Below are 143065 nucleotides of genomic sequence, written 5' to 3'. Positions count from 1 at the left end.
ATTTTACGCTCGCGTATCGATCAAGTCGCAATTTCGACTGTATATTCAACTTACTTTCGCTTCGAGCTCTTTTTACGTGGCTATTCGTAAGCTGCCATTCTAAAGCTGTCGCGGGCTCGCGACGATATTCGATTTGTCGATAAAGCGGACATGCGGCTGGAGAAATGTTTGCACGCTCGCGTTCGACTATCCGACAGCAAGGTAAGACGCTTCATTCCGATTCTCGGCTGACTGACAAAATGGCAATTAATTAATGTCTGAGAGAGCGCGCTGACAATTAGCGCGTCAATCAACTTTGCACGCTGATGCGAATACCCTCAATTTGCCGGGTAATGTCGCCGGTTAATAAGCGACCAAGATCGACTTGTTATTAACCGTTCAGCCCACCTTCGCAAGATGCGCGCGACCGTTGAACGGTAAGCGCACGGTTCGCAAAGCCGCGAGAGAGCGCGGCGCGTCACATTTCGCATTCTTTCAGCGCGGAAGTCGCGAGGACGCCAGGCAACGTGGAACGTTGCCACGAGCGCGATATATAGCGAGCGAGATAGAATTAAGAGCGGCGAGATTAACGATTATGCTCTTAATCGAGTTAAATACCCGTGCATATGCGGCGGCCCTTTGTGAGGGATCCTTTATGCGCATTGTGCGCGCACGGTCCTCGGCGGATAAACTTGAGTGAACACAATCGTGCTCCCGCGCGCCGCGAGCAAAACGAAATCGAGTCATCGCTTTGAAGATTACGCCTCGGCGCGGCGCGGGTTGCGCGCGTCAAAAAACGCGAGCGTTGTCTCCTATATTTCGCAAATGGATAGCGCGAGCGCGAGTTTATTTTTCACGCGCGCTCTTTGATCTAAGGTATGGAAATCTACATAGTAAAATAGAGTACATCACGGCGCGCGGCCGCGCGCGCTGTGCGCTGCGTGCGGCGTTACGTGCCGCATGACGTGGTTTTGTCATTATCGGGAAATATAACGCGTGCGCGCAAAGAGTTTTCCCGCAAACAGTAGTAAAGAGAGCGAGCGAGAAAGAGACAGGCAGGAGGGAGGGAGAGAGAGAGAGAGAGAGAGATGGGAAGAGGTGTGCGTGCGTGCACGCACAGGGAGAGCGCGCATCGGCAGCGAACCGGCCAGAGTACCGCTCGAATGTGATCTTCCGTGATTTCCGACCGAGCGGTCAATTCTCGCGTGAGAACGTGAGAAACTCCTTCGGAGTTGTTCAGCGCGTTGAATCCGGGCGTCCGAAAAAAATCCCAGCCGCGTTGAAGCCGCGGAGAGTCGCGCGGACGCGCAGATAATCCCCACGCGAAATTTAACTCGCGCGCGTGCGAGCGAGTTATTTGTTTATCGCGCTCGGCTGTCGCGGGAGGGAAAAAAACAGGATAATAATTCCGCGCGCGGCCGAAACGGTTTCGGCAAAACGGCCGACGACGGGCCCCACTCGGTCGCGAGTCGCGACGCGACAGTCGCCGGCGGCCGAAGTCGCGTTAAAAGTACTCTCGCGGCACACGTTACACCTCGTTAAATTAATTCAGACCAGTTTGGAGAGCTGCAAGTTTTCTGCCCGTCGCCGAGTGCGCCGCGTAGCAAATCGCATTTACATGATATTTTCCGGCGTAATTTACATGTTTGAGTCCGGCCGCGGGATCCCACCACCGCCGCCGCCATTGCCACCACCAGCTCCTCCACCTCCACCATCCCGCCATCGCCGCCACCATTACCGTCGTCCTCCCTACATTCTCTCCCGGCCCTTCCATTCAGCTCCCCCCCCCCCTCCCCTTTGCCCCGCTGGCCCTTATTATTTTTATTTACACGCTCTCTTGGCCGGCACGCTCGCGAATTTCGACTCGCATTCTCGCATGCGACTCAACGGTGCGTGGCTCAACGGAAGTACCTCGTCGTCGAGGTCGCGCTAATCCCGTTAACCTATCAACACACTCGAAAGCCTTTTACGTCCGCACGAAGATATCTTCGTTCGCGATCCCATTAAATCCCGTCATCCAGCGACGGCGACGTGGAATACGCCGACTTGAACGACGCGAGGAGATAATCTGCCAGCGGCCGACATAATGCGCCCTTCCGCTGATTTAAGCAAACTTAGTAATCGAGTACAAGTTCGAGGCGGGATAATAGCAGCGATCGCGGGATCGTCGTCTCTCGTCGCGCGTACGTCGCTAACCGTCGTTACAGTTTAAACGATCGTAACACCGGAGACTCTTGTCGAGAACAGAGAGAGACCAGTCTCTCTCCTTCTTCCCGTGATAGATTTCCCGCGCGATGAAGAATAACCGCGCGGCGACGAATTACGCGCGCGCGCGCGCGCGCGCGACAGTGTCATTTGCACCACCGAGGCTGCGGGAATTTAAAAGCGTATTCGTCGATCCACACACATGTGCCTATCGCCACGTCGGGCGTCAAGCTCGGATAATTACTTATACTTCGGGCGAAAATAATTACCACGTACCACCGGGCGGCGAAGGGGGGCGGGGGGAGGGAAGGGGGTGAGAAACGAACAGAGGAGTCGCCCGGAGGGCGGCTCGGAGGAATTTTCGACGGACTTTTCGGCGAGATAATAGAGAGAAAGGACTTCTCGCGGCTGTGCGAAAGAATCGCGAGAGAAATAGGACGACGCGCGACTTGCTTCCCCCGTCTCTCTCTCTCTCTCTCTCTCTCTCTCTCTCTCCGCCGCCCCGCCGTCGTTCCCGAGACAGACAGAAAGAGCCCGTCGCGTCCGTTTGCGAACGCGCTTGAATCGCTGTCGCAACGAAGGGAAAAGTGGATGAAAGGTATATCAGGCGGCAGGCGGTGACGGTGGCGGCGGTGGCGACAAGTTTTCATTTCGCCGTGCCGTCACAATGCGATTGAATCGATGCTGCCGGGGACATACGCGCTGTCTGCGCGGTGTGAATATTTAATGAACGCTGCCGTTAATGAGGCTCGGCCATATTAGTATTAATTAACGCCGGGGCCGGAGGGGCGGGCGAGAGGCCGGCGGACGAGAGAGGTGAGGGGAAGGCACGACCGGCGCTTTCAGGCCGGGTAGGCGAGTGGGCAAAAATAAAAATAGACAACGAGGGGGGTGGGGGGACGGTGTTTTCGATTACCGGCTATTTACAATGCGTGTCGTCGCTAATTTGCGGCCCGCTAAACGCACCGATTCGCGTGCTGAAGTCGCGCTCGTTCGCGGAATGTTAGACAACGTCGTTGTGCATGATTATATATTTATATAAATATATATATATATATATATATATATATATAACAAGAGAAGAAGAAATAGAGACCGCGTGTGCCGCGGAAGATTGATTGAAAATAATATTACATTCAATCACACTAAGAAAGAATTATCTAAAAAAATATCAAATTTTTATTCGGCGGGTATTATATATAATGACACATTTACTCAAATCCACATTTTTTCATTCGAATGAAATAAGCGATCCACAAGTTTAAGAGAACGCGCATTTTCTCATGTAAAAAATATGAGTATCAATATAAATAAATGTATCATCGTTATCCAAAATATCGAAAAATATTTCTTTAAATATCTTTTCTCTCAGTGCCGCGCGAAATCTTAGCGCAAAATAAAAAGGGGATCGATTTGTCGGGCGAAAGATAATCTTCCGGGGATAGCGAGCTAATCCAAGTGATATAATCTGTAACAATCGGTTATCTCTCTCGGAATAGATTGATTCTCGCCGGAGTAATAGTCCCTGTGCGCAGGACCCCGCGGGATCCTTAAAAGGCAGGCAGATTCGCGCAGTGTACATACTTGCGAAGAATTCGGCATCATCAATCTCCTCTTTGTCAGGTGATTCCATAGTTTCGCTGCGAAGTTCCGATGAACCCGAGAGACAGAGAGAGAGAGAGAGAGAGAAGTGGGGGAAGGGGAGGAGAGAGAGAGAGAGAGAGAGAGAGAGAGAGAGAGAGAGAGAGAGAGAGAGAGAGAGAGAGAGAGAGAGAAAGAGATCGTCGCCAACTGTATATCTCTGATCGGTGTGCTACGCGTTAGATTCTTCGGCGGATTCCGTAAACTCGGCACTGAAATTGTTCATCGGCCCGGCGGCGGTGATTCCGACGGGAAAGTGCAGGACGTTACGTCCTGCCGAGTTCAACGATAGTTGAAGATAGTTCGCGATTCGCGATATTCGCCGGGCTCTTCCACTCGCGCTGCGCGCGCGGATCGTCCATCGTTTATCCGTCGTCACTCTCGTTTCCCGTATATCTCCCTCTTTCGTATATCTCTCTTTTCTCTCATGCGCGAGCACGTGTTCGAATCGTAATTAACTAACGATGTAAGTGCGCGACGAAGATGACGCTATCGCCCACAGAGAGACGGTAAATTATCCAACAATGTGTCTCCTCAACATATTATCACCATTATCACACACACACACACACACACACACACACACATCGGCTTGCATCTCTGCTCCTCATTCAACAGTTTTGCAAGCAGTCGCGGGTCGCGCGCGCCCGCGTACGATCGATTGTTTCGTTTCATCGCGCGACGAGTTAATGAGTAACGAACGGTGTCGGGTCGCTGGCGCGCGCGTTCGCGAAAATTAGAGCGTGCATTGTTCGCCGGGCTGCGAGCGCAGAATGCACCGGAAAGAAATTGGGTGCATCGGGAGGGGGAGGGAGAAAGGAGGAGATCATTACGATATCGCCGGCGCTTTCGCCGTGGACGAATAGTGCGCGGCACAGAGAGGGGGAGAGGGGAGGAGAGCAAGGCAAAGAGAATGTTCAATTAGTGCCGATGGCAAATGTCACTTTTAGATTCCGCGCACATCATACAGCTGTCCTACTCAATCTTCCTTCTAACGATATATTTTCGTCTTTCCATAACGCGGAAGGACACGCGTTATCGTTTTATAAACACGAAATACGCACTTTTCTTTCATTAAAATCTCGAGGAGCAATGAGAGCGCTGAGTCACGTTTAGTCGCACGCAGCGAAATTTCGATCAGTCGCGTTTTGATTCTATCCGATATAAACTCTTCACTTATGATCTTCACGTCGCGCGTATCGCTCGCCGGTGTGCGCGTGGCCTTAGACCCGATCGTTTGCATTTAGCTTTGCCGCGGGGGGAGGGTGAAGGGGGGAAGAGACAGAAGCATAGAGAGCGATAGAAAGTGATACAGTGTGTCGCGTACAGTGTGTTTCAGAGTCTCCCGCCGCGGCGCGCACACACGCTAAAGACTAATTTCCAGAAAAGAATTAATAATCCATACAGCGAAAAAATTTATTCGACGGCGGCGGAAAATGGTCGACCTCCGGGGTGGCGCGATAACAAAGAGCTCTGTTCCTTATTTAATTCCGAGCGGTCCCTCCGCGGCGAAAAAAGAATATAAATTAATTCGAATGCTTAATTACCAAGACATTCAGGGTCGCGAACGACGAAGAATGGCGCGCCGCTCCCGATCGTCCTTTCGCGCCGAGGGAAATTTGACTCCAAATTCGCGGAGGAATCTATACGTATATAGACGTGGGGTAGCTTCTGGGGCACCCTGTACACGGCACCCTGGCCTCCTCCCACCCTTCCTCCCTCCCTCTCTCTCTCTCTCTCTCTCTCTCTCTTGCTCTCTCTTTCTCTCAGAGGCAGTGGAATAGAGAGCAGAGCCCGAGGCCATCGCTAACGACGCCATTGTCAGCGGCCTGGCTATTGTGCGAGGCGTCCTGTACGGAGCGCCGTCTCCTGGTCGGGATCGGCGGATGGCTCGGTATATATTTCAGAGACGAATAAAACAAATCATTCGGCGGTGACGACGCGAACGACGGGACGGGACGGGACGCGATGCGACGCTACGGGCGATCGATCCGCGTGAAAATCCGCATGGAAAAGGCAATCGCTCGCTTATGACGAGAGTTAAGCGTCTGATTTACGACGAGGAGCGCGAACATGCGAGGCTTTTCGCGACTGAGCCTTCGTTTATTTTGCGATTAGAGACGCGAAGACGCGACGGCGAGGAAGGCGGTCGCGGAGGCGGTGACCGCGCGAAACCTTCAGCGAGAGTCGTCTCCTCCAGAAAGGTCCGAGCTTCGTTTCGTCAGTCATTTCCGCCCCGAGCGAGCCTCCTCAATTTTGCAATTTCTCTCTGCTGCCGACTCTCCCGCGTCCTAAAAATTAAAAACCCACCGACGTTTCTTTCGCGGCTTTTAATAACGAGCGACATTTCGGAGAATATCCAACAGCGCGAGTCCTCGCGTGGCGCGCGCGACCCGAGAGAGAGAGAACCCGATGTCGAGATATCAACTTTCATCCTATAGATGATATTCGAACGGTCGACCGAGCCGCGAACGGAGACTCAGCCGGGAGCTTCGGTGAGCTTTCGTCACCTCCGAGGGTATTAAACGAGACGACAACAACGAGACGAGTCGACCCGGGGTATCCTTCCGCGCTACCGCTTCTTGGACTTCTTCCCCTCGAGTCGTCACATTGTGCTCGCACAACGGATTCCAGCGCGGCCGTTGTGTTCGTAAAACAGCCACTTTTCCATCTGGTACTCGCCGAGTGCCCTCGAGCACTCTTTGTTCGATCTCGAAGTGCCGTTACCTACCTTTCCTCTCCGTTACTTATACTTTCCTCTCCGTTTTCTCGTTCTACCGATCCGTTCGTCCGTCTCGGACTGTGCGCGCGTTCTCGCCGTGTCTTGCCTCTCTCTTCCTTGCTCTCTGTCTCCCTCCCTCCCTCCCTATCTCTCTCTCTCTCTCTCTCTCTCTCTCTTCCTCTCTGCCATTATATCCCCCATTATTTTTTCCTCGTACCATCACGTTGCTCCGACACCGTCTCGCCGTGGTGAAGACGCGCCAAGGGTAGAAAGGCGTTCGATTGAATATCGATTACGCTCGATTTGAAACGCGCGTAATGAGGAAGACCGCTCGCGTCAGCTACGACGTGAGTGCGGAAAAAACAGTTAATAGTGCGGCGAAGAGAGGGACGGAGAAGAGCAGGACGAAGGACAGCGACGGGCGAAGGGGTGGCGAGCTAACCGCAAAGAGCTTTTCGATACGAGCTGAAGTACGATACGACGACGACGACGACAACGACGACGACGATGACGACGACGGGGTAGCGAGCATATGGTTGAGTGGAGAAAGCAATTTGCTGGTTGTAAATCGGTTAGGCGCAACGCGCCGTTGCTTCCGCGGGAGAACTCTTCTTCTTCGCCGCGGATTATGACAATTGCTGTCTGTGGTGGCGCGCCGACCTTGAACGCGACCGGCCCGCCCGCCGCGCCGATCCGGGTCACCTCAGACTCCTCGGCGGACTTGACGCACGCGATCATGATGGATACCGCGATGATTCCATGAGCAAACGCGCCGAGACGCCACGTCGACCGCGAGTGACCGACAATTTATTTGCCTCCGAGAGGAATTGCCGTGCACGTCACAAACTTTGATGAAGTACATTCTAGGTTAATGGGGAGATTTTTTTGCCCTTTCTTTTGGAAAACTAAAAGTCCATTTTTTCCTCATTATCGATATTCCCAATCGTGCGCCTGCAAATTGCAAGATTTTTTTTCTCTCGGGAAGATTGTTTCGAAAGTCGGTTTAAATGACCAAAGTTAGTCGACTAAACAGAAACTTCTCATACGGAAATCTTTCTCTTCCTCCACGAAGAGGAGAAATCGGTTAAGTCGAGTCCCGAATGAACGAACCAAACTGCGTTTCAGTCGGAGGAAACAGCATTTCCAGCTTCCGGAAGCGAATTTGGCTCATAAGAGCCAGGAAGTCTGCTTCCGAAAATCTTGTTTCAAGCGAGTTCTCGTCTCCTCACGCCTACACAGCGGGAAATCAGCTGCACCAACCGACTATTTTTTCTGCGACGTAAAGTCGCTCAAGACCTTTTCCCTAATGACATAATAAACTCGCCGATCTCGGGAGAATAGCGTTTTAATGTTACCAAATCAGAGAAAGAGTGAGAGCTTGGGGGAGGTAGAAAGAGAGCGGAAAGGGGCGAGACGAGCGAGCGTGACCGTCTTTCATCCCGAAAGCAAAATAGAGACGATTTATGCGCAACAAGGACGGACGAACGAACGTCGTCCCACGGTGAGAAGAGCCACGTCGGACCACTCAAGAACGACGATATATCAAAGGGTTAATTGAACATAAAGTCATCAGGGCGAGAACGGGCGGAGTCGCGCGACTTTATTCGACCGCCTGCACCGCCAGGCGTTCCCGTTTCAAAGCCTTTTTTCCGGGCCTCTTCCCGGGATTGAACCGAGACAAGGGAACAATTACCAGAGCCGTGTTACCCTAATCCGAAAATCCTGTTACTCGCGATCCTCTCCACCTCGTGCCCTCGACTCTTCTTTTCTTACGAAGACAAACTTCGTCCCTTAGTAGACGGCGACGAGCTCTTCTCCCCTCTCTATTATACCCGCCGACGATTTGCTGGAACTGCACATCCCGCGCGCTCCTGCCGGAATTCTGCCACTTCCGTCTCCACCGCGAAAAAGCTTCTCTCTCGCAGCCATCGTCTGTGCTCGATAAACGTCGAAGATACGATTCCTCGCGAGAGAATCGCGAGATCGCCTCGTCCCCTCTCGGTAACCGGATAACCCGCCGTCGCGTCGCGTTATCTCGCGAAAATAACTCCGCTTTAAATATCGAAAAGCGACGAACGTCGGCGGCGCGAAAAAAATGAAAGAAAAAGAAAAAGTGAGAAAGCTGAGAAGAGCCAAGGGTCCGAAAGTTTTGGCCGAAAGTTCGGCCGCGCGAGTTATCGCGTGTTTGGAGGCTAGAAAGTAATTATTCGCGCCCATATTCTCTCATCGCGAAATTCCTCGCGGCTCGATTAAAAGTCGCCAGCTAAGCGGCGGCGGCGGCGGCGGCGGCGCGCACGCTGCAAAAACGCACAAACAGGAGAATTTTGCATACGCATTAAACGGATATTGCTCCGCTTAATTCAGCGATCCTGCAGCTCGCTCGCGCAGCACACGCGTGCCGCAATATCCACGAAGCGCGAAGCTGTTGCGCCTTCCAATGGACGTCGTCCAGATTAAGTGTCATCATAAATGTTATAAACAGACCGCGGGCGTTATCACGATCACGCGTTCGCTCGCGTTTAATTGAAACGCCGATCACTCGCACGCGGTGCGATACGCGCGTATTACTCAATGAATCCATTCCCGATCCGGCCTCTCCCTCCCTCCCCCCCATCTCTCTCTCTTTCTCTCTACCGAGCGTTCAACTCCTATCGCGATCTTTGTCGTCTTCTCGTCTTATCTCGCGATACAAACAATGGGCCGAAGGTCCGAAAAAAGCGCTTACTTTTCCCACAATCCCATTCGCCGGCATTAAATCCACGTCAATTTGATCGAGATCGGCGAGACGGTGAACGGAGCCTCTAACTTGGCGAACGAGCGGATTAATTAACTCGGAGACTCGAGCGGTGCGCGCAAGAAGCCGGAGTAGAAGGTGGCATAAAATTACCGATGATTGATTCGTAAATATTTATAAAAGGGGTGGTCTCTCGCGCGGAGCGAAACCTCGCATCGGAAAACGCGAGTACTCGTCCGTGCCGGAACACAGCGAATTAATATACGCAAGTGATATATTTGACATTCCCCGTTCTCTTTTTGCGCGAATGTTCGCGAATTAATGTCCCTGTTTCGTTCAATCTTTATGACGGTTTCATGCGCTAAATTTGTTGTTCAAATATATTTCCCGTCTTCATCTATCATTCCCTCAGACAGTATCGTTCGCGCAGCTGGGTAATAAAGGTTAGCTCTCTCGCGGACGAACGCGGTGTAATAACAGAGGAATTTTTCAATTTACTGCTTCGATGTGGAGTTACAAATTGAAACGTCACAAACGTGACGTTTCGGACACTTGCGACTTCTTGCGTTCCTTTCTTCGTTCCGTCGGTTTACAAAGCGGCCGACACAAAAGTGGCCGAGGCGAGTTGCGGCTGACGCTTCGATGTCGCGACATCAGGCTAATTGCAATCGAGCGCCGTATTTGAGCACGAAATTGACGTTTATCGCACTGTCTGTCGCTCTTCATTTCCGGAATATTGCCAGAGACGGCGAGTCAAATCTTATTGTTCGTCTAATATCTAAATTCCGACGCGTCGGTGAAGGAGAGATATTCATTCTCGTGTTCGCCGAGATATTCAACGTCAAAAGTGAGAAAGTTTCGCCGCCGCAAGAGCAAACACAGTTTCTCCTTCTTTTCTTCTCCCTCTCTTGCGAGCGTTTGGCTCGAACTCCGAACTCGTTAGGGAACAGTCACACGCAGCACGCACGCAACCTTCGCGACGGATCTGTCCATTTTAACGCGTGTTCTCGCCCGTTGGAAAGTCTTTCTCGACTTCTCCCCTCCGGAAAGGGTCCGCGCGAAAGGGCGCAACACCTCGGCCGGGCTGTTTCGCGAACGCGCGCACGTACGTATCGTCGATTACCGCGAATAACGCTGCCCTCGTCCGAGATCCTTTCCTTAACGGCCAACGGCCATTGTACCTGATCCCACGAACGTGTTTGGAACACGTCGGCGAAATCCCCAGGAGGTGACTCGCCCGATCGCCGACGTTTGCGTTAGCCAATGCAACAGGATAACTTCTCCATACTTCCACTTCCTTAAGTACTTCCTCTCTATTCCCTCCTCGCGCTTTCTTCCCTCCCCCCCCCTCCTCTTTCTTTCTCCATTTCTCCTTCTCCTATATCTCCCTTTCTTTTTATTATCGTGCCGTGTCGACGGCTTCTGGCACTCTCTGTTACCTTCGTAAAACAGCCACTTTTCCAGTCCACGCTTTCCGAGGATTTCCGGGGTTTCTTCGTTTATCCGCCGAGCGCAACGCGACACGCGCCTGCCCTCGTTCTCCATTTTCGATCTCTCTCTCTCTCTCTCTCTCTCTCTCTCTCTCTATTTTTCGTTTTTAAGGTTCATGAGAAGTTACGAGAGTCCACACGAGAATCCGTTCCACGTTTGACGCGGACGCGAGAAGAAGGATCTCGGGTATTAACCTTTTAGATCCGAGGATGGGAGGGGATAACGTTAATTTGGAACGATTTCTCCGCTCTGGATTAATTTTGGCTGCGATAAAGTGAGATATATATAATTGGGGTCTCGAAAAATATACGGCGACGTAATGAACTTCTACTCGAAGAGGCAGGGCATGCGTGTTGGCGATTAACATACTCCAGTGATACACATAATTATGCACGTTCTCGAAAGGTGTGCGGCAATTATATTCGCTGCTTTCCTGCCTCTCTCCGTCTCTCTTCCGAGGATCGCCGAAATTTTGTAATGGACGGTGACGATGACATATCGGAAATTAGCCGGCTCGTTATCTCGGGCGCGAGAGAAATAGTCGGGGCTCAGATATTCCAGCGCGACTGCTCGTATTCAGAGCGCATTCAGGATGCACAATGCACAATGGATAACACCGCGGTGAAAACCATCGGGCCTCCTTCCAGAACGCGAACTCGGAAACGCGGCGCGGCGAGAGAGGATGCGCGAGGAAGGGAGGAAGACGCGCGCGCGCGCGCGGGGAAAAGGATAAGGCGGAGCCCGATATAAAAAGGGCGCAACGATTACCGACTCTCGCCTTCGTTCTTTCTTTCTTTCTTTCTTTCTTTCTTTCTTTCATTCTTTCCTTTTTTTTCTTTTTTCCTTTCTTCCTTCGTTTTCTTTCTCACACGCGTCCAACGAGAGAAAGAGATAGAAGAAGCAGCGAGAGTGGGAGAGAAAAAACGGCGTGAAAAGCGCGCGATAGAGAGAAAAAAAGCGACGGGAAAAGAGGAGGAGGAGGAGGAGGGAACGCGGCGGCTTCGATAGGCGCGGGGGCGAGACGAGGCGAGAAAGGGAGCCTCGGTTTTCCGCGGGGGTTGGAAAAATATTTGCATATACCTCGTCCCCCTCCTCCTCCTCGCACCGTCCCTCCCGGCGAGCAGCCTCCGGCGGCCCAAACCCCTATATATATCGGCAGCGCGATTCCTCGATATCGGCTCCGGCGTCTCCATATTCCGAAGTTTCGCCAGCCGAAGCGACTTTCGCGCCGAGCCTCTGCTTTTTCCACCCCCCGTCCCGTGCTCACCCCCCACCCCGTCATCGTCCTTTATCTCCGCTCGCGCGCCGTTTTCCTTTCTGTCTCTCTCTCTCTCTCTCTCTCTCTCTCTCTCTCTCTCTCTCTCTCTCTCTCTCTCTCTCTCTCTCTCTCTCTCTCTCTCTCTCTCCTTCTTCCTTTCTCTTTTCCCACGACGATCTCTCCTACCTCGCTCCAACTCATCCCCCTATCTTTCTCTCTTTCTCTCCCTTTCTCGTTGGCGCAATGTGCATCGGAAAATATGAATCCTTCGCCGCATTGTCTACGACAGCGTTTCTCGAACTTTCCGCCATTGTGCGCGAATGACGAGGGGACAAAGGGAGAAATTAAGAGCCGTAGCTTCAATGAGTGCGAGAAGAAGCGTCGCGCGGCAGCGCCGGCGACGACGACGACGACGACGACGACGACGACGACGACGACGACGACAACGACGACGCTGATGATGATGGTAGTGGTGGTGGTGGTGCAGGCCGTAATTTGCATTGATGCAGCCCGAGGCTGCGTTTTCACGCGCGCATCTTCTTCCGCCTCTTTCGTTACGCTAAAAGTCGTAATCTGCGCCACGCGTATACAGGACATTTTCAAGATATTTTCGATGCACGCACGCACGCACGCACGCACGCACGCACGCACGCACACGGTAAATTTATAATACGAGTCGCGAGAGCAGATCATATGATGTAATTATTTGCATTATACGTTTACGTATGCGCGAATGAATGTGGTATCACAACACCGGTATATATTTGCTGTCGTTAACTGCCTTTCTCTTCCTCTCTCCCTCTGTTTCCCTCCTCCTCCCCTTTTGTGATTCGCGGCCGGCGCAAAAATGACAATCTCCACGCCGCAAGAAATCGAATTACGATGTTATTCGCGAGGATGCAATCAATGAGCGGCTTGTTTGCCGATACTTCGAAACAGTGCGGCTGCGAGAGCAGATTGTGACGAGGATCGATCGTTGCTACGCTATGCCGCAGCCCCGAAAAAGGCAAATGGCGAATATGGTGAAACGAACGCGGTTGTCCGGCGAACACAATGATACATCCCGCGCGGGCGGGCGGGAGGGGTGGTTCAGCAGTTACAATTTTTAATTGGAAATCTTTCGGAGACAGAGGACATAAAGTGTTTATCATTGACCGCCATATGCAGGAAAAAAGAGCAGACGAGTGGAAAAAAAAATGAAATTTCACCGCTCTGAGTTGCGCACTTCGGAATCATTAACGTATACGTTTATTTGCGACGACGAACGCTATCGCGACACGCTATCCCGCCCAGAATTTTGAACGTTTACACACATAAATACCGACATGATAGTCTTATTAGCATGTTTAATATTCACTACTCAGGTTGCTAGTATTTTCCAATCATACGCGAATCTTTAAAGAATTCCTAAATATTAACATAAACCTACCATTTTGCGAACGTCCTGCTCTGATAAGATTGTTTTTTCTATAGTTTGAGCAATAAATAATAGACAATAAATATAGTTTGAACAATAAGTAAGTAAATCAATATCGCACGCGATGAAGGAAAAGTCCTAAAAACCTAGTTACACAAAAAAACGTCAGGGCTATTTATTATTTATCTAGCGTCTCGCGTTTTCCGCATTCGCTTTTCGTTTTACTTCTCGCGAGGAGACGCATCTCGCATACGACCTGTTTTACATGCGCTGCCCTTATTCCACGTTAATCCTTCTCTCTCTTTCTCTCTCGCGACGCGATCTCTTACGTCGTCGACGTAAATAACAGAATTTCGGGGGACAGTCGCGTGGCGTCGCGTAGCTGCATCATTCCGCCGGATGATAGCCGGGATCAACAATGTGAAAAAGAAGATAATAGCGATGGCGCACCACTTGTATTATGCGAATGATGAACGATGACTCTCCGTGTTTAGCGTCTTGTCCCGTCCCGTTCCGTCACGTCACCTCCGCTTTAGACTGCGTCACGTTACGTGCCCCGTCATTCCTCATGATGTATGAAGAAGGGACTCGGTTTCTTAAGGGCTTACCGTATTCTACCGGCCCTGTGATACTAGGATGACCGTCGCGAGAATGATAACCACCCTTTCCGCAACGTCGCGTTTCATCGCGCTCCACGTGGCTCCACGCTGTTTCCCCCTCTTATCTTTATTTTTATCTCGGTATATTAGGTCAAAGTTGTAATTGTATCGGTATCTCGACAGAGAGCAATCTCATCGCGCACGACGCGGAGGCGGAAGAACGATCAGGGGGAGCAGTCACGTCTCGAACGGGAGCGAGCGAGCGCGTTGACACGCCACGTGCGCCGTCGTATCTTCGTCAAAACAATATCCGGGAGATACTCTCCCGGATAAATTTATCGCGCATCAGACCGTTGCCACACGCCGGTGATCGCTGAAATCGCAAGTTCCGTCGTCGAGGTGAAAAATATCGCGAAAGGAGACAGCCGCGAGCTAACGATATAAACACTTCAAACTCAAGAAGAAGCTGACGAGAAAATTCTAATTCCGTCTCCGCAGAACAAAAGTGACTTCTTACATCGTTTTCAATTTTTTACCGGGAATCGGGATAAAAGAAAATTTGCCGAAGAAGCGTCGACAAAATATCTCGGCGTCGGCCATCGGAGCGCTCCTTCGCCCCTCGCATGTCGCGCATCCGGCCGAAAGTCCGGCTTTTATATCTCGTCGGGGACAGGTGCGCTTCTCGTTTCGACAGAAGGCCCCGTCACTCTCTTATCAGCGCGATACGAGCCGATACGATCGATCAGTCGCACAGCAGTGACGGCAAAGCGGCACGTGACATCCCTTTCGACGGTGCAACCGCGATTCCGCGATGGGCTCGGGGGAGCAGAACGTGCGGGAGAGAAAGAGAGAGAGAAAGAGAGAGAGAGAGAGAGAGAGAGAGAGAGAGAGAGAGAGAGAGAGAGAGAGAGAGAGAGACAGACAGACAGATAGAAAAAGAAAGAGGGAGGGAAAGAGAGAGAGAGAGAGAGAAAAGGAGAGAAAGGGAGGGAGAGAGAGAGAGAGAGAGAGAGGGAGGGAGGGAGGAGGGGGGGGGGGGAGAGTGAGAGAGACGACGGAAGAAGGAACGTGCGGCTAATTAAAACGCGACGCCAAGTTAATAAGCGGCAAGTCGATGCTGTAATTAGCGATCATTACCGTCGAAATATCTGCACCAAAGAGGATCACCGCGGCGCGCCACCCGCGCCGCGGCGAATTTTAATTAATTCGGTCGGCCGCGCGGCGAATTCCTCGGGAGATTCCGCGACCGCGTTTAGGCATGACGCCGCGCTAACTATCGATACTCCCCCGCGCGCGATCCTCCTCTTATTATCTCCTCCCTCTCTTCCGTTGTCCTTTCTTCCCTTCCTGTTTCCTTTTTCCCTTCTCTTTGTATTAATTAAAAACGGCGCGAGTTCTCCCAGCGGACTTTTCGGCGAATTAATTAATTATTCCGCAAATCGGCAATCCGCCGTCTACGCGCGACTCCGCGAACAACTTACTAATGAGTCGGGAAATTGATCGGCTAATAATCCACGAAAGATGAATCGCGACGGAATCGGGTCGTCCCGCTCGAGACACATACGTCAATACGATCTTCGCGGGATTGTCGTTGTGCGTTTAAGCTTACGTGTTAGACATTACTCCACCCCGCGGAATCGCAAAACCCTGCAAAATTATGGAATCGCCCTTGAAACTCGAGACACCGCGCACGCATCCTTGCCCGAGCGTAAATTAATTTTTAATTCAACCGCGAGAGATGGCAGTCTTTTTTGCAACACGCCCCCGGTGTTGTAACGCAAATTTCAATTTTGCAGAGCGAGCGGCTAACGCATTAGCCTCGCGGCGACGGGCATTTCCAGCAGCTTTAAATGCACTTTGTTGCCTCTTTAGCGGTCGGAGCGGCCTTAACGCGCGGCGACGCGCGAGCACGTATCGTATGCGTTCGCTCGTTCACTCGCTCGTTTGTTCGTTTATTCGTTCGCGGAAGGAAAAATATGTGAGAGAGAGAGAGAGAGAGAGAGAGGAGAGAGAAAGAAACGAGGAAAATCGGAAAATGTCGGTAGGAGTGTGCCTTCGGCGAGCTTTCGCGGCAGCCTGAGCGCCAAAAAAAAGCTTTGAGCGACCGCGATAATATCGAACAGCACAGGAATTTTCGTTATCCGCGCGTGCGATCGTCACGTCGGGAATGAAGGCGGTAATTGGTTGGGGGAGAGAGAGAGAGAGAGAGAGAGAGAGAGAGAGCGGGCTTGCGCGAGCGATATGCTTTCTAATATTTGCACACTTTGATTGGAGTTTGCCCAGACGGGGCTCAAATTAATTACACACTTTTTCCCGCGCGTTTCGCATTCGCTGTGCGCGGCCACGTTCGCGCGCAATAACGCGAAAACGCACCGATGAGTTTGTCGCGGCCAGCGATATGAGTGGCGCGCTGCCGCCGTTCGCACGTTCGAACGAGTGTCACCCGGTCGGTTCGGCAACGCGAGAGTGCCGGCCGACGAAAAGCGACGGTTGCGAAGGTCGCGAGCCACCTCAAAGTGACGAGAAACAAGCATGAAGAAGATCGACCGAAGATGGACAAAGAGAGAGTTAATCCCTCTCCCATTGTCTCTTTCTTTTCTCTTTCCTCTTGTATGCGCGATTTATTAATTAAATTAATTTTACGGAAACATAAAACATAAGTTTGTGCGTATTTTAAGGGACTGGAGGGCCAGATTGCTGAAAAATCGTGCTTGTTTTTGACAATATTTTGCGATGAACTGAATAAATGTGCAAGAATGAAAATAATTTTAGATATATTTATGCAACATGTGAAGAGTAGAAAAATTTTGTTTATTATTAACAAATACTCATATAAATATACGATATATATAGCTGAAATATACTCTCCTTTTTTTTTCAAGTTGTCGTTTTTGCAGTAATATCTCGGCTCTCGGCTAGTCCGATCAGAGCGAATTTTAGCTAGAAATCTTAAGGAGGCTTATCATTATCCGGTGAAGCACTATAAAAAAAATCGAATAAAATTAACAAAATGGCAGCTATTATTAGGAAAAAATTCAAATTTTTCAGTTCTTTTACAATAAAAAAATTAATATCTCGGAATGAAATATTTTGACGGAGTTGTCCATGGTTCACCTGAGAGCCAGATGAACAAATATTATTGCTCTAAAATTTCAAATCGATACGAAGCTCAGTTTCGGAGAAATCACTGCAAAAAGTTGAACAATAACATTTCGCGTTTAAAATTTAAGTGGATGTATATTTATATGAATATCTGTTAATAAACAAAATGTTTCTACTCTTCGTATGTTATTTTTATATTTGATATATAAATATATCAAAAACTTTCATTCTTGCACGTTTATTCAGTTCGTCACAAAATATTATCAAGAAACAAGCACGATTTTTCAGTAATCTGACGCTTCAGTCCCCGTTAGTCTGCGGCCAAAATCATGCTTTGATTTATTAATTGTTATCAAAGTTACACGTCAATCGTAGCAAATTAATATCCTCGATCATTTTCAAAGCATGCGCGTGAACCGATGTGAAATCAAGTCGCGGTGAGCGCGCCAAGCATGCGAAGGGAAAATCTACCAAGTCGGAGTCGCGCGAGTTTCATTTGCGCGATACACGACGATACGCGCACAATTGGCGGATCCCGAAGTGTGGATCTGAATATCCGCAAATCTCCCCGGAGCTAATGCAATTGTATTAGAATCTCCCCTCGCGGCGTAATCGTATCGGACTCGATCGCGTGTAGCGATTCATAATCGCGGCAAATTTCCGCGAAGCACGCGGCGCCACGAATTGTTTACTTTATGCACGTGTCATGTGAACGTTACGCGCTCAGGACTCCTCTTCGTCGCGATCTTCACGACCCACCTGACCGCTCGCGTTTATGCGCCCGAGAGTTCGCATGTCCATTCTCTCTCCTCGCTCGTGCTCCTCAGCCATATTCGCAGTCCACTCGCGATATCCTCCTCCCTAAGTGTGGACGCGCGGTTGCCTTATTTCGAGCGCAAAAATCCGGGAACGCGAAAAGGACGGCTAAAAAAGGACAGACCTACTTTCGCCGCGACCCGAGGGAAAGCTCGGCTTCAAGTTCGACCTCGTAACTCGTACCACCACCACCTCCAACACCACCACCACCGCCGCCGCCGCCACCACCACCACCACCCCCTATCATCACCCGCACATCTCCGCCAGCACTACCACAATGTCGCGCGTACTTTTCCGCGCGCGTCGAGCGAAGCTGCGCGCGAGGAGAGAGCCGAGTGCGCTCGAGATCTCGTCGTCCGAAATTTAGGACGGCCGGGAAGCTTATGGCGGAGAAGGACGAGGACGGGGGGACTGGCGGGGGAGATCGTAACTTAAATCCAGAAGTGATCATTTTAATAGGGCCAAATTAATTTCTCGCGAGAATGCGGCGACGACGCTGCAGCCGGAGGGTTGGCTCGGCGAGAACGTGTGGCGGGTGAAGGGATAGTAACCCAGGTGGTGAAGTGGAGTGCCAAGGGGGGTTGCTGAAAGCTCGCGTTGCTGCACAAGAGGGACGTCGGGAGAGGCGGGAGGAGAAGGGTCAGAGAGAGAGAGAGAGAGAGAGAGAGAGAGAGAGAGTGAGCGGAGGGAGGATCGAGAGAAGCGCCGGGATCGTGGGGCATAGATTATGAGATGGGTGACATTCTCTGACATTTTAGTAATGTCGCCACCGTCTAACCCAACCCGACCACCACCCTCCCGCGTCCTCTGTTCTGCCCCCGATGCTGGTATTTGGTACCCAAGGGGCATGCGGGCATAGTTCGCCGCCGCCGCCGCCGCCGCCGTCGCCACGACGGCCCGGCCGTGGTACAATTCGCTCGACAAGTTTCCGCAGCTAATTACCATATAGTGTCTTGTGGCGCGCGAGCGCGCGCCGGCGTGTTGCTAGTCGAAGTCCTTTAATAGATGTCCCCGGTAACGCGCAACTGTGAGGAGCGGTCAATTTTCAGCTGCGGATGCAACTGCGAATTAGATTCGCACCGCCGCCAGGGGTAGAAATCTCGATAGAGCGATAGAGAGAGAGAGAGAGAGAGAGAGAGAGGAGCGTGCGAGAAGCGAATTTACCTCGGCTTGCGAGAGCGAGTGCCCTCGAGATATTTCTCGCGCGGTGTGATATTTTGTCGCGTCTCATCATTATTCGGTACTATATATCCGTTTCGCTCGCGAAACTCTCTCGCCCCAAAAAGCTCGCCCCTCGGCTCGATATTTAAGACCGGAGAGGAGAAAAAGAGAGAGAGAGAGAGAGAGAGAGAGAGAGAGAGGAAACGGGAGGGAGGTGCTAGGTGCTAAATTTACATCGCTCGTCCTTCTCGCCGGACACGTTCCGCCTCGATACAATCGAGATACCGACCTCGGCCGGTCGGCCGGGTCATCTATTTCCTCCCTCGGCTCCTCCGCCGGCGACCAAAGACGTCACAGGATCTCACCCTTTGCTCGCGGCGGCCGGATATTCACCTCCGTGTCGTCCTCTCTTTCTCCCGCCCTCTTACTCTCTTGCTTTCTCTTTCTCCCCGTAGCGCGGATCATTTTTACATCGTTCATTGTAGACGCGCCGTCTCGCCGCGATCGTATTTACATACGCCCGCGTTATAATGACAGCCTGCTGACGGCTCCCCTGAAAATTTGCCGTCAACCCCGCGCGCGCGACGCGTTAACGAGTAGAGACGATTGCGCGCGAGAAGCGCGCGCGTGCAGGAAAGAAGGAATGAATACGAAATTAATAATATTCCGCTGTGCGAAGAGAGAAACAGAGAGGGAGAGAAAAAGAGAGAGAGAGAGAGAGAGAGAGAGGGGGGGGGGGAGAGAGAGAGAGAGAGAGAGAGAGAGTGTAGCCCAGCGCAACTCCATGCATTTACATACGCGTTCTCGTTGGAAAGCCCTCGCGGCCTGCACCGTCGCCGTCTGTCGTCTTTTCCACCATATTCCCTTTCGCGCCTTCCGCCTTTCGCCCTCGCTCGCTCGCTCGCTCGCTCGCTCCTTCTCGTTTCCCCGCGGCGGCTTGCTCGCACGGCATGCTCCGTCACGCGATTACTCCCGCGAAAACGCACGCGAACAATAAGCCGAGTGCGCGCGAGAGCGACGAGCGATAGTCGACGGATAAACTCGCGGAAAATCCGCGAGAAGCGCCTGTTCCCACCATTGTCAGGCGGGGGAGTAAACAACGAGCGAGCGGCCGAGTTGTTTCAACGCGGAGAGAGATCCGCGCGCACGACGGGGCCCAGCCCAGACACGTTGCGGCGCGTTGCGGTACCAACAACGCTCCGCATCGTGAGGGAGGGAAAGAGAGAGAGAGAGAGAGGGAGAGATTTATGGCCGTCAAGCATCGGCCAAGAATCTGTTATCTATTACTGGCCCATTACTCGGCGAATAATTGGATGCCTGGCCGCGCGCGACGCGCTCCATAATTTCGACGAGTGATTTTGTCACGACGTTATTAACAGCGCGATCGATCAGCTTCGCTGGTGAGAATGCGTCTGTAACGAGAGACGTTCTCTCGTGCGCACTCCGTTGAAACAGAACAGAGCAGCAAATTGGTGCGCGGTCCAAGTTGATCGCAAAAGCGTAAACCGGAGCAGTTTGTGCGAATTCGATCTACCCCTCGAATTGTAATCTACTCTTATACCGCGACGAAGCGGCTATCTCTTGCGGAAGTCGCTTCCTCGTCACCTGATCAGCCTGAATCGAAATCGAGAAGTCGCGCTTTTAACGGTAGATTTATCTGTGAAGCCGCAAGAAGGGCGCTTGACTTTTCCCATATATACCGCAGAACGTAGCGTCGCTAACGAAAAGAAGAACAGCGGAACAGTCTCGGCTCTCGAATGCAATTTAGCGCATGTCGCTGCGATTCTTCTGCGCTGAGTTATCGGCGAGCGGCGAGTTGTTTGATGACGGTCGAAGCCCCGCTACAATGTTGCGCGCGGCCGTCCGCGAGGGCAGATGTCAAGGACGCAACGCCCGCGCCGCTGCTTCCGGAAACTTTGCGCGCCCGTGTCTCGAGGAAGGATCGACGTAGAAACGTGAAACAAACGACGTTCTTCTCGGTGTCGCGCATAGAACGCAGCCGCGATGGAAGCACCTGCCTTTGTCATGACACGTGCTTGCGTATCGTACGATCAGCGCGCTCAATGTGTCGGTCTACACCAGATCGAGGGAGTTGCTCATCAAACTATCGCGATTGAAAGCTGCCACTGACGGGATTGCGCGGGGTAATCGGTTAGGATGGGAGCCGTGATGACAGCGTACGAGACGTTGACGTCACGCCTGCAACGGAGGATTCAGGAAAACCGGCAAACGTCTCTTTAATTATAATCTTACTTGATAGAGATCGCGTTTAATCCTTTGTTGCATGCTTTTTTCTAACGAACATAGTTTTGTGAAACTTGTTGCTCGGGGGTTTTCAAGGTCGCCGGATACAAATCCGGTGTGAAAAATACGAAATTCAAAATGGCAGATCCAATAGCAAATATGCCAGAGAAATGTATGAAAAATTTAAATTATTGGAGAAGCAAGCTTGGACGACAGGTGGCACTCTGGGAGGAGGACCACACTATGCAGTAAAGGGTTAATATGATCATATGTTAATTTAACTTACGTAAAATGTTTTCTTTCGCGTTTCTTCCCGGAATCTGAGGGATGAGAGTATAAAAATCTATCAGGCAAGAATACAATGGAATGGCGGCCAACGTTTACACTGCCATTTTAGCTTCTGCGGCAACTAATTGCAATCTTCTCGATATCAGTTTCAAATCGTGATAATTTAACGAACATCTCACTTCTCGCTATATCTAATCCGAAAGCTAGTGCATATCACGACGAAGATACCGAGATATATTTAGATAAGGAAATGGAGAGACGGGGAGAAAGATTTTTATCGCAGAGAGTGCAGAAAATTTCACACGACTTGCTCGATTCGAGACGTCTCGCGCGCGCGCGCGCGCGGAGATCTCCGCGCAATCCGTCGCTTTTTTCAAACGGCACGCGCGTCATTCCGAGAGCGATATCTCACAAAGCCACCGCGCGAGAGCAAAGGCGCGGTACGAGAAGAATGTAACCGACTCGCGATTTTGCCGAGAGCTTGACGCGAAGCGATTGAAGCGGGCTTCGTTCGGCCAAAAGCATGCGCTTTAAGAGTCTCGCCGAGTCGGGAGAGACACCGAGTCGTTTGTGTGTATGTTCCGAATGAAATGTAGGTCGTATCGATATGATCGATTCGCAGGATGCGGTCGGAAATATCCCGGGATTGAGAACGTGTCGCGCGACTTGTCGCGCATTAGCTGCAACTCGAAATCGCTCCTCGCGTGCGCGGCACTTAAATAACGGCAAGCCGCTTAAATGTCACACTATCGACTGCAGCACTTTTCGGCCATCGCGGCGTCTGTTTTAAGCCGGCCGCGCGAAGTCTTAAGTCTCCAGAGTGCTCATCGCGAAGTAGGTTACACCGATCTTAATACATATACACACATACGCGGCAGAGCGCGCGCGCCTCGCGAAGAAGAGGATTATGGCGGGGGTGCCGTATTTTTAGAGAAATCACCCTTACGCCTGGCTCCTCAAACAAAGTTCGCCGACGAGTATGAAAAGAAGGCGAAACGGATTCCGCTGTATCTCGCCAAACAAATGAAACGCCACGCGCGCGCGCGCGCGACTAGAGGAGGCTCTCCAACTTCCCCCCCGAAACTTTTATTCGTCACACCCCCCGCGGCTTTCCTCTCGTTAAGCCCTCGTTAGAATAACTGATCGGAGGGAGGAAAGAAATCCGCGATTTCGCATTCAAGGAACCACTTACCCCACGCGGACTGCCGATATTTCATATCGCCGCGATAGAATTCCACAATGCGCTCTCCTAAATTCGCTCGTCTGAAAACGGCCATTATCACTCGCGTCGTCGCTTTACCACTCGAACTCGATCAAGTCAATTAATCTCGGATCACTGAGAGCGCTAAGAAAGCAGGGCGAGAACTCGGCTCGAGAATACATATCGCCGATTCGATCGACGATTAGACCCACATCGGGGATGTTTGTAGGGACCAAACGACGCGCGTGCGAGACAGAGAGAGAGAGAGAGAGAGTTAAATAAATGAAGTCGTGCGAGCACACGGTGGCGTATTCCGCGTGTTTTCATCGCCGGCGGCCTCTTAGGCCATCGTAATATAGGAACGAGACAGGTGGGGAGGGAGGGCGGAGAGGAGCCGGGATAGAGGCAAGAGACGAGTCTCAGCGGCTCGTAAGTAGTTTTATTAAGGGGTTCCTTTCGGAAAAGCGTGGAGACCGGTTGAATATACATCGCTGGAGATATACGCGATATCGATTACCGTTTGGGCGCCCGATATTACGTCGTCGGTCCATTCGTGTACTTCCTTCCACATACAACCGTCACCGCCAGTTGCGCCCCCCCCCCCCTCTCTCTCTCTCTCTCTCTCTCTTTCTCTGTCTCTTTCCGCCCGTGTACACGGTGTCCGCGAAACACGCCCGTGATTTCGGATCTGGCAGAACCGCGCGTTGTTACCGCCGTTTTATTTATTTAACGGAACATTAAACCCCCCTCTTGTACATACGTCGCGAGTAAATACCGGGATTTGGATCACTCTCGCTTCCGCAGGATGTTCGTGCGCGTCGCACTGCGTCCGCTGTGTATTTTTTTCTATTAAATAATTCCGTTCCACACGTTCTCTCTCCCTCTCTTTCTCTCTCTCTCTCTCTCTCTCTCTCTCTCTCTCTCTCTCTCTCTGTCTGTCTGTCTCTTTTTCTCTCCCTCTTTGTTTTCTTTTCTTTCTCCTGTCTCTCTTTCTCTCTTTTCTTTTGCCAAGACTATTGGATTTTCAACGTCACAACGCGAGTATAGGTCTCGCGCGCGTCAGACTTCGCGGACGATTAACTGGGAGAAAATCCGGTTTCACGAGCGATAAAACGACAGTGTCTATCTCACTCTTTCCCTCTCTTTTTCGTCTTATTTCGCCGGGTAAGAGCCGAGTTCAGATCTCCGGTCCGGGGAATCCGCGGATGAGGGCGATATTACGAAAGTTCCGACACACCATGTATTCCTATCGGCTGCCCTTCCTTCCCCCCGCCCCATCCGTCTTACTCCGTCTTTCTTTGCCTCCCTTTCTCAGCCCGTGGTCCCTCGTTCGCCCGTGACTCCCCATCGCGCTCACGGGCCGAATTACACGGGGAGGGAAAATAGTATGTACATAGGAGAACGGGCTGCGGAGCTCAACCCGCAAAATAACTTCGGAGCACCGTATCTATGCAGTGGTGCATGCACATGGCGCATGGAAGGAAGGAAGGAGTCAGGGGCTTTAACTCGGTAAATAATAATAAAGAGTAACGAGCGCCGGTGCATCGCGAGGAACGGCCGAACCGATCGCGCGCGCGCGCGCGATCCACGTTAATCCGAGCGAGAAGCGCCTTGTGTACGGTCATGCGATCGTTACTGCTTTCGCAACGGCGAAGATTTGCAATTCGCAACGACGCAAAATTTGCAATTCGCAAAACGGCGCAAAACAGCGCAACCCCCAAGTTCGCAAGTTGAACAACCGCGAGGCGCGTGACGACGTCGACGGATTCGCGCGACAAATCGGCAATTCGAGTCGCGAATTTAATTACGCGCGTTAGGCTGCCGATAATCTACGAGAGGGGCGGAGGGGGAGGGGGCTTACGGGAAGCCTACGTCGATAGAGGCAAATAAATGAAGTTCGGGGGAATAAACTGCGGCGAGCCGAAAATTTGATTAAGCCGGGCGGCGGAGCATGACGGTCGGCGGCGCGCTCCGCCAAGAGTAATTCGAGGATAATGCGATCACAAATAGGAGGAGCAGCGCCTAACTACGAGCCGCCGGCGTAAAATAATTTCGGAGGAGAGCGTGACGTATGCACGTGGCAGCGGAAGGGCGACGCGGCGCGGCGGAGCGGCTGAGAGAGACGCTGGTATATATACTTTGACCCCTTAAATAACCAAAGAACGCACGGGACGTCGTTTGGGCGCTACGTGTCACGTGCGACGTAAAATTAAGCGACGTCTCGGCGTACGCTCTCTCTCTCTCTCCCTCTCTCTCTCTCTTTTTTCTTTCCTCCTTTTCTTTCTCTGTCCGAGCCAACTATAAATATTATCTTGACCGTGCGATTTGAAAAGGTAAAGTCGAACGGACCCGAGATCGCGGGAAACGAGAATCCAGAAGGAAGCGAGGGAAAGACAGAGAGAGAGAGAAGTCGCGGCGATTTGTTGCAAAATCACGAGTCATCTAATCGCGAGGAGAGCGCGAGGAAGGAGCGCTGCTGCGCATCTCCGGTGCGCACGGAGCAGCGCTTCTCGAGCTCCCCGAGATAATGCCAACCGGGAAAAGTATCCACAAGCGCGCATTTTCCGAGCCTTTCGTCTTTCGTCGCGCTTTGAATTATTTTGTGGGTTAATTAGCTTTCAGGGGAGGGGGGGGGGAGAAATCGACGCGGGAATAATTGATGGTGGCGCAGCGCGTAACGCCGTGCACTCGCGCTCACGTGTGTGCGCGCGCGCGCGCGCGCGTGTCCGTGTTAGCGCGAAAAGCTTTCGCAAAATTCCAAATTCCGCTGACGTAATAAATGTTGCAAACGCAAATATCCGAAGCGGGCAGCGCACCCTCCGAAATAGCGTATGAGCGTGGCGCGCGACGTGGGGTTCGGGCGGTATTTTTTTGACCCCTTAAATTGCCAGGAAGGTACGGACGGTCGTTTGTTAGCCACCACGTGTTATCGCCGTCTTGAATAATACAGTCGGTGCGCCGCGTACGAAAGTTATACGCTTACACCCTTTAACTAAATTACGCTTCGCGCGGGGGAGTTTGAACGTTTATATACGATAGGTGTATACAGACAGTACGTGTGTATATATCGGGAGATAAACCGGCCGCGGCTACATTCGCGTTCATTCGCTGTCGTTTCTGACCCGCTGGTTAATATTTCACGCGTCCTCTCGTTCCTCCCCCCCCCTCTCTCTCTCTCTCTCTCGCGCGCGCGCGCGCGTTCGCGTCTACACGCATGAGTTAATAATTTTTAGCGCAAACGCGACACGCCGCGCGTCGCGATTATTCTCGCGGTTGATCTCCAGCAGCTTTATTTCCCGCGCATGTATTTCACCGTACGGTTCATTCTCTCGCGTTAGTTTTTCCTCTCGAGGAAAAATTATCGGTCGAAATAAAAGTCATCGCGTCAAAATCTCGTGTGCTTCGACCCAACGACTGCCCCTCTCCTCCCCGTGCCCCTTGCCCTCGCCAAACGCGCGCCGCACACATGGAGAAAGAGAGAGAGAGAGAGAGAGAGAGAGAGAGAGAGAGAGAGAGAGAGAGAGAGAGAGAGAGAGAGAGAGAGAGAGAGAGAGAGAGAGAGAGAGAGAGAGAGAGAGAGAGAGCTTGGGCTGCCGAAATTGCGTGAGCCGGAAAAAAGGAACGAATTACTTCAATAGGTTTAGAACGTTGCAACCAACTGACACGTGCCCTCGAAGTATCGTTGACGTTAAAGGATCACTTGGCCGGTGAAAGAGATAAAAATGTAGTCCACTGTGCGTGCGCGCGCGTAGAACGGTCGCACACGGGCGAAATGGGGACCGCGGAGAAAAATAGGCATACCGCGCTCTCTACGCCAATGTCCGCGTATAGTAGTATAGTACAGAGGGGGGCGCGGGGCCGACCGAGCCGCTCCATCGTCCGGTCCATCGAGTCTCTCGATAGTCGTGAAATCTTTCCCACATCCGTCTTCCGGCGCCCGCCCCCTCGCGGCCCCTCCTACGGTTTTTTTTTCCATTAAAAGCAAGACGCCGCTTGCTCGCGCGCGAATCCCGTACGTTTTTGCTCTTTCTTTCTCTATCACTCCCCTCTGCCCTCGCTTTCCAAGCCCGGTATATGTTTAAAATCAATGTCCAATGCACATACGGCTTCCTACGTCTCGCACGCGCGTCGGGAATGTGTGCGCACCTCCACCGGGGGAGATCCCACGCGCGTCTCTGTGTGCGCTCCCCTCCCCCCCCCCTCCGTCCCGTGTGCGCACACCGAGGGATTTCGAGCGCGAATATACGGGGTGTGCCGAGAAGACGTGAGCAAGGCACACAGAGGACGAAATATAATCCAAATATAACCGGATACACGCATACATGTATCGTAATACGCGATAGAGAAGAACGTAATTTTCTTCCCCTAACTTGCCCCTCCTCCGACGGTCGTCGATCCGTCATCTCCAGCGGCTGATTGCTTGCGCGCGCGCGCGACGCCGCGATGTTTCGGCGACGAATCAACGAGATGTTCATTTTTTCCGCGTGCCGCCGCCGCGGCACGGTTTTAACGCTAACGAATTCGCCGGGCCGTAGCTGCAGTCGGCTATACGTACACGCGGGCGATACCGTAATGAACGGCTGAATCGAATACAAATGCGCGTACACGGTACGACGCGATACGTGCGGTATTTGCGTGCGTGCGTGCGTAGAGAAATCGATAGTCGCTGACGTAGCGCGCGTCTCCGCTCTCGGCGGTGCCCCCTGCCCCCTCCGCCGGAAACACACTTGGTTAAATGACAAATTGACGGATCGCGATGAAGCGGTCTAATTCTTATTCGCCAAGATGGCGAGTTCAAGGGGGGCCCCCGCGGCGCGCGACTTTATTTCTCCCGCGCGTTTCCGCGGCGAGGCGTCGCTCGCGACTCGATGCGACGGCTCGCCGTTAATTTATGCTAAACCTTGCAATCACCGAGCGGAAGGGTCGTGAGAGCCGCGCGCTGTCGATTCGTCGCTCGGGATCCAATGAGTGTTTCGTTTAACGAACCTCGTCGCAGCTGACCGAACTTCCGACCTCGGCGTCGCCTCGTCGACGCGACTGACGTTGTACTACCAAGCGCTCCAAGTTTCACGATATAGTTAGACACGACGCGCGACGATAGGGGGGTAGGTTGGCAGAGGGGGCGGATGGAGATCGATAGCGCGATAGCGTGGAAATTTGGCAGAAGCGACTCACTTATGTATCGGCGCGTCGCGGGAAAGCCCGAACGCGCGGAAAGACGCGTGACGTGTCAAATTTTCAGCCGTTTCGGCCTCCCCGCCGAATCGGCCTGCCGATGAATCAAACTCGACTTGTGTCTTCTCTCGTGTTCCAGATGCCACGACGAAGGAGCAGACGACGACCTCGCCGTTTTCGCCGGGAACGCGCGCCATCGAGGCCACGATTAACACTTCGCCGGCTTCGAGCTGTCGCTCCTCGTGACGTAAGACACTCATTTAATTCATTCGCTTTTCTATGCAAAGGCATGCTGTATCCGCTCCCACACACATACACACACATACAATGAAATGGACGAACACCACGCATGCATCCTTCATCGCATACGCGCACACACAGGCTAGGCAGCGGAGAAAAGGAAAAAAGCTCTCATTTCGCGCTTCTCGGGAGAATCGCTCGCGTTCGTTCGTTTGCTCATTCGCTCATGGAAAAACGCGGCCAGCCTGCACAACGCGCGCGCGCGCGCGCAGGCACATATGCGGGGCCATTGTTAAGTCGCGGGCTTTAAGTCCGCGGCCTCTCGAGACGTTTAGTCGTTCGCGTTCCCTTTGTCGCCCGCGCCCTTAAAAGACATTCCGCGAAACGCCGGGCAGAGAGAGAGAGAGATAACCCTCGGGGCGGGATCGCGCGTAAGAGTCTCGCTCTAACGAGCCGCGCGACGAGCACCTTTGTGCGTGTACCCGCGACGATGAGGAGCAGAAGGTGAGAGCAGGAAGGGAGAGGGAGGAGAGGGGTATTCGATTGAATCGCGACGGCCATCAGCGAGTCCTCCCCGCGTCGCTTTAAGCGCGACCTAAATGGCGAAATCGCGCGCGCGCGCGCGCGTGACTTTTATATCTTTATCCGCCGATATATCGAGAATGGTTTCGCGACCCCGTATCAGTCACAATGGACGCGAGCATCTCTCTTCTTCGCCCCCTTCGCCCCCTCCGTCGCTGATTTTATGCAATTCCCGAGGCGTCGCGACGACTCAGAGGTACCCCGAGAAACTCTTCGCGAGGGTGCATTTCCGTAAAACTTCCCGATCGCCGCGAGGCGCAGGAGCCGTCTACTCTGTCGCTCCTTCGCATTCTCTCTCTCTCTCTCTCTCTCTCTCTCTCTCTCTTACTTTTTCTCATTCTCACTCTATATTTCTATATATCTCTCATTCACTCTCTCTCCTTCCCGTAGGGGGATTCGGTCCCTTCCGCTTCTGCCGTTCCTTCTTCTTTTTCTTCCTCTTTTTTCTTTTCGGGGTACAGTTTGGCCCTTCAGACCTATCGCGTTTCTTTCTCCATCCTCCAGCGACGGGCTCCATCAACGCCTGTCGTTTAGCCCGCGGCGTCGCGTTGACGAAAGCAGGAGTGATTAGATGAAGATAGAGTGGAGAACGAGAGGGCGTTTTGCAGGGAGAGGAAATTGCCGGGACGACGGTGTCTTTCCCGGATGGAGGTGCGAGCCCAATTATTCGACGATCTCACTCGCCGATCTTTTTCTTAGATTCGCTCGTCATTTCGGAAATGTACTTAACGCGCGCGCGTGGACGACGTCTGAAACGTCGAATGTACGAAACGCGATCGCGTCGGTGTGAGAGCTGCCGATTTTCATCCTCGTAAAATTTTTCGGTACAGGGAAAAGGAAAATTAAAAAAAATGTAAGGAAAACAAATATAGTTGCAACTTCAGCAATTAATACACACGGAGTACTACACATTTAATAAAAATGTCTACTAATTCAGTATCAATGAAAAGTAATTAGCTTGAAGGAAGGATTTTTTAAAAGGGAACCCCTTTCGCACCCGTCGTTGTCGTCGTCGTCGTCTTGTCGTTGCCTCGTCGTCGTCGCGCGGCGCGATATTATTCCCCAGCTGTCGCTCGGCATTTCCCGATCTTCGCAAGATGTCAGGCGTTGTTTGGCCGCCCGAGCGTTCGCATTATCGCGGAGACGTGAGGGCGCGCGACGTTAACTGCGCATGCAAGTAATTAAATGCGACGAAGCGCCGCGCCGCACCGGCGTGATTTTTCCCTCGTCATCGCGCGATTCGTTATCGTCGGTGTCGTTCCTCCTCGTCTCGTATTATTCGAGCGCGATTATTAAAGGAGAGCGTAGGAACACGCGACAAAAGGAAAAACAGAACAAAGGGGGGAGGGGAGAGAGAGAGAGAGAGAGAGACACGAACAATCCTCCACGAGGTGACCCGCGCAATTGGGTCTGCCTAATTTTACCCGCGACTTCCGGCCGCGACAGCCTCGCCGCGTCGGCGAGACATCGTCGGCTCGTTCCGCGTTTCTTCCCCGCGACTATCCGCAAATTGGCGAAGTCGGAGATTCGCGCACAATGGACTCGAGAGCTCGGCGAATGCGACGGGGCTCTCTTCGTATCGAGACGGGATAATTCGCCGCGTCGCTCGCGGAAACGGAAGCGACGAGGAAATACAGCGCGCGCGAAAAAGTTGCGTTTGCGGATTGTTAAAGACAGCCGCGGGGCGCGCCGGGCCCGATCCCGCGGCCGTGGTCGCGCATTGTCCGGTGCTAACGAGAGGAAACTCGCCCGTCCGAGGCTCTCACATTCGGCACAGCGTGTCGGCAGCGGCATCTTTATCTTTCCCCGAGACTTTTCGAGGAGGCCGCAGCGAGAGAGATTGTTGGTCGAACGAGGAAGTTCGGCGGCCGCGGATTTCCGGCCGCCGGATTCCGTTCGCTTTGGCGACGTGAGAACGTGTACCGTAAACTCGGGGGGGTTAATTTGCCCCTAAAGTTCTTCTCCCCCTTAGCTTCTTCCCGGGATAGATATCGCGAGAGACGTGTTCCACAGGCGCAATGCAAACAACGGTACAATACACTTCCTCGAGTCATTGTGCTCGGGAACTCTCGACTCGTGCGGATCGGCAGGAGTTGAAAAGAATACTCCGCATTGGAATATTCGATTAAATAAAATGAACAAATTCTCTCGATTGTCCAACACAGCAAACCGGAACAGCGATGCAAATTTCACGAACGCGAAACCGCCGGCTCCTGATACGACCGGGCACCGGGCTGATAGACCGAGTTGCCGATACCAATTTATAAATAAATAATAAAAAATACATTCATGGTGGGACGCGCGCCCAGCAAAGCGTCGGCTGGCATGTTCCTTTCTTCTTTCGATTCTCGCTGAAAATTCGGCTGCAATAGCAACGCCAGCCGCGATCAATCGCCAAAGAGTCCGGACTTTTTCGAGCGTTTAGTTTGCGACGGGAACGCGTCCTCGCCCGGCCGACCTGTCGGGGGCGCCGACAATATTCATGATAATCCCATTCAAATTAATTCTCGTCGGTGGGAGACGACGACGACGACGGTCGCTCTTCGTCCGCTCGTTCGTTCGTTCGCTCGCTCGCGCGCCTCTTCCTACTGAATAGCGTCTCATAACCCGCTGGAGAAGGTTTGTAACCGGAAGTGACGTGAAATATCGCGCCGCAACGTAATCGGCTTTCCCCTCATTCCTCCCCTTCTTCCCCCCCTCTCTCTCTCTCTCTCTCCCCCTCCCTCCCTCTCTCTCCCTCTCCCTCTCCCTCTCCCTCTCCCTCGTTCTCTCACGCGCGCTCTATCCGCCGGCGGATCTCTTCGAGGTTTCTCTAATTGTTACCGCGATGTTAATCACGCGGCCGGGCTGAGACAGTAATTCAGTATTACCGGGAGACATAACGCCCATTCAGATCCACGAGCGATGCCGGGCCGTCCCGTTTTGGCTTATTGACTCGCGTTTATTAGGTCCGCGCTGTCGGTCGCGCGAGTAATCGCGGTGTAATTGGCAGAGTAATTCGAGACGAAGGCGGGGGAATTCGGCGATGTGGTCTTCCAACACGGACGAAGGGCGCGAGTGCCGCGCCATTGCGAGTGCGTGTGTGTGTGTGTGTGTGTGTGTTTCAATTCTCGAGGTGTGCGAGTGAGTGCGCGAGACGATCTCTCGTCTCGCGCACTCACTCGCTCGTAGCCTTCGATCGATTCGATAGCTGTCGCGGAATTTGCAAAACGATTTGCGGACTCCGCCGCTTGATTCGACGCGAGCGTCGATACGGATGATTGCCAAACTCTTCTGTAGCCGACATACGGAAAGGAATATCCACGGGGACAAAGCAACGGTGAGGGAAGGCCGGCTGGAAACGCGACGAGGAGCTCACCGAGGAGGAACGAAATCTCTGTTATCGCAGCCGGAAACGCTGGCCTAAACATTCGGCCGAGTTATCGGAGATAACAGAGAACGGGATCCCGGCGGAAGAGAAATCCCCTACAGGAATCTTTACGCGTCCGTTCGATTGCCCGTCCGGCTCCTTTTTCTTCGTCGCGCGCTTTCCCATGTCGTTTCACTCGACTCGAGCTGCAACGACTACCAACGGCAAAGACGTCGTATAGTCTCACGGAGCAACCCGCGTTCGGTCCAAAAACGACGGCTCTGCCAACTAACTGCGAATTTGCGAAACGCAAATACGGCGGCGTCTCCGGGCGGCGCCTCCGCGTCATTAGAATGCCGGCGAACATTCCGACGATCGCGAGGCAAGGCGAGGCCGAAAACGGCAGGTACTTCCGCGGCTTCCTAACTCGGCGGGCGCTTCCGCGTCGACAGAAGCGGCCGCTGCGCTCTCCGCGCCGCGCCGCGTCGCGCGCGAACGCCAGCGAGGCGCTCTCTCTCTCTCTCCCTCTCTCCCTTTCCGCGCGCGTACGATCGAAATTCCGCGCGCGTCTCCGTTTGCAGCCGCGCCCGCGGCCGACGCGGTTAACCGAATGGGTGATTAGAGCGCGGCGGTTAAATCGCAAACCGAGTAGTTAACCGGCCGAGTCGGTTAGCCGAGCAGTTCGCCGCTCGCGCGCCGGCCTAGGACGAGCGGTTCACCGGCGCTGCATTGTTAACCCCGACGCCCGCTATTCCGTCGAAGTTTCAGCAGCGCGTCGGCAGGCTCCGAGAGAGAGAGAGAGAGAGAGAGAGAGAGTGGACGGCAATTACGGAATATAAATAAATCCCGCGAGAGAGCGATCCTATCCGCCCGCCATCGCCCGTCTGGTCAAACCGCGAGAAATCCGCGGAGCTCGAGCGCGCGCGCGCGAGAGAGAGAGAGAGAGAGAGAGAGAAAGAGAGAGAGAGAGAGAGAGAGAGAAAGAGGGAGAGTCGTTTCGCGGCAGTTATTAATTAGCGCGTTTAACACAAAGCGTTTGACTTTGACCGACTTAGATAAAACACAGTGGCGCGTTGCATCGCTAATACGCGCGCTTGCGCGCGGGAGAGCCATCCCAACGCGAGATAAGACTCTGCGGATTGTGGAGATAAATTAAACGACTTGTCGGGTCAAGGAAGATGCCGCCTCCGTTGCTTCAGAGGAGGGGAGGGGGTGGGGGGCAAAAAGGTACGGGGCGATTAAAGGCGCCGATTAACGCGACGATGTTGGCCCCGGCCGCGCGCGAGATTTATGCGGCGCGACGCCCAAAGGCGTCGTCGCGCCTGCTGGAACAACGATGGGACACGAAGTGACGAACGACGTCTTGTGAGCCGCGTAAACAAATTCCTCGAGACGGGCGGGCCGTGTCTTATTCAGGAAGCGATGATTGAGAACCGCGAGAGCCGTGAGCGTCGCGCGCGCGACGAGCCGTTTGTTGGCCGTGGCCGACAAAAGGCGGCCGTTGTTGCCTGTGCAACAGGATCGCGCTAATAGACGCTCGCTGGGAGCTCGAAATGACGAGCGGGAGCGCGCCGTTGGCGAACGCCGAGGTGACAAGGAGAGCGCGAGCGCGTACGACGCGGCCGTAATACGCTAATAGCGTTACAAAAGGTGATCTTTATGGGCGAGGACTCGCCTGGGTCGCGTCGCGTCGCGCCGATCGTGGGAGCAAAAGCGCCGCGTTAATTTTCACGCGAGTCTCCGAGCGAGGAATTTCGGCGGAAGAGCGAGTGCTCGGGACGACGAAAACGCGGGGGGGCGCGAGGAAATCAGGCCGAACCGTCCCACAGCCGACGCGGATCCTTTGCGTCCGTTGCGGGTTTTCGACGCTCTCTCTCTCTCCCTCTCTCTCGCTCGCTCGCTCGGTTTTTATCAAATATTGTGATGTACGGGGAAATAAAAGAATTGAAACGGATAATGATTAAGAGATGATGCCCATACTGGGCGCTTCGCTCTACACTAGGGAAAATGTATTGTTGCGCGAAGCAAAATTTTGTTGTAACAACAAAATAATTTGGTTAAAATATGGCCCGACAAAGCGGTTTAGTTCCTGTAAACAAATATCTTGTTTGATTACGATTTGTTCGTGTAACGTGATACTTTTGTTACGGCAATCAGAAAGCTTTAACTATATGGATTTTGTTAAAAATACTATAACTTTTTCTTAATATATAAGATCTAGATTTTAGTGCACAGAAAGACATAATAGTATCCATTGGGCATTATTTTAGTTTATGTAAAATAATATTTCGTTATTGTGTAATTTTTATGGATAAAATAACTGAAATGCTTAATTTTTGTATGTGAAATCTAAGAACAAAATCATTTGGTCCAGAGACCAAAGCAGAAAAATATATTTAGTTGAGACAACTACATGTTTTGTTATATAAAACGAGATATTTGGTTGCTACTAAAAAATGCCTCAACTGAACAGTTTCGTTAGAGATACTAAATTTGTTTTCCTAGTGTACCCGAGGGAATTCCGCGGGCGGGATTTTCGACGGGGGCGCACGCGGTACGCCGACGCGAGCGGTCGCGTCACTTCCCGTGGGTGTGGAAACGTTCGAGGGCGAAACGCGCGCGCGAGAACGGAAATTATGTTATTTCTCTTGGAGAAGTTACTCGTGGATTGATGTAGAAATATAGCGAGTGAATATTCTCGCAGTCGTGCGAGTGCGAAAACGTCTCGTAGCGGAGAGGTAAGTTCCCAAGGAAGATCCCGGCGGTAGAATGCAAACCGCGTCTGTGTAAGCGATGTTTGCAAACATGAGTTCGGACGGTGAAGAATGGCGGGGAATGGCGCTGTAGCCGGCTAATTTGTCATTTCCTCTGACATTCCTACTCATCTGGGTCGTTTTGCACGCGGACATGCCGAACTTCCAGCGCAGCGTGCGAGAGACACAAACCTCTTTTTCTTTCTTTCTCTCTCTCTCTCTCTCTCTCTCTCTCTCTCTCTCTCTCTCTCTCTCTCTCGCGCACGCCCAACGCGGCTACGCGTTTTTTACGCGCGCCGGAGAAAGCAGCGATATGTACACGTATATACGAGGCATCCATTAGAGGTGTCGTTGACCCATAAAATGTTTAATTTTACGGTTCGCGTCCTCCGCGACCAGGCGAGCGTTTCTCCGTCCGCCGGAGGAAAGGCGCGCGGATGCAAGCGGAGGACGCGCAGGAAGAAGAAACGCAGCTCGGAATGTGCGCCGCCGCGCCCGCCGTCCGGGTGCTATTAAACGCGCATATCCTACTTTTCAAACTCGAATCTACTCGAGCCGCGTGGCTAATTGTACGATCACGTACACGGCACGTCTGGCGTACTGCGACAGCCAGACGAGCGGGAGAAGACTCTGCATGCAAACGCACGCGCGCGCGCGCGCGCGCGATGCGATTACGGTCGCAGGGCTGACTGAAAAATCCAGCCAGAGGCCGGAAGTAACTCGCGCTAACTGCACCTTGCACAGTTTGTCGAGCACGTCGGTCGAAAAGTAACCGAAAAGAGCCCGTCGCGAGGCTTACGTCTGTCGATGCTCTGCGACATACAACGAAACGTCGCGCAATCGAAGGACACGTCTGTGCTCGCAACGGAACGAAGTTTGGAGAAGAACGAAAATTCGAAAGCGCGCGTCAAATGAGATGCGGACAAGATATCGGCGAGTCTCGCGCACTTAAAATCGCGTATCTCAGAGACATTCCTCTTCTAACTCGAATTTCGGGAGATCGGACTTCCGGATTATTCCGATTAGACCGAAGTAACGGGCTGAGCGGCGATTTACGCGAAGCGACGCGTCGGGCCGTGCGACAAGTCCAAGATCGGCGCGTTCACGGCGGGGTCACGCGAGCCCGATGCGGCCCTGAACCGGAAGCCAGCCGGCAACGAGCGTAGCCTACATTAGGTAACCGGGGACTACAATCGGCCTAGCGGCGGCTAATCCGACGGGAAGGCATTTTCATCCGGGGTTTCGGAACTTCCCGCTGAATTCCGACGCCGCTCATACTGAACGCCGATGAGTGGCCGGCCGCGGCCAGTAGAGCGAGGGAGAAAGAGAGAGGAGAGGGAGAGCAGAGAGCGCTCTCTCTCTCTCTCTCTCTCTTTCTCTCTCTCTCTCTCTCTCTCGCGCCTTCCTTTCGGCCGGGAACTTTGTTGCCAACTGGAACCGCGCCGAAATCAGGAGGCAGCAGCCGCTCGCTATTTTAGCGATGCAACGCGAACGCCGATGCGCATCGCGGCATTGCTCGGATGCTCTTATTTTCGCGCTTCGTACCTCGCAAGGTAGCGCGCGCCCTTGTTCCTCGCGCCATCGCTCCCTTAGCCCTGCAGCCGCCGCCGGCCGGCCGGCGCATTGCTCAATAGTTAAAATCCCAGAGAGAGAGAGAGAGAGAGAGAGAGAGGGAGGGAGGGGGTATCGGCAACCCCGACAATCTCAGCCGCGTGTTCGGTACTCGCATTGATGAACCGCTCGCCGCGGCTCTTGTAATTGAAATCTTGCCAGCGAGCCTGCGTTTAAGGATAAACACGAGCGGAACGAATCGAACGCCGCTACCCGCCCCGCTGTTATCGATGATCCCCTTCGGTGATTTCAGCCGGCACTGACGAGACGCGCGCGAACCCCGCCGCAGAAGGAGATCCGCCGAGTGGCTGTTTGTTGCGCGCGAGCGGCAAGAAACCTCGACGAAGAAACAACAACGAACGCACGGTAATTAATGATCGTTAACGGTCTGAAATTGACGAACGGCAGCTGCGCGCGTCGAAGCGTCTATTTTTCCGCGAGAGTCTCTTTTTCCGCCACTCCTCGCTCGAGTTTGCGCTCGCGCGCGCAATTCATTTCGGCGCCGACGAGTAATCCTGATTGGCGCGTGAAATTACCTGAAAATTCCCAAGACCGAGTGAGAAATATCTTCTCTCTCTCTCTCTCTCTCTCTCTCTCTCTCTCTCTCTCTCTCTCTCTCTCTCTCTCTCTTTCTCTCTCGAGCAGCGAGCAGCTCGACGGAGTGCACGCGAGAGGTGATCTCGCGAGGAGTCTACGACGGATCCGCGCGTAAACGACGGGATTTGCGGGCAACTTTGTTCGGAACTGAAGGAAAGCCGCCACCGTCGCGCCGCTAAATGTCGCCTCAGTGGTGCATTCCACTGCAGCTGCAGCTCCGCCGCTGCATTATCCGAATGCATTATTATCGCGCGTGCCGCGCGCCGATTCTCGTTGATCGTCGAGCAATCGTCGTCGCCAGTTTGCTTCGCTCTGACCGGCGATCTCGAAGCTACTTACTTCGCGAATTGCTGACGACGCAGCATGATTACACTTCTCTCGACATCCCCCCCCCCCCGCAAGAAGGCGAATTAGATCGTCGATCACCGCGGTTCCTCGAAACGTACGTACGCAGATATGCGAATTTCGGCATCGGAAGCGCGTATCGTCTTTCTCTACCCCACCCCTCCCCCCTCCAGGCGTTATCGATCGCATCATAAATACCGACTGATACCTGTCTCCTCGGTGTCCCAATAAATGAATAATAAAGGCACGCGTGGCCTTGTGTGGGAATTATAATCGTGTCTGCCGCTGCATCGCAATTAGCTTATCGAATATTCCGTTTGCGCGTCGTCCGGGCCCACCTAGATGAAACGCTTGCATTTCATACGGGTGGACGGGGGAGGGAGGGACGAGCGCATGGGAAAGGGGGAATCCCGCGGTCCCTCGCTGTACCATCGAAAAAAATACTCGGGACCTTTTAATTCACGGTGGATTGAAGAATCGCGCCGATGAAAGAGCCGTTTTATTATGCCCGGTGCGGGCGTGTGTGTGTGTGCGTGTGTGTGCATGTGTGTGCATATGCGCGCTCATGCGCGCATAATATCGTAATATCGGCATAAGTAAAATATATATGGGTCAGCGGACTGTCTCGAGTGTCAAGAGCACGCGGTTCCCGACGCGCGGCGCGCGAGATTGCGAGTTTCCGAAACGTTTGTCCGACGCGGATTCGCCCGTCATCGCGAGCGCGATCCTCGGAGCGACGGGTGCGAGAAGCGGAAAGGACGACGCGCACGGAGGAGTCCGCGTATTCGGAGGTGGCCCAGGCAAAAAATCTTCTTCTTCTTCTTCTTCATATTCTGCTCATTTCTGCCGTCACCTTCCTAAAGTCCTCCGTATGCCTCCTCACTTCCACCGCGTCTCTCCCCCCGCGGCCCGAAGCGCGATACACGCGCATATCCGCGGTGTGTGCGCACACGCGGGGCTCTAAAAAAGGTGGGCCGAGCCATTCGATGGCAGCTGTTCCACATTTGAAGGATGGATATTCTTCGGGCTTTGTCGTCGCGACAAAAGACCCTCTCTCACAAAAGGCCGACGTGGTCCGAGCTTTGCGCCCTACGACTCTCTTACTCTCGCCCTGCTTCTCCTCCTCTCTCTCTCTCTCTCTCTCTCTCTCCCTCTCTCTCTCTCTCTCTCTCTCTCTCTCTCTCTCTCTGCTTCTACATCCTCCTCCTCCTCCTCATAGAGAGCGAGAGGGAGGGACAGAGAGAGAGAGAGAGAGAGAGAGAGAGAGAGAGAGAGAGAGAGAGAGAGAGAGAGAGAGAGAGAGAGAGAGAGAGAGAGAGAGAGAGAGAGAGAGAGAGAGAGAGAGAGTGAGAGTGAGAGAGTGAGAAAGAGAGAGGAGGAAATAAGTATTCGTAGGCCTAAGTTCCATATGTTCTGCACAATTTCGGCCCCCGGCCCGTCCGTTCGCGTCGCCTCTGAATATCTTTCTCTTTTCTTTTTTGCCTGACATCTTCATACGATCTGAGTACTCTGACGCGGCCACCTACACGAGATTTTTCACGGGACACAGTGGCGTTTCTTTGTTTCCTGTAGCCGAACGAGATCAGCGGAGTACGCGCTCATCGTTCTGTTGTGCTCGTTCTGAAGTTCTTGTATATTTTCGAAAATTCACCAGCCCTCGCGTGAAAGAGAGAACGCGCGGCAAGACGCGTGTGGTTGTGGTTAACCTTGGGGCATAATATATCCATGGACGAAAAATTGGGAAATTTTTCGTGGGGAATTTAAGGATTCGAGAAAAAGCGACGGCGAAACATGCACGTGTGACGGAAAGCAGCTTGCCGCCTAGAGAGAGAGAGAGAGAGAGAGAGAGAGAGAGAGAGAGAGAGAGAGAGAGCTCGGTTGTATCTCCCGAAAATAGCTTTACTTCGAAAATATTTGAAATAAACGTTCCCCGTAGCCGCGTACACGCGCACAGTTACTTTCGAGGGTGCGCGCGGCCCGTATATGTTATTTATTTTAACAGATAAATAACAAACGCGCTACCGAGAATACACTGCTATCAACGGGACACGGAACGGCGTACAAATAACCGGGGAAAACGGCTCTGTGCGCGCATAGGGAAAGTCTACTGGAAACAATTAAAAAGCAGGCAGCACCGCGCGCTTTTTCCCGGGATATAAAAGTCGCCCTCGCGGATCTTCTCTGCTCGGTCGCAAGAAGTCGCTGCTTCGCGAGCGGCCGCATTAATTCGCCGCATAAATCACGCGTGAACGCGTGCATCTCCCTCTCTCTCTCTCTCTCTCTCTCTCTCTCTGCTGCGCTGCTCCAAGCTCGCAACGGGGTGCCACGTGTCCCGATAACCCACGTCTTACGCGGCAAAAAGCGAGGCAAGAGCGAAGCAGATGCCGAGTCGTCGAGTCTGTCGCGCGCAGAGTCGAGCGGACGCAGCGCGCGACGACTTTCCGCGGTTTTCGGACGCGGAACAACCGCGGTTCCGGAAGAAACCGGACCGGCCTGTTGCAGGACGGGTTTCGGGAGCTGGCTCGTCCGACGAGGCCATCGCTCCACGACGAGGAATCGGCGGCTCTTCTCCGTCGCGGTGGTGACTAATGGGTTTGCTACGAGCCTCCGGCTCGCTCGACCCCGTTTGACCCCGGCCGGGACCGCGAAGTTGAGAGGCGCGTACAAACATTTACGACGGAATCGACAACGCGAGGCGGCGGCAACGGAACCACCGCGCCGCGGCGAAAGAGAGACGGAGACACACGGTCGTCCCACGCGCGCCTCCGTTGACTCACGCTAACAATTCAGTTGATCGACTGGAATTTCGAGAAAGAGATTCCCGCGGTCACAAAGGTCATCTTCAGCACGCGCCGTGATCAAAGCGATGTTTTACGAGACGCGGCCGTGCCGGCTGTAAACGGGGTATCCTCGCGGCAGAATCGAACAGATTTCTGCTACGGTTGGCCCGTAACGACCGAAATAGCGTGCTCAAACTGCGCGGTAGAATTGAATAGGGGGATAATAGTATTCTCGTTATTAAGAGTGCTGCTAACCGTTGATTCTCTCTCTCTCTCTCCTCTGGGAACTTCATCTCGCGAACGTGTAATTGGTGCGTCCGCGTCCCGAGTGTATCCGAGCGAGCGAGCGAACAAACGATTGAAGAAGAGAGAGAGAGAGAGAAAAAGAGACTCGCTTCCGCTAAGTAAAATTTCGATGAAAAGAAGCGCGCGACTTGCTTCCGATGAAAATAACGCGCCGGAAAATTACGAGTGGAAATCAGGATAAGCCCGCGGAGCAGGCAGAAAGAAAGAAAGAGTGAGGGCGGCGGCAAAGGGGGAAGGGGGAGGAAGAGAAAGAGAGGGGCAAGCGCTTTTCCGGATATTAAGAATTATAGGAAACTCGCGTGTCGCGAATCGAACGGCCGCCGCTCGTAAAAGGCCGAGAGTCCCAATGCGTGCGAGCAATAATATCCGGTTGAATGGCCGAAAATCGATTCGCCCTCGCAGCTGCGATAGTTTCGTAAATAAGCTACGAGCCCGCGAACAAAGCCGGAGGCTGGACCCGAATTTATTTTATCCCTCTCCCTGCGCTTTCTCGCTCTCTCTCTCTCTCTCTCTCTCTCTCTCTCTCTCTTTTTCTCTCTCTCTCCCGCTCTCGCTCCGCCCGCGATCATACGTCAAGCAGGTAATTACGGCTTGCACGACATGCTGCAATGTAACGACGATATTGAATTATGGAAGAAAAGCGGTACCGCGTCACTCTCTTCTCTCCTACCCCTACCCACCCTCTCTTTCTCTCTCTCTCTCTCTCTCTCTCTCTCTCTCACCCTCTTTCTCTCTCGCTTACCCTGTTTAACCGCACACAGCCATAACGCGGCGCACAGCTCGCCGAGCCGAGCAAACTCCCAGTTTCGGGATTTCGAGTCGGGACTCGGTGATCGAGTAATCTAACGTTAAGTCGAGAAAGTTTGCTCCGTTCCACTTGTCGCCAGCTTCCTCTCTCGGCTCTCCCTCTCCTTTATCCCTCCCCCTTCTCTCGCTCGCACCTATGCCCAAATGGCACACAATTCACAGTCGAGGAAGACGAGTGCTTCCTCTCAAGGCAAACGCGCGCTGGAGGAGAACGCGAACGGCAACGCGCGGTGCTCCGATTTCTGCGCGCCTCGATCGTCGCGCCGACAGCCACCGGGAACCTCCGACGCCCGCGAACGTCGTGGTTCCATTCAGTTGCACTCAGCCCGCGCATCTGTACGTTTCTCGTGTGTCAGGGATTCGTGCTACCCTCTTTCTTTCTTTTTTTCTTTCTCTTTCTTTCTCTTTCTTTCTCTTCCTTTCTCTTCCTTTCTCTTTCTTTCTCTTCCTTTCTCTTCCTTTCTCTTCCTCTCTCTCTCTCTCTCTTTCTCTTTCTCCATCATCGGCGGCCAGACAGACGTTCGCGGTCAATCGACGGATAAACCGATACGAGAAAGTGCACGGCGAGATAAGCCACGGTGAGAGCGCCTCGTAATCGGCCGGCTATCTCCCGAAATTCTGGGCGTATGCGGATGTACACGGTGAGTGATACTATTACGGAATTAGACACAAACGCTCGGCGGGAGGAGGGTAGCAGAGAGAGAGAGAGAGAGAGAGGGGGGAAAGGTAGAAGCGACGACGGCGCGGCGGCGGTAACAGGAAGCGAGGAGACGAGACGAGAAGTACGCGCGAGAAGAGGCGACTTTCCCACGGCCGCGACGACGACACGACGAGACGGGACGATCGGTTCGCCGCGAGACGACGCGACCGCGAAGTCACCGACTCGACGGGGGAATTCGCGAGCGTGTCGCGAGAAATTCGCTGGCTTACGCGTGACACGATAATTACATCGACCGCGGCTCGAGAATCCCGCGAAGTTTCCGCGACTCGGATTCCCCGGGTTAGCCGAGTCGCGGAGAGCCAGCTCAAAGTGCCTCCGTCTGCGACAGAAAGAGAGAGAGAGAGAGAGAGAGAGAAAAAAAGAGAGAGCACACGGGGCAGGAACGTTTTTTCCCGAGCGACTTGCACGGCCCTGGCTGCGCTCCGGTTCTCATGAAGTGTTCCCCACGTGGTGCTTAGCCTCTCTCCACCGTCTCCGCTCGTCTGCTCGCCCATCCGTTCGTTCGCCCATGTGTTACGACGATTCAGGCCGCGATGACCTAACCAGACTGTCAATTAAAATGCCACCATATGCCACTTAAACCGCTCTAAATTTCAACCATTATATCCCTATACGTCTCTGCGGTGGCCCCTTCGGCGACGCGTCGCGGCTGGCGGGGAGAGGACTGGAGGAGGAAGATGTAAATTGCATAATCGAGCGAGACGGAAGTGTGTGTCTCTCTCTCTCTCTCTCTCTCTCTTTTTCTCTCTCTCTTTCTCTCTGTCTCCATTCCCCTCCTCTTCCCGTCTCTCTTTCTCTCTTTCCCGTTATCTCGTTCTCTCTTTGCCCCCTGCCAGACCGGACAACCGAGGGACCAGCACGGACGTCGAGTTATGGATAAAAGATGATCGCTTAAAAATTAAATCTTCGTTCGTCGGAGATTCCTATCGGGACCAGATAACGTTTCCGATTCGGGTCAGGGAGAAGTATTTTCGAGACGCTATTTACCGTCGTTCGTCGCTCTCTTAAGCGCGCAGCTGACGACGAACGGCCGCGGCGGAGAGCAAGTGCGAAAGCGGCGCCGCCGCTGCGAGAGATTATTTACCCGTTGTTATCCAACGTAAAGTGATATTAATTGGAATGCCCCCAACGTGGCACGCGGTTACTGTTTCGACTTCGCCCGAGCTCGCTCTCTCTCTCTCTTTCTCTCTCTCGCGCGCGCGCGTTTCCAAGAGAAATAGAGGGAGGGAGAACGAGGGACAAAAAAAGGACTCTCGTGAGCGAGAAATTTCGCACGTTTAATCGACGAACGCAGGCCTCTGATCGATTTTCATCTCGAATTTCGAGGTACTTGGGTACAAGGCTGTTTTCGAAAAGAGGGGTTGGAGTCGAAGCGAATTTTCGCGTCTGTCACCGACATTGCGAGAAAACCCCCGCCGCAAAGTCACGATTCAACCACGATTGGCACACGGTCATCATTTAACCGACTCCAACACCTAGCATACTAATCGCACCCTTTTGACCGCGCAACCTTTTGTAAGCGCAACTAGCGCGTGTTTGCCGATATAAATCATCGGCCGAAATTCAGTTATGCGTGCGCACGCGCGCAAACTATTTATTTACTCGCTATCGTACCCTTCCCGCCGTCGTCGCTCCCTTCGAGAAAATCGACATCGCGCAAATTTATCTGCAGCTATCAAGTATCGCGTTTCGGTCCGCCGTTCGCCGCACGTTCTTAATTCCCACACACGTCCGTCTTTCGGAACTTATTCTCCCTCACCCCCTCCGCTCCCAATCCAGCACGGACTCCCTTTTGTCGTTGAGTAGTTCCCTCGGAACTTTACGAGCGCCGTGCATGTCTGCTCGACGTCGAGGAAGATTATATGAAAAAAAAAAAAAGAAGAGAGAACGCGCAAGAAAGACAGAGACCGAGAGACAAAGAGGGTGAACGAATACCTCGTGTGGCCGTACACCCCTGACTCATCCGGCTTACGTTCCTCTCTCGTGACGAATCGAACAACGATGAGGGGTGAGGCGAGCTCGGGGAAAATGGAGCGGCGAGGTGATTCGGGGGATGTTCCGGCCGAGATACAGCCGTTACACGAGCGTTCGCAAATCTGCGCATTAACGAGCCCGAACGCGAATTTCTATCTGATTTTCGTCTAATTATTTTTGACGGTCCTTTGTGTTGCCCGTTTAATTTAAATTTAACCACCCACTAGAGAGAGGAGGAGGGAAGGGACGGGGGTCGCTCGCGCTCGTGCACACACGCGTTTCAATTTTCGGTTGTCGTTCCCGCAATTCCGATAACCACTAATGATCTAATTAAACTTTCATTTTTGTTGCACATTATATCATTACGTAAATTATTGCACATACATACGCGCGCGTACGTGTGCACATTTTTTTTCATGCCCAGGAAATTAGTAATTACGCGTAACGCGCGGCAAGCCAATCTCGATTCGTTAGCGTTACAGTTAAAACCGCGTAAATCCGAGTCCGAGCGTGCCATCTTCAAATCCCCATTTAAAATCCTTCAATCTCCATTTTAAACTCCTGGCTATCGCAACGATACCTCCCTGTTGATGCAACGTCGCGTGAAAAAAAAAGAATCTAAAATATCGTCGAAATCGCCGAGATACCGGGTGTACCGAAAGAAACACGCGTTTTCTTCAAAGAACGAGAGAAATTAACAACGACGGGGATAACATCGTATGAAAATCCAACGGTACATTTCATTTCTCGGCATTTCGCGCTACGATCATTGGCCCTTTCGAGGGCTACGAGAAGCTTCGTAAATCGAGGTCTGCGCGCGGTCGTCGTAGTGTGCACCACGGCTGCGGGGAAAGAAGTCGCATTACTCTCGCGGACGTTATAGGGCCGTGCTCATTAGTAAATGAGCCCCGGGCAATCGAGCGCCGCTAGCCGGCTGGTCTCAGGTGTTATCTCTCTTGGTGAACGGACGAGTCGAGCCGAGAGAGCGCAGCCCCGCTCGCCTTCGCACCCCTGAACACACACACACACACACGCACGAGAGAAAGAGAGAGAGAACGAACGACGGCCCGTTCTCTCCGCGGCGGCATAATGCCTTTTGTTAATTATTACAGCGGCCACACTTAGGGGCTTAAAATTCACCATAAATAATCACCGAGACAATACCGCCCCGCCCGCTCGCTCGCTCTCGTCGAGTCGCGCCCCGGGGGTGCGCCACCCCCGAGCCTTCCTCGCTTTTAAACCGAACGCTAAAAGACAGTGCACCTCGCGTGTTTCTTCCCGCCGCGAATTACCGCGCGCGCTCCCTCGAGAGATCTCGCTTGACAATTCGACTCCTACGCGAGTGACACCTTGGCGAGGGAGAAGCGGAAGGGAAATTTTGATGAAACCGAGAAGAATGTAGTTGCGCGGATTCGGAGCGCGACGGAATTTATCTTTTAAGGAGAATCGTTTTTTTTTCTTTTCTTTCTCGAAGAGACGCGCGAACGAACGCAAATGTGTCGAACGTCGGAAAATTTTGATAATTCGCGCCGCTGAATGCGACTGCATTTGTCTCGCGTTCGCAGACGCGATATCGAGCTCGATAACGGCGCCGCGTGAAGAAAAAGCTTTAATCGAGCCCTCCGGCCGATAGGGGGAAACTTTGTTCACAGCCTGTCTACTCGCCATTTTGCGCCAGCCAATTAGCAGCGACACGATGCACCCTCGTGCAGCAAGAAACGGAATTTCGCTATCTCTCTCTCTCTCTCTCTCTCTCTCTCTCTCTCTCTCTCTCTCTCTCTCTCTCTCTCTCTCTCTCTCTCTCTCTCTCTCGCTCCTCCGTCGCTCTCGTCGTCCGTATCGGTATCTGCATAACGCGCGCGACACAATATCGACTGCTCCCATTGGCATCGTTTACCTCGGATCGAATTTACGATACTTCAGCAGATCGCGGAGAATGGTGTGTTCTTGCGAGCGGAAAGTCGAGGGTGGCTAGTGGAGTAGATAGATATAGCGCGCGTTAGGGGTTGGTCGGAGGGCAACATTTCCGCCGCCAGCGCTGGCGAAATTCACGATACCGTGCTTCCCGAGAGAAGCTTCGATATCCTTCTCTCCTTTCTTTCCTTTCCGCGAGACGAAGAAATAAAAATTTGACACATACGCGGTGGCACTTGAGACGATATGGCGATAAACGTCGAGCGCTCGGCTCGGGCTTAAAAAGCATTTTCATCTCGACCAAAAGTATAATTTCACATTTAATGAAATCTTGTATGTACAAGTATATCATACATAGAAATATATAAATCTCATGTATATATGTATCCTCCGCGGGGAAATCAGTTTACAATCTCATTATGTAAATATCATGACGCAATAAAAATGATCTAATTACGAGCGCTAAGATTCGCAAATTAAATTAGCGCATCTCGATCGCGGTAAACATGACGTAACCCGAGTCGAAATTTGGGTTCCACATTAGCCCTGCAAATTTCATTGAACTTGAAAAACTAATGCGGAAATGAATCATTGTATATGTTATTGACCAACCTTATCGTCATTTTTTCTATCGCGTCGTACCGCGAGCACGACAAAAAATAGTCGTTTGGAACTATTTAATATCCGATTATCTTATTATTTTTTGTTTTTTTATTTTTCTGATTATTCCTATTTTTCTGATTATTCTATTTTCTATTTTTAAATTATTCCATTATTCTTAGTATTCCGTCTAGATTTGACCTTTATTCTTTCTTATGTTTCAGTAAACAATGTATTAATTTACATAGTTTTTGCTTCACTGCAGATATTCGTGATGAGCGGATATTAAATAATGAGTGAATAGAGAATAAATAATGGGTAAATAAAACAATACACATTGTACTTTTTTAAATTCTGTTGTTTTTATCGTTGGCATTGTCCACGGGTTTTAGAAATTCAAAATGCTGAAAAGGAAAAGTTGTAAAGGCAAAAATAACAATTGTGTGCCCAATAATGCTGCGTATTATCATAAATTTAAATTCGAAGTCGATACAATAACAAGAGAATAAATAGACATGAGAAAAGAACGTTAACAGTTCAATATAAAATTTGCGACTCATGCTGCATTATTAAGGGCAAACGTCAGCATTTGAGAAACCTTCGCTAAATTCTACAAGGCCGGTATTCACAATTAAATCTTATTTATCATTCTTCATTAAGATTATAATTAATGTCAGATTCGTATCCGGAGGCCGCTACTTGACTCATTCGAGCGATGTTTTTCTCTTGTATAAAATAAGTACAAATTGACGAATAGTCAGCGGGTCGTATTGATTTCTTAATTCAGTCATATAATATATATGCGTCATTCTTTAATTCGTAATTGTATCTGTAATTACGATTCTGCTGAAAGCCTTTAACATATTTAACTTTAAACTGAAACCTGCATATCCCGCGAGAAACGAGTTTCAAGTGACAACTATTAATACGGATCGAAAATCCATGAAGCTACGACATGAATAATGACAGAATACCGGCCTAAATTTCGACTCGAGCATTTCTTTGTTCTCGGTTCGTTCGTCGGATGTCCGTTAAAATCGGAAACATCCCGCATAATAAATGATTCGGCGTACCTGCAAATGCATGATGTATCTCTGTCCTCCTCTCGGCGTTCTCTCTCTCTCTCTCTCTCTCTCTCCCTCTCTTTCTCTCTCCGCGACCTCCACCCTCTGTCTTGGTTTCCTGATCCAGCATCCAGCATCCTGTTCTCGACTGCTCAGGACTGCCCATCGTGGCACTGACATTGACACTCACACTGGCACTGGCACTGACACTGACACTGACACTCGCGTAGATACGACGATTCGATCGAAAAACGAAATACCGCGTACTTCGGGTTGAGATATGTGCGTCGCTCGCCGGCCCGACAACGGAATAATACGCGAGATGCCCGAGCATACCACAACAATCGGCAGAAAAGGGCAGAATCATCTGCGCCGAATCGTCGATTGTGTCACTCGCCGATCAATGGCGTGTACGTTCGGCGACCGCGAAATGACAACAATCAACACTATCGAATATGGCGAGTTTCCGTGGTGATTGTCAGGGCCGTCGCACGCGTGGTACGTGCCCGAAAATACCCGAGTCCAAATGATACCGAAGTTATATCCGAATTTCTCTTTCTCTCTCTCTCTCTCTCTCTCTCTCTCTCTCTCTCTCTCTCTCTCTCTCTCTAATGTATAAGGATGCTGATTTGTGCTCCTTATATTATTTGGTGTTGAATATAACTCAATAGTACGATTGAATACAATTCACAACTTCCTCTAATGTACAATGTTTCATTCTTCTCTAAAATATTTTCTCTATTGAAGTTTCTCGGGAAAAATTGCTATCTCTGGTCTTGCGATTTCCTTTTCGTTCTTTCTTGAATCTTCAAATTTGATTGAAATTCCCAGCGCTAAAAAATAACAATAAGCAGATTATTAAAAAGGACTATTTAAATTTGATTCTCGTTGTTTAATCTTATTGTTTATATAAAAATACATTAATTATGGAATATTTACTATTTAATTATTTAACATGTAATATTTAATATTAATAATATAAATATATTAATATATATTGCTTAAAAGTATATAAACATACCGATATTATTTAACGTTTGCTTATCGCGTATACTTTACCTGCATTTAATTAAGTTATAAAATTTATATTAATTCCCACTGCTCACATACGGGAATGAAAAATAAAGATATGTATAAATGCAGATAAAATATCGAAATAAAATATTAAATATATTCGAATACTTTTTTAAGGTAACTCCACGCGTCCCGTGCGACAAATTTTTTTTTGAATATTTATAGCACGATATTTGAAGCGCTTCCAAAGGCTGTTAGTTTTCCTTTAAGACCCAATATGAAAAGAATTGTAAACAAACAATAAATTCTAGCATCAAAGTACAATATCAGCTCGCACAACGTTATAACTCGAGATTCTCTATTAGTCTTTCAAGTCCGATGAAATTTGCAAGTTTAATGCGGAAACACAATTTCGACTAGAGAATGTGCTACAAACGCAATGAGATTCGGGAACGTTAACACGATTTTGCGAAATTGTCGAATTATCGATAAAATTTTATTCGCTTTTAGAACGCACGTTTGATCGAATCGGGCAGCAATTAATTTCGGTAATTTCGGCACGAGGGGAACAGTGATAACTTTCGAAACGCTAGCGGGCCCATTCTTTCCCGCGCGTTCCCGTCCGTCCTGCTGCGGAAAGCTTCGCGGCTACTTATTTCTCCGTTTTTGAACATGCAAATTCGTTTTCATCTGCTCAACGAGTCGAAGTACCACGAGGTGCTACGGAAATGCCGCGATGTGCGACCGCGAAACCGTAAATACGCGTGTTTGGCACTGGCTGCAACTGATATCGGACGCCGTTTTATTGGACATCGCAGCATGTTGCATTGACAGTAACAGCGTTAACGAGCCCGTGCTTCTCCTCCTCCTCCTCCTATTGCTGCTCCTTCTCCCTGCCCCTCGATGGCTCTTTCGATAATTGATATGATAATTAACCATTTCCCTGCGCCGCGATTTGTGGATACGCGGCCACGTTTAATTGTCGTTATATTGACGCGCTGCTTTAATGGCTTCTGAGAATGCGATGCATTAGCGAGGTCGGCGTTAGTCATGCGCGATTATCTCGCGGTATAATCGCCAATGGATGTTCTCCGTAAGAAACGATTCTCTCCGATATTGCGTCTGAAATCGGGTCGCCCGAAAATTCGGAGAAAGCGCGAGAGCGAGAGAGAGAGAAGGAGAGAGAGAGAGAGAGAGAGAGAGAGAGAGAGAGAGAGAGAGAGAGAGAGAGAGAGAAGAGTTCCTCGTCATTGAGATTTTCCTCCGGCTCTTCTCGCATCGGGCGCTCATCTAAAAATTATATTATTTCATACGAGATGTATATATTCTCTCGTGCCTCTCGCTCTCCCCTGCCGCTGAAAAATACAATCCTTGTCGGGACTCACGATCGTCACGGTGTAAATCGAAATTCCGTATTCAATTTGAGTTTAGTACGAATGATTTGCTCGCGCTCGCGCTTGCGCGCGCTTTAATAGCGGCTCGCAGGAAATATCTGCCGAGCAGCGCGCGACTGAACAAATACGTCCCGGGGTTAACGGCGTTTCGTCTCTCGAACGTAATGAAACGCCGCGATGACGCCGAGAAAACGCTCGGGCGAATTGCCGTGCTCTCTGGGAGGAACGACGACGACGACGACGACGACGACGACGACGATGATGGCGACGGCGACGGCGATGAGCACGTCGACGTCGACGTCGTTCACTACGACGTCGTGTACATTATTGGCTACCCGCCGGCGAACGTTATTGATGCCACGTGTAACGCGCGTATCTGTCCAGTTCCACGCGTTGAGATTATCATGTAAACGATAGCCGACGAAGTACCTTCTGTACGTCCGGTGTAGCGGACGCTTGTGTGCGACGCGCAGGAGGATGCATCGTTGCATCGACGAAAGGGAGACGCTGGCGGGGCGGGCAGCGGACAAGGGTCAGCTGATAGCCGACAATTATCTTTCAGTGTAGCTCGAACAATCGAGCGGGACTGGTCGTCGCGTTGTCGTAAAACGTCGCGACTACTTTGTAAGCGGGCACGCGCGCGCGCACGGAATTTTATCGCGGATTTTATTCGCGAGATATCGTCTTCGATAATGACGTCGACGATAACGTCATTGTGGAGGCGGCAGCGCCGGCGGCGGTCTACCTTCGATAAACAGATCTCGACTCGAAAATCTCAACTGAAAATCAATGGCTGTGCAACCGAGCCGTGCGACTGAGCGTTGAGCGCGCGAAATTTCGCCCGTTTAATCCCACACGTTCGTCAAAGGCAGAAAGGCCGAAAACGTCGCGCGCGGTCTTCTGTTTTTACCCTCTTTTCACCCTTTCGGTATCGAAAACACACATATACGTCGTGTGCGCCTCTATAAGTTGTGCGATATACATATATATACACACACACACACACACACATATATACAATATGTATATGTATATATTTCGTCATTACGAAACGCAGAATTGAAATGCTTCGGCGACGGCTGATAAACTACGATCTGATGACCCGAATGTTTATTTATTCAACGGCGATTCGATTTGCGATTGCAGACATCAGTAATCGGTAAGTCTTAATGAGAGTTTCCTCCTCTGTGACTTCATTCCTTGATTGACTGCGTTAGCGACAAACTCAGTTCAGCTGTTACAGATTTCAGTTTCTCGAGAAAATAATTTTATTTGTTGTGTGTGTGTGTGTGTGTGTGTGTGTGTGTGTGTGTGTGTGTATGAGAGACAGAGAGAGATCTATTTGTCACACGATCGTATTTTTTTATTTGCGCAAGGCACAGCTCTGAAATAATCTCATTTCGCAAAAATTGCAGCGTACAAAAGCGCAAGGACGAGTAACTCGCGGCGATAAGCTGCGCAAACGTTATCTCAAGGTTCGAGGTATCGAGAACATTTTGAAATTTTTATCGTCGCTGATGCGACGGTCGTTCTTCGATATCCACAAGCACGCAACAAAGCCCGGGTTATTAATAACAGTCGTTTTTTAAACCTCGATTATTTTTACCCGCTTTGGTTTATTATTTTACGGTCAATATGAAAAATATCACACACTTCTAATATATCGTATATTACACACCTGTAATATATACATATATATATATATATTTATATCGTGAGGGACGATTTCCTGCCTTCTCGCGACGCGTCGTTCAACGTCGTCGATTAAAATACGACGAAAAAGTAAGTCGCGAGCGATTATCTCGAATCGCACACAAGAGACACCAAGTTCGATCGAACGGGAAAATCGAGGGAAAATTTATCCGTCTGGATTTCCGAATAATCTCGATCTCGATGCTATCGCAACGAAAGTCCTCTCCACTTTCCCTCGCCCGCTCGGAATCCTCACGAAAACACGAATCGTCCTTTTTACTTCCGTTATTCTTCGCATTGCGTCACGAGCTTATTTTCGTCCGGGCGACGATATCCTCGTTGAGTGCGCTGCGCTCTGTATCAGTTATATTAGATTCCGCGACGTGGCACGACGACAACACGGTCGGCCGTGTTGGGAGAAGGGGACAGGAGAGAGGAGAGTCGCGATGCCTACGTAACGAAACTTGCAAGCTGTCAAGCGATAAGTCGCGAACGATACGCGCGGCGAGCGCTCGCCTTTTTTCCGCGAAAAAACCTCGGTTATCTGCAACGAAAACAGGACCGTCGGAAATTGCAGGCGCTACGCCGGGGGAGAAGGGTTGCTCGACGGACGTTAATACATTTTACCGTCGTTTCAACGCAACTTATTTGCATCCGGCATCCGTGTGCTTGCCCCGTATGTGTGTGCACGCGCGCGCGCGCGCGCGCGTGTGTGTTTCCTTTTTTTTCTATATTTTACGCGCCGCGCTCGCGTGGCGCTCGTTTAAAGCAATTAAACGAGACTCAGTTGCGCTCGCGACGGACGCAAAATCGCGCGCACGCACGTTGCATTAACGAACGGCTAATATTGATAAAACTGTATGATATATTAAATAATTAAGTATCTAATGTGCTTCGATATATTTATCAAGTATTCGGTAATAAAATCCCGCCTGTCGCCAGACATTGCACCGCATTACTTTTTTTCTTTCTTTAATAACTCGTCCCCTCCTCGCGCCGCGAGAATCGTTGATACGCGAAGCGCAAGAATCCTCAGCGGCAGAATTGAATTGTGAAAACTGCATTAAACGGACGAAGAGAGCCGTGTGCGAGGATCCGCTCGCGCCGCCACTTCTCGCGCGTAATACTTAAATGGAACTGAATCTTAAATTTAATCGAGCGGCGTTTCTCCTTTCTCTCTCTCTCTCTCTCCCTCTCTCTCTCTCTCTCTCTCTCTCTCTCTCTCTCTCTCTCTCTCTCTCTCTCCACTTTCGTCGAGGGACGAAAGGAAGCGGGCAACAGGGGCAAGTGGGGCGCGGAAGGGGGCAAGATAGAGGCACGGGCGCTAAGTGGAACTGCAAGTTGCGCTTAATTTGTTAATAGAAGCGCGACGGAGCGCGGCGGAAAAATGTTTAGAAATGTCATTCGAGGGTTAATTGATACGACGACGCCCGTACCGAATCGAATTTATCGTCCGAGCGTGCTCCGCGGGGAATTATTAAAAGTTCAGTTCCCGACGTCTTGCCCGGACAAGCGAGTGAACGGACGAGCGAACGTGCAGAGATCGCATTTCCCGCTCGGCGCTGTCCACGCTTCTTCTCTCCCTCTCTCTCTCTCTCTCTCTCTCTCTCTCTCTCTCTCTCTCTCTCTCTCTCTCTCTCTCTCTCTCTCTCTCTCTTTTTTTTTTTTTTTTTTTTTCTCTCTCTCTCTCTCTCTCTCTCTCTCTCTCTCTCTCTCTCTCTCTGTCTCGGATCAATTTTTATTTACAACGAGTCGATAAACCGACGCAGCGTCCGTCGGTCCGCCGAGGAAATTAGAGAGCTCGCGGCGAAGAGACCCGAGAAGATAATCGTTGTGCAATAAGGAGAAAAAGGTAGATCCGAGAGTACACACGGCGCGACATTGAGTTCAGCGCGCAATCGACGGCGATAAGCGCTTAAATATTATTCCAGTCGACGTATCAGTTCACAAGCTCGTGTTCACAGACGGAGCGCTCCACGAGAGCGCTGCGACGACTACGTTCGATCTCTGTCCAGATTCATTCTTGTTAGAGGAAGTTAAAGCAAGTAGCTCGTCTGTGAAACGGGCAATGTTCTTCATATAACTATCCTTTACATCTCGCCTTATCGCGTTGACTTAGATTGATATTTATATGCTCGCCGCGCGCTTCTCCGTGGCTCGCGATCGCGCTTCGAAATTGGGCCACCTTCCGAGCAAGCGATTCGAGTATAATGAGCCATGCTGCGAGGAGAACGTAATAAAGCCCGACGAGTGGTTGGAAATTTGAAAAAAGTACTTCCGGGCAAACAGAGCCGCCGCCGGTCCTTTCCCTCTCCCTCTCACCTACTCTCTTGCTCTCTCGTCCTCCTCCTCCTCCTCCTCCTCCTGTTTCTCCTCCTCGCAGTCGGCACTTGGTTCGTTTACCTCGTTGGTCAAATTACGCGACGGCAAACCCGCACGGCGGATCCGAAATGGGAAACCGTTTCCGGACCCGCGAGGCACTATCCGCGACGATGGAGAGAAAAGAGCGAGACGAGAGAGAGAGAGAGAGAGAGAGAGAGAAGCAGCCGACGAGAGAGTCGCTTTAAGATGGCGACCGCTTCAATTGCGCGAATTAACCCCTAACGAGAAATCTCGACCTCGCCGGAGCGGACTGGGAAAGGGAGACGCTTTCTTAAGACGAATCTAGTTGACGGGAAGTTGTGCGCATAATTCAGCAATCGAACATCATACACATGAACTGTGCATAATGATCTCGCAAAGATACGAATCGAGGGGTGAGGGAGGGGGGGGGAGGGAGGGAGAAAAGAAAAACGGGTTGTTTCGAAATTAAATTTCGAAAGTAAATTTCCCCGTCATTCGCGAGCATCGGATCGTTTATGAACTTTGGACCCGATCGCTCGTCACCGTCGCGTTGCAAATATCACCGTGAAGACGTGCGGAGACGTCTGCGAGCGAGAAAGCCCGGCAAGTCGCGGGGAAGAAACAAGGAGAAACAAGAAGGCGAAATACAGAAGAAGAGGAACGCGTCGAGACGGCCGTCTATTCGTCCCGATCTTTATCGGAGCGGCGAAAATCCGTCGCTTTAAATATTCGTCGGGACGCTAATGGACCGGGTATTATCCTTGCTCGCGCGTTCACTCTCGCGTCGCCCCTCCCCGTTCCCCTTCGCGCTTTCCCTCGTATTCTTTGATCCGTCGGCCGCGGTGAATCGTCGGTACGTCGGACGACTAATAAAACAGAATCGTCGTCCGGCGCGAGTTCACGCGCTAATTCCGAGGGATAGAGAGGAAATTGCGGGGATTATAAGAAATATCAACGATACACGCACCGTGTGTGTCGTCGTCTCTCTCGTTTCCATCGAGAGGGGAGTGAATAAATAAATAAATAAATAAATAAATAAATGTGCGTCTCAAGCGGCATCGCGCGTTCAACACACACAGCGCGGATCCCGAATAATTCCTTTCTCCACGGGCGATGTTAACGAGACTTTCTGTCACGCGAAGGTTGGCCGGCCGTGCTATACGTGCCACGGGGACAATTACCGCGAAACAAAAGCGCGCGCTCGTCCCTCTCGACAGTGGCCTTTGCAACGGCCACGAAAGATAATCGAGTTAATCGTCCTACCCGCCTCCTCCCGAAACCCTCCTGCCGCGTCGCGCCGCGCCGCGCCGCGCGTTCTGCAACATCGAAAAGTCCGACGAGAAACGTGTAACTTGCACCGTCTCGTTGCTGAAGAATCCTTGAAATTCGATTCCCGAAAAATCGAACACGGACACGAATGGCGGACTTTTCGGCGGGCCACTCATCGTAGTCGCGTTCAGCTGGAAAAGCGAAACGTTGTCTCGTCTACTTCAACTTTTATGCAGTCGGGATATAAGAGAGGTCCGCGCTTATTAACCGCCACGCAGATCCCCACTGATTATTTCAGCTCAAGCTCGACTCGGCAAAGCTGCGGCGAATCAATGCAACTCGCGATGCGCATGTTCGTTGATCCATGTTTCATTGCCTTCATATTATCGGCTGCGTATTTAATTTGTGTTAAACGTCAACGGTAACCAAGTTGGTTATATGATATTATAACCAGCTCACGCATTTTACGTTGATTACGTGAATCAGTGAAACGCGGTAATGTCGCAGCGTCGGTCACTGCGGTGACCATTATGACAGCCGACGTGTTAACAAATGTTGAATGTGCACTCGAAGAAACTAAATGTCCTCCGTGTCGACGTGTGCAAATTTGTGTCCTGGAAGATCGCCAGACGCGGTGGCGACGCCGGCGGCGGTTATTATTATTATCATCGTCATTGTTATTATTATTATTATTATTATTATTATTATTAACAACTTGGGAGGCGATACGCGCCGCGGAATTCGAGCGTGTGCGCACGCGAAGACAAATAATTCTAATCTTTCTCCATCTCTCTCCCTGCCTCCCTGTCCTCCCTCTATCGCGCGAACAAGCAAGAGCACTCGCGGAGATAAATATACAAGATGCGAGAATACGAAGCGACACGCAGTTTCGCGGACGATATTTAGGTATCTAGGAGAGAACGACTCGCGCGGCAGCGACTGCGAGAGAGAGGATTAAGTAACGCGATTAGGGATCTCGAGTGCGCCTCGCGGCGAATACACACACACACACACACACACACACACGCACACGCACACGATCGCGTGACTTAACTCGAGCCGCGTTTCCGCACTCGCGAGCGACGCATCCTCGCTCCTCTCGCGGAAAATTGATTCGCGCGCGAACGAAGAGGCGGTGAGTTACGTCGCGGAAGTTATATCGAACTTATCGATTCCTTCATGGCGGGACCAGAGAGAGCGAGAGCGAAAGCCAGAGGAACAGACGGAGAGAGGGATAGACGTCGAATATTCGAAAAATGTTCGTCTGCGGACACGTTCGACGGGAGAGGAGGAGAGCAAAAAGAGTGTGAGAGAGTATGTGTGTGTGTGTGTGTGTGTGAGAGAGAGAGAGACAGAGAGAGAGAGAGGGAGGGAGGGAGGGAGAGAGAGAGAGAGAGAGAGAGAGAGAGAACGAGAAAGAAGGGGCTGCTGTCGGGTGATCCAAAGGGTGGAAAAAGAGAGAGACGAGAGAGAGAGAGAGAGAGGGGGGGGAAGGGGGAGAGAGAGAGGAGTGTGTGTAGTGGTTGACGGTGGAGTGGGTCAACGGCCGGAAAGCACAAAACCGATGCTGGAAATAATGCACACACCCCGTCGCGCCGTTCCGTACCGTACCGCGCCGCGTCGCGCCGCGCGCGGAAAAATCGCAACATGGCTGTCGCGTCACATGCACTTTTCGCTCTTCTTTTTTGCACGCCGACGATTCCCCGGACGATTGATTGACGGATCATACCAGTCGGCGCACGTGTCCCATCGTTATCGTGTAATATTCTGGACCGCTCTGCTCGCGGCCCGGCGCCGCGCCGCGCCGCGCCGCTCCGCTCCACGCAGCTCGTGTTACGTACGTGCACACACACAGAGGCAGGCAGACAGCCAAATACACACACACACACACGCGCGCGCGGGAAATATTCCGCTGGGAAAGTCCGCCGAGACGATCGACGAGAAATTGACAGCTCGCCCGGCGGTGTTGATCGCTTAATCGATTTTCCGCCTGCTTAAAATGCGCGCGTAGGAGGAAAGACGCGAGATTATCCGACGGATGCGGCGCGTCTTTCTTAAAGTGTAAAACGCGATCCGCGACGACGTCGCGCCGGCGGAACGCGATTGGACGTTTTTGTCGAGTCGTTGAACTCGATAAGCGCGAGAAGGCACGCCGGCGTGGCTCGGCGAGAACTTTCGTCATTAGATATCTGCCGCCAAACTTGAACTTGTACGCGGAAATTGAAAGCGCGCGCGCGCGTTTTTTCCAATTTTTGCAAATAAAATTTTCCCGAACACTCTTCCAGCCGACGGCCCTCGGCGTATTTTCAAATTAAACGCGGGAATCAAAAAACGCGCCATTCAAATGCACTCGCCTGCATTTCCCGGCGAAAGGTACGACGACGCGAGCCGGGATACCCGCGCGACTAGTCACGTCAACGAGAGTCATGATCTCGCGTCGCCCCGCTCTCGCGCGGGTGTCGCCAAGCGGACAAAAACATTTATCCTCGCAGTAAATTTCGCCGGACGAAGCGAAGCGAAGCGGACGCGCAGCCGGTCGGTTCGCTGGCTTCCGACGGACTCATTGTGATTCCGCGGACGTTTGATATCGCATTATCTTCTCTTTGTACGCCAAGGCGACGTCTGCGTTCCAGCCCCGTGTCTGCCTTTGACAGTCATCTTGATCATCTTTTTTCTGGATTCTCTCTCTCTCGCTTACTCCCGCGCGTACGCCCGCGTCACCGGTAAGCGGCTGAGGCGTCTTTTCAGTGAGACTTTTCCGCGATTTAGCAACGCGAAAAGGTGGAAACCGGCCGGCAGCCGTCGGAGAAGGCACGGGAGCGGTAAGAAAGGCGAGGGAGATAGAGAAAGGAGCTGACGGTGGGGGGGGGGAGGGGGAGTGTGCAAGGGCGCAGGCAAGGGAGAGGGATCGATCTCGACGATCCAATAAAAAGTAATGGTTCGAAAAGCCCGGAGACTCCGGCGGGAAGTCACCCTGACACCTTTTAAGCCCGCGAACACGGCGAACGGGCTTGTTCTCTTCTCGCTTGTCCTTCTCGCTTTTCCAGAGCGCGCGCGCGCGCAGGGGCGAGCGAGCGAGCACGCCTGACCCTCTTATTGTTGGCTTAAACTCAATGCGACGGCACGCTCAGTCGCGCGAGACGCGAAAATTAAGCGGCGTTTGAGCGAAATTTCGCCGCGGCTGAAAAATTAACGACGAGAGGATCGCGATAACCCATCCCCCTGCCGCGTCATCCCCCCCGACCGGATGTCGTAGGCAGCCGGCGGGGGAGGGGAGGGGACGGGGACGCGAGGAAGATCGAAGGACGTTTCGGGAAAGCAAAATACACGGGTGCGCACAAATACACGAAATGCTGGTTTTTTCTTTTGTCGCCGGATGTAGGCTAATGAAGGCAAAAATATACGAGGAGCTTCATTTTTCTTCTTTTTCAAAGCCGAGAAATAAAGACTCAGGCAGCTTGCTGTCGAATCTGCGCGCGCGCCGTACGGAACAACGATCGCCGATGACGTAATCGTCGTTCGCCCGAATGTGCCAAATTTCGTTCCTTCTTTTTCGTCCTTTCTCGTTTCTCATTAATTGCCGATTGTCCAAAATGGAAAATCGCACGCGCGCGCGAAAAATCGACGACGCGATGACGAACGCGCCGGGACGGGTTCAGGCCGATCTCTCTCCTCGACATGAATACGAGCATCCGAGCGAGGCGATCCCAGGAGGCGTCTCGCGCATCCGCGGATTTGATTTTTTCCACGCGTCGAGCCCCGAAAGGGTTTTCTTCGCCCCTTCCCCCACTCATGCCCTCTCTCTCTCTCTCTCTCTCTCTCTCTCTCTCTCTCTCTCTCTCTCTCTCTCTCTCTCTCTCTCTCTCTCTCTCTCTCTCTCTCTGTCGGCCCCGCCGGCCCCCTTTATCCTCTTCACATTTCCCCGTCGAAGGCTAGGGTCGCGGAGGTCGCCCATTATCGTTGGAGAGATAATTAAAAAGCCAGGCGCAGGAGAGATATTAAAGTGTCGAAGAGAGAGAGAGAGAGAGAGAGAGAGAGAGAGAGAGAGAGAGAGAGAGAGAGAGAAAGGGGGAGGAGAGAGGAGAAAGAAAGAGAGAAAAGAGGGTAGGCCCTTATCAACGGGCCGTTATCGCCCGCACGGCCATGTTGAGGCCAACTCATTCTCTCTCTTTCTCTCTTTGCCTCTCATCTCGCGTCTCTTCTGGCCTCTTCACTCGCGCTCTCTTCTCTTTTCGCTGTCGGCGTTTTCGTACTCGCTGTCGTTTCGCGTCGCGCGACCGGTAGCTGCTGCAGTTGCGGCTGCTGCGGCATCTCGCGCTTGTAATTTCGTTGATATCCCATTTTGCTCTTTTTACTCGTCTCCCTCCTCCTTCTGGCTTCTTATGCCCCCTCGTTGCCATCCTCGTGAGTAACATCGTGGCCGATTCGACGCGACCGTGATATCGAGGAGAGGAGAGAAACGAACAATCGCTTTAGCACGACGACGGCGACAGACGCGCATTGCTCTCTCTCTCTCTCTCTCTCTCTCTCTCTCTCTGTTATCTCCTTCTCACCTAACGCGATTGGCTGAATTGCGATAAACAGACCGGAAGCGCGGTTCGCGCCCCCTCGCACGAGCAAGAATCATAAAGAGAGAACACGCCGGATGATGGTGTCTGCGCGCGCGCTGAAGAATAGCGCGCCGTATGCTGGCGATCGCGACGATCGATCGATGTAACATTCATTGACAGAACGAGCATGAATTATGCAACGTGCGTGCGCGCAATTCGCGCGGACCAGAGGCTCCGAAGACTCCTCCATTATCAAGATCCTTCCTGTATGCTAAAACAGGTCAAAGGGGCTCGCTAAACTGAAAAAGGTCGAGAAACGCTGATTAAGACGAAAGGGTGGACCCGGAGAGGGCAGGAAGGGCGGAGATAGACTATAGCCGACTAGAGAGTGAGAGAGAGATGGCGCGCGAGCGGCAAAAACGAACGCGAAAGAGGCCGAAAGCGGTGGAGAGCGTCACGACACCACTCGACATCTTATTTCCTACGTGTCCCCCGCTATGATACGATGGCCAACGTACAAAGGAAAAGCGAGCCCCGACCGTTCAGGCTTTTCCTTCGGAAAAGGGGGCGAGCGACTGCCCAGGAAGCTGGACCATCGGCCGCCCATCGCACCGTCATCGCCATCGCCATCAGCATCGGCCGATCGGCTGGCTGGCTGGCCGTTAGCGACGTGTGACGCGAGCGATCGCTCGTGATAAGAGCGCGAACGAGCACCCGACGCGGTTGATTCGCCCCGGCGGCTTCGATTAACGTCGCGAACTCTCCGGCCGATAATTGGCTCACTCGCTCGCCGATATCTGGAACGCGCCGCGCCGCGCCGCGCTGCGCTGCGCCTCGGCGAGGCTGACGTGCGTTCACGGGGAAACGTTCGATTGATTAATGACGTTGTTTCGAGGTCGTCGCGAGCTCGGGAGAGAGATCGGGAGGCAGGCAGGAACGATTGGAACGTTCCCCCTGGAAAAAGTCTTCTCGGGAAAGCAAGCTGTTCGCGAGCGAAGCGAGGCGCTTCTGTTCCTCGCCGCCCCCGAGATCGCTCTGTTATCGTTAGCGTGCGACGTGCGAGATAGCTGCGCCGGGAAGAATACAAATTAGATGACGAGAATTCGCGTGTATATCTCGAGATTCGCTCCTCCCTCTCTCTCTCTCTCTCTCTCTCTCTCTCTCTCTCTCTCTCGCGCGCGCGCGCGCGCGCGAGATCCCCCTTTCTCTCCTTCTCCATTTTCGCCCGACGAGAGTCGAGCGTCTCCTGTAACGCGCGACGCGCGCGAACTCGAGTTCACCGCGGTGATTAGCGCCGTCACCGTTCGTGGGACGCGCCGGATGCATTAATATTCTTGGAGGAATAGCGAAACGTTTCGCAAGGCGCGTGGGCCGCGTGTTCCACTTCATTCAGGTGATAGCGCGCGCGGCGGATTGTAAGCACTTCAGCGACGATGCCCATGCCGATTTCCGCGCGCGCGCTCAGCGGCGCGAAGACGCGCGATTATTAATCGCCCTTGATTTTTCACGCCTCTTTCCCGCGCTCCGGGTCAAAGGGCGGGAGTTTGCCCTCGTAATTACGGCCGAGCGACGCGCGCGCGAATACTCTCTCGCATGGTCCAGCGGCTGGTCGAATTCCAGCGACTGGCCGCGTCCGGCGGACCGCGAGGGGAACGCTCGTTTCGACCGTCCGTCGAAATAAATGGACCCTCGCGCGTGCGTTTTACGCTAAAAACAAAAATGTAGATTGCGCGCGCTCGCGAGTCGCGCAATATGCTCAACGAAATTAACCGGAATATCATTTTTCCACCGAGGCCGCGTAAAGCACGCTCGCGAGCTCTCTCTCTCTCTCTCTCTCTCTCTTTCTCGCGCGCGCTCACACATCGCCGGTGCATAAACACGCAAAATCGACGAAACGTCATCCCGCGAAAATTCGTGTAATTTGGACGTTAAGCCGCGCTCAGCGTGTGCTTTTCCGCCGCGTTAATCACTACGTAAACGAGATGTCAAATGCGCGGTTATCTCTTTTCTGCTCTCCCGTTACTTTTGCTCCATCGTGTCGCGATTATTATTCGATTATTATAATACTATACACCGCAATTACGTGTTTCCTGCGGATATTGCTTTACGCGTACGTATACGAGTCTTCTCTTTTCTTTCCTTTCGTCACAACACTGCATCGGCACGCAGTGTGTCGCGTAGCGCACGATTGGCCGCGCGTTATCGTGAGACAGCGAAGTGATCACCCTCCGTCAGCGATCGAGAAGCGAGGAAGCGCGCGCGAAACGAGGAGCGAAGAAAATACACGCTCGTAAGTGTCGTAAGCCCGGCGCGGTTCGTGCGATGTAATAAAGCGCTGTCAAGGCCCTCGGCGGCGGCGGCGGCGGCGGCGTCGATGGTGCCCTATCGCCGTAATGACATGTTGGCTGCGCCTTTCACACCGGCACGGCCGTTCATTTAGGAACCAATGGAAAGATTGGGCGCAATTGTCTCGTCCTGTATCGAGTCGCATACCGTGCTAGTGACCCCTTCGTTGGCGTTTAATTCACGTCTTCTCCGTCGAGCGATCGATCGTCCGAGCGAAACGAGCCAAGCGAGAGCGGGCCTTATTTCGTAACGGAAACGCGACTGTCGTTTTATCCCTGCCGCTGTAGACAGGACTGTGTCCTATTTTTCCGCACGTCGGCCATTCTAATTAAAATAGAGGCAAGAGAGAGAGAGAGAGAGAGAGAGAGAGAGAGAGAGGAGAGAGAGAAGAAGGGAGAAGGGGAAAAGCGGAAGGTAATCGTAATTCCCGCGAGAGTGTTCTTAACGAGAGTGCGTCGAGTTTTGTGACGGACGGTTTTCGGTTTCCATCGTTCCGCACGACTCTCTCTCTCTCTCTCTCTCTCTCTCTCTCTCTCTCTCTCTCTCTCTCTCTCTCTCCCCATCGGAAAATTAGAAAGTGTGTCAACGCGCGGGGATTTCGATGGCGGCGGGAAATCGCTTAAATCGAGGACGTCTCGAATTAACCGGCCGGCTCCGGCATTAAACTCCTGTTCCCAATTCATTACACCGAACGTCACACGCCCACACCTGGCTGCAAAAATGGAAATTATTCAATGGGTATTAAAATCGCCGTTCTCCATTACTACCGTTTAAACCGGAACGGCGGAGGGGAGCCGGGCATATCTATCTGTCATTATAAATGGCGTGCTAGCGATTCCATTAGCGAAATTGTGATATCGGCTTTCCGTGAGCGGCGGGAACAGCGCCAATTTTGAGCAGAAGCAAATTGATTCCGAGCGCCCGGTGTAAGGAGCGTTTAATCCGTGGAAAAGGGCCGAAACGATTTCCCGTATTATCATCGCGCGTTACGCTTAGCCGTAACGCGCGCCAGGGACGGCGAGTTGTGCAAGTCGGGGGAAGGGCGAGGGGGAACGGAGAGGTATTAAAATTTCTCAACGGTGATATACCTCGCGTCCGACTTTTTTCCCCCCATCGTCTTCCTTTTTATCTCTCTCTCTCTCTCTCTCTCATTCTTTCTTTTCTTTTCTTTTTAACGTCGGGATATTACGGCATATTTCATGGACGCAGTTATGATTTATAACTAACGCGCGCCGCTTTCGCTCACCATCTCGCGCTAATATCGCGATTTCAGCTAACTCGCGCCCGCATACAGAGTGCATGCGAATGCAACTTCCTCCCCCCAACCACCCGGCGTGCGTCCCGAGGGCATCGCGCGCGCGCGCGCTCTCCCGATCCACCTACCTATCTATCAATAGAGGTGTTTCCGGAAAATAAGATGACGCTGCGAAAATATCGATACACACAGCGCGCTACGGCGGCGGCGGCGGCGGCGGCGGATAGAGAAGAGAACAGCGAGATCGACATTTTCGCCTCCGAGCTATCGGCTGTGATTTTCCGCGACGCGAACCTCCCTGGCTTTTCTCGCTACTCTCCCGATGTGGAAACGATAGATATCGGGTGAAGCGTCGCAAATTAGACAGCGGTATAGTCGCGCGAAAATTACCATACAAATGGCGCCGACGACTACCCATCGAGACTCGTGACACGCGTATCCATAACGCGTCCTGCGATATTGCCATCGCGAGAGAAGGAAAGAAGCAGAGAGAGTGAGAGAGAGAGAGAGAGAGAGAGAGGGAGAGAGACAGAGAGGGAGAGAGGGAGAGAGGTTCGGTCCACTTTATCGTCGCGATCTTTGCTCTTCCGGACGACGTTACTTTTCCCGACTTTACACTGTCGGAGAGAAAGAGAGGGAGAGGGAGAGAGAGGTGATGAGGAATGGAGATGCGGATATATGCGGCGTTTGCGAGTCGTCTTCACGTTCGAACGTTTGAGCGTTCCTCGAATACATATTGCCTGCTGGCGGTAGCAGCGCAATTAACATCACTCGGAGCTCAAGCCCTCCGGGTCGACGGGTAGCGAAGGGGGCGAAGACGACGGGGGAGGATCGGGAGAGAGAGTAATAGTTTTCCCAGTCAGCCGTTCCCGACCCCCTGCCGTTCACAACCCCGCGCGCGACCCCTTTCCCGCTGTTCCTAGCCGTGTCCCGTTTTTCGACGGTCGTCCTTCTCCCCGCTATATACGTCTATATACGTCCGTCTCAGTCTAGCCTCTCGCGCGCGCGCGTACATCTTCTTGGCGTGAGTCTCGGTCTACATATTTCGGAAAGGGGGGGGGGGACGGAGGAGCAGGCAGGCGAGAGAAAGATAGAAAGGACGAAAGGGTTGAAATGAACAATTTCCTGCCGCGGGAGTCTCACTCTTGGCAATAAGAGATAACGTCGTCGCGAGGTTCGGCTTATTATTTCCTCCTGTTCTCGGCGTTGCATTCGTCCCGCGGCCGAATGCAACGCCGAGCCGCGAAATCTCGGCTGGGGGACGCCTCGCGAGTCACGCCGATTCCCGGAAGAATGAAATCCCGAAAGTGGATGATCCGTCGGTTCTCTCGAGCGATCCTTTGAAGTCGATCTTGATCCGTTCTGGCATGCGCAACCGAAAAGCGTAATCCGAATAATATTTTCCCTCGGCGTCTTCCCGGCGTGTCGTATCTCCTCGTCGTCGTGCTTACTTACCCTCCTCCTACCTCAGATTTTCTTGTCCTCCTCGCTCGCACTCTCTTTCTCTCTGTCTTCCATTTTCCTTCTCCCTCTTTCTTATTTCTCTTCCTTTCTCTCTCGTAGCTCTCACATCATTTGCCTACTTTCCCACCGTCCCTTTCGGCATTCATAAACCTCCCTTATACTGTCGTCGCGCAGTTGTCTCGCCGACTCCCGCTTCTTTCTTTCTTCTTTTTTCTCTCTCGCTCTCTTCCTCCCGGTATTCTCCTCCTCTGTCCGCTCCGACTCGTATCTTCTCATTTGCTCTCTCCCGAGTCTTGTCTCCCTTTCTCCCTTTTTTCTCCGTTCTTTCGCTTTGCATCCCTCGGATCGTAACTTCTCTTTCGTTCTCTCTCTCTCTCTCTCTCTCTCTCTCTCTCTCTCTCTCTCTCTCTCTCTCTCTCTCAGCCTCGGTTCACCCCACGTGTCGTAGCTTTTCATTCACCCCTCTTTCTCTCTTCTCCACTCGGCTCTTTCGCTTCAGCCTCCGGTTCGCCGCGATCTGCTGTTTCCTCTCCATGGTCGTCATGGTAACTGCTTCTATCTCTGCCCTACGTTTCCGTCTTCGTCCGTCCCGCGGCCACTCCATCTTCATGTCCATCCTTTCCGAAAACATTGACTTTGCTGTGGTGGTTGTCGCATGATCGGCGATCCAACGACGGCGGTCCTGCGCGACGCGGCGGAAGCGCTTCCGCGCGATTGCTACGGTCAAGGAAGGACTTGACGGCAAGGGGCGAGGCGAAAAGATACGTTCATCGGTCACTACTGGCCGACGGATTTGCATTTGCGCTCGCGGCGGTCTGTTCGAGAAAGATAAAGAGAGAAATAAAGAAGACGAAGCGGAGGATGATAGCGAGGAGACAAGATCCTGAAAATCGCGTCTTCTGCTTCACGAGAGAGAGAGAGAGAGAGAGAGAGAGAGAGAGAGAAATTTCTCCCTCGCAAATCTCAGCGAGAAAAGCGGGATTATTATTCTTATTTCTTATTTCGATTATAAGGAGATACCATTCATATCCGAGAATTTATACGAAGAAATTAATTCACAGGGGTCGTGGCGATCTGTAATTTAACGTGTTTCGTTTTTGCCTCCCTCTTTATGGACGGGACAGACAACGCGGCGGCGGCGGGCGGAGACTTTCTACTTTAAACTTTTCTCAGGATAGTAACGCGGGGAGTAACGCCGGTGATAATCACCAGCCATTGCCTCGGCAAGAGAGAGAGACAATGCCGAGTAATTTTGTATGCGCCGTCGCGACGGAGAACGAGAGAGACACGCCGCGCGACAACGGAGTGCGCGCGGATGAGGGGGGCCGCGGGTGGCGGGGTGACTCTCGATAGAACTTTGATCCTTATCGTGCAACTTTGATGTAGACAATCGCGCTTTGAAATGCCTCGTTAGCCATCCCGTATATCGATGTCGCTCGCGACGTCGAGATACTCGACGCAGCGCGGCGCGACGCGGCGCGGCGCGGCGCGGCGCGGCATGACGCGGTTTGCCGGGATCTTTCGCGCATAATACCGAGTCCCGAGTAAACTACATGGAAGAACAGCGGCAGCAGCCCGCAGCGGGCGCTATCTCGAAGCTGAATTTCGCCGCGACGAGTACTCGTCAAGTTCTCACTTTACACGCCGCTTGTTTCACCCACAATCGCCCGCGTCCGCGTATTGTCACGCGCCTTACAATTATGCCCGCGAAGACGCGCGATCGCCCGTGCGGTAACTCGCGCTCTCGGGAACGACTACGTGCCGCTTGATATCGAAAAAACGACCGGCTCGTGTCCCCGTTGGAAAAGCAAGTCGAGCCGACTCGAGCGAAAGTCGCCCCGAATTCCTCTCGCCGGGGAAACTGTAATCCTCGACGGATCTGCTCGCGAAACGGAGACGCGATTTTTCGCCGCGATCCGCCGGCCGACCGCCACCTCTCTCTCTTTCTCTTTCTCTCTTGCTCTCGGCTCCTCATTATGATTCCGCCGCGCGCAGCGACGTTCTCACTTTGTCACTGTCTAATAAAGCTTTTTGCTTTCTTGGCAGATCCACGGCGAGGCTGTGGTCTTGAGTAAACTTGACCCGCACCGTCGGTTAATGGATTCGGGAACACTCCCGGGGTCCGTTCGAGTATGCAAAACGACGACGTTGCCCAAGGAGAGAAGGGTCGCGGGAGGGGGGGGGGAGAGGAAGCGGCCGGGAAAAGGGATGGGAGGAAACAGAAGCAATTCGACGAGATAGCGAGACCGCACGGTCTCGACTTTAAACGATCGGATATACTTCGGTTAATAAGATTATTCGACGAGCTTTTTTACTCGCCGACCACGTCCGCAAAAAAGTCTCGACGCGGTTCGCGACGCAACTTGGGGCGTACTCGCGTTCTGCGCGAACGAGAGGAAGATCCGCACGCTTGTAAATTCGAGGGTGCGTCGCGTCCATCTCGCGACGCAGAAATATCTCCCGCAAAAATACCACGCAACGCGCTCTCGAGCATCGTATATTTCAAGATTCGAGGGTTCGGGGAGGGGGGAGGGTTATAAAGATATTCAATACAGATAATTTGAGACATTCTGTAAGCTGCTTCCATTTCGGGGCTTGTAATAACGGATAAGCGAACGTTTGGAAAGAGCACATCGGACGGATCACGCTCACAAATATCACGAGGAAATGCGATTAAAGAAATTAACGCGCACAAATGGAAAGGTCGATAGAGCTTCCCATAGTTCGATCTTTTCGATGTCACAGTGCCGAAATAATAAATTCTCAGTTTTGAACGTCACGCGCGCCGAAGGAAGTCGCCGGCTGAGCGCGAGCGAATTATCGATAAGCGGTAATTATTATCGCGTCCGTTGCAGGGGGATTTATGTCTTTCGAAAGAGAGAAAGAAAGTGCGAGAGAGGCAGGCGGGCGGCGGGCGGCGGAGCGAGAGAGCAGCGCCGAATATATATCCGGGGCGTGCGATAGCGGAGCGGAAGCACACGAATCACGCATTAATTGGCGAATTAAAGGAAACTTCTCGCCATAACGAAGTTACCCGCCGCGGCTGCGCTCGCCGGCTGTTTATCAATTTTAATTAAGCCGTTCTTACGTAAGTGATTTCGCGTTCTGCCGCATACGCCGCCGCCGCCGGTACGTAGCTCTGCGAGTGCGGCAGGGACAAAAGAGAGAGAGCGAGAGTGAGAGCGAGAGCGAGAGCGAGAGAGAGAGCGAGAGAGAGAGAGAGAGAGAGAGAGAGAGGAAAGCCAGGTATTATGTATTATTCTTAACTACCGCGCACCCTGCGCTGAAACGTTAACTGCAGTTCGCCAGTTAATTCTTTCCGCAGTGAGGCGAAGCGCTTCTTTCGGCCGCGCGCACACCGCCGCGCCACCATTGCACCACCATTACTGTTACCATATACCGCCGCTATAGTGCTACTTACTTGCCAATTGCAATTCGCGGTATCGTTAATTGCGCGCTCTCGACGAGGGTACCGCTATATCGCGGCTGTAATGAACGGCATGAATAAAAATGATGTAACGGCTTGACATCGTTTTCAGTCAAAGGCGCCTCCTCCTCGCCCGCGATGACAATAATCGATCTCGCGCCCCCTGCCTCCCCCCTCTCTCTCTCTCTCCCTCTCTCCTTCTCTATATTTCTCTCTCTATCGCCCTCTTATCCGTCTGCGACAACCGGGCTTTATGAGAACGAAGGAGTCTCTCGGAGTGACAGCTGTGCGCGAAGAGTTTGATTGCGAAACGAGGATTATGCTAATAATAATTACGCAAGAGCCGACAGTGAGAGAGAGAGAGAGAGAGAGAGAGAGAGAGAGAGAGAGAGAGAGAGAGAGAGAGATGCGCGATTTCGCGACTCGCTCGCAATGCCGCGTGTACTCTGCGGATGTTGCAGCATCCTCGGGATTTCTTTAATCTCAGCCGCATCTTCCTTCTTTCAGGCATTTTCAATAACCGTTTTGCCCGTCTACGGAGGCGACTGCGGGGAATGGATATCACAGAAACTTCTCGCGCAATCCCAGCGAGTACGGCGGCTACGCGGGCGTCGTATCGAGGGAACAACTCGCCGCGGGTAATGTAAATTGATATACAAGCCGTTATTTTTGCAAAATATACGTGGCGCCGCGCGCAGGCTCGCGTTTCGCACAAAGAAGTTCGCAGCCATGCTTAAGAAGCCGCGAGAGCGCGAGCGCGTCGCGCTGAATATGAAAACGAGCGCGGAGACGACGACGAGCTCTCACGGCGACGAATCGGCAAAAATTTCCCAGAGTCACGAGCGACTCACCCGGTGTATTCATATGCACTCATGCAAATCGGCCGCTTTTGGGTCAGCGGGGTTTGTGTAATGTTCACACGATGCTGTCCCGCGCCTAATTTACATACATCGGCCCGGGCCACGCTCGATGATCCTCCTCGGTGATGGAGACAGCGCGCGAGCTAATATCCGGCCGGTAAGTCGGCGCATTAATTGCATTAATTCTCGAAAGTAGCCGGCCGAGCCGGCCGGCCCGGCCCGGTTACGATTCGAGCGTCGCTGACATAGCCGACAATATCGAGCATGCCAGAGAAAACACGCGCATACGCATGGCGGGGTCAGCGACGAACAAAGATATAGGGTCAAGCCAACGTAGGAGTGGAACGTCTGGTCGCGGAGCATTTACATTTGTAATCGCATCGTCCGGCTCGTATCGCCTAATCCGCTCGCACGACTCGCACCGCCGCCGCCGCCGCCGCCGCCGCCGTCGCCGCCGCCGATCGAACGAGGCAGGCAGCGGGCCAGCCGCCAGGGCTATTTTTATTAATCCCGAGGAAGCGAGGATGAGAGAGACAGCCTGTGCGCCGCGGTCCCGAGTTTTGCAGGCTCCGTTCTACCGCCTCTCCTTCGATCGCGAACGTCGGAGGGCTGACCCGGCGTCTCCCCGCGACGATACGGTTTTCGTATTTTGTCTTCGGATCTCAATTCTTTTTTTTCTTTTAATTTCTCGGCGTATATCTCACACGGGGAAGGCTGGACATTCGCTCGAAACGATGACGAAAGTATTACTCGAAATCACAAGAGATGAAAAAATATTTAAACTTAAAGAGAGAGTTCCTAAGTCGAGTAAGCACGGCCAAAGTGAATTTTGATTCCTCCGACGGCGTAGCGCAATCAAATCCCTCAATTCCGAGTGACTCTGCTTTTCGTCTGCTATTTCACTCGAGGTAATTTCGAGATAATTTCCAGAGTATTTAAAGAAAGACATTGTCCTCCGAACTTGCTGTTGTACATGTAATTCTCCCGCTCCTCTCTCTCTCTCTCTTTCCCTTTCTCAGCGAAATATTTCCAAAGATATTCGTTTTATTCCGTTCCAGTTCCAACTTGAGCAAAATACATAATTCTATATAATTCTCGGTAGACGAAAGAGAAGCCTCGAGCGCATCGCCGTCACTTGTTTGTCTACGAGAGAATTCTCTCGCGCTCGCCGGGGTTAAGGATACGAAAAACTCGGATGTTACGTTATTGTGCGGTGCCTCCGCTTTTTATATTTCCTTAAAAGTATAAGTATGTACGAGTAAATAAGCAGGATGGATCCTCGCGATAAAACAAGAAAGAGCAGGAGAAGAAGCAAGAGGAAGAGCAGAGGGAGAGAGAAAGAGAGAGAGAGAGAGAGAGAGAGAGACAACGCGTGGCAATTAAAATTGCAGCGCGTAATACAACATCGGAATTTTATCATCAGCCAGGCGGAGCATATAAATATTTATTTGTGGTAATTAAATTTTGCCGCGCGGTGTTGCGCGAAACAGTGAAACGTCACCGCCATTGTGCGTCTCGCGCGCGTAACACACATCCCCGGCTGAGGTAATTGAACGGTGTCGATTAACTGGCAGCTATTATTCATATTTAATCTTGAGTTATCGTCGCTCGGTCGCCGCGTTGTCGCTTTTTTTTCCTTCCCATCGCGTCCCTCCTCCCCTTCTCTAACTCTTTCCGTCGCTCGCGAAATATTTTTGCGAGAAAAAGAGCATGCCTTGCACGTCGTAGTGGGAAATCAATAGCTCTCTTGCGAAGCCGACGGCCCTGGATGAACGATATAATCGAGATTTATAGTCCGACAGTTTTAACGTTTTATAATTCGTCGCTAACCGTCGACCGTCGCTCGCTCGCGTGCGCGCGCGCACACAAAACACACGCTCACAAAGAGACAAGGAATTCGTTTCGCTCGCGCGCGACAAACGTTTTCCATTTTGAAACTTTTAAAACGACCACACGCGAAGTTGAAGTATGCGTGCGGAAAATATTCCGCGGGAACTAAAGCGTCAAACCGACGAGATTTCGTCGGGAGAATAAACGCGGCGGCGACGCGGCGGCGGTAGCAAAATTACTGCCGCTTTATCAAATATCTAAAGGCACGCGCTTTGTTTCGAATAAGAAAATATCGCTTGAGCGCGTGAGAGAGGCGAAAAATCCCAGGACGTTCGGGCGAACGAATGTTTATAAAAAGAAAAGGCAATAACAACGAAATAAAAGGGAAAAAAAGCACGACAAATTATATCGTGCACGTCGGTGTGCGCGAATTAAGCTCCCAATTGCGCAATTCGGCGCAAACGCACGAGCGCGAATTTTTTACACATGTGCGCGCGCGCTCAATTTTTCATTCGCCCGTCCCGGCGAGTCCTCGCAACGCCGACTCTCGGCCGCGCAAAGTTCATAATTGCGACTTATATCCCCTCTCTGCTTTGGGATTTTTTTCATTCGCCGCGATTATTAAAAGATACATCTAGCTCGAGGATTAAGTGGATAAATATATTAGAAGCGCGCGTGCGCACGGCGAGGCGACCACCTCGCGCGTTTCTCATGCACTTATAAAACACTTCCGGCCGGATTATAATTTCAAATAAGACGGAGAAAGAAGAGACGCGGAGATGGGCCCCCCTCCTGTCCCTCACTTCGTTTTGAAAGAAGTAAAAGAGCAGCAAGAAAAGGAGGAAGACGAAGACGAAGAAATCGCTAGTCCGCGCGACGAAATCTTTTACTCGCGCGTCCGCAGGAAAAGGAACGCGCGACCGACATAATATCGCATTCGAATACAATAGACGGCTTATTAGCATTTCGTACCCTCGCCGGACCCCTATCACCTTTGACTCCTTCGACCAAAACGGCTTCCACGTGAACGCGAGAAGTTTCACGGCGCGTCGTACGTTCCTGTCTCTCTCTCTCTCTCTCTCTTTCTCTCTCTCTCTCTCTCTCTCTCTCTCCCTCTCCCTCTCTGTCTTTCACTCTCGCTCGAGTCTCTCGCAGCAGCCTTCGCACCTGGTTTGAATCGTTTCTCCTTCTTTTCTTCTCGTTCGGCCAACAGCCAAGTTGACGAGCGAAAAACATCTCGAAGAAGTCGAACTCGCCGGAAAAGTTTGCGCGTCGCGTCGGTGTGTCGGCTGTACGTCGCGACACATACAAATTGATATTTCGAAAGCGTCGCAACGATCAATCCCTCGATAGAGATTCTTTTTGAGAAAAGTGGAACGGTGAATCGTCGTCGGTAATATTCGCAATTATACAACCGAGCACAACCCGATGGCCGTATAATAAAATTTTAATCAAAATCTCTGTTGAAGCGCGACATCCACGGGAGAAATTAAATATCTAAAGCGTCCCCGAAGGCCAAAGTAATTGTGTTCGAGTTCTCGCGAGCTCGACGTTTCCTCTCGAAGCCCTGACGCCCGTCGGATTTCAATCGGAACACAAATTCACCGTATAACCGGGAAGTCGCAAAAACGGATATCGCAGGTAAGCCTCGCTCCAGATGCGCCGTAGACGCGGTTTAACGCGAAAAAGAGATATCCCGCTCCACGAGATAACTAGAAAAAAGAGGAACACCGACGAGCCGTCTCCGATCTCCTTTTCTCCCGCTCGAGAGAAAAAAACGCGCAGAAAAAGACTAGCTTAAAACATTCGCGCGCGAATGTGCGTGCAAGAAGGAAAAATACACGCGTTACGTCTTCTTCCTCTCTTTCTTCTTCTTTTCCTCCACCACGTTTGAGGAAGAACTAGTGAGAGAACGCGTCGTGAAAGTTTGCTTCTCCCTCGCTCTCCCGACCGGCGAGAGGAGAAACTCGCTGTCGGCTTTGCGCCTGCTTGAGACACCCTTCTTCTCCTTTCTGCTTCACCGGCTACGACAACGGAAGAGGAGAGCGACCGGAAAGAGCGTCCTGGAGGAACCGGTCCAGGTGGTGGAGCATACGCGCGCTTTCGTAAATCGACGACCAGGTGAACACACCTGGTCGTCTACCCGTGTCTCCCTCCCCTCGCCCCTGCCCCGCTTGCGCATCCTCTGCTCTCGACGGCGCGCCGCCCGCCGGCTGAGATTTTTAATGAATTGAATCGAGGATCTCCGCGGCGAGTTCTCGCCATTGTCGCGAGCGCGCTAGCGACGTCATTAGCCGTTTTCGGCGCAATAGCCGCGCCCGTGCGGCGTGCAGCCTTTTTTGGTCTTTGTCGCTTCTTCGTCGGTCGCTGTAATCTGCGATTCGCGAGCGAGTCGCGCTCTCGAGCGCCGTGCGACTCGACAGAATTATATCGGCCGCCCATCGGCGTCATTTAATGAAACGCCAATTAGGACGATCGCGACACCGCGAATATATGCCGCACAAACGGCAAAGCTGAAAATCGTCATGAAATCGCTAAGGTCGATAATTACTTGTTTAATAAAGATCGCGGAATAATTAAAAGTAGCGTTTACACGCCGCGCAAAAATACCGCCAATGAGTGCGCATCGAAATACCCTACGAGGACGCGTATTAATTCCTCCTTCTAGAAGCCCTCGTTTTCTGCATGTATCCGTTTGATATTATTTATTACGATGTACTAAAACTCTCGACGATGAGTATTTTCTCCCCTCCCCTCCTCTCCCTCTCTCTCTCTCTCTCTCGCTCTCGCGACGACAGTTAGAGCAACGATCGAAATAACCGCGCGATATCCCATGCAAATCGGCCGACGAGTTTCCCGACAACTTACCCGCAAGATTCGCCGACTGTCGTTCCCAATTTGTCCTCCCTCGCCCCTCTTTGTTCCCCTCCGCGGAACCAATAGGACGACAAAGGACCATCGAGAGCTCTAGGACTCTTCCGGATAAATCGATTCCTCCCACCATCCATCGAGCGGCCCGTTTCCTCCACCTACCCACGTAAATCGTCGTCCTCATCGTTTTCGTCGTCGTCGTCGTCGTCGTCATCATCGCTGTCGCCATCGTCGTCGTCGTCGTCGTCGACGGCTCGTCTTTTCTCCCGCTCTCGCCGCCGCCGGGACAAATTAACGCTCCGGTATTCTCCTTTCACTTAGCCTACCCCTCGCCCCGTGACGGGCACGAAACAACGTGCACCGCGCCGAAATCACTCGCTCTTCCCCGACACCGAGAGAGCTCCGGTAATTAGCATAATTCGCGATAAAGAAAAAAAGGCAGGAAGAAAAAAACAAGAGGGAGAGAGAGAGAGAGAGAAAGAGAGAGAGAAACGCTCCGGTGTGCGGAGAAGCGACGTCGAGAGGCGGGGCGAATCGCGAGAGATTCGCGAGAGCGAGGCGGAAGCGAAGCGAAATGCGGATGCGAGCAGCGGAAGCCGCCGCGAAGTACTCTCCAAGGCTCATCCGTTGATTCCGACAGTCGAGTACGTTCGAGGATACCTTTCGCGGCTCTTTTATCTTTGAGAGAGAGAGAGAGAGAGAGAGAGGCGGACGGACAGAGACAGCGCGAGCGTGCGCGTTGTTCATTAATATCCCGCGGCATGAGCAGCTACGTGCGTACACGCGCGCGCACGTATGCGTATGCGTATGCGCGTATGCAGCCGTGCGTAACAAGCAGTGCGTCTACAAAGTACAACGACATCGGCATACAAGCCGATAAGGATAACGCGGCTCGGAACAAGCGCGGCGGAACAACGAGGCGAAGGAAGGAGAATGATTCGGTAATTCGCGCTTGTCGGCCGAAAACGCGAAAGCGCGGTCTTGTAGAGACGGAAACGGGCCGATACTCTCGACGATTCCGCGGTATTCACGCGTTACGCAAGGCTTATCTAACGGCCACTTTTAGCCGGCGCGATAAGTGACGCCTCGTTCATCTCGATAAGTACGTACGTGAGCTAGATCGCGATAAGAGCGCGCGGCCGCCGCTGCCGTCGCCGTCGCCGTCGCTGTTGCCGCGATGGCGACTAGCATCGAGCGGGATCCGGAGGACGCTCGATAATCATTTACTTGGGCGAGCGTATCGCCGATAAAAGCGACGATACGCTCGCGATACATGCGCAAAACGTGTGTCGCGACGCCGGCGACGAGTTCCTTTGACGAATTTACCTGCGAGTCAATTTTAATTAATCAACGCGCTCGAAGCGCGCCGAATTAGCGGATTATCGCGCGCGCGCGCTCGCTGACTCGCTCTGTTCACGCGGATTAACCGGTCTCGATCGAGCGGCAAGGATATCTCGGGCTTTGGACGAGTTTTTGCCTCGTCTTTCCCGGACTTTTACCGTCCGTCCCTCCCCACGTCCCCGTCTCTTCCTTATTTCCCGTTTCGCCGGAGTCCTCGTCCTCGCTCTCGCTCTCTCGTCCTTCTCGGCCCTGGAGAGACTCATTAAGGAATTTCGCGTCGACCTGGGAAATCGCTATTATTCTCCGCAGTTCTTGCGGCAATCAGTACTCGCGGCGACGTCACCGAGCGAGCGCAGGTATCGCGGGAGCAAATTTGCTCGCGTTATTTGCCGCACAATTCGGTTAGCCATTGGGGACGCAGGATCCTTGCGCGCGGATGATTCAGTGTCGCGGCGAGATCGGGGATTCGGTATCGGGTCTGTCTGCCTGACGACGGCCAACTTCCGGCGACTTTCGTCGCCGCCGGCGGCCGCGCGGCGCAGTCACGCGATAACGCGCCACGATCTGTCCGGGCTGTCTTAAAATAATTTCTCTTTCGAGTAACCGTGAAATCTCTCGCACGCACTCCGCTGTTGAATCAGCCGCGCGGCGGCGCGGCCCTTCGCGTAGCCGCGCTCGTATCTGTGCGGACGGTGATTCACCCTATCGGTATCTGGTTCGCGTGACAAACGAGAGACTCGAGAGGCTTTCGGCGATCTAATTCTTCGCACGTCGGGACTCGAATTATATATATACCGAACATATATCGTTGCCCGCGCGACAGCTCGCGCTCCGTTCGCGACATTAATTTATTGTTAATTAATATATCAATCACGGCGATACGGATCGTGCGCGCCTTTGCGCTTTCGAAGCCCGTTCGATTGTTCGTGTGAAGGTTTGAAATGTTCAGTCGGAGTAATATCGACGGAGAGATATCTTGCGATATTATTGACAGTATTCGACGCACACGAGAGTGAAAAAGAGGAGACTGAAGCACGGAACAACTCCGCGCGGAGGTATGTGTAATATACGTATTCCATAGATATCGAGTCGAGATAACGTTCTCGCATATAACGCCGCGTTTCCATTAACGCGACGAAGAGATCGTTAAACGAGAAAGTAGACAAAGTCCCCTAAGTGCAGCTGCAGGAATTCTTACAAAGAGCATAGACAGTGGCTCGTCGTGTGCAAGCATAAAGGCGAGCGCAAGAATTCCACCTCGAAACGCCGATGAAAGAAGGGCCACGATTTTACATGTCCCCGATTTTATCTCGTAAATTCTCAACGCCATCGGATAAGCCATTGTCGCTCGCTCATTAGTCTTTAATATTCGAGGCAAACTTCGAGGGAGACGGCACCGGCGTGAAGTACCGCGCGTTGGCACTTCGCTTTTCAACATTGCGAGATTTAACGCAAATCCCGTTTGCATTCGCAATTGCTTTGGAATTCTAGAGTTTTAGCAGTTCTAGAAATGACTGCCAGAAACTGGCAGTAGCAATAATCCCGTCGCAAACTAGTTAAAAAGTGACATTTTGAAAAACGTAGAGTACCGACTTTCCGATTTTTCGATCTTAAAAAAAAAATCATTTTAACCTTACGCAGAAAAATTTCTACTGTCGAGGAAAGCGACTGCTCAGTTTGCTTTCCTTGTCTTGAATAATAGTTATCTTTGACAACGGATTTCCTCTTGATAACAGTCTTAAGATATGTGTACTTATCGCAAAGTTTAGAAAATTATCATGTACTCATTATCATATTACCAAAAGAAGGATTTATTCTTTCTTCAAGAGTATCAGAAAACTTCAACTCTCCATGTGTCCAAGACAGTCCCGCCTTTAGTTGAATATTCCTGAATGAAATACTAAACCTGCTAAAAAAATCTAGAATGAATTTTGAGTAAAGCTGCAGCTTATGATGAAATTATAGATGGATTTGCGGATACATAAGCTCATGAAGAATACTTGGAAAAAGTATATTTATATTTGAATGCAGTATGTATTTTCTTAAAACTTTATAGCCTGCGATATAAATTTCGCCGAGGGAAGACCGCGAGAGTTTCGATCTTCAACTCCGATTTTCAAGTCCGATTCTGCGAGTCCGCGACGATTTTCCTCTGAAAAGCAGCTTTCCTTTCGCAGCGGCGGCGCCGAGAAGAGAGAAAAGCGCACACTTGAGCTTAACGCGCGCCGCGTGCGGATCTGCCTCTTTAACCTTGACCCTCGTAACAATCGTAAATCCCCCATCGGGGGTGAATCATCCCCGCTGTCCGTGCAGCTCGCCGCGAGCGCGCTTTGTGTGTGACCCCTGATTTGTATTATAAGTACCACGCGCGCGATCTTTCATTACGATGATTACATTCATGGCTGCAATCGCGCGGCGGCGCCGGCCGATAACCCGCGATTTATTCGCTCGTACACTTCTGTGAGCCCCGTAACACGTTAAATAAATAGTCGGTCGTCCGATCATTGATTTCGAAATTACTCACGCTCGCGTAAATCCGCGGATCGATACACGAGCAACAAATCATATCCGCACGGCAGATTCGACTCGCGAGCGGATTGAGAGAGGCGAAGAAGAGCGGATTTCGCGCCCGTCGACTCGCCGCGTTCCTCTTCTTCTCGTCGGAAATAAAGAGAGGTGCTCGATACACGGACGTAGACCACATCGGCCACCGCGTTGGCATATGGGGCTCTCTCGCGTTAACCTTGACCCTCGTGTATACCACGATGGTGCCCACCACGCCCCAGTCGGTGAACCATCCCCCGTTGCGTTGCTTCCCCGTAAACGCTTTTATCTCGGCTTGCCGTGCGCGAGCAACGAGCGCGCGCGAGACTGCCAACGCTCACTTCTTTTTTCTTTCTCTCCATCTCTCTTTCTCTCGCCCCCCCCCTTTGCTCCTCTCTCCCTGCCCCCCCTCTCTCTCTCTCTCTCTCTCCTCTTCCACGATTATGGAACTCGCGGGCATCCACGGCTCGTATCGATCTCTTCGCCCGCTCAACATCCGCCACTGCTCGCTCTCTCTCTCTCTCCCTCCCTCTCTCTCTCTCTCTCTCTCTCTCTCTCTCTCTCTCTCTCTCTGTCTCTCCTTCTTTATCCAGCGAGATCACTCGTGCATCGAATATTCAATACGACATCGGATAATACGCGGTAATAAATTGAAGACTCGACACGGCGACGAAGTGACTCTGGTGTGTTATTTCTCTTCTACATTTTTTATTTACTTCTTCTTCCTTTTTTTTTTTCGTTTTCTCGTCGGAAGAGCCTTTGTACGCTGACAGCGATAGCATCAAAAGGAGACTTCAGATCGAGATACATTTTGTACCTCCCACGACACGTTTAATAATTTCTGTATTTGCACTAATTAAGAAAGAAGTAGACGATACCGCGATTACCATTGTATCAAATATATTTTCCCATCTCGGGAGAGTAATTATTTCTTTCTTTCTATCGCGTCAAAGCTTTCTATTTCCAAGACGATCGATACGTATCGATCCTCGGATTTTAACGAGCGCTCCGCTCGCTCCGCGTGGACGCGCGGCTAGAAACAGCTGGCCGGGAGAGGCTAAGGTCACCAAAGCGCGAGGTATAATTAGTCTCGCCACTTATATGGACCGAGCACTTTGGTACGCCGTTGAGGCCGCGCGAAGCGAAGAATTCGCTCGAAAATCCTTTGTACGCGCACCTGCGGCCTAAGGCGGTTTATATCTCTCATCGGCGGTGTGTCCTTTCGCGACCGGAATCGAAGGCTGAAGCCTTCGTAACCGCCATATACATCTAAGAATTAACGAAACTTCGCTTCGCTCGCTCGCTCGATTGTTCGTAGCGTGCACGCGCGAGCGTGATTAATGTGAGCGACGCGCCCTTGTTTGTTTAATAAGCTCGAATTCGCGCGAGAGTCAAGGGTAATCGCAGGGCCGAGCGGATGAAGACTGCGCGGCTGAAGAAGCGCGTTAAATTAATCTCACAAATCAATCAATGATCGTCTCTATTTGAGACACACCGACAGTAATTATTTCGGTTCAAACGGGTGAAAATTTCCAACGACGCTTGGGACTTTGAATTGTAGGAGAGGAAGCGAGAGTTCATGGGCAAAAATAAACGAATCGCGATATCTCCAACGACGACGGTGGTAAAGACCTAAACTACATTTTTATTTACCATCCTCGAACGCGCGCGACGGCGATAAATTATATTATTAATTATAGTTGTTACACTATTATTTACTATTAGTTACTATTATTTAACAAATTGCCGGCCGCTCACGTATCAATATTCTTTATCGTTGAATCACCGAACGGTAATGTGTCAGTGATAAATATCACTGACACATTACCGTTTAATTATAATTTAATATTAATTATACGATTGTATTCAACGAGAATGACGCGTTGATATTCTCTCGTCAAGCCGATCGCGTTTCACTAGATTCTTCATTTCGAAAAAAATCCACAGCGCGCATTCTCTTCGTGAATTTACGATATCTCTCCTTCCGCGGAGGAACGCCGTCGATTCGGCCGCCGCTTCAAATACAATGGCCGGTGCAATTTTTTGATGCAGGACGGCAACATCGAGCTCCAAGGAAATCCTGGACTTTCCTTAAAGCGTTCGAGGAGCTCAGCACTCCGAATCAAGAGTGGGAACGAAAAGGCAACGGAGTGCAGAGAAGGAGGAGAACGCGACGAGTGCGAGAAGGAGAGGAGAAGCATAGCTACAGGCGTCAGGATGAAGGTACACGTATTCTTTTTAAGGCGGAACACTTTACTGCCGCTCGTTTCACGGCGGTAATGGAGGAAGCCCAGCCACCCCCGAAGAATTAATTCGGGGCTAAAGCCGAGAGGCGAAAGAAAGAGAAAGAGAGAGAGAGAGAGAGAGAGAGAGAGAGAGAGAGAGAGAGAGAGAGAGAGAGAGAGAGAGAGAGGCAGGGAGCGAGTGAGTAAGCAAGAGAGAAGGGGAGGACGAGAGGGGGAGGGAGAACGAAAAAGCCCATCACCCCGATATCGAGTCGCTCGCCCGGAAGTGTTAGTGTCTACTTACCACTCCTTCAGTTAGCTTTTTACTTTAGTTGACCGCATTAGCGCGCGGTCTCCCGTTTCGCCGCCGCCGTCGCCGCCGCCGCCGCCGGGGTGATTTCTAATTTAGCCGCCAATTTGAGCGCCGGTAGTCGGCCCCCGGAGAGAATCAGATAGCGGAATTTCCAGCTCGACGCGAAGTCGACGCGGCCCCTTCAACGAGATTCTATTTCGCGCGAAATATTAATTTCTCGCTCGTCTTCTTCCTTCGCGCATGCGTCTTCGTCCTTCGCGCCGTCCTCCGCGGTTCTCCGCTCGAGATGACGGCTAACGACTGTTTCATTGATTACGCAACGCGTGCGAAACTCTCTCTTCTTCGTTACGTCCTCGTTTGATTATTTATCACCGGATACCTTTATAACGTAGCGAAAACGGCGAGCCGGAGAGCGCAATTCCCGCGCGAGCACACGCGTCGTATAAATCTCGCTTCTATCATAAAATCGCTCACGTAAAACGCCACCTAACGCTCGTTTACGAATTAAACGGCCACAGCCGCCTCTCTCTCCCTCGCTTTGAATTCTTGCCTCGTCTCGAGGCTGCGGCAACCGCTTACCGAACGGCACATACCTCATCTTTCCCCTCGCGCCGTAAGCCAGCCGCTCGGTTTAGACCTGAAAATCCCGGAACTTCCTTTCTTCGCATTTACTGGGGTTCTGAACATTCTTGGCGCGGTTGCTCGCCCCCTTGTACCGTTCGCTTCCGTCGAAGCCTCTCCATCCGAGCCGGGGCCTATTCATCCCCTCGTGTGCGCACGTCGACATCGCGCGTCGTCGGTGCGAGCGAGACGGCTGCAGCTCTCGGAGCGCGCGACGTTAGACGGTGAGCGCGAGCGAGACAAGAGACGAACGCGTTAGAGAGGGAAGAACGAACGCGCGCTAGACGGAGAACGCGCGACGACCTGCACTCGCCACTTGCCATGCGCGAGCCGAAGACGACCGAGGCTGGGCGAAGCGGGCCGATCCGGTCGCTCAGTCGCGCGCGAGACGTGCAGCGCGACGGTCACGCTGCGAGCACAGTGCTCGGATCGGCAGGAGGTTGTTCGCACGATTGATTTACGCGTGAAGAATCTCGGAGACGCGACGCGACGCGACGCGTCACGAAACGTGCGAGCGCGCGTTATATCAGCAGCCTCCATTGTTATACCGGCGACTTTGCGATACACACGGAAATCCTTGAGTGAGTACGGTGACGCGCTTCTTCGTCTGAGTGCCGTCAACATCCGAGAAGCCACACGGGCCGAGACGATGATCGCTTCGTGACGCGGCGGCTCGCTTTGATGTCACGTGAAAAACGTCATCCGCGATACGCGGCGGAGAAACGCGAGTGCTGATTTCTGCCAGTGAGTAGATTCTGATCAATCGCGTAATGCCGCGTGACGGACGATTCCACAGGAAATCGAGGCGAACGAATGCACGCGCGAGTGTGTCGTTTTCGAATTGAGAACGAGCCGAGTTCGTCGTGCGAGCGCAGCCAGCGATATCTCTCTCTCTCTCTCTCTCTCTCTCTCTCAACACCGTGGCAATTATCTCGGAATCTTATCGGTGATCATCCGTTTATCGCATATCCTGCGGATATCTGAGTAACTCGGCGCGCGGTCGTAGGGGAAGAGCCGCCGGCCGGGACTGATATTGAAAAATGAGTTGTAACTATTTGCGGGTAACCTTGGGCTTCTAATTGGCTAGAGAGACGAGGCTAACGAGTACAGAGCCGTGCTGTGTGTCGCGCGTATGGCATGTGATACGAGCGACAGAAAGAGAAAGACAGACACTCATGCGTGATACGAGGATCCGCGCGCGGCTATCGATATTCCGGCAGACGACGACGTCTCACGTTTCTGCCGGTGCTTCTCCTCCTGCTCGGATCTCTCGCCGAGTGAATTTATCGCGAGTCTGTCTATCTGTTATCGCGATGACGACTTCGATAAGCTCGAAATGCGCTACGCAACACGTCGCGTTCCGCGGGTGAAAATGTCCGACGATAAGCTCGATGGTCGCGCATCGTTATCTGCAGAATTTTTATTTCTTTTTTCCTTTTTCTAAACACGTCACCGCTGCAAGACTCGGCACGTCGCCGATTTAAAAATTATCCGCGTGTTTCCTCCAGAAATTCGCTCGCGCGCTTACATACACATTCGCACTCGCATTCCTCGCGATATAAAGGTGAGGCGTTTCGGGCTCTCGACCTAATAACTTTATTGCCTCCCCCTCCACGCGCTCGCGGCGCGACGAGAACGAGAGAAAGAGCGAGACGGACGCGCACTGACGAAGAGAGAAAGAGAGAAACGGCAAAAAAGGCCCCCGACGTGCTGCAAATTTGCGACGGATTGTAAAAAGCCGGCCCGTAAAGCGTTTTATTATTTGCAGCGGTGCCGCGGACGGTCCAAATAACGATAACGTGTGCCGCGCGCGGGTCATCGCACGCGCGCGTCGCCGAGATCGTTTGCGCGTATGTATGGTGATCGACGAGAGAGAGAGAGGAGAGGAGAGGAGAGGAGAAAGAGAGAGAGAACCGCTCTCTGCTCGTCGACGTGGTCCCGGAATCGTCGCACGGCGACAATTTCCGCGAACCCTCCATCCTCCTCCTCCTCTTCGTCCTACTCTATTCTAACTCTTTCTCTCTCGCTCTCCCTCGAGCGCTGCTGCTGGGCCTTTTGTGCGTGCAATTTCCACGTTTTGTTTCGCGCAGGCAGACGCGAAACACGCGCGTCGGGAAACGTGCGTGTACCCCGGCCGTGCACGTGATACGCGTGTGCGTGCGTCCGGTGGTACGTGTGTGATGTGTGTATGTGTGTGTGTGTGTGTGTATGCGCGGGCCGTGCGTAGTATTTTCGGCGGCGAACAAATCGATCGGTATGGTCTGTGTCGGCCGTTGTTTCTCTCGCTAACGTCGTCGGCGTCTGTGTTGGCCATGTTCGTCATGTGGACGACTACACGCACAGATTCGCTACGTTAAGGCCGGACCCGGTCGTAGTAAATAACTGTTTGTTTCTCAGCCGTACAGCGAGCGCCAATGAGGAGAGCGTCTCATCTCTCTCGGCGTCTCTTCCCGCCTTAGTCTATATCCGATACGTGAGTTCATATCTGTCTCGTTATCGCTTGGGATACGCGATTGTCTACGGAAAAGGCAGCAGAGAACGAACGGTCCGCGATGCCACCAGAAATCAACAGACTGACTTGAGTGCGGCTCGAGTGCCTTCGGCTAATAAGCCGAAGGAGAGCGGTTCGTCCGAAAGGATCCTTTTGTCTTCTCGCTGAATTAGTCATAGCTCCCGTCAAGCGAGTGACGTCGGCTATCACGTGTTCGCACGCCGCAAAAGTCATTTCGACACATGGCCCGCATAACCTTCGGCGTTTTAAGAGGGAAAGTGGGATCGCGGGTAGAAGCCGAGACCGTCGAAAATCTGCCTCATAGCCGGAATCGGCCGGAAGCGTTCGCTCAGCGAATTTTCCGAACCGACCGGGCTCGCGGTTACGGCGAGGAAACCGCGATAAAGCCGTCGCCAACATTGTGTCTCTGGTCGGATGTAAAAATAAAAGGAAGCAGACGCGTGTCTCAAGGCTAACGGACCGCGTATTACTCCCTCTCAGGAGCGTACAATCGCGCGCCCGACCCCCCTCGGCTCGGCTCGGCTCGCCTCGCTCGCGAAGGTGTTTTTAATCGCGCCGATGATGTCCGTTCGCCAAGTGAACGCGTATCTGTTGTTTTCCTATGTGGCTCCTTCGTCGCCACGTTTCATCTCCCGGCGACCTTCCATCCCCCTCGGATCCCCCCACGGATCTGTGACAAATCTACGACCGAGCCGCGGCATCAGCGGCCTCGTCGTTCGTTTCAGCAGCGGTGGTTGCTGACGGTGAAAATTGATAATTGCTCTGCGTCAATTTTCATTGCCCCCGCGGCCGACGGCGTACGGGGACGATCGCGAGTCTCGTGTGATATCGATTCAATCATATTTTTATCGCGCGGTCGGGGGACTAAATTAAGCACGAATCGCCGCTCCCGTTATTTCCTCCGACGACTATCTCGTTCTCGCAAACTCGTCATGAATTTATCACGCCGGAATTTTCGTGAGAAGTTTCTCGCGAGGGGGCGAGCCGCCGGGGGATTCCGGCGTGTAGAATCGATGTATTAGTTATTACGTAACTTTTCTTCATCCTCGCGGAGCGAGTTGGAGCGCGCGAGCCACCCCGAGACACACATATTCCTGCTGTGCGGTGCGGCTCTGGTGCGTCGAGCGAGCGAGTTACGTGGAAGGTCTGTTTTTTTATTGATAATGCGACGATCAAACACGGACGTGCGCGAGCGATGTAATGGAAAGGCAGGAGAAAGGAAAAGAGGCTCGGGAGAGGAAAGAGAAAGAGAGCGAGGTCGGGGGAAGGCCCGTCGAGAATTTCCAAATGTAGCAGCATACCGACGGGAAATCCGTCGTATTTATAACGGCCGCACATGCTATCTCTCTCTCTCTCTCCCTCCCCCTCTCCCTCTCTCTCACGCGCTCTCCTTCGACTGGCGGCGATGAATAACTGATGCCATATCCAATCAGTAAATGGAATCGCGGCCGTAGTCGGAGAGAGAGAGAGAGGGGGGGGAGGGAGAGAGAGCTAGCTCTCCGCTCCGCTAACAAGAATTTAAGACACGAGTTTCGGGGCAAATCTCGCCTACCGGCCTCGCCGGATGTTTCCGTGTGTGTATTAACGAATAACGCACGGGAAATAACAGAGGGGATATATATCGGGACGACGATCCTTGATGCGAAGCGACGGGATGATCGGTGATCGCGTCGGAGCGAAGATTAATCTTGATTAATCGATCCGCGGGCGCGCGACAAGTGGAGAGGACGCATCGAGACGAACGCGAGCGACGAGAAGCCATTCGCCGCGTCCGAGCGAATTGAGATTCATTATTTACGATTTTTGTAAAAATAAAAAAAAAAAGAACGAGCCGTCCCGGTCATTATGCGAGCGAGCGCGAAATTATAAAACTCGCCCGCGCGCTTAGCTGCGTACCACTAATTCGTTAGTCGTCAAATTAGGCGGTTAATATTTCACGCGCGAGCTCTCTGACGTGTATCATATGAATAACGTGAAAAATTCACACAAGTTTGCCAACGTGAGAGAGGGGGACGAGTATCTGCCCCCTCCTCCAAAATCCTCTCTCGCTCTCTCCACAACGCAAGTTACTTCGTAACGTCAGGCGAAAAGGAGCTCTCGGAAATTAATCGTCGAGATCTAGACGCGAGTCGGCTACATATCGAAGTAACGCTCCGTTGTGAAAAGGATAGTTCCGATTCATTCAAAGCTCCCCGGATAATTTCTCTTAATCAACAATGTCGGTAGTCAACATCGAAGCTTCTCAATGCTCGCGAGGAGATCGTCCAAGATCGCGCGTGTTGTATAACAGCCACGCGGCTTCGAAGCAGGGCCGTAAGGATCGGGCACCTACTCTCTCTCTCTCTCTTCCTCTCTCTCTCTCTCTCTCTCTCTCTCTTCAGTGCTATTTCCGTACGCGCGGCGATTGAGCGGGTCGGCAAGACGAATCGACGCCAAGAATTGTACGAGTGATCGAACGCAAAAGCCGCTGCCGCCGCTTGTCCTCGTGCGAACGCGCTTTGAACTCGCGCGCGCACTCCTAGGCTCGCACTCTCTGCGATCAATCGCTATCGGCGCGATGAAACCTCGCGGGCGACCGAGTGATCCGAAGAAGTAAAATGCAACGGGTGAATTTTCGGGCACGAGAGAAAGAGTGAAAAGTATCGACAGAATTTAACGAGAGGTATCGCTCCAACGGGTTGATTCTCGTTTATTTTAAAACGATTATCGGCTTCTCGTGCTGCGGATACAATTTTCAGAGCGAATGTGAATATTGGTTGAATGATTTACCCGTCCGTTAGACGCGATACATCAGTAATTGTACCGGGAATTATATCGTCTAATAAATATATCGGGTATCGGCGCTAGGAATTCGTAACAATCGCAGACGGCAATTTTTCTATCACGTTTCTACCGATTAGTTTCGGTTATTAATTCAACGTCTCTCTCTTCGTTGCTGATTCCACAAAATGGAAATTGCTCGGGCACTCTTGAGCATTCTAATTTAATAGAAGATTTAATGTAAGATTTAATTGAAGATTCTAATTTAATAGAACGACGGCTGATTACACGTTTGAAAGCATTCTACCGAAACGTAATGCGTCCTGAAAAGAAGACCTTCGAAACGCGCAACGACCGTCTCTCTCTCTCTCTCTCTCTCTCTCTTCCGGTCTCTCCGTCGAGTTACTTCGACATCCGCGGTCCTTTCGACTTCCCAGGCACGAAGAAGACCACGTTACCGCGTCGTAAATCATTTCGCGGCGTGTGTCCCGAGAGAGAAAGAGATATCTCTGCCACGTTGGTCCCCAGAAGCCGTCATCGCGCGAAGAGACGCGATTTTCCCCGCGCCAGGATTGATTCATCGCGGAGGACGAAGAAGGCCGAGGAAACGTCGGGACACGAGCGAGCGAACGAGCTGAAAAGAGAAAGAGAAAACAAGGCCGCGTACTGTGCGGCGTTCGGCCGTTATCGGCGCCCTTATCGACGCGAAATAGCGGTTGACAGGGAGTTTGCCGAGTAACCGACCCCCAGGACGAGTCTTCTCACACGGCCCGTTGTGCTCGCCTCTCGTGACGTGACTCACTCGGAGGGCCCGCGGAGCAGCGGAAATCTTGTTTGTTCGACAAAGACGCTTGTCCTTTGTGCCGCGAGCTTATCTCCGTGTGTCCGATTGCCCCGAACAATTCACGCGGAGAGCTGCTCGTTCTTCCGTCTTTTTTTCTCCTGCCGCTCCCCTCCTCCTCGTTTCTTTCTCCTCGCCGATGCAACGCGAGATTATACGCGCTCGTAAAAGCGCGCGAAACACGCACACGTGCGCGGCCACTCTGGCGGCACAATCGGGTCAAATATATTTTAATCGCGCCGCCGCGGATACGTATCTAGCGACAGCTCCGCGAGAGAGCGAACGCGACTATTCATAGAAAAGAAGATAGCCGAGGGTATCCTTACTACGCGATCCGCGCTGTGCTATCGGCGATGTCACAAGCGGGCAATGTGTGCGTTTCCGGTCTCGGGAGATAATTCGCGACCGTGCGCAGCGAGAGAGCGATGTGAAAAATACCGCGTTTCGCGTGTTTCTCTCTTCGAGGGCGAGCGATACGTATTTTCGGAGCGAGTGCATGTTTTTCCGGTGTCGGCGTTCGCTCCGCGAGCGAGATAACCATCGGCTGCTCTTTATTCTGTTATTCTATTTCTCATTTCAGGTATCACGCGGAGAGCGGCGAGCGACTCCTCCACACTCTCTTCCACGGCGCGTTCCCGCGTTCGAAGCAGTGCGTGCCCAAAGCCCCTTATCATTCTCCTGTCCGGTGTAGAGTTGTTAGACGACTGGACGGAGAACTGATAAGGGCCCGAGGGTCACAGAATCATCGTGGGACTGAGCGAATCGCGCGCGCACTCACTCTCTCCGTTCACCGAATCGCCACTGGCGGCGGCCGTTCTACGTCACGGACTGAATTTTTCGCAGCGATGAATGGACGCTCAAGTGGCTGTTCTCACTCACTTAACCCAGGACTCGTTGATCCAGATTACATTATACACACAATAGTGGACAGTTTCGGTCAGGGATAAAAAAATATATATATATATATATTTCATGAAGGCGAGATGAGAGAAATCGATGCGTGATCGTCGGCAAAGTGGCGAGAATAATCGGGTCCGCTGTTTCAAGCTGTGTTAAATACACGAGCATTTATGGTGTCGTCGATAAAATGCGTTTTCATGTATTGTTATATTGTCATTGTTATGTAAGCATAACGGAATGTTCGCACAGCGAGGGATATCGACTTGTACAAGAGGGTTTACGTCGAGAAGAATAAAGCGAATCGCAGTTCCCGCTGAAATCCCACGAGAAACTTATGTATAATATTGCACAGAATAAATGACTCCAGAAACACATGGTAACCTTCCCAAGTCACTTGTTACTCCCGTCCGCTCGGTCTTAGGGAGGCATCGCACGATGACTCGGGTCCGACACGGTAGAAGAGAAGCCGGTCAGCCAGCTGATTTATTTCGGAAGAGAGGGACACGAGACTCTCTCGCTCTCCGCGAGAGCGTGACCGTCGCTGGCCGCGAAGAGACACGTGACTTGTGCGCGCGACTCTACCGCGACAAGTTGTGCTGACTCGCGCGAGCTTGGACGTTAATTATTGCAGCCGGTCCGAAAACGATCCGCTACGTTCCCGTGCTCTTGGAAGCCGCGTGCTCGACCTCGTAATTCGGGTTGATCTGGATGATCTGCCGGGCGGCCGCCTCGCACAATTTCCGCGGTTGGTTCTGCACGATCAGTATCTGCTGCTGCTTCGGCGCGTCCTCCTTCTCCGGCAGGAACTGATTGACCCCGACGATCTTCAGCGTCGGCAGGCCCTTTATGATCGTCGCGTTCGGGATCGCGAGGTTCGCGCCGCCGCAGTCCACCTTCGGGAAGATCACCGGGTTCTTCGTGATCGACAAGCTGGGCTTCTTCGGCAAGCCCGCGCTCTCCGGGCATGCGTAGGGCGCCAGGCGCTTCGCGACGTTCGCCGCGACCGGCACCGTCAGTATCTCCGGATTCATCGATATTATTTTCGGCCCGAGAACTATTCCGTTTCCTGCAACGAAACGCGAGAAATAAAAGCAAACTCACCGGGCGTTGTTGCACCGGCGCGCTAAATTTAGACTCGCGTAAATTTCCTTTTCTCTGGCGCCGTGCGCGTATCTCTCGAGAGCGTGGAATCATGATCCGGAAGAGAACGACCAAGAGACCACGAGAGAGAGAGAGAGAGAGAGAGAGAGAGAAAAGTTTATATATATCGCGCAGAAAATACAATCTTCTTTCTCGTGTCCGAGACCAAAGTCGAGAAAGACCACGCGCCGACGCCGAAGGGAAAGCGCGCGACTTGCCTTTCTGCATCGCTTTCGTGACGGGGCAGTCTCTGTGAGCCAGCAAGAGGGTCTTCAGCTTCGCCACCTCGGCGCGCAACGCCTTCACCTCCATCTGCAGGGCCGCGTTCGCCTCGTTCACGTTCGTCACGTTCCTCTCGAGCTGCTGGATCCATGCCTTCCTCCTGGCTCTCGCACGCATCGAGCTGGCGCGGTTGCGCTCGAGGATGTCCTTCTTCTTCAGCTGGTCCGCCGTTTTCTTCGCGCTGTCCTTCGCGCCAGCGGTCGTCGTGTGCTCGGCGATGCTCTTCGCACAGCCCTCGGCCGGCCGCGGCGTCTGCAGAGCCGCGTTTTTAGATAAAGCTTGCTTCAGCTTCTGCAATGCGATTTCTAAGAGACTCGTCTACGGGCGCATGTTTATCGACAGATTTACGCTCTGCTTCGGGAGGATTACCATTTTTGCTAAGGACATCCTCGAGACCACGGGTTTCTTCGGCTCAGACCGCGAGGCGCATCGCAGAGCTGGTTCGGTTCTGATGACGACGGTCTGTTGTTGCTGCTGCTGCTGCTGCTGCTGCTTGCTGCCGACGTGGGTTGACACGCTGTTGATGACTTCGACTGGTGTCGCCGACAGCTGCATCAATTTGCCGTCCGCGGTTTTCAACAGCAGCTGCACCTCCTCGCCGTTGATGGACCTTCGCAAAAGGACAGCCTGACTTTACCGCCGGTGGCGATTCGAGGGAAAGCGATCGTAGTTTGATCTTTCTTCGGAAAATATTTCGAGGCGATCTGACAGCGAAAGTCTTACGTTTCTGTCATTATCCCAAAGCACTTATCGAGAGCAAATTTAATCCTGTTTATATTCTTCCGTGGGAAATTTCCTTTTGCTGTTTTCGTCCTTCATGCAACAACGATGTACAGGATGAAGGAATATGGAATGAAGGAACGGGATGACGTGAGAGCTAACTTGTCACAATGATGACTTGATGATATTCTTTGCATCGACATGCGTGGCGCCGGCAACAGTTTGATTGCAACTGGACGCAGTGGGAAAAGATGTTGATCTCTCGAGAAACTTCGCGTTTTTATCATTATTATTACCTTGAAACGCTTATCGAAGCGTTTACGAAATCAAGTTTTTGTCAGGTCTCTTACGAGAGAGGGACTTCTTTGTCATTTCTGCTGGGTTTTCGTGCGAGAGCGCAACGTGCTGGGCGAAGAAGAAGGAAATCAGGAGTTAAGCGGACTGACGTGATGGTTCTGCCACAGCAGCAGATGCTTACAGATGCGGCGTGGGTGACCTTGGCAACAGTTTGGGCGCGATGGGCGCGTTCGTGGCGGCGACGATCATGTCCGGTGAGAGAGCGTCGTTCTTCCCGGACGTCGTCGGGACGTCCTTCATCAATTCCGGCGTGTCGCTCACGCTCAGCTTCATAGCGCCGCACACCTCGGGCTCGATGACGCTGGCCCCGTCGTCCTCCGTGCTCTTCTCGGTGAGAGACACGCTCGGGGGACATTCCTCCACATTGTCCTCGAGAATCTGATTGCTCGTGGACAGCACGCCCGGTATGTAGGGGAAGATGTGCGGGGTGTGCAGAGTATCATCCGTGATTCCAGCCTGCAAGAAGCGATGTATCGACGTCACATCTGTCAGTCCATCCGCTGATGAGATCAGCGGGGGGAATCATTGAGGGATTTTATTTCAGCGATTTCTCTGTCTCTTGCCTCTGGGACAGTCAGCGTGCCGGTGTTGCCTTCCTCGACCGCCCTGCGGAACGTCTCCTCGAATGGGTTCACCTGCAGGTCTTGGAATAGACCGACCTCCTCGCAGTTCCTGATGAACCTCGTGGGCGTTGGAGTTTGGTCCGCTGTGGGTGAACAAAGGTCTTTCATGGCACACATTTCTGTGTCGACTGAACCGAATCGTGTCACACTTTGTGGTCTTACCGACAAAGCCAGTGTTCTTCGAGTTATTGTTCAGATTCAGCATCATGTCGTGCTTTTTCTTGTGCACGCTCAATTGGTCCTCATTCGTGAAGCTCTGTAATTATAGGATGGCCTGTCTTGTTCGTGCCTTTTCTGTACTTCATTCTGTATTCCATGCGCGTGTGTGTATGTGTGTCTGTGTTGTAACTATTATAGTTCTGAAATATTCTCATGATGTTACATTCCGACCTGGACAAGCCAGAGTTCCTGAAGAAAATGACACATACCATGCTGCAGCCTGATGTGGAGCAGGCGAAGGGTTTCTCACAGTCAGTCATCGCGGGTGCATTTCGGGGTGAACTGCGTTTTCCAATTTCTTCTCGACGCAAGAAAATATTTGTGGTGGGCAAAAATATGCACAATGGTCTTACATGAGGAAATGCATCTTTTACGCACTACTATTATCTGTGCGATTTTCTCTGCCACTTTGCGCTTGTAAACTCGATCACCGGCGAAAGCGAATCAAACTTATGCGTCTCGAAACAATCGACGAAGTTCCCGCGTGTATTACGCGCGCGAAATCGAAGCAGTCGCGACCGCGTTGTTTTCCTTGCAGCATTCTGACACAACAGCAGCCATATTGGCACAGTTGCAGGCAGTTCCGTTCAGTCAATATGACTAACTCGACATCTGTTGTATCAGCCGGACTTATGCTGCCACCTTGTATAAGATGTGAGAGGATGGGTGATTGTGTGGTCGGTATCACCGCGTAGAACGCCACGAATGTTTCAAGGGGACTGGAGAGTCAGATTACTGAAAAATCGTACTTGTTTTTTCATAATATTTTGTGACGAACTGAATAAATGTGCAAGAATGAAAATTTTTGATATATTTACATAACACATGAAGAGTAGAAAAATTTTGTTTATTAACAGATATTCATATAAATATACATCCACTTAAATTTTAAACGCGAAATGTTATTGTTCAACTTTTTGCAGCGATTTCTCCGAAACTGAGCTTCGTATCGATTTGAAATTTTAGAGCAATAATATTTGTTCATCTGGCTCTCAGGTGAACCATGGACAACTCCGTCAAAATATTCCATTCCGAGATATTAATTCTTTTATTGTAAAAGAACTGAAAAATTTGAATTTTTTCCTAATAATAGCTGCCATGTTGTTAATTTTGTTCGATTTTTTTTTTATAATACTTCACCGGATAAGCCTCCTTAAGATTTCTAGCTAAAATTCGCTCTGATCGAACCATCGAGAGCCGAGATATTACTGCAAAAACGACAACTTGAAAAAAAAAGGAGAGTATATTTCAGCTATATATATCGTATATTTATATGAGTATTTGTTAATAATAAACAAAATTTTTCTACTCTTCACACGTTGCATAAATATACCTAAAATTATTTTCATTCTTGCACATTTATTCAGTTCATCGCAAAATATTGTCAAAAACAAGCACGATTTTTCAGCAATCTGACCCTCCAGTCCCTTTAAGCATGCATGACGTTTCGTGATTTTTGTTTTTTTTTAATTTTTCCGTATTGTATTTCTTTATTATTTCTTTCGTCATTTATTATAGAATCTAATTCTGTGCATTTGTTTCAACGTTCTTTCAATCGATTTTATGTGACGTTGAGAAATATTCGGGAGACAGCAAATCGAATCTTGTTTTGAAAATATATATCTGAGACAAAATTTTTCGATATTCCGCACGAGTATAAAAATTAATATAAAATTTTCACGTCATATATATATATATATATATCGCATCAACTTCAAAGCGCACGCAACGCGAGGATGATGGGGAAAATATCGCGAGTCACAACGTGATTGCGGAAGTGACAAAGAAATAATGCAGAAACGACACACAGAGTGACGTGGACATATGTATGGGGAATGACAGTTTCAAATTTAGGCGTGCCTCCTCATTGCTCATTATGTCACGTGTGGTTACACGGCGAGTTACGCGGATACTTCGTTTGAAAGTAACGAGAAAAATGCGTGCGCGTGCGTGAGCGCTTCGTTGCTAATGTAAATTAATAAGTTTGTAATTATATCATTCTGACGCTATCGTTTCGTCCGATCAATTCACGACGAAATGGAAATAAATTAAAGAGAGTTACACACTGAAAGTCAACAAATAGCTCAATTTTCATTTTTCCCCGGCTGGACCTGATTGGATCTCACTGAGCAGAAAGAAAGGACCGGATATCATGGAAAGTGCGTTTCCTCCTCGCTCGCACGTTATCTTTGCGCGCTCACCATGTAAACGAGCAGTTTCAGAAAATTGCGTGCCGAACGAAAGTTTCATTTTCACGCGACGAAACGAGATTTCAAAGTGAAATCGCCCGAAGGAGACAGATCGTCCCGCACGATTGAGACCCCGTGTGAAAGTAAATGTTTTGGGTTTGGGTTATCAAGCTCACGAAGAACGAAGGAGCCAAGCGGGATATGGCATCACCGCGTCGCGTGTCATTTCGTTCGTATGAAAGGCCCACCCGAAAAATCGTCAATCGGGAATCAAAGTTGCGACTCGCGAAATTCACGGGCCTCGCGGCGCGCGGCAAATAAACAAAGAAGAAACATTCGCAAGAGAGCGAGTGAAATTCGAGAAACTCGCGGGAGATTAAGCGAAGAAGCAGCTTGGAAAGTCGGCGGGAGGAGGATCAGAAAGCAATTAAATCGGAAAGTAAAATGGAGGAGTTCGGTTAGAAATCGACGCTCCGAATAAAATCAAACGACGAGCGGAATTAACTCGACTCGCGTGTGCTCGCGGCCTCGCGACAGAAAGGGATGAGCAGTGCCGGCTCGGTAGAAAGTGGTGACCGTTGTCGGGGAGGGACTCTTTATGATCTGAAAGGAACGGGCGCGAGAGACGAGCCCGCAGCGCGCGCGCGCGCGCGCGCGACGGCTGGGCCTGGTAATTTCACTGGCTAGATAGAAGAGGAAGGCGCTTTGGGCGCCTTCTGGGCCCGTCTGGAGAGAGTGAGGACGCACGGCGAAGAGAGTGGTCTCGGATGCTGATGTTTCTGTTCCTCATCAGTAGTCAACCGCGTGTCGCGGTGTTCTATTCATTGGCTCTCGTCCGTGTGTGAACGTGACACGACCCCGGCCGTGCCGGACAGGCGGCGAAAAGCGCGCGAGTATTCACGCGGACAAATCAGATCGCAGAGCGGTGACGGAATAACGGCCGTCCCGGCGTCGATAAACGCGCACGTCGCGGCGAATTTAATTTATTCCGAAGAGCGTCGTCTCGAACCCCCCTGCTCCTCCTCATCGTCTCGTCGACTCGCCGGTCTTTACAAGTGTCAAGTTTATAGTCACGAGTGTGTTGCGATATAGAAGAGAAGGTAGGGATACAGAGCACGCTGCGCTCCGACGGCGAAAAATCGCGGTAATAATTTCACTCTGAATGAGAAACGCACGCGCGTTGCTGAATTCCGCGTTGACGGCTTCGAGGTCCCTGTCAATGAAAGCGGAACAGCGTATCTTTCGATATCCCACCCCCTCATTTCCTTGCCATTTCGAATAACCGCGTCCTTTCACCGATCTGCTCTAAAGTGACAGATCACGCCCGGCAGACGAGATCTCAGACTCGCGACGTCGGCCTTGATCTCGATAGAAAATCCAGGTGAGGCCGTTGATCGGATCACAGCACGTGCGCACTGACGATCGATTCTTCGGAAGGCGACAGGAACGGTCGATTTCTGCCGTCGCTACGACGGAAAAGCCCGGTCCCGCGCAGCTCGCCGGTTCGCCCCAAAGTGTCGTCCTCTTCAGCGCTAATTAAGGTTCTGCAGAAGCGCACAGGTCTCTCTCCAAGACACCAAAGTCCTCAAAATGTTTGTAATTATAGATATTTCGTGCGAATTAGTCAGCCAAGGAATTATAGAGGGAAGTTCTACGGTTCAATTCCGTTTTCGAAAGTTTGAAACTAGTACTGAAGACTCTCTAAAGTCCCTCGAATTTCTTCTAAAGTTCACGTTCGAGTAGTATGAAACCGAGCGAGAAAAAGTCATTCGCAGCAAGCTAATAAATTGGGAATATGTTGGGCGGTGTGTAAGGCGGACTTGGCGCGGACGGAGAGTCCGCGCGCTCGCTGAGCGCGAGAAGAGCGAAGAAAGTCGAGCGATCGAAAACAATAGCGGAGCTCACGCGCGCGCTTTAATTCGCGGCCCGCAACAACGGCGGTGGCTGAAAGTGATATATCCGCCCGCCCCCTCCGTCTCGATTTTGAGCCCGTTGCATAATTCATGCAAAGTAGCGAGCGTTCGCTGCAGAGCCGGACTTCTCAGCCGGAGATCTGCTCCAGATTTTTTCGAGTGCGCAGTCCTGCGCGCGCGGCTAACACAGTTCGCTCTGTCTCTCGCGAGCTCAATTCAGCCGCAATTTCTCGAGCGCGCGGAAAGTATAAATTTCTCTCTAATGCGACCTCCGCGTCTGCCGATAACAACGAACCCTGATTAAAGCCTACGGAAGAGAGACGCGCCTGGAATCGAGAGACCCGACAATTCTGTAATTGTCGGCAAGCTCCAAAGTTCAACTTCACATTCTCTTCAAAGTTTCAAACTCTTGTCTCGGAGAGTGCTAAATTCCCGAGAGTTTCTTCCAAACTCTTCACGTTTGAATAGTCCGATATATAGAGGGGCGACGACTGAGCGGGGAGGGGGGAGGGGGGAGGGAGAGAAGGCGCGTGGTGCGCTTTTTGTTGACGGGTTTGCAACTTTGCACATCGTCCGACGGTCTTACCAGCCGGAAAAGATGCGAGGACCGCGGCCCGGCTGACTTGGATGCGACATCCTCGTCGAGCGCAATTCGGAGCGCGTCGAGGAGCCGCGCGCGCGTGCACGTCGCCGTCGTTGTCAAAGTCGAAAGTTACCGACTAACTTTCACTAATAACCAAAGGTACAGCGGCGCGGCGGTGCGGTTCCGCATGTAGACCGGCCGAACGTTACGAAGCACTAAAAGGCGTGCCACTTGTCTCGGTGGCCTGGTTTCGTGTCCCACTTTTGCGCCGGACTGTACGTGAACGTCTTGGACACGCTAGCGTGAACCCGCTCGCGGTGGCACCGAGCGTCGCCAAGCGTCGAGGAAGCGGCCGAGGATGTGGACAAAGGCTCGGTCGCCAAGACCGAGACGCACTGTGGAATATTTGAGCTGAAAACTGGCCAAAAGTCAATTTTCTTAAAATTATTCCTGCTCTACATGAGTGACTATCCTAGACAGCAGAATATCTGCGGAATATGGGCCGCTATGCTTTTGTTCGTCCGCGATAACACGAAGTGGGTTGAACGAAGTGGGAACATACGATCTTCGATTAGGATTTTAAGGTTCTTGGAAGTGGTAGCGCGAAATTTTTCGTCATGGATTGCTTCGAGGAAGGTATGAAGAAAGGTTTTGGACTATATTTGTTACAATTGAATTGTTATTCGCGTAAATGTACGATTTTGAAAATAGCATTCAATAATGTATCTGTTTGCGTTCTCGCCATGTCAAACTCGAAGAATTCACTTGTACTTCAGGGTGTATCCCTGTTACGTTTCTCGGATGAAATGAAAGAGTAATCTCTCCGGATAAAATATCAGAAAGAATTAGCCGTGGAAAACCGCGGATGTAGTTTTAGCAATTACTTTTGTTTCCTTCTATAATATGAACATAATCACGCAGATTTTTACTAAATTCTGACCAGTTACTAACAAATATGAGACCCGTACCAAGAGAGAAATCTAAACCATTTTTAAAGGAAACATTGGATAGGTTTCTTCTCACTGACCGCCCCGCCAAGAAGAAGAGGTATTTCAATAGATGAAAATGATGTTGATTCTGATGAGGATGGAATACACTCATTGGACGAAGAAATTGAAAGTTGTCTGGTTGAGTACTTATTGTTGCGCAATATTATGCTTCCTTGATTATTAAAATATTCTTACATACATATTTGCGCTTTATTTCATGAGAAACTTATACGAAATCTTTATAATGATCATATATATAATTAGTAGCAAGTTTTCAACCGAAATACGCCAAAAAATAATTTTGGCCAACTTTTTCGCACAAACGTCCCACTGAGCGACGGGGAAAACAGAGGCAAGCTGGAGCTACGATTCGCCCGCGATCGTCGTCGCCGACGACATTCGTCCCCGATCGATCGATATCGCACACACTGGGAATGTCTGTTCGATTGTTTATCGAACGAAACTCTGAATGGAATTTGTTCCTCAAATTTATTCACGCTGCGCAACGATGCCTCGCGCAGCCCGTTCCTGGAATTTATTTTTCGAATTTACGCGCGCATTTTTCTCAATTAAAATTAATAATTTATTTATCGGATTACGGAGGTGAGATTTCTTGCTCCGATTTTCATTCGGTTTCACACTCTGGAAACCTCTTCGAGATGCCCCCCCCCCCCTCTTCCTTTCAGATACGCGTGCAATCGATCTCCGCAATAATTTACTCGTATGCGACAGTGTTAATGGCGTCGTCAATTAATACCCTGAGCCACTCGATCGCATGGATCCCCGCTGGGAGAAAGCTCTCTCGAGCCCTTTCGCCGGTCTCCTCGATCGCCGGCATCGAGAAATCTAACCACGTCGAGGATGAAACCTAACGCCTCTCTCGTTCTCTCTGATGATCCGATTGTTATCGCGGTTATAAACAGCTGTTGCAACGACGGTGTCCGGCGGCAACGTGCCTGCTTCCTCCATTCTGCACAAGTGTAATACTTCTGCTTACGCTGCTTGCTCGATGCGCGCGAGCAGCGGCGGACTAATTAAGCTGGAAATAAAGTCGTTTAGGAGCGATCTAACGCGCACCGGCGAGTCTTCGTGACGCGTGCGATCCCGGTGAACGACCTCGTGACTATGTCTGTTTACACGTTTTAATTTGAACAACCCCCACCCCCCCCGTCTCTCTTTCTCTCTCTCTCTCTCTCTCTCTCTCTCTCTCTCTCTCTCTCTCTCTCTCTAACAGGTGATTCTTTTTGGGACACAGCCGCCGTGCTCGGAGATCGGATCTCCCGTTCCGGCGACGCTTCTATTCCCGTTTGCAACGAAATTTTTAGATAAGGAGCGTTAGCGGCTGTGGAGGACGAGCGTTCGTGTTCATAAGCCATACTTAGCGTCAAACGCGACCGTGATTCTCGAGATAACATTGTGCACAGTCGTCTTCGTGCCAGGCGAATAAACGTGAGAACTGGATGGCCGCGTTGTAGCGGTAAATGTGAAGTAAAACTCGCGCGCGCAGGCCTCGATATCCGTCACGCTTGCATTTTGATGACGAACGACGCGGGAAGGGCGATGAAAAATCGTCGATTCGACGCGTAAGACGCGACGCGCGGCCAGCGTGAGGATCAAGCTCGAGGAGCAAGCCGCAGGGAGTCGACGGTGACGCGCTCGGCCTGAAATTCGATATATACTCGTCTCGCGAGACGCTCGACTTTTACGCTCCGCCGGCCGGCGAATTATAACGATAATCCTGCGCTGACGATTCGCATTATTCGGCCGCGGTCGAACGCGTGAGACAGAATTTTGTCAAGCGAGGCAGGAAAGAAGAACGAGGAGCGCGAGGATCCTTCGAAGAGGGCGGCGAGCGAGGCGGAGCGGAACGACGGAAGACTACCGGGCGCAACTTTCGGGACCTTTCGAGGTGAAATCGTGAGAAACGCGGCGAGATGATGATCCGACCCGGCAGGATCGCCGCGACGGGATCGATCGGGATCGGGACAACTTTGTGAACATGACCGACGACGAGTGACCTCCACGCGTGATCATCGTTGGCCGCCGCGCCGCGACGGGAGAGATGATCGTCCTCAGGAGCGAGTCGCTCATCTCGCTGCTCCTGATCGTCGACGTCTACCGCTGCGTGGCCGCGAGCCGGAGGAATGACCGTTTCCTGAGGAATTTCGGTGAGTGCAGGGATAGGCGACACACGTGCACTCCTCTCCCCGCGCGTCTCGCCGCGGCCGCCGCGGCCGTCGAGGAGGATGTAGCGTTTTCACTCGCTTGAATTTGTCTCTTCTAGGTCAGCCGAAGGAGAAAGCTGAAAATCTGGAAAATGCGATCAACTCGCGCGGCCAGATGAGGTTCTTCGACGAGCTCGGACGTGAGTGACGTTATTGTGTTGCACGAGACGGTTATTACGTTAACGGCGCGCTGAATACGCGCGCGCGCGCGTATTCTCCCGGCGAATTGCGCGATTGAGCGTAACGACGAGAGCGGAGAGAACGAGGTGTTGGGGCGAATTTTAAGGATCGTTCCGAAAGAGAAAGGCATACGCTCGCGCGCGCGCTTACGCTACTTTGAATAATAAACGAACCTGCCGACGCGGCCGCGTCTCGAGTGTCGGGTGTCGAGTGACGGCAGTGACGGAGGATTCGCGCCGCCTTCGACACTCTCTCGTAATGTGTTTAAATATCATTTAAATACAATAGCGCGCGGCTCGAGTATGCCTGATTGTCGCGCGTAACGCTTCGAGAGACACGCCGGACGACGCCGATTGATATAACTTGGAAGAATTTTCACGAGCGAACACCACGCGACGAAGACTGAAACGTGCGATAATTTGCAAAGAATGACGACAGCTCATCCTCTCGATCGAGTAACGTTAATTATAATGGGAGCAACGGACAATTTTATTTCCTCTCGCGACATCATCCGCGACGGATTTCGATGAGCATTTTTAAACGGTTCATCTTGCCTCACACCGATTAAGGCTATCGTTCGTGGTTCGCTGCGCGGTGATACGTTAATTAGATGATCGGGGTGATTGAAATGTCGCTCGACTGCGAATGCATTCGAGCACGCGTGTCCGCATGATGAAGAGAGTCCGTCCACGCGATGAGTATCGGGCGGATTTAAAGAACACAGCAAACCGGTTCACGTTCACCGGATATTCGTATTTGTGAAACTAAGGCAACATGACCTCAATCTTTATCCTCGGGCGACCCGAGGATTTTTCATTATCGGCACTCACGGTGATTATGCGCGAGCATTACATCCCTTATGAATAAATCCGGTTGCTTAATTTTGCGCATAAAGTGCTTCATCCGCATGACGACTCTGTGAATAATCGAGTCGAGAGAGAGAGAGAGAGAGAGAGAGAGGGAGAGAGAGATAATTAAGATGATTACTCGAGTGTGAGTCCTGTCGCACAAAGGGGAGGCTTATCATCGCGTGTATGAATGAAGAAGAAAAATCGGATATCCTTCGAGCGATTCGCTCGACGGACGATACTTTATTCGGCCGAGCGACCGTCCGACGTTTCCCCGCAACGCGATATTTTCCGTCGCAGGAGAGGCGCAGGAGAACTTCGTGATTCACAGTTCAGTTAACAAGGGAGACGAAAACGGAATCGTACTTGAAAGGCCACTTACTGACGCTTACTTTCTACGAGAATATTTATAATGAAGCGGGCACGCGGGCCGGGCCGGGCGGGACGGAAGCACCGTTTTCACTGCGACCTCGGCACATCCATCCCGTCTCTGTCGCTAAAAGCGTTTTACCTGATGACATCCTTTTTATCCTCTCTCTGCCTCTCTCTCTCTCTGCCTCTCTCTCTCTCTCTCTCTCTCTTTCTCTATCCTCTTCTCCGTTGCTACTCGCGAGACAGCACGAGGCTCGATGCACTCGACGAGTCGCTCTCCCCGCACAGATTTTCATTAATTTAATCGTCACCGAAATTTCGCGCTGCTAATGTCGTAAACGTGGCTCGAGTGCCTGTCGCCTATTTGATTTACCGCAAACGAAAGGCCGCCTGTGAGCACCAATTGTGTCTAAATGTTATACACGGTTTCCGGCGACAGTTCGCTCGCTCCTCAACGATCTCGCCACGACGTGTCTTTGTAAACGCTCCGCGTCGCCTCCGTTTTTACCCTCGGAAGCAAAAATACTTTTAAAAGCGAAACCGCACGGCGAAATCGGCTCACAACATCTCAGCGTGCCAAATCCGTTCGACGTAAAAAGTCGTTTCGGCGGGTGATCGGCTGCGTCGAAATCGGCCTTATCTTTTATTTATTAGCGGCGATTTACCGGAGAACGGGTTTATCTCGCCTCCGGACGCCGAATCGCCACCCCATACTTTCGAATATTGCTGTATTTGCTGTAAAGTCGATCCGCCGAACGCGAGTCCCGCGATTTTCCACCCTTCGCGATCCACCCTTCCCGAATGTCAAGTCGGCGACCGGTGGTCTCGCCGAGTTTCCCGGTGATTTAGAATGCGACAGTCCTAGAGCGACGGAATAATTCAGTGGAGAAAGAAATGGAAAATAACACGCGCCGCGTGTTCCTCGCCGACGGCGAAGGTGGGGGACCAATGTGAGACCAAGGGACGACACCGTCGCCGTTGCGGGAAAGCTGACGCCGGTGAAAGCAGCGGACGCCTTCTTAGATCGTGATCGAGACTCGTGAGACATCGGCTTAAGCCAGTCCACGTGCGGAAGGTGTGCACCGTCGCGGATTCCTCGTCACCCCGGTGAAGGTTTGACCCTCGACCGACTGGGCCCGGACGCTGGTCGTTCATCCTCGAGGAGGTTCTGCCGATCGTCATCGTCTCGCTTCGAGATTGGAAAAGTTGGCGACACCCTGCGAACCAGCGACAGATCTCTCTCTCCCCTCGACGGAAGATCAGCGACGTCAAAATGGCGCTGTTCCGACCGGACCGGCAGACTCGTCCAAAGTTTTGTGCCCATCGCCGGAGCCGTCGGTGAAGTTGGCGACTCGTGAGGAAAGTGGATCATGAGTGAAACCGGACTCGTGCGAGTCCGTAGTTTCCGAGGATTCACGGTTCAGAACTGATCGGTGATAAGACAATAGCGAGAGTGCGACCGGAACTCAAAGCTCAAAGGTATCGATTCCAATCGACTGCGAGTCGGGGTTATCACCCCGCAGTAAAGCTGAGATCGCGCCGCCCATCGGAGATATTAATTCCAACATCAGTCGAAGGTTACCGCGAGTGAAGCGCGACTGAACTCCTCGAATTTTGCGCGAAACTCTTCCCCGTCGAACGAGCGGTTATCGCGTTTCTCCTCGATCATCTCCTCTCCACGATCTTCAAGTGTACGCTGAGCCTGTGATGACGCGCAAGGCCTCCTCGAAGTGCTAAGCGGAAGTCGATCATGAACATCGCGCTCGCGCTGCTCCTCATCACCGTGGCGAGCGCACTCGATCACCATGACGCCTACGCGTGGAGTAGACGCAGGGAGGACTTCAAGGTCGCCGCGAGCCGATCGTTCGTGCCGAGCAAGGTCAAAGAAACCCGCGCGCTCAGACCGACTCCGGCTGTGCAATCGATTCGCAGGTCGAGGATATCGAGTCCGTTCGCGGACGACGCTCTGCAAGACTCGACCAGAAGACACGCGCTCGCGGGGAACGCGGGGGACGAGTCACAGGATCCGTGGAGTCCCGTCAGGACGCGGCAGGACCTGACGCGCGAGAACCGAGCCATCGAGAACACCCTGAAGAACGCGGTCGGCAGACCGTCCTTGGGCAAAGTCGAGCAGTATCAGTACTTTTCAAACTTCCCCTACAGCGGCGACGCGGCTGTCGACGCCATTTTGGAGAACGTCGAGCACCCGAAGAGCACAGCGTTCTTGCCCAAGGACACCGCGGATCACTTCTTGGATCACAACGCGGAGGAAGTGGACTGGAGCGCGCAGGATATATTCGAGAAGGACTCGCAGAATGAAGAAGAAGAAGAAGAGCAGATGGTAGAGGACGAGAGGGAGGAGGGGGAGGGAACGAACGTGCAGGACTTCCTGGACGAGATCAAACGGAGGCGGCTGAGCGGCGATCTCGAAGGACTCGCGGCAGGAGGACACCGACAAGGCAGACGGAGGAAGCTCACCAGCCAGCAGCAAGGTGCGCTGCTGGTGGAGACGCTGAGGAAGAAGCGAAATCACACCAGTGACCATCGAGGACACAGCTCTAATCTGCAGAGCGGCATTATGGACATGCTGGGCAGAAGTATGTTCGCGGGCGCGCGGAAATGGAACGGAAGTATCGCGCTCGTCGTCGGAGTGACGACGATTTCAGGCCAGCGTAACATTGTCGATCGTTCTTGGAAAATGCGAGGGACAAAGGTCGAAGAGCGTAAAATTGTTCGGCAGCTGCGCGAGCTGCCAAGCGACGACGCGCGGTCTTATCTTGCAAGGGGAAGAATATTCCATTTTCCACTGTTAAGAAAAGCGATTGAACGGCTTACCTTTCCTCTTCTGAGCAATGATTATCTTGAGCGCGGAATACGTTCTTACGCTGGGAAAAAGAATTTAGTATCTCTAATAAAACGGTTTGTTGTAGTTGAGGCATTTGTTAATAACAACCAAATATCTTGTTTTATATAACAAAATATTTAGTTGTCTCAACCAAATATATATCTTTTTGCTTTGTTCTCCGGACCAAATGATTTTGTTCTTAGACTTCATATATAAAAATTAAGCATTTTAGTTATTTTATCCATAAAAATTACGTAATAACGAAATATTATTTTACATAAACTAAAATAATGCCCAATGGATACTATTTTGTCTTTCTGTGCACTAAAATTTAGATTTTATATATTAAGAAAAAATTATAGTATTTTTAACAAAATTCATATCAGTTAAAGCTTTTTGGTTGCAAAAGTATTACGTTATACGAACAAACCGTAATCAAACAAGATATTTGTTTAATAGGAACAGGAAACAGTTTTGTTGGGCATATTTTAACCAAATTATTTTGTTGTTACAACAAAATTTTGGTTCACGCAACAATACATTTTTCCTAGTGTAACAATGGCCTCAAAGTACACTCATCGTAAATCCGAGAAAAACTCATCAAGTACTGAAGAAAAAAAAAAAAAAAAAGAAATTTATGTAGAAAGCAAGCCGAATCTGTTTTTTTTTTTTTCATATTCTTGCTCTGATTGAATATCCTTGGGACTGAAGTACTAAACTTATTCAAAATGTAGATTCGACGCTCACGATGAGCTTTGAGAATATCTAAACTTATGAAATACTCATGAGGCACTTTTCTACGTGTAGGGTGATCCTGACACGATACTTTGTATTCGTCATTCTCAAGACTCCGTGAGACACAGATCGGCGTCAGCGAGTTCCCTCGGCGTTATCGACGCGACAGAATAAATTGTTCACGAGCCAATTGTCAGCGGGCGCGTCACACGTAGGCGCAGAAAAAAGCCCGCGGCAGGGTGTCTCCGATGAAATTCATCGGAGGGCGATATCGGTCTTTCGGAAAACGCGGCGACGCGGAAGAACGTAATTGGCGCGATGGCTCATGGAGCTGCAGCCGCGCGACAATGGGCGAGCAAACGCGTCGACATCGCGGTGTCGGTCCGACAAATTTCGACGGTGGATTGTTCTCTGACGAGAGAGAAAGAGAGAGAGAGAGAGAGAGAGACGTCTCTTCGTCCCCTCGCGCGCCTTTCTCTCTCCGCAATAAAAATTAATACATCGACGATACAACACGATATATACCGATAGCGCGACCGCTCGAAGGCGACGACGCTAATTACACGCGGAACCTGCCGCATCTCTGTTTCAGTGATACCGCAGACCTGCAAGTACAAAGGTGCCAAGTTTGAGTGCGGCCTCAGCATTAGCTGCGTCCTAGGCGGCGGCCGACCGGTCGACCTCTGTTCCGGCGGCTTGATATGGAGCTGTTGCGTGGACGACGACGACATACCTGAGAAAGTACCGCGACCGACGATGGCTTTGCTGCAGAATGCCAGTAAGTTGTCGGCGAGCGAGCGAGCGAATTTTTCGCGCACGCGGTGCGCATTGTGTGTGCCGCGTGCGCGTCGTTCGGGGGGAGGGAGGAATTGAAAGGGGGTGACGAATTGCAACGTTCATCGCGCGCGGGAAAATTCTCGAGCGACTCTCGAGGTCCTCTTTGCCCGTCGCCTTTGCCGCGGTTAAGGTGAGTTTACGACACCTCGCGGCAGGAGAGTCCGTGTCGCCGAACGTTGCTGATTCCTGAACCGAGACTTCGAGGTTGCGTCGTGAGCAACTTGTAACACATCTCTCTCGAGTCCTGAAATCTCCAATCTCGAGCTTCGCTCGAGCGCGCGGATCGCCGACAAAAGCGACGCGTTCGTTCGATGCGCGCGCGATGTAGAGCGCCAACGAGAGGCCGCTCGAACTCAGCATTCGCCGGCCGAGAACAGACCGAGCGCGAACGAGTTTGCCTTTTAATAACGTCTCGCGGAGAATGTAGGCGCGCGCGCGCGCGCGCGCAATCTCGTAATCTCGGCAGATCGGAGTTAATCGGCCGGGACGAGTGAGTTCGGAGAACGCTGAGAACGTCCGGCCGTGTAGTCGCGAGGTAGCTGGAAGGAGGCACCACCTCGGCTGGAAGTAACCCGATTTCTATCCGGCGACATCCGAAATTACACAACGTCCAACGACGTGCAGGCAACGTCGCGCTAGCGAGCGCATAACAACGACGACGACGACGACGACGAAGTGCCGGGGGGGGGCACTTTCAAATACAGTTATTCACACCTAGTTTGCGACAGCACAGCGTCGGCCGCGGAACTTTACGCGAGCGTGCTTTCTCGAGAGTCGCCGCGAATCGTTCACCGTAACCGCGTGACCATCAATACAATGGCGCGATTAGGAGCGCGCGAGGACATCATGTCACCTGGACTGGAATGAGACAATCGCGCGGATTACCGTACGCGGTTGCTTCCTAGTTACACATTCGCGTCCGCACGACTTCCTTCCCGCCGCGGGAAGGACTCCGCGACCATCATGTTCGAGCCTCTAACGTTAAGGCATCCTCGAGCACAGAATCGCGCTCGCTGAGCCGAGCCGAGAGATTCGGCCAGCGCGCGCGCTTCGCACCACGCGAAGAATCTCCGCGCGACGCGAGATTCCGACCAGCTAACAGCAGCATCGTTACGTTGCCCAGCGTTTGCCATAAACCTCGGCCACCAACAGCCATACGTGGACGACGACGTGCACATTTACAGCAGCGACCTGCGACCCGGCAGACCCTCGAGCCATCGACCCACGTACTCGCACGTGGCCGGCAGCGTCGGCAGCGGGGCCGGGAAGCCGAGTAACCTCTACGAGCCGTCGTACGCGGTCTGGAGCCACGATCGGCCGCCGACGAACGATCTCGCGTCGGTCAGTCATGAGCGACCGGTATACGCCAATCGTCCGCACCACACGGTCCAGCTGGACCATCCGCAGGACGAGTACGCCCCGGCTCACGCCTCCGGCGTGCACGTGCCGCTCGAGGACTCGTCCAACGCCGTCGACTACTCCAGATTCCGTGGTAATCGCATGAGAACGCACGTCGCGGACGTGCTCCGCCGAGAGTCTCGTCGAAAGCGACTCGTCGCGCGCGATCCGACCTCGGAGAGGTTTGCCACACTAGGAAATAAAATTTGCTATCTCTAACAAAACTGTTTGGTTGAGGCATTTTTTAATAGCAACCAAATATCTTGTTTTATATAACATAATATATTCAGTTGTCTCAACTAAACTTTGTTCTCTGACTCAAATGACTTTGTTCTTAGACTTTTTATATAAACAATTAAAGCATTTTAATAATTTCATCCATAGTGGATACTATCTTGTCTTTCTGTGCACTAAAATTTAGATTTTATATATGAAGAAAAAATTATAGTATTTTTAACAAAATTCATCTGGTTAAAGCTTTTTGCTTGCTATAACAAAAGTATTACGTTATCTCGAACGAACCGTAATCAAACAGGATATTTGTTTGCAGAAACTAACACAGTTTTGTTGGGCGAATTATTTTGTTGTTACAACAAAATTTTGGTTCACGCAACAATACATTTTTCCTAGTGTAGGGTTGCCAAATCCAAAAGTTAAAATTACCGGACATTTCTTCTTTGATAACAAACCCAAACCGGACAGAAATAATAATCATAACGTTACATTAAATACAAAATATGACGAGAATTTATTTACAATATTAATTTCTAAACAATTTTATGAACAAGATTTGATTGAATAAAATAATAAACTATTACTTTCTTAATATATATGGAATAATGGATCAGCAGATTATCTACTAGATGGCTTTTCGTGGCGCTCGATCGTTTGTACACTAGGAAAAATGTATTGTTGCGTGAACCAAAATTTTGTTGTAACAACAAAATAATTTGGTTAAAATATGCCCAACAAAACTGTTTAGTTCCTGTAAACAAATATTTCGTTCGATTACGGTTTGTCCGTATAACGTAATACTTTTGTTATGCAACCAAAAAGCTTTAACTGATATGAATTTTGTTAAAAATATAATTTTTTCTTAACATATACAATCTAAATTTTAGTGCACAGGAAGACAAAATAGTATCCATTGGGCATTATTTTAGTTTATGTAAAATAATATTTCGTTATTATATAATTTTTATGGATAAAATAACTAAAATGCTTAATTTTTATACATGAAGTCTAAGAACAAAATCATTTGGCCCAGAGAACAAAGCAGAAAAATATATTTAGTTGAGACAACTAAATTAAAATTTTGTTATATAAAACAAGATATTTGGTTGCTATTAAAAAATGCCTCAACTAAACAGTTTTGTTAGAGATACTAAATTTTTTTTCCTAGTGTGGGATCGCGCGGCTGTGATCGCGTTTCGTGGACTTTAGGTAGCTGGTGTGTGCTTGTCTTACACTCGTTGGGCTTTCTCGGACGCTGCGACGGAGCGGAGTTCGTCGAGTCGCGGGGATTTTTGACGGGCGCGCTTCATTGTTGACGCGGGCTGTTGCGATCGCGGTGAAGAAAGCGCGACTTGAATCCCGATCTAATCGCGTTGGAGCGCGGGGACAGAGTCGGCCTCGCGAGGTGATTTCCCAAACCTGACTGATCTAACGGATAGATAACTCTAGCGGGTCACGATCAGCTGATTGGTTCTGAGAAAGAATCGCCACGAGATACGATTGTGACGGTAAGACGCGACGAGACGAACGAGGTGGACGACTAGTCTGAAGCGGACGACGACGACGACGACGACGACGACGACTATCTATCGCAGGACGACACAAAGAGCCGTAATTGTTACTAGAGTCTGTTGCAACGGCCGCTAGAAGCTACCGATCCTACAAATGGACTCTCCGAGTGATCGCCGGGATTCACGATCGAGACTACACTCGAGCACGCACGCAATTTCTCGCACGGAAAACTGCATGAGAACTGGGCACTTTCGCCGACACCCACCGCACGATCTCGTCACTCGTGAAAACAGTCGAGAAACTAAACTTGTTGAAAAATCGAGGAACGCTGGAAGACATAAAGTGACGCCATGAGACGAAGGACTCAGAGGAGGAGGTGCGATAAATAAGGACGACGAGATACCGACCGCCTAGCACGATTTACACACGCGGAAGAAAGAATGATATTAAAATTATTTAATTAATTTTCTCTCTCTAAAACCCACACCGAGCCACTTTGGTCACTTAAATATTAACATAGATTAGAAGGTAAAGATAAGACAGGGTGTGTCAGCGATCGGAAAATGAGTGGATAATGTAGAATACAATTTTTCCATACGAAGCTTCGTTTTCGAGAAAGAAGAAGTTGGAGATTTGAAAGACTGGGCTATTTTTCTCGTTCGACTGCGCGTGACAAATTCAAACAATATAAAGATAACAGACGTGAAGAATCGTGTAGCTAATTTCTTACGGATATATGATGATGGCTATCACGTTTCTATTTCCTCTCTCTCTCTCTCTCTTGAAGATCTTGGAAAAGATCGCGCGTGGATTTTATTCGCACCAAGAGCTCGCGAACGAACGTATCTCTCCAACACATGAATGTAATTACACGACAAAACAAACAAAAGGGTTGCCGGGGATCGCGTGAATTCTCTTGCACCACGCCTGCGTGTGTTTTCTGCTTTCCGTTTCTCACCAGGACTCCCGAGCGATCTACGAAGCAAAGCACGCTCAAACGGCCGTTTAACTTAACTCTGCAACGAGACGATCGCGCAGATCACAATCAGCTAATGAGTTCTGAGTGCAAGCTTACGCCTCACATTTATGGTGTATCCCCGTGTGTTTTTCCTCTCAAAGCGCATCTCACGACCGCACGACCGCGTTTCTATTCATCCACCGAGTGTCATCACTTCTCTTTTTCTCTTTCTCTCTCTCTCTCTCTCTCTCTCTCTCTCTCTCTCTCTCTCTCTCTCTCTCTCCCTTTCTCCATCTCACACTTTGTGTCACAGCTATATAAAAAGAAAAGAAAGGAAGAAGAAAAACGCCAACACCCCGAGACATCCTGTTCCATCGAACGCGTGCTCGGAACTCGCGATGACTAAATCAACTCGTTCTTTCAGGCTGCGGCGAGCTCTACACCAGGAGCAACAGGATCGTGGGTGGGCACTCGTCCAGTTTCGGCAGCCATCCGTGGCAGGTGAGGTCCTTCTACTTCTTCTTCTTCTTCCTCTACTATCCGCGAGAAGCGCGGGCCGGCCCCATAAATATCTCCCTCGGCTCGACCCGCAAAAGCGACACGCTCCTCTTTTACCTCTCTGCATTATTCATCGGCAACGAGCCATCAATTTGCTCGGTTCGCCTGCTCTCGTGTAGAGACAGGGTGGGCGAACGAATAAAGGAGAGAGAGAGAGAGAGAGAGAGAGAGAGAGAGAGAGAGGCGCGAGGGAAAAATAATCTATTAAATCTCCGCCGAGAAGAGGAGATCGCGGCGAGTCGTGACGCGCCGCGGATGCATATTTCATGTAATGCGTCGGTGTAAACTGGCTCGGCCGCGTGTGTTAGACGTTAGACTTTTGTTGCAGGCCGCCATTATCAAGTCGGGATTTCTCACCAAGAAGCTGTCCTGCGGAGGCGCCCTGCTGAACAACCGATGGGTCGTCACCGCGGCGCACTGCGTCGCGACGTTAGTATTTCATTATCTTTAATTATGTTTTTTTTTACCGGCGCGAGACGAGTAACGAGAGCGTTAACCGATGTGTCTTTCGCACCAGGACACCGAACAACAATCTCAAGGTTCGACTCGGCGAGTGGGACGTGCGAGACGCGTCCGAGCGGCTCCTCCACGAGGAATACAATATCGAGAGGAAAGAGGTTTCTGTCTTTTTCACTTTTTAAGCGAGATGTTCTAAATCGTCGGGTCGGTTAAAGAAGGCTGGACGTTACTTCGAATGTGCACATGTTTCACTCGACTCTTCGCGCAGTTGCGACGTTCTCGGCGCGATCGAAATTTGCACTAAGCGCATCGCGAGATAATTCGACGCAGCGTCGAGCCAGCGATCACGATAAGAGCCGGTATGAACGACAGGTGCACCCGCAATACTCGCCCACCGACTTCCGAAACGACGTGGCTTTGGTGAAGCTGTCCAGGACGGTAGCTTTCAAGCAGCACATCGTCCCCGTCTGCCTGCCGGCGAGGAATTTGAAGCTCTCCGGCCGAACCGCAACCGTTGCTGGTTGGGGACGGACTAGGCATGGTCAAACTTCGGCGCCATCCGTACTTCAAGAAGTCGACGTCGAGGTGAGTATCACAACTCTCGCTCGTTTCTTCTTTTTGCGGCGAAACGCTTCTTCGACGGATCGTTTTGCACGCACGATTATTATTTTATACTCAACAATACCATTTGTAGATATTAAATGTCGTTGCCAAGATTTTATGTGGCAGCAGCCACGTCGAGAATTTTCCTCACAAATTTATATAATCAGATAAATAAATATAATACAATTATAATTTAATTTAATGGTGAATAATCAGCAGGACATGTTTTTTTTTTTTTTTTACTTTGTTATATCATGTTTTTGTGCAGGTAATACCGAATGAAAGGTGTCAGAGGTGGTTCAGGGCAGCCGGCAGGAGGGAAACCATTCACGACGTATTCCTATGCGCGGGTTACAAAGAGGGTGGACGGGACTCTTGTCAGGTAACGGGGATTGATATCGCGCTTTCATATCAATGAAAGCGTCGCATATGAAGCAATACGAGTCAATATTTGCGAATTAATGCTCAACAGGGCGATTCCGGCGGACCGCTCACGATGTCCGTGGAAGGCAGGCACGTTCTGATCGGTTTGGTTTCCTGGGGCATCGGCTGCGGTCGCGAGCACTTGCCCGGTGTGTACACCAATATCCAGAAATTCGTGCCGTGGATCGATAAGGTCATGAGCTAAAGCGCAAAAGAGATTGTCTCGTCTCCAGTTCCTTCGAAAGGGGTTTCTTCTTCCGGGCGCTTCGCCCGAGAAGAAGAGGAAGAGGAGGAGAAGGAGGAAGAAGAAATATTTGCGAGAACGACGGGCAGTTACCAAAGTCGTAAGACGTACTTCAAGGACTCCCCACAACCGTGTTCGGTTAGTCGACCGTTGTTGAAGAACGGACTCTCACTGTCGGAAACACTCCGGGAAATGTGATGTTTTGTGGATTATATATATTCGAAAATGGCAAGAAAAGGTTAATTTTAACGGAGCTACGAGTACAATGTATTCCGACGATCGATCGTGGCGGCGGTAAAACAGAGTGTTTAAGACACTGAGTAACGATATACGTAAAGATGTTTCATGCGAAGGACTTTTAAAAGGTTTTTGGTTTAAGCGCCTCGCCGTTGTTACTCGAATCGCGAACAACTCGTCGCCTTACATATTAAGATCGAAAGATACGATTTATTTACGAGCCTGTTTGTTTGAGCTTTCGTTGCAACTCAAACTTGATTCAACTATTTTTCAAATCGTGAAACAAGAAAACAACATTACGACTAATGTCGCTGATTTTCAGCTATCATGTCCGATAATTTTACGTCGTTCTCTTGGTGAATTTAAATAAACATGTTTTCCCTTTACGACGCGAGAAACACGTAATTTTTATTTTCATTGGAACATACACAACATGCCGTTTGTTCGCGACGAGATTTATCTCGTATGAAAAATCTAATTTTTAAGAGATGAATTCATGCAAGGAGACCTGATTTCCCGACAAGTACAACGCGGAGCTTTCTTCAACTTCTTTCTGACTACGGATACTTACTGTTACTTACGGTTACTTCGTCATTCTCTGAAACTTCATCGTCGATAACTTACCTTTGGTTATCGACTACCTGTAAGAGTGAACACTGCCTATCCATTAATCCGTAAGCATTCGCAATCGCAGGGTAACTCAAATATATTCAGAAATCATCTTCGGCAGTTAAAACAGGATACTACGAGCAATTGCAACAATTGCTATTAATTCCACGCGGATCGACTATTCTACTTAAAATAAATAATTTTTTTTGTAAAATCGATCCAAAGGCTTTAAGATATAATTTTTAACGTTTGCTTGCACTTCAGAAAATCATTGACTAAATATAAACATTCAAAGAGTTGAAAAACTTAGAAAGCAAAGGACCAAAAAGAAAAAGCTGACATCCTTAACAAAGACAAGCTTCAGCAAGGAACATCGTCGAAAGACAATTTCAAATAGTTTCAAATAGTAATAAATCAAATTAGAAATTAAAAATTGAAATTTTTCAACAGAAAGAAAAAAATAAAAAGTAGAGCAAAAAACTGCAGAAAAGTCCTAATATTTCCATAAAAATTTCAAGCAAGTAAATGCGTAGCAATCTTTTATATATATATATATATATATATATGTATATGTATATGTATGTATGTATGTATGTAATTGCAATTTCCAAACAGCAGAATTGAGAAAGAAACAAGTCGAATAGGAAAGATTGCAGGAATCCTAGTCGCAGACTGTTTGTTTGAGAGCGCATTCGCGGATCCGCTCCTGTCGTCTACGAGAGCAGAGAAAGAGAACGGGGTTGGGCACGGAGAATGCGCGCGCGAGAAGTGCACCTACCCCGATGCAGGAGGGTGTCGGGGGCGGCAGGAGGGAGAAAGCGAGAGCAATGGTGGAGGGTAAGTTGCTAATTAGAGCCAGATTAAACGCTTGTCTGGGGAGCCATTTTCCTTGCCGTTCCTCGCCGTGGCCGTAGGAGGATGAGCCGGAAGGAGTAAGAGGGGTGGAAAAATGGGGGGCTGCGGGGGCGGCCGACGCTGCCAGAGAAAGGAGGAGGACAAGGAGGAAGGGGAGAAAGAGGGGGAGAAGGTGGAAGAGGAAGAGGAGCAGGAGGAGGAGGAGGAGGAGGAGGAGGAGGAGGAGGAGGAGGAGGAGGAGGAGGAGGAGGACGACGACGACGACGACGACGAGGAAAAGTGGGCGCCGAGGGGAGAGCGGGGAGTGAACGACGGAACGCCAACGCAGGCGGGAGGGGCGGGCTTAATGAAAAGTGTTTGCCCCGTAAAAGTTAAGATTAATTGGCGCTCGGGGGGTGGTTACCGCGATAATCAGCCCGGGCCAGTGGTTTTCAAACTCACCCACTGGATCACCGCCGTTCTCTTTTCGGGAGGTGCGACCGGGTATACGCGTCGACTGGTTCTTGCCGAGCCGTTCGTTCATCGTGTCGATATTTCGCGATGCCGCGTCGCGTCTCCCGGGGCGAAAAGTACAGTGATTGGGCGCGAGCTCGCTGCAGCGCGGATGACTCTTTCACGATCGCCGCGGAAGATTAAGCCTAAAAATGTATCCGGCCAGTTGCCACAAATATGCGCTCACTACCGCCGAATAAAATGTCTCCTCGGTTCTGACGAGAAACATCGCGCGCAGGAAAAAGGTCAAATTCTTCCACGATTATATAGAAATCTATATTTCTGTGAAATATCCTGAATTCTCTTCTCGATCGCGCATCGTCAAGACACTGAGATCGGACAGACGGAACTCCGTTCCGTTATATAACTTTATTATAAGCCTAAACGAACACTTGCGAGCAAAAGCACGTACTCAAACTTGTATCATCCGGCCGCCGGAGATAACCGATAAAGCGGCTCTATTCTATTTTCAGCGATAATCACAAGGCGACATAATTAGAGAAATTTAATTACGCGTTTTTCTCCGCGCGGCGCCTTCGTTCACGGTTGAGCACAGCTGGAATGGGAGGTTAATTTGGCGACACCTAGTTTCATTAACAACGCCATTAAAAGTAATGGCCGGCGAGGGGGCGAAGTCGGTCGCGAGGCCTCCTAGGGGGTTGGGAGATTCTAATTACGGACTAGGACTTCTCTCCGGAGTGGAGTACGTAAGGCGGGGGCGACGGCGACGGCGGCAGCGGCAGCGACGGGGTGAGCCGGTCGAACGCCGTGATGCGGAGGGGGTTGGAGCATCGGGTCGAAAGACGCTATGATATTCGTTAAACGGCATAATTGCACCCTCCGGAACGGAACTCGCGTAATTGTGCCGCGCCCGACGACGTCGTGAAAAACTTATCGCCGAACTGATTATACGTCTTGCTCGGTGATTATTGAAATCGCGCGATTAATTTCCGCATTTGAAATGATAGCTAGAGACGAGAGAGAGAGAGAGAGAGAGAGAGAGAGAGAGAGAGAGAGGGGGAGAGAGAGAGAGAGAGAGAGAGAGAGAGAGAGAGAGAGAGAGAGAGAGAGAGAGAGAGAGAGAGAGAGAGAGAGAGAGAGTGACTCAACAGGAAAAGGAGAGAGAAAGAGAGAGAGAGAGGGAGAAATAGATAGAAACGGCACCCTGTGACACATCATTGCGCGCGGATCTCCAGATGCGATCGCGCGATAAAAATTATTTAAAACGTTAAACACACGTCGAAATTTTCGTGCATGTATCGCGCGCGTGCGCGTGATATCTTAATCGGCGTGATAATAAATGAATAAATAAAAAAGATCGAAAGAGGAAGAGAGAGAGAGAGAGAGAGAGAGAGAGAGAGAGAGAGAGAGAGAGAGAGAGAGAGAGAGAGAGATCTCTCTCGATGATCTTCTGTATAGATTCTTAAGGAACGGACGATATTATGTAAGACTCGCGTTCGTGCGGTGAGATAAAGACGATAATACAACTAATCAAAAGGCGATAATTGCACGATCGTGCGTGCACAGCTCCAGTTGAAAAATTACAAATCGATCGTCCGGGACTTTATTTGTTATTATCGCTCCTCGATCTAAAGTGGGACGACGCGCAGCCAGCCGATGGCCATGTGATGGCTTATTTATCGTGGCAATAAATACGGCTCACTTCATGAGCCCATTTGCACCGACAGAGTAATCGTTTGCAGCTCGTCCGACGTAGGCGGGCACAGGTGATTCACGCGTATTGTCTTATCGAACTTATTGGACGCACGTAACGCCGCGTTATCTGCGTTACTAATCGGCGACAGTGAGCTCCGGTAAAGAAAAAGAAAAAAGAAAAACGCGCTGCTTGTTAATAAAATCTCGTGTAACATGCGCGCGCGCGCGCGACTATTATCGCATGCGTGCGTATTGATCAACAACAGATGTATCGATAATTACCATCGCGTCGTCGGGTATTATCAAATTGATAAGGAGGCGGTGCCGTGCCATGAAATTGCCCGTAATAAACGCGCCGATCGCGCGTCCATGACGTGAAACTCGCATGAAACTCGAAATTCCGTCCGATCGGGACCGATCGGAAATTTACGCGCTAATGAATTTTCCATAATGTAATATCTGCCTGATTGATTCAAAGGGTTGCAGGCGGGTGAGATGGGGATGGATTCTGACGGACGGAAACTCGACTGATGACTTATCTTACAATCGTAAAAAAATCACATCAGGTGAATCCACCGGGCCACGTCGGTGTCTTTTATGAGATGCGTCGGTCGATAAAGGCCACGCATTGCACGAAAGATAGACAATTACGAGTCCGGGGAGAGTCTCCGCCATGCTTGGCGAAGGAACGCGCGGGAGAGTCTTTTATCTCGCCGATGCCGCTGTTTGCGTAACGTTACATAAAGCATCGAGTGCTACGAAGTAAGTGGTGTCACTTTAGCGACAATGTAAGTGAGCGAGGAATTGAAATTAGGCCGATAAACGAGCGTTGGACAATCGATAAGGCGCAATTAACGATCTTTACATAAATACAGACGCGCGATAAGAGGATACGCGACATCAATTAAGATTTATCGGCGGCCGGCGATAACCGATCGATATAACGATCCGGCAATCTTATCCCGCGGATAACGAGCGCGACGTGTAAATTAATTAATGTCAAATCGTTAATTATTGCTGCGAGAGAGAAAGGCAGCGGGTGAGGACGGAGGCGGGAGAGAGAAAGAGGAGGGGACGCGATAGCGCGCCCTTGTCACCGTTTATACGTTATTATCGTGAAAGTCACGAAAGTCGGATACAGTCCGGCAATCGATATTATCGCGCGATGGAATAGTTTCTGAGACTTTGTACCGCTGCGCTCGACGCTGTTGAAAAATATCGAAATTCTCGTCGACCGCTGTTCGCGTTCGCGATCGCCATTAGCGTTGTCGTTGCGTTGCAATGCGTGAGAATTAAACGTAAAATCGCGCGCGATATTATTCTCGATATTCACTTGAAAAATGTCTTCGTTTCGATATTTGGAGAAACAATAAATTCGCGCTGCTTCACATCGACCTGGCGTGCGCACAAGCCGATCACCGCGATTGAACGAACTTACGAGACGGGATTAGTTTTCGCTCTTACGAGCATTATCTTAGCGTTATCAGCCCGGCACTTCTACGACGATCCTACAAATCTGTTTTTAACGGGTTATTCTCGAGTCGTGGATTTTTGTCGGATTCGCTCTCGAATGAAGATACGACGCAGAACGACAGTGGAGGAGCTGTCCCCGCGCTTATCGTGACGGGGCATAATCGGTGGTTAAAAATCGTTTGATGTTTGCTCGCCAGCCAAGGGTGACAGAAGGCTACCTGTGTGTACGTGCCAGCGTTCCACAATACGATATACATATGTGTTTACTACCTGCATGGACCCTGATACGTCGCCAGTGGCGTAGAACGACCGTGAAAACGGGGTCCACGAAAACGGGCGTAAGTCTCGCGTAAAAATGCAGCCTCGATTCGCGCGTCTTACCACAACAGATAATTTGCAATTTAACACGAATTTTTCTCGCCTAATAATGTCACGGTCTCCTGTAGAATCAGTGGCAGATTAGAGCAAAGACTAACGTGCGAAACGAACGAATTAAGAAGCTCGATGAAACATCGTGCTGATTCAAAGCGACAGCAATATATCCATGGTTTCTTCCTCAAAATTAAATAATTGAATATCCAATTCTAAAAACAAACACGGTGTTGAAGCATGCTTCAACACCGTATTTTCACAGAATAATACTCGAATTTCTCGTCGTCCTGCAAGAGGAAAAAATAAGAAATCTGCGTTGAGGTGACTCAGACAGGAAGAGAGATCCGAGAGAAATTCGGATACTTCTGCTGCTCTGTCGACACTGCAAAGATCCTTGGCAACAAGGAATTCCGGGTCCGCATTTAGCCCGTACTCTTCGCAGAGGATGAAAATACCGCGCGAGTGACACTACTGTCCTCCCGACCTGGGGAGGTCAATTTTCCACGAGTTGCGAGGGATAAATCACAACGCGTCCTGCCAAAGGGAAGCGACAAAAGTGGAAGCGCGTCCACGACACTGGCGCGCGCGATAGCATTACGGGAGTACGTAGAAACGTATCGAGAGGCGAGCGAAAACGAGTATCCCGTGAGTGTGCTGGACGTGCCTCGGCCCTTAAGCAAACACTCTTTCGTCTCTTATTTGGCTACATACGGGCAAACGAGAGGAGAGCGGACCATTTACCTTCCAGTTCCACCGTAGTATCACGAGCGCGGCGGGTGACCATCGGTGATCCATCATTTTTCGTTCGTCGGACGCCTCGAGAGCCTTCGACGCGCTAAGTGCCGCCAACGCGCGCGCGGACGCGTCGTCTTGTTATTACTCATTCGCGTCGCGGCAAGCCAGTTTTCGGTGCTAGTCTATGTACGGATTCTAATCTCGCGAGTATTGTGAACGTACGCGAGACGTCTCTCGGACTCCTACACTGAGAGAAAAGTATATGATATGTGGAAAAGTGTATAATGATATATAGCAACTAAATTATAGTCCGAAATATCATATTTATAGTAAGTATTACCATAATGTCGGTAATAATTACGATATATGTATAGTACAATCAACCATATAATATTTTCACTAAGAATTATAGTAAGTTAAACTAAAATTATTGTATGGATACAAATCCATAAAATGGTAGGTAAAGTAACTCTTTTATATGGTCAATATTACCCAAATATTTGCTAAATGATGACAGATGTAACTATATGAATATTAAATCTCACTATATTTGTGAATGAGAAATTATCATATATGTGGTAAAAGTAATCAAACAACTATTTCAGACAATCATTGACTATATATTTGTGTTTATTCTACTATATTTTGCAGGTTTCCGCGAACTATAAAAATATGGTTGACGCCGAAATGAACTATAAAATACAGTGAGATTATAGTTAATTCAACTATATTTTTCTATCAGTGTATCAGCGGTAAAAATATTATTTCGGATGTACAAAAAGAGGATAACGTGAAATTATGAAACAGCCGGACACGACTTGGTACTCGAAAATTGTCCGACTGAGTACTGAGTAATTTTTAGTGTTCTGTCAATACTGTCAATAATGCCAGTAATTTCGGAATGCAGTCTTTGTTTTTCTCTCAAAACAGCAGAGGAATGTTGAAGGTGTGTGTGTGTGTGTGTGTGTGCACGGAACTGTATTATTTATATACATTTGAGGTAAGTATACATATATTATTTTAAAAGCACGTTGAGATGCTTCGTTTCGATTGCATTCGGAAAGTGTTTTCGGAAGAGAGGTTTTCGGAGGAATATTTTCGTGCACGGCATTGTCATCCTGCTGATAACCAAATACGCTCGGCCGATATCAGAAACGACTGATAAGGGGACGATTATTCGCCAACAGGGTGTGATACCCATTACGCGACTATTAGGTGCTTGATAACGCGACACGTATTATTGATACTTCATTGCGCGATGCCATCTGAGCGGATGTCCAGCAATACGTATATCTCGAGCGTCGATTACACACATTTTCCAGCTAATCGGATGCTATAATTTGCCGGAATGACTTGCAACCGTTGTCAACGGTAAAATATATTTCCATCGTCTGAACATCTGTACAAGTTCGCATTTCGAGCATACGCGCTACGTTTTGCGCACAGAAAATTGGTCGACGGTTATTCTCGCGCACAAAGAACACAGGCACACAACGATCACGGGGAAAATCACGGAGGACGGGGGGAGGGGTGGAATCGCAGTTCGCAAATCGGGGAAGCTCGCAACAAGGAAGAGACTCGCCTGGGCAATCCTCGAGTTCTGCCTCGGCTAATCCGGCCGGCTAAGCTTCCGGATGATATCACGAACGAGCGAGAGAGAAGTTTGATTGAACGAGGACGTATCGGCTGGGAACTCTCGGCTAAGGCTAAGGACGCTCCCCGATCCGGAACGCGACTTCTAGTCCACTTTGCGCGGCGCCGCGGTACCGCGCAAGACAAATTGAATGGCGCGTAAAGGATTTCGTATCGAGGGGAGCTATCGCGTTGCGAATCATCCTCGCGAGGATGATTCCGATATCGAACGACGGGGGAACGACGGAGCGCGGTCCCCCCTCGACAATCCCCGGGGGGTGATATCGTCGCTTCCTTCCGGCCGAGCGGTCTCGCGAATCAGCCTCGACGAGGTGGCCATCGGACTTGAGTCACGGTTAAATTAATGACGCGATAATATCGATTACAATGCCGTCGGTATCCGCCGCCCCCTGCGCCGTCGTCGTCGTCACGCGGACACCAAGAATCCCCCAAGAAGACGCCGCGGAATCGTCCATCCGCTCTCGCACCCTCGCCGCATCTTCACACGCCTCTCCTTCCGACTTCCGGCGGTCACGTGGCGAGCCTCCGTGCATCTCTGTCTCGCGCTGGCGGCGTTCGCGGCCGCCCCATTGGTCGTGTCCCCGGGGGTGAGAGTTCACCGTTCGGGGGTGGCATCGCGTTGTCCTCGTTATACCCGACGATGGCGCCTGACTCCGTCTGATTCTCGCCAACGTGCCACGCAGGAGTCGTGGGTGTAGCTTGGCTACGCCCGGCCTGTCGGTGGGCTTGGCCAAGCCAGCTGCAGCGTTCCCGGCGAGTAGGGGAAGCCTTTTCGGCGGACACGCGGTCATCCGCGACGTCACTTTGCGACGCGACGCCGAACCGCTCGCTCGCCCGTGCCGCCGTCGGCTTCGCGCTGGGATCGTGACACACGTACAGTCGCGCGATCGAGACGAGTTTGCTGATATCGACTCGAGCGGGGAGCATGATTGACCTATGAAGCTGCGCGAACCGATCGCACCCTGATGACATCGGCGTGACAGCCACGCTCGGCGAGTTGCGAGGGAAACAGTTTCAAGGGCCGCCGACGTTTGCACGAAGCACAACCGTGCCCCGACAGCCCCGCTAAGATCGCGCGCGAACGATCGCGATCGATTTCGCCTGGACGAAACCCGACACCGCGGCGGCCGCTCGCGGACAAAGCGGACAAAACCCGATCGTCATTATTGGGTCAGTGTCGGCTGTCGAGATCACTCCGAGATCGCGTCACTTCGTCGTCGCGCGACCGCTCGCGCGTTCTTCGCCATCCCGACGCCGGCGCGAAGAAGGAACAATCGCGTCGCGCTTAGACTCGCGATTCGCCGGGCGTTAGTGAACCGTCGTAGGGAGCCGTCGTCCTACTGGCGATCAAGTGCCCTGCAGGGGATTACCTAGGACTCTCGCGGTCGAGGGGTACCGGCCGATCAGTGTCGATCACGGGGACGAGTCTAGCGGGAAGCATGTGTTAGGTGTGACACACCTACAGTGACCGCGAGGACATGGCAGCTATGCATTACAACGCGCAGATGGTCTCGGAGGAGCTGCACCAGCACCCGCGACATCTCTACGGCCTCCAGCAGAGACTGCAGGACCCCGGCTCGTCGCCGCGGTCGGAGGACGCGCGATCCCCGCTGGAGAGCCGCGTGAGGTCCCTCGAGGAGATGCGCTTCGTAGGCGGCAGATCGCCGGATGTGGAGGAACGAGTGGTGAGATACCACGAGGACGCCGGCGGCAAGCGTTTCCCCAAGGAGCAGCTGCCGACTGCCGGCTTCTTCCAGGACCCGGAGAATGCGACGAGAAAGTGCTTCGGCGACGAGCTCGCGACGAGTCGCTGCCGCGAACCGGAAACTTCGCCCGGCAGGACGTCCTCGCCGCAGAGCTACATCCTCAGCTCGCCCAGCCAGCACAGCGGCTCCATCGGCAAGACGTCCTTCTGCATCGACGCGCTCTTAGGCCGCGCCGCCACCAAGCAAACCGAGGTGGATCAGTCGTCGAGCGATCGGCAGAAGACGTTCGCCAGGAGCCACGCTGTACAGCCAGACGGGCTGAACCTCAGCGGCGTCCAAGGACGAGAGACGTCCCCAGGCGCCGGGGTGAGATGCTCCACGGACCAAAGGACCACCTCCTCGTCCTTGGGCAACCCCCTACATCCCTTCGTGCAACATCACGGTTCCGAGTCGCCGGGGCTCGAGACGCGCGAGAGACTTTCCACGAGCCGCGAGGCCGTCCTCGCCGGCCTCCACCACGCCGACACCGGCGTGTCGGTGCAGCGCGGCCAGTTCAGGCCCGAGACGGGGACCAGCGGCTACCGGAACATAGCCGATCGGCTGGAAAACGCAGAGGACGACACGTCCGTCGACGTGGACCCGACGCGAACCGGAAGTGCCAGTCCTGGCAGCAACGCGAGCCGCAGTCCCGCCTCTAGTCCTCCCATTTCGCCCGGCTCGGAGGACCCCTCGAGCAACGGGGTCCTCGGCCATCAGAGTCTCGCGTCTGGGCCCTACGGAGTGGGCGCGGCGGTGGTCAGACAGAATCAAGGCCTCCTACTGCATCCCGCGGGCCCACTTATCCATCCCGGCGGACTGTACTATCATCCGGCCGGTGGCAGCGCCTTCCACTCGATACACAAGGAGGGTCAACCGGTCGGCCATCCCCAATCCGGAGGGCCTCATCCGCAGCAACATCACATCCATCCACTTCAGCTCGAGTGGCTCGCCCGGACCGGCATGCTGTATCCGAGACTGCCCGCGGATTTGGCCGGTGAGTGAGCCGGCGATGGCCGTTTAGGATATTTTCATTTGCTCACACGCGCCTCCAGAGAGAGGTTTGCGGTGATGATCGTTCAAATATATTTCGATCGCGCGAGGTAACTCCGATTCCTTCGAACGCTCGAACGCTTGTGCGATATCTCGCCTGCTGTTTGTTTAAAAAGATTCTCGGAATATTCTGATTAATTTTCAAATGAAAATGTTGTAGAAGCTACCTCGTGGGGATTTTATCGTTATTGTTACGTCGATTTTGAGGATGTCGCGTCTGTTAGATATTGTCTACAATGAAAGTTAAGATTTCGTTTTATCTTTCAACTTCCTCCCTCTCTCTCTCTATATATATATATATATGTGTGTGTGTGTGTATGTATATTGTATATTCCTCGTTATCTTTTAATTATTTTAAGTCTGTTAGTATCAATAGAATAACAAATCTCTTTAAAAAATATATACACTCGCAGAGTTGTATTTCGAGTATGTCTGAGTGGTCTATAAATTTAAAATAACCTAATCAATGCCAGATTGTAAGTTGCATCATTTCCTAACAAAAGCGTCAATCATGCTCATCGAGACGACGGGGCCTATCAATCAGAAACGAATCGCTGATGCACATGTAATTAATCGAGTAGTACCGAGTTAAGATCGCCGCGCCGACGTACAATTAATCGTACTGATGAAAATCGCAACGATTATCGCCGTTAAAAGGCGGAACATATCGAGTCCCGTTATTTCGCGTTAAAACGTCATTCGTATGGGCTTTCCAGCAAAATATGCTATAATCCGATAATGACACTATATTATGTATTTTAGGTGGCCTAAAATGCGCCTAATTATATCAACGTGACATAAATTTTTCGAATTTTTCTCTCGTGTCTGACAGAATATAACAGATATAAAAAAAATATATATATACCTGTATTTTATATTTATCATATTATTTATATTTCTATAAAGTGGAACTTGCATGAAATACGATTAGAAAAAACTCGAAAGTAAAAAAAGTAATTTCCGTTCTTCTTCCAAATGACGTTACACGTCGAATACCGCCTACGAGGAAAACACGTAAAGCGAGCACTTAATTTTCAAGATTATCTGTCCGATTTTTATCACAGTCGAAAGTGAAATCGCAAACGCGCGAGACGTGTTTCATTGTAGAAAGCCGCGATCGTAAAAGGCGATCCGACCTTCGCGAGCTGTTAATCTTCTTCCAATGCCTGATAAATTAGTGATTTGATAATAATTTGCGAGGAAATCGAGCGCAGTCGATAACGGTCGTTAAAGCCGATAACGATCCTCATAAATCGTCCTTCTCTAAGCCGCCAGTGATGTTCTCTATGCCGATCCCAGAAAAAAAATATATCGATTGCGACGTTATCGCCGATCGAAGATCTACAATAAATAGCGCGCTAGATAGCAAACGGACATCCAATTAAAAGAATCGCATGGAATAAAATGCGAAATGAATAATTTCAGGAAAATATATCGACTCAATTTGGCGAAAAATTGTACGGAATCGCGCAAACGGATGACAAGGTATTCCTTTTATTGCCAGTGAAAGTCTCAAGAGGGAGACTCGCCTTAGAAAAAATTGAATTCGCGGCCGAATAATTAGCAAAGGCCGGCCATTAATCACCGCTTGCGTTCGCAAAAGAGTTCTTCGCAAAAAAAGCGAAAAGATCGCGGGTCGTGGGAGAAGCCCAGGGAGAGACAGGAGGAATGCGCAAAATCGCAGTCTGTCTCGTGAGTGAATGAGTGAGTGGATCGTCGCGCGATATCGTCGATCGACGGTAACTCATGCGTGGGAGTGCGTGTGTTATGTTAGCTCTCGACGGCTATTACCAGCTATTAACTCGAAAGTGAGGCAACGTCGAAAGACAGATTGCCGCTGCGCGATGAGCAGATAGTACATGTTTACGTGTCTAATGTACCGCGCGCGAGCAGACCATATTGGCCGGTCACTCAAATTTTACGATCTCGATAATGGCGACGTGTCGCCCCTCCGCCCTCGCTCACAAATCCCCTAAAGTCTCCAACAAACATAACACACGCTGTTCCGCCTAACAAATGCCCAAAATAGAGAACTTTCATCGTCATCGTTCCTTCACGCAAATGGAGCAGCATAAAAAGAAACTCTGTTCTTCTCCTCTATCAGGAATAGTTTCTTTTTTTCCAATTTTTAATCCTCATCGCACACACATGGTGGGATATTTTTAATTAAAATTCTCACTCCTCCTTATCAATCTCGCCGAACGCGATAGCGCGAGATCTTTTAATTCCATCTGCCCGACAAAATCCAGACAGACCCGAGGGCACCTCTTCATTCGGTCGCGAATCCTTTTCCTCGCGAAATCTGCGCTCGCGAGGAAGAAGGACTGCATCACCGGCGACTAATTCACGCGAACGTCGCCAGGAATCACGAGAGGAGTCTCGAAAATCCAAAGGAGCAAACGCCGAGAGCGGGAGGAAAGAAAAGGCTTGCTAAGTGGCGACGGAGGAACTTGAAAGGCAACGGGCGACGGGTCGAAGGGCAAAGGGCCGGGAGTACAACAAGGGACTTGGTTACCACGGTAAATTTCACGCTCGGAAAAAAGAGCCGTAGCCGCGTTGTCAGGCCAATCAGTCGAGGGCTTTTATCGAACAAATTGGTCAGTGAACGTATGGCGGCGGCGGCGGCGGCAGATACCCCGGACCGGGAGGGGAAGGAGGAAGGGTGGCAGGAATGAGAGGTGGACAGCCGGCGGGGGCAGCGGGGATGCCGCGGACACAAGTGGTGAACGGTGGCGGGTGCGCGGGGTATTTCCTGTCAGATGATCCTGATTGGTAGTTGCCGAGCAATCCAGCGTCGACCAAAAAAGGCGAAAAAGTCGAGCGGTGGCGTAAAACAAGCGCAAAAAAAACGGCAAACGACAAAAAAAGAGGGACAGAGAACGGGAACGAGAGAGAGAGAGAGAGAGAGAGAGAGAGAGAGAGAGAGAGAGAGAGAGAGAGAGAGAGAGAGAGAGAGAGAGAGAGAGAGAGAGAGAGAGAACTCCGCGCCCGCGCCGCGCACTCGCGTGGCACGAAATAAAACGCGCGCCGAATAACATCGAGGCAACCCCCTTCCGCCCTCAGCCACCCCCGCACGCTCCATGGAGGCCATCGCCGGTGAGGTACACGGCTCGACTTGTTAAAAATTGGCGGCGGCCGCGCGGACCGCCCTCCCCGCACGACGCTCTGTAAATAACGCGGGTGCAAACGGGGGCGGCGAACGGCGGACGGCAGCGGCGATGGTGACGGGGGGGGGGGCCGACGGGGGAATGCGCGAGAGCTTTTATTTGCGGAATATTTGTCGCGCGTTATGCCCGCGCGCGGCGACGCTGCGACAACACCATGTTTCATCTATCCCGTAACGGCGTATCGAAATTTAACTAGTACGCTACAAACCGGGCCGTGCACGTGTCCGGGGGCCCGCCGCGTATTCGTACCCCGACACCGCTCGCGCACGGTATGGTATCATCGCCACACCGCCACCACCCACCACCTCGCGCACCCCAAAACCCCGCCGCCGCTCGTCGCCCTGGCCGCGGATAGTTATCCATATCGCGTTACGAACGGATGGCCCGCACCGCGGTCGCTCTAATTAGCGCGGTTCTGCGGCCATCGATTGCCACCGCCGCCGCCACCGTCGCCGCCGCCGCCGCCGCCGCCACCGCCACCGCCGCCGCTGCTGGAATAGCCATTGAAATGGCAAAACGTATCGTCGTCGCTGTTATATTGTCGGAATTGCACGAGGCTGTTTATACTCGCGAAGGTCGACGGCGCCGAGAGATCCGAGGCCGTAAAAGCAGGAGAGATCAGATGAGGCAATTATCTATTGAATAGGTGGAACACGTTCGAGGAAATGCTTGCGATCGTAACATTTGCATGCTAAATTCGCCTGCGAGTCGCTCGAATCGCGACAAGCGTACGCTTCTCCGAAAGAAGAAGGAAACGCGAGGAATCCGAGGAGGGTGAGCGGGCGCCTGAATTCAGCGCGCGTTTTGTGTTTGCGTCAGTGAAATCGGCATTAGCGGGATAAATCATAAATTAGCATTATGCTAATATATTTCGCTGGCAGCGAGAGAAGCGGCGTCACGGCGCACTTTTTGCAACTACGCGCTGCGTGTCCCGCGCGTTCTACATTTTTCAGCCGACGTATGTATACGTCAATCAGCAACGATCCGCACTAGCCGATAGTTGGCTTTTGGATTAGCGTGTGAAACACGTCATCGATTTTCCGACAGTGACAATCACACACGTACACAATGCACATATACATGCACGCACGCACGCACGCACGCACGCACGCACGCACGCACGCACGCACACGTACACACACGGGCAGTCGCGCCGGCGATGATTAATCGTTCGCGCGAGTTGAAGTGCAATTGTAATAATTACTGTCCCCGACCAGGCCGGCCGAAGAAATAAATTATTCATCGCGAATTTATGGCTTTTTACATGATACGCGCGCGTGCGCTGAGAAAATCCTTAAGCGTTTTAACAATATTAATTGCCGGTATCGATGTCAACGGCAAATACATAAATAATCGCGGAGGGCGCGATAAATCTCGCGTACGATAAAACTGGCGGCACGTGACTTTTATTCTCAGCGTTGCTTTACATATTTTGCCGGTGATTTAATGACGGCGAATGTTTAATTTGGCGATTATGGAAATGCAAAATTTCCGCGCTGCCGTTTTATTTTACGAGCTGCCGAGCGGGGCGAAGGGGTGCGGCGCGCTTCTTATTTTGCGTCGTCGCAGCGCTCATTACGCGAAAATTTTTAATGAACGCTACCAGCGGAATTTACAATGACGAGTGTTACACGCGACTGCGCGAATGCGTAAACACGCGTGTAAAATACTTTCCACCGTTCTCTTTCGCAGTGCGCCGTGCAAAGACGCGGATGGCGACGGAAGACGCCACGCGTCGGCGTCCTCTCTCTCTCTCTCTCTCTCTCTCTCTCTCCCTCTCCCTCTCTCTCTCTCTCTGTCGCCTTTCGCAAAATCCTCCCAACGCGAAAATGCAAATCGAGTTACGAATCTCTCCTTCTCTCTCTCCCTATTGGCCGATGGCCTGTGAAGATATTTTTTCAACTTAATGGGCAGGTTCTTAGCAGAGAGGGCGCAAACGAAATTAGGGCTGGTGTTATTTGCCGAGGGTGTCGAGGAAAAAGCGGCATCGCCGTTTCTTTCGAGCGCGCGAGTCGATAGTATATCGCTAGGTAGGATTAAATATCCGGCAAATGAATGCCACATGTTTCGGCAAGCGACGCGCTCGCGCGGTGTGTTACCTCGCGCGCTTAGCTCGCGTTAATTGCGCGCGGTTCCACAGCGCGATGAACATCGCGAATTAGCGGTGTAAGACAAAGAGCGAACTCTCGACATCTACCTGTTTGCACGCGCGTTTATTTCGGCATGAGATGAAATTTTACATCCCCTCTCTCTCTCTCTCTCTCTTTATATATATGTAGCCATACATCATAATAGAAAAGTCATGTACAATTTTATAGTGTTAAATTTTCCCCAAGTAAATTGAGATAAAAAAATAATTCAAAAAACTCTCTCGCAAGGTATCCCGTCTAAAATGCAAAGAGATCTCAAATAAATTCCGTCCACCATCGCGTTCTTAACTGCCCCATTACCAGGCACGAATACACGTGCACCAATTTTATCGAACGAAAGCCGTTCAAGTTCCATCGAATTGCGCGACGATGACGACGAAGACAACGACGGCGGCTCGCGGAAAACACTCCCCTCGAGGAACCGCAATTAAGGAGGATTCGTTTCTTCACGGCCAGTTCGATCGGCAATTTGGCTTAAATCGACTTGACGAACCGTGAGGGTGGCGGCGCGACGATACGGCCAGAGAATCCCGGTTTTTTCTCTCGTCCTCTCTCCCCCCTTCCCTCCGCCGCCCCCCCTCCCCGCCCTCCAACCCTCTCTCGTTTTCTTTTCTCCTTTTTTCGAACCGATCCCACCGCCCATACGAACGGGGAGAAACAATGGCGAGGAGATGGCGGAAGCTCTACTAACAAAAGGGGGATGATACTCGGGAGATAGAACGCGTGCGCGCGTGTGCTCGCTTGCTCGCTCGCTCGCTCGTGAGGGGTTGGCGGATGATTTAATTAGTTAATTGTGCGTCATTCATCCGTCTATTCATCCCCTTCATAGCCTCCCGCGTCCCGGCATACCGCCACCGTCACCATACCGTTCCCATGGCAACTCCGCGGACTTATAGTCCGTTTAAACGGCCAATTCCGCATTTCCGTCGGAGACTCGCTCGGCCAGCTGCTTCGCACGTCTCGCCGTTTGCCGTCTCTCTCTCTCTCTCTCTCTCTCTCTCTCTCTCTCTCTCTCTCTCTCTCTCTATCTCTCTCCCTCTATCTCTCTCCCTCTCTTTCTCTCTCTCTCTCTACGCGAGCCACGTGTAATTTTGCGCGATAATACCAACGTAACGAGATGTGGCAAATATTAATAATTATAATGCAAACGATAATATGTAAAATATATATATATATATATATGAATTACCAGATCGGAGAGGCAATGAATTGGAAGGTAACACGCGAAAGCATACAAGCGATTAAATCGCGCGCGAAGCGACGGAAGGAGCTCCCATCGGCTCTTCGCCTCGCACCGTTGTCACCCTTTCCGCTTTATACTCTAACATATGGCGCGCCGATTGCGGGGGATTAATCCTATTTGTTCGGGATTTACGGTATTCCTATTAATTCGACCGCAGCGCTCATGGTGCGCGCCGGATAGCTAGGTCTGCGCGGCTGATTGCGCGGGATATCGCCGCGCTATCTACTTCCAGGGAGATTTAATCGGGTATTCATTCAGAATTACGTCGAAACCGGGCTTTAGTCGCGGTAATGCGCCGGAGATTAAAGGGAAATTCGACGGAAGGAGAAACCGACGAAGAAGGCGCGAGGGATCAGCACTTTGCAATTAACACTTTGGCGCGACTAAAAGTCAGTCGCGACAACATTTATCGCTCGACGAGGGTGTACTTTCTAAGTAAGCATGTCTACCCCGCCGTTCCGTCGACCTATGCTGAGAATTACATCATGCTGAAAATTCACCTAAATACAGCTGAATAATTATCGCAACCCCGGCAACGTTAATCATCGCCGAAAGGCGAGAGTGACTTGACGGAGAACAACGACGGTACCAGCAGAATCGAGGAAGAGCGGGGTCGATGAGCGCCGTCGGAGCGGGATTTATTCTACTATGCGTGCGCGCGCGCGACAATTCGAAAATCGAGCTCGCACAAGCGCTCTCGATCCTCTCTCGTCAAGAGAGAGGATCGCACGATGTGGCACGGACGAGAGCGCGAGCGCGCGCGTCCCCAAAAGCGACAAGTCGGTGTCGTTAGTAGCGACCAGCCTCTGGTTCGGCCTGGGCTCACGACGACCTGATGTCGATGTTGTTTCCGGATCGTAGCTCGAAATTAAAGCTCACCGAGTGGCAGAGAGCACGGATGGCAAAGCGCAGCGGATAGTCGGAGGCGGGAGAGAATTGGTAAACCGGTGCATTCGCTCGCTTATTCGCTCGCACCCACGCAGCCGGAGTGTATATATACGCGTCTATATACACCGGAAGCTGGCGGCGGAGGCGGCGGCGGCGGCGGCGGCGGCGGCGGCGGCATCAGGTCCGCCTATAAGCGTATAGGTGGTAATGGCGTTTCTGAATTAGCTGCCAGCTAGTTTGGCCGTCCGCAAGCAAACAGATCTTGGTTACCCGATGTGTAACATCCCGCGCTCGCTCAAACGCGCCATCCCGTGTCTATATATACGGTCTTGTCGGTAATACTATTCGCGTAGGTACGTGTACATGCGCCTGTGTGCACGTTGCTGCGCGTGTGTGCACGTGCGTACGCGCGCCGGATACCTGCCGGCTACGTGACGCATGCGACCAACCGAGAAGCTCTTCTCTCTCTCTCTCTCCCCCCCCTCTCTCCCCCCTCTCTCACCGTCTCTCTCTCGGCCGCGAGAGACACCTTCGGCTCTTTGTGAGCGAGCCGCGGCCGCTCACAACCGAACCGATTGATTTTTCGATATTGTTGTGCAGCGTTCTCTCAAAGTAAAAGGAAAACTCTTACGACGGCGAAAAGTCTCGCAGAAATTACCCGCCGGCGACGCGTCGAGTAGAGATACGCGACAGGGACGATCACATCTCACGGGTTGTGTTGTCGATACTTAATTGTAACTAAAGATCAGTCAGAGGTGTCGCCGAGTGTCGACTAGAGAAAGCGAGCCTGAGAATCGCGGACTCGCGTGCGTTTCATCGTGGCGTGAGTGCGCTCAAGTGTTGGAACAATCGGCGTGCTGCAACGTCTCAATTCGCGAAGACCATGCGTGCTGCTGAAGGCACCGTAGACGCGGGAGGAGACGGCGAAATCGGCCGAGTCGGTGGGAATACGCGCTGCAAGAATAAGAAGTAACATCGCGGATGTTTATGGCGTGATTTGTGGCGGGCTCGCGAGCCCGAGTTCGGGATTAAATTCAGCCATTTCGGGTAAGGAAAATAGCCTGATAAAACTTGGCCAACTTTTCCGCCCACCTCCTCCCTCGGTTCCTCCTCTGTGTTCCATCCATCGACCTTCCTCGCGCTCCCTCTCGCGCTCGTCCGGCTCCATCCCCGTCCGTCTCCGCAACCACCCCCTGCCCCCCCCCGGCGCAGGAGGTGGCGGTCGGACGGCGCGGGGGTGGCGAGACGGCGGATAGCGACGTTACTCGCCTAGATTCGTTTAGCTCGGATCTGAGGGGTAGATAATTCGGGGGCGGGACACACGGCAAAGGGGCTCCGGGGGCCTGCAGGCGGGGCTTGCCGGCGCCGCACACACATACGTTCACACGCACGATACACCGACGCGTCCTCGCGCACGCACACCGACGCGCGAGGGCGAGCGAGAGCGAGAGAGAAAGAGAGCTCACCCTCGCGCCGCCGAGAGAACGCACCAGCGACCAAGTCGTTACCAACCCCTTCGCTCGCCGTACCCCCTACCTATCTACCGTCCCTCTCTCCCGCGCACTATCCAACCCTGTCGGCCCCCTACCTCGCATCCCTCGAGACGACGAGCGCGCACGGTGCAAGCAGGACCGACCGACCGACCGACCGACCGACCGACCGAGGGTACAACGCGGCATGGTTAGAGGTATACACGCCGATTTAGGACGCTAATTCCAATTTGCAATTCGCTATTGGGTAATTGCCGCCCATTAGGGGGAGGCCATTTTCGGCTACGTAGACCGACGGCCGCGTCCGCGACGGGGCTGTGTAACTCGTGAGCGCGATGCGAGAGCGCGGATCGATGCGCCTCCGAAGAGACGAGCTGATCGCGATTAGCTGTTTCCGCCGAAAAATAGAACGGCCAATTCAAATCGCGCTCGTTCGCCCGCGCCTCCCCTGCCTCTCGAAAACTCGGGACGACGAGAGAGAAAGCAGCAGCGAGCGGCCGTTTCGTAGCATCGACGGTAAAAATATTTGCCATCTCCTCTGAGTTGCCGGATTGGAGGTGAGAGATGATCGTGGAAGAAACGAAGAAACTTCAAGTCGGTGTGATTAAGCGCGAACGCGTCTGTCTAAACACGCGCAGACATATACAATGCTAAGCAATATCATAATTAATACGCGTATACGTGCGACGCGTGTGCGATAGTTATCCATCCCACTGCAGGGAATACGTCGCGATGCTTTCGAATCGCGACACGGAGCGTTCGGGTCATTCCGTAACGCGCCGCTCGGACGAGCGGCGCAAAAAGGACTAAAAACGAAGGTGAAGTTCCTGCGGGAGGTCGGATCGAGTAATCAGTTTTAATTAAGCGTACCCTTCGCCCGGGAGTTAACGAGGGTAGTTACTCGTTAGTCCGAGATACCGTGCGATTCGCCTGCTTGAAAAAAAGGGAAAAAAGAGCCGGGCGAGATCCGATCTCGGGTCGGCGGAAAAAAGAGTTATACTCGCGTCATTAATTTCGTAAGTATTACGTAACGGCGACTATCTCAAGGACACTGTATCGCCGTATCGACAAAGTAAATCGTTGCATTTGTAAAAATTACGACGTCGCGACGATGGCCGCTTCGACAATCACCTGACGAGTGATGAGTGATAGAAACAATTAGCCGGACAGCGTGTTTTATTCAACGAAACATTCTTTTTTGCACTAAAATTACGAAATATGTAATTTATTTTCATTTCAAATTGTTTAAAAAATCCCCTCCCCCAGCCAATTAATTATCTCAGTTAAAATTCGCCGGCCGCTAAAAATGTCACAAAACGGCGCTCGCGCGGAAATACCGGCTGCTCTCGTCATCCCGTAACATCCGTTAACGAAACGCGGAACGAAATTCTCCGCGGTACCCCCCGCGTCGCCAACACCCCTCTCTCTCTCTCTCATTGCGGCGCGGAGGTATTCATGGGACCGACGGCGCGTAATTTTTCCAGGGGGTAACCTACGGGGCGGCGGCGGCGCGGCGCAGGCAGGACGAGAAGGAGGGGACGGCGAGATCGAAGGGACGATGAGGGGTGGAGAGTGGCCGCTTTAAGTACAGATAATGGGTGGTGTTTACCGCCGCGATGATCGGCACGATTTCAGGGTGGCCCGGCATGAAGCGGCCGATGGGACCCCAAATAAATTAAATTATCATGATAAAGGCCCCCCCTGGCCTCCGCGCCCCGGCGGTACCGCCGGAATATAAGAGCGCGAATGGTGATTGTCCACTCGATAAAGTCGCCCTCGGTGTTTACTGACATCTGTCACGGTTTGCGCATTTCCCGTTGGCGATCGACGCGCGGCGCGCCAAATGATTAATTTAGCGGGACGCGCTGCATCATTCACCGCGTGTCAACGTGAAAGTGCGCCGATCCACGTGCGAACGTGCGAGTGCTTCGAGGAGAATCGTGGAAATTAATTACGGGACGATCAATCGCGGAGACAAGCGCCCGAAGCGTGCATGTAACGTACTCGAGAAACTGCGCTCGACTACAACACGCATCGTCCCCGCATCGTCCCCGTCTGTAATTCCGGGAGAAAACTGATAATTTCATGAGCGAAGAGAACAAACAAAATACGTGCTGCGATAAATACTCCTGGTATTGATCGCTCAGCTCTTCCGCGATTTCTATCACCTTAGCTGCTGTCGCTATCGATAGCCGCCGTTCGTGTTATTTTTCCGGCCGAGAGTTCCTCGTCTTTATCAACCTCGCGATCGCACCACTGCGTCGGCCGATCGCGCATTTGTTTATTCGGGGGGAAGGGGGGTTGTTTGCAGTTAGTTAGCGCCGTAGTTAACGCTACGGCCTTACTCCGGGGGGTACGCGCCGTATGTCAGTTGCCAACCCCCCCTCGATCGCGGTGGATTTCTTCGGTGCGGCTGCGACATGCCCCGTCGATTAATGCGCCCGAAGGCTCAATGAATAATTATCGCGACTGCGTCGGCTAATTCGCCGACGAAGGGTGCGGGAATTTATGGCGGTTATTTGTCTGGTAGCGCTACTCGCTCTCCTTGGACTCTCGACCAACGGTGATAGCAAGTGGCCGAGGTCGATCGACGGCGTTTCGCGGATTGCACCTCCACGCCGGCCAATTCCGGCAAATACGGGCGAATTAACGATCTTTTGTGCGACCGCACAGTGAATAAGGAATTTTGCTGCGCGAGAGATGTTACTTATTGTTCCGAAAAATCCGTGGGAATCGTTGGTCTGGGTAAAAAGTAGCGCGTACCGCAAGATTTCTCGCGAATTTCGATATTCAGCTACACTAGGAAACACTAGGAAAAATGTATTGTTGCGTGAACCAAAATTTTGTTGTAACAACAAAATAATTTGGTTAAAATATGCCCAACAAAACTGTTTAGTTCCTGTAAACAAATATTTCGTTCGATTACGGTTTGTCCGTATAACGTAATACCTTTGTTGTATAGCAACCAAAAAGCATTTAATATATGAATTTTGTAAAAAATAAAATATAATTTTTTCTTAATATATAAAATCTAAATTTTAGTGCATAGAAAGACAAAATAGTATCCATTGGGCATTATTTTAGTTTATGTAAAATAATATTTCGTTATTATGTAATTTTTATGGATAAAATAACTAAAATGCTTAATTTTTATATATAAAGTCTAAGAACAAAATCATTTGGTCCAGAGAACAAAGCAGAAAAACATATTTAGTTGAGACAACTAAATATTTTGTTATATAAAACAAGATATTTCGTTGCTATTAGAAAATGCCTCAACTAAACAGTTTTGTCAGGGATACTAAATTTTTTTCCTAGTGTAGCCACGTGAAAGAGAGGATGTGACGCAGTGGATATCAATTTAATTGCCGGCACATCATCGTTACTTGCCAAAATTAATTATCGCATATTGAAATATAAGGAGCAAACGGGGCCGCCTTATCTCGAACCGGACTTCTTGAACTTTCGATCGGCTTGACCGACAATGATCATAGATTAGAATTTATAATATAATACTATAGTGTGTTATGAATCGCGTGTGGCAATCGTAGAGTTAATTAAACGCGAAGTGACTTTATGTCGACTATTAGCGCTCGCGCGATGCGTGCGATATAGATCGGCCCGCGCTGAAATTCGCGCGACGACGAAATGCGGCATAATAATAGCGTTGCGACAGGCGACGTGTGTCACGAGGATCTGATGGGCGGCGCACGAATTCACGGTGCCGCCGACGATGAAATTGAAAAAAGGGACATAAAAATAAATCATGACGGGACGAGGAGCGGGAGGGACGAGCGCGCGGTAGCGCGGGCGCAATGGCGCAAATAATAATTGTCACGAATCAGCGGGGAGGGAAATCATCGGTCAGGCCATATGTGCCCAGCAGGGGGCCAACTCCTCCTCTTCGGCCAACGATAAATAACCCAATAAATGCTAACAGTCTAAATACTAACAACTATCAAATGTAGTCCCTCGCGCGTGCACGACGCGCGCTCCCACTGACAATCGTCGAAAGTGCCCCCGCACGCGTATCCATTTTTCGTCACCCGTAACGAGATGAGAATTATCAAGCGACAAATTCGACAATTTCGTGCGTCACAAATCCAAAACGGGAGACGAAATTCACAGGGGCGGAGAAAATTTGGGGAAATTCTCGGGAAAGTCATTTCGTCACGCTCGAATATCTCGTGCGAGGTAAAGAAAATTCTCCTGCGCCAATGCATTTCTGTATTATCATTAGTTTTGCAATATACATATACTTACATTGCATACATTGCACAGATATACATATAGTATACAATTTTAATTTTATTTTGTATCTTTATTCAACACGTAGACTATGTTATTAATGGAAATAAAAATTCAAAAGTTAATAATCCGTATGCGTATGATTTTGAGGCATGCGTTTGCGTCAAATGCGAATGCATCCGAGCACATACGCGCGTCGCGCCGAGACTTATTTGTGTATCGGGCGTGAAATCGGCCGGTCCTATATCAAAATACACGGGTCCCTTCTTCGAGGGTGAGCGAGAGATCGCGTACCTGCTCGTACGCGGCTTAGTGAATCACGCGCGCTCCGACCGACGGTAATCCGAATGCGCTCGACTAAACGCCGCCATGTGTACAAACACTGACAGCCGGTCACGCACTTGCTAGTTAAGTTACGAGGGTGCTTAAGCCAGTGACGCAAGGCCCACCCCGCTAATCGTGGAAACCGTGGACACGGCGCGCGCGGCGACAACAAAAACACGTGGCGTCGCGGCGACGTGAATAATTTCGACATCGCGGACCAAGTGGCGGACCGTCCATGCGAGCACTTGAGCTTTCTATGATATTTTGATGCTATTGTATTTTAGCAGCCTCTCTCCGTCCCGTGCGATTCACCGTGAACCTCCCCTAAAATGTGCCAATCATTTTCTTCGCGCATTATTTACAATAAGACACGTTGAGAGAAATAGTCGCGCGATATTTGGTGATTGCAGCGATTAAGGACAGGATTTGAAAAATCGCATAATTTGCAAGATCCACGTTGTAATTTTGCAGTGAAACATATACTACTTTTATGACGCAACCGCGTCTCCACTGTTCATTCGATCCAGCGCAATTTGTACGCAACAATAGGGTACAACGATATTGCAACATTCTTTATCGTCGTGATAATTCGTCAGATTCTGTTTCGTCCTACGCCTATGCCGCTATAAGTCGGCGATTCTCCCCTGACCAAGAGTCATTCACGGGGCTAATTGCAGGGGCGGCTTTCCGCCCTATCGTCTAACCCCAAATCATCCCCCGTAATCCATAGGGATTTACACTCGCGATAATTGCATTAGCATTCGATGATTTTTATTGGATCGCCCGGCTCGTAATAACGAATCATTTTCGCTCTCCGAGCTGTTTACTCCCGACTAAAATCGCGTTCGTTTGCGACTCTTTTGCAGATGGGGGGGGACGGGGCGGGGCACGCGTGTAAATCCGATAAAAAAAATTTGCCGAACGAAAATATCCGTTGTAGCAAGACGAGCTGACATTCGCTGAGATATTCATACCGTTTCGAGAATGACTTTTTTATTCAAAGGCACGTCGTAGTTCCTGGCCGCGTCGTAATCGCAAATGTTCTCAAAGGGATTTTTTCTTTCTGATAACAGGTTGCGCGGCACAGCACGCGTTGCTAGGCAAGACCAGAAGGCCCAGGACTGCGTTCACGTCCCAGCAGCTTCTTGAGCTGGAGAAACAATTTCGACAGAACAAGTACCTCAGCAGACCGAAGAGGTTCGAAGTCGCGACGTCGTTGATGCTAACGGAAACGCAGGTAAAAACGGAGATAATGATGTTGAATCACGCATTAACTCTCACGATCCGTTATCCGAAATTCACTGACGGCCATGAGCCCGTGAGTCATTCCGCGCGTGATAAGCGTCGCGATTAACGATTTTTATTACTCACCCGTCTGAGCGGGAAAAGAACACGACGCGCCACAACGCGAGTCATTTATGTAACTAAAAGCTCGCAATAAAATGTAAAATAAAACGTAAGCGTTCGCTTACTACACGACTCTTTGTCCTTCTCTACAAAAAGAGAGAGTCCGGGGGAAATTCGAGAAAGTAATGGGACGCGGAGTGAGTCGCCGATCGTCAACGAGTTGCGACCGAACGTAACGCGTTCTAATTAATCGAGCCGCAGGAAGCGCGCTCGTCGAGCAATCACACGCTAAACACTACGAAAACCGAGGCGGAATCGCTCGCGGAGGAGCATTAAGGAGCACTGGATCGATCGTTCCACACGGCTCGAGTCGTCGTCAGAGTTCGCGTCGAGAGTTAACGTCGAGAGCTGGTCCCGATGAGGAGTTGAGCGACGACAGCCGGTAAATAGCGCGAAAATGGAAATTCGCGAGGTCGCGCGGCGGAAAGAGTGGAGGGGGAGGGAGGATGCAGGGAATGAGTGAACGTTGCGAGGGGGGAAAAAGAGCCTCAAAAGAGAGAAAATCCCTCCGAGTAATCCGAACTCACCCTTCCATCCGACGTCGTGCACGCGAATCTCCTCTCCCCCCCTCCCCCCCTCTCTCTCTCTCTCTCTCCTCTCGCATAGTTCAACAACTTAAACATAACTCCGAAGCTTACGAGCCCTGACGGATCGCTCGGCAAACAGACGTGAAAGTCTGAGTTATGGCGGGCTCAGTCGCTGATTTGTTTCGATATTTTACCGATTCCGCCTCGCTCCTCGCCTCCGACCTCGGCCTTTCAACGTCGGCGTCGTTCTCCTCCTCCTTCCCGCCTCCTGTTTCCCCATTTCCGTCTGAGTTCCGCGCTTGCAGAAACGCGATTACCGGCGATTTACCGTCCGAGCTCGAGCAGCACGACATGTCGCGACGACGGCACGGCGAGAAGCGGACGTTTGTTTAAAAAACAGCCGATGCTCGCATGCATCCTAAGGACACGAGTCCTTCGCCTTTTTTTTCTTCTCCTCCTTTTCTTTTTCTCTGTGTTATAACTTTCATCGTTACCGAGTATTTCTTGACTTTCCTCTCTCTCTCTCTCTCTCTCTCTCTCCCCCTTCATGTTACAAGAATTAAACCGCCTTTTTTATGAGCACCATATAATCCAAATAATTTTAAGGAGAATGTTACCGTCGGGTTCACCGTTGCAAGTCGCAGTGCAAATTCACAAAATTCACCAGTGCAACTATCTCGCTCTCGAAAAATCGAGTACGAAATTTTTCGCTGTTCGCTATACGTTCCTTCATGCGTTTCACACTATTGTTCTTTTCGTAACGAGCGGTCGGATGTTTAATTTGCGACGCAATTTTGACTATGCCGGCTGGATCACTTAACTAATTACAAAGACGCTATGATGAAGATATCGCGATGCGATCATCACGAAATCGCAACTCACGATTGTAATCGTAATAATAAAGTAATAATAAAGCGGTAATAACACATGGCCGATCGCTAGCGGGAGGAAAAGTATCTTCATATCTTCAGCAATTAACGCAGTCGCGATCGCATCGGCGGAGAACACCTCGATATCCCATGATTCATCGTTGTTCGGTTTCCCCACGTACAAGGTGTCGATTAATTTCGGCTCGCGAGATAATTTACAGCGCCGATCTGTTTTCTCTGCTCGTCTCTATCTCTCTCTCTCTCTCTCTCTCTCTCTCTCTCTCTCTCTCTCTCTCTCTCTCTCTCTCTCTCTCTCTCTCTCTCTCTCTCTCTCTCTCTCTCTCTTTCTCTCCATCTCTCTTTCTCTCACTCCCACCTATTGTCACTCGTTCGTTCCGCTCTTCATCGCGTCGGTTTATCACCGACAAATATTTATTTTCGTACGTTGCTTTTTTTCCCACCTTCGATCCATTTTTTTCGACTGACTCGCTCACTCGCGCATACAATTCGCGCCTTCGCCCAATCCGTCCCCCTTCCTTACCCCCGAATTCAACCCCCGTGCTTGTTTACCTCACATTCCGAATTATTTGTTAACGCGACGCGAATGATTTACGTAAGTTGTCGTCGCAATGTTTCGCCTATCGAATTATCCAGCTGATCGAAAAGCGATGGTGACTGTTATTCTTTTTCGCGAACCGAAAAAAGCATGGACTCTGACGGAGAAATATTTTTGCCGTAAATATCTCTCCGTTCACGCGACTTTCCACTGATTCCTGTAGCAACAGTTTTTATCGCATTATTTCCTTCGCGCACTCGTCTACGTCGTTACAGACAGATTAAAAAATGCGGTTTCGAAATTTCAAAGTACAAAAATTTTTCCGACTACTAACGAGACAAATCGCTCTACCGCGGCGATCAGGAGCGACGCGGAGGAGACTAGCTCGTCTCACGCGTGAGACTCCACACGATGAGAATCGCAAGGATCGTGACGACCTGCCGGCGGGAACGTCCTCGTTCCCGGACTCCCATTCGTATTCGTACGAGAAAGCTGCGCGCTCCTACGGAGGGTAAAGATATAATACGGTCGGCGTGCCTGGAGGGGATTGGCCCGGGCGCATGATATGTTGTCCGAAAGATTTACATCGTTTTCTTACGATTGGGGAGGAAAAATCGAGTCCCTGTATCTGTCTACCTGATTTACGGTGTCTCGGGGTGGCTCACGTGACGTCCCGTGCTCGGGAGTGGAGACGCGCGCATTCGCCAAATTAAATCGGGCGTGGATTGAACGTGAAGAACGCGCGCCGCGTGTACACCCGGAAAAAAACTCTTCGTCGACCTCTTTGCGTCGTGGACAATTAACGATCTCGTTCTCATTGAACGCTTTGGCGCGTCTCTGTCGTTACGCGCGAAGATACACGTTCAAACACGGTTAACGACGACGGGCTGCTACACGTGTAGCGCATGACGGTGCTCGCGCGGCAACGCTATCGTAATGATCTGAAATTAAATGCGATACGGACGACTCAGTGCCGAAATGCTTTATCGACACGGACATCGCTCGCGATAGATAGTTGTTAGTCCGCTCGAAATCGCCATGTATATTGCCTTTAATCTTTCTCTTTCTCTCTTTCTCCTTCTCCCCTTCTCTCTCTCTCTCTCTCTCTCTCTCTCTCTCTCTCTCTCTCTCTCTCTCTCTCTCTCTCTCTCTCTCTCTCTCTTCCTTTCTCTCCATGAATTTGCATGTAATGAATAAACTTGACGGCAAATTTATCCGACGCGAGTAACACGATGTAATTTCGTTGCAGGTGAAAATCTGGTTCCAAAACCGACGGATGAAGTGGAAGCGCAGCAAAAAGGCGCAGCAGGAGGCTCGCGCGAGCGGAAAGGCCGAAGACACCGGAAGCACGAGGAGTACCGAAAGAGACGCCGGAAGCGACGTTAGCGTCAACGCGCCCGGTACACCGGAGGAGTCTAGAGGAACGCTCCAGGAGAGTCAAAGGACCGGCACGGATCTTCAGGAACCCTTGTACCGACCTTACGTGGTTTAAAGGACCAACGAGGGCGCCCCTAACCCTCGGAGGACCAACGTTCCGCGGGAAAAATTCTTGCAACGTTCCTGTCGTCCTCGTTTTATTTCGCTTGTATGATTTGATAAGATTAACAAGTAGATAAAAATGTTCTCGTCTGTGAATATCATTAACTTAATAAGGAAAAGAAATGAAGAAAAGAAAAAGAGCTTCCTTGGGAGGGTTTAGATCGTTGGTCCTCTAACGGTTAAGGACGAGTGGAAACTGTCATCGGGCGTACTTTTGTCCCTAGTCGTTTCTTAAAAAATTATTTCTTCGCAAAGAGAAATCATAATCATATTCCCGATTATTGAGGTTGAGTTTGTATCACTTTGACTACGCGTGCGCCTGTGCTCATAAATTCTTTTGTAACAGAAGACATCAACGCTTCGCTGTTGATTGCGATATAATTTTTATTAGTCGACTCTGACGAGGAAGGATTCCATGACTTCCTATGGGGATCGAAACCGGTGCGCGATTCCCCGATGCTTTCCAATTTTTCACGCCATGCACACAGCGCCGGACACAGCGTGAAACCTACGTGTAATTCACGCCGAGATTGTCGCGTTTCTACCGTCAGTGGACACGAAAATTATTTTCTTGCGCATCGCGCGGGATCGTCGAAATCCGTCTCGATCGAGATTGCATTGGTTTCCACGCGTTTTACCGTCGATCCTTACCAACTCTACCGCGAGCCTTGTTTTCTACATAAAAAAGGGAAAAAAAAAGCAACCGATCTCGTGTACATGTACATATAATCTCATCCCTACACTTTACCAGTAATAAAGCAAAATTCCTATGTAAATAGCGTCGCGTACGAGACGGTAATCGCGATCACGATCGTAGCTCGCTTGTTAATCGCGTTTAATTATCCCACCGACGAGTCATCGTCGGGAGAGGTGTCTCTCTCGCTCGAAGCAACGAGAGAGAGAGAGAGAGAGAGAGAGAGAGAGAGAGAGAGAGAGAGAGATCGCGCGGTCGAATTATCCATGCCTATCGTTCGGCGGACGGAGAAGACGCGGGTCGCAGACGATGTGAGACGAGACCGGAGGACGTGTGTCGTGATCGTGTGCGATCTAGTGATAGCGGATTCGTCTTGGGATCTGCGGAGGATCCGAGATGGATGCCATTTAACTTAAGCCCGTCGTGTACATAGACACTCTAGAGACTATTTATTCTGTGTTCGCTCGGCTTGTAAGATAGAGACGCCAGATAAACGCGCCGGAACCGCGACGTTGTTAATATAGACGGTGTCAAGAGACGACAGATAAACGCGGTATTCTCCCTCTTTCTCTCCCTCTCTCTCTCTCTCTCTCTCTCTCTCTCTCTCTCTCTCTGTCTCTCTCTCTCTTCCTCTCACATCTTCTCCATTATCCTCTTCCACCCTTTCTCTTTCTCTGTTTCCGTGGGTGGCGTCCACCGTCTGCAGTCCGGCTGCGAGCGTTACTCGAGTATCGTCGCGTGAGTACGAGCGAGCGAGAAGCCATGTATTTACGGTATACGATGTGAGTGTAAATATTATCCGCATAGGTCCTAAGTTTAGCGAATGCAATGCAGATACACGATATGATATATATCGCGACAAGTTCCTAAATAAATTATGAAATCGAGCAAACCTTTGCAAGCCGGCCTTCTTCTTACCTTCTCGAGCCCGTCATTCTTACCCCCCGACAATCCTCGAATCCTAACGATTAGGCGCAATAGAAATGAGCACTTTATTTCGTGGTAGATTATCTACCCAACAACAAGATCGATGAAACGACCTCGAGTAGAGACGACGAGTTTGCGAAGAATTCAGCGGCGGAAGGTGTTACTTATTATCTCGTTCGCCACAGTTGACGCGAATGAACAACGACTTCAAAGCGGACTTCGTTTCGTCGTTAAATTGATCTCTCTTCCCGAATTGCTATCTCCGCTGGAGGTGCGAGATAAATTCGCAAATCCGAAAAATATCAGATTTTACTCGGTATTTCCGACCGGCCGATAAACGCGGCCGGATCCGCCGGTATCTGGCCGCGTGTGCGAGGGAGCCGGGTCTCATGTTATTTGCATGATGGCCGCTGATTGGTATATGGCTTGTAAATGAGAGGCTTCATCCCCGACGCGGATAACCACTCCCGCACGGGCCTGGCCGGCGCGGAGCGGAGCGGAACGCTCGGTGGAGAAGCGGCATGTTACGAAAGGCACTCGAAGGAGCGACGGGCGTAAGTTCCAGTTCGGGCTGCGCCATCAGTATTTATGACATGCTAATCCCCAGTTACGAATTCCGCAACATTCCGCGGACGACCGGGATGGATGGAGCGGCGGTAGCGACG

The 143065-nt window shown here is 51.2% G+C and overlaps 3 protein-coding genes and 1 long non-coding RNA gene across 8 annotated transcripts; 3 read left to right on the top strand and 1 right to left on the bottom strand.

Moving 5' to 3' along the window:
• Positions 1–50345: 50345 nt before the first annotated feature.
• On the top strand, positions 50346–80236 carry LOC112588415 (uncharacterized). The gene is made up of 3 exons (XR_003112839.1): positions 50346–51243; positions 68938–69068; positions 79929–80236. It is a non-coding gene; the product is annotated as an uncharacterized LOC112588415 (long non-coding RNA).
• An 8012-nt stretch (positions 80237–88248) lies between these two features.
• Positions 88249–91974, bottom strand: Atf-2 (Activating transcription factor-2). 3 transcript variants are annotated; one of them, XM_011156912.3, is made up of 7 exons: positions 91599–91974; positions 91333–91529; positions 91111–91253; positions 90669–91003; positions 89840–90080; positions 89407–89761; positions 88249–89114 (listed from the first exon to the last, which is right to left on the bottom strand). In XM_011156912.3, the coding sequence occupies exons 2-7, from the start codon at positions 91376–91378 to the stop codon at positions 88699–88701; spliced, it is 1536 nt and encodes a 511-aa protein (XP_011155214.1). In that variant the 5' UTR covers positions 91379–91529; positions 91599–91974; the 3' UTR covers positions 88249–88698. The 3 variants fall into 3 exon arrangements, with proteins under 3 accessions (XP_011155214.1, XP_011155212.1, XP_011155213.1); XM_011156910.3 differs by having other exon boundaries at positions 91333–91426; XM_011156911.3 differs by having other exon boundaries at positions 89407–89722; positions 91333–91426.
• A 2430-nt stretch (positions 91975–94404) lies between these two features.
• LOC105192641 (serine proteinase stubble) lies at positions 94405–112118 on the top strand. Of its 3 annotated transcripts, XM_025298334.1 has the most exons (10): positions 94405–94678; positions 98389–99231; positions 99348–99428; positions 104861–105046; positions 109632–109708; positions 110094–110194; positions 110283–110382; positions 110597–110809; positions 111096–111209; positions 111300–112118. In XM_025298334.1, exons 2-10 carry the CDS (start codon positions 99126–99128, stop codon positions 111453–111455), a joined length of 1134 nt encoding a protein of 377 aa, XP_025154119.1. In that variant the 5' UTR covers positions 94405–94678; positions 98389–99125; the 3' UTR covers positions 111456–112118. The 3 variants fall into 3 exon arrangements, with proteins under 3 accessions (XP_025154119.1, XP_011155210.1, XP_025154120.1); XM_025298335.1 differs by lacking the exons at positions 94405–94678; positions 98389–99231; positions 99348–99428 and adding exons at positions 102900–103285; positions 106229–106597; XM_011156908.2 differs by lacking the exons at positions 94405–94678; positions 98389–99231; positions 99348–99428 and adding an exon at positions 101935–103285.
• Positions 112119–119560: 7442 nt separating this feature from the next.
• Positions 119561–142357, top strand: exex (motor neuron and pancreas homeobox extra-extra). The gene is made up of 3 exons (XM_011156907.2): positions 119561–122315; positions 136955–137118; positions 140490–142357. Exons 1-3 carry the CDS (start codon positions 121055–121057, stop codon positions 140730–140732), a joined length of 1668 nt encoding a protein of 555 aa, XP_011155209.1. The 5' UTR covers positions 119561–121054; the 3' UTR covers positions 140733–142357.
• The last annotated feature ends 708 nt before the right edge of the window (positions 142358–143065 follow it).

This window comes from Harpegnathos saltator, unplaced genomic scaffold, assembly GCF_003227715.2.
Source record: "Harpegnathos saltator strain DR-91 unplaced genomic scaffold, Hsal_v8.6 scaffold213, whole genome shotgun sequence".
Classification (NCBI taxonomy): Eukaryota; Metazoa; Arthropoda; class Insecta; order Hymenoptera; family Formicidae; genus Harpegnathos; species Harpegnathos saltator.
This window is presented reverse-complemented; position numbering and strand designations above follow the sequence as displayed.

Coding starts and splice junctions, on each gene's coding strand:
- Atf-2 (XM_011156910.3), bottom strand. CDS start 91,649: ATGACTGACTGTGAGAAACCCTTCGCCTGCTCCACATCAGGCTGCAGC. Junction 89,762..89,839: donor GGATGTCCTTAGCAAAAATG/GTAATCCTCCCG, acceptor ATCGCATTGCAG/AAGCTGAAGCAAGCTTTATC. Junction 89,115..89,406: donor CACGAAAGCGATGCAGAAAG/GCAAGTCGCGCG, acceptor GTTTCGTTGCAG/GAAACGGAATAGTTCTCGGG.
- LOC105192641 (XM_011156908.2), top strand. CDS start 102,439: ATGAACATCGCGCTCGCGCTGCTCCTCATCACCGTGGCGAGCGCACTC. Junction 110,195..110,282: donor GCGGCGCACTGCGTCGCGAC/GTTAGTATTTCA, acceptor CTTTCGCACCAG/GACACCGAACAACAATCTCA. Junction 111,210..111,299: donor GTGGACGGGACTCTTGTCAG/GTAACGGGGATT, acceptor AATGCTCAACAG/GGCGATTCCGGCGGACCGCT.
- exex (XM_011156907.2), top strand. CDS start 121,055: ATGGCAGCTATGCATTACAACGCGCAGATGGTCTCGGAGGAGCTGCAC. Junction 122,316..136,954: donor ACTGCCCGCGGATTTGGCCG/GTGAGTGAGCCG, acceptor TTCTGATAACAG/GTTGCGCGGCACAGCACGCG. Junction 137,119..140,489: donor TGATGCTAACGGAAACGCAG/GTAAAAACGGAG, acceptor ATTTCGTTGCAG/GTGAAAATCTGGTTCCAAAA.